Raw genomic sequence first — 144,179 nt, forward strand, 5'->3', positions numbered from 1 at the left:
GCATGGAAGGTGCACCTGTCAAGAAGTTTGTCTCCTGGGTGTCCCTTCCCTGAAGTATGGAGTCTCCTGCCTTCCAGCATCCCCTCCCTGCAGGAAATACCAGATACAAAGAAAGGAGTTCATCACAGGCCCTTACACTATTCATTATTACCTTGGTGAAACCATTCAGAATATATGAATAAAGCCTTGTAAATTATGAGGAATCCTGAAAAGTGAGAAGGAACATTTGGAAGGCATCCTGCCTTTCCAAGGGAAACCTGGGATGCTGAGAGTTTCAGCCATGGTGTAAGAAGAAGGAATGAGATTAGAACCTGCTCCCCTTTCACTGGGAATTGCTCACAGGATTACAGGTTCTGGCAGCAAGTTGGCTAAAGAATGGTCTGTAATGCTGCTGGTGGATTTTGGGGTACAAATGCTTCTTCATCACAACCTGGACCTGGCTCATGAACAAACTGCATCTTCGAACAACTTTGCTACAGCACCAAGAGTTCTTTTACAGCTGTGAACAGCAGTCTGAACAGCCCCAGCAGAGCTGCAAAGCCCCTCTGTCCTTCCCCAGTCACTCTTGTATCACTTTCCTGCTGAAATTGGGCTTTGTGTGCACACTGCCCAGGTTGGCTTCCCTCTGCTCATGGCAGGAAATGGATACTTCAAACAATCTGCATTAGTTTCACAAAGGAGTTTTGGAAACTTCTGTTCTCCCTTAGTGATTTTGTTTCACCATAATAGCTTATTTCAAACTCATTTTTGTAATAACTGAGTTTCTCACTGCTTTTAATGAAACCATTGAGAAATAGAATATATGGAAACAATTAAAATGTATCAGGACTAGTAAGTATTGGGATAAAAAATGTGAAGGGGTGACAGGTATTCTTTATGAAAAGGTTCTCTAAGTTCAGTGTCTTAGACATGAAAGAAAGAGCCTTGTATCCAGTCTCCCCTCCACCTTCGGTCACTGCAAATCCTCCCCTCTGTCACAGTCTGCAGGCACTAATGTGCCTGTGGTACTCCCCTTCCCACAGAAAGCCACAGCAATCTGTCCCCAGGAAATCAGGCTGGAGCAGTGGCTGAACAAGAAAGTAATATGCCAAAAAGTATGTCTCTGTTGAGCAGCAGTAACTCGGGTCTTTTCTGAGAAGGCACAGTTGGTGCTGCAGTAATTCGGAGCAATCCCTCTTCTGCATTTGACATGGGAGAAGCTCCTCAGGCAACCACCAGAAATAACACTTGCCTAACAGTAGTTATTAGGTAGTTGACATTTTTCCATTTATATTTTTGCTTTTAAATGAAGTCTGATTTATTGAAGGATTTGGTGTTTGGAGCTTTGTAAAACATTTTTGTTTAAGATACAATTAACATTTTCAATTACTTTTTTTTTTTTTTTTTTTTTTAAAGTCTGTTTCTGGGCTCATGGATGTAGAGATCAGGACATAAAAGCCTTGATAAAAATACTTATAGAATTGGACTGAAATACTTCTTTCCTAGTGTTGTAATGAAAAGAGCAAAATTCATCTCTTCTAACCAAGTGATGTTGGAGGTTGTAAGGTACCAGATTCTACACAAAGAAAAAGCTCTTTCTAAATTGCTAATTATCTAAAGTTGGGGAGGGAGGGGAAGGGAAGGCAAGTTTGTCAGGAATGCAGGGACTTCCCAGATCTATTAGACATACCAAAGTGCAGGCCTGTGGATCCCACTTCTCTGTTTTATGTCCTAATTTCTCTTCCCTGTGTTACTGCAAAAGCAGAGAACAAGCCCTGAGTAGAGAACAGAAAATCAGCTCTTGACACGGCTAATTATTCTGGGTCTCACTGTGTTTGGCTTTTACTGCAGAAGCAGAGCTTTTCATGTGCAAGGGTTTTTCAAAGGTTAAAGGTGCAAATAGGTAGAATGTCTTCCTCAGTCTGCCTGCAGACTTTGAACTACACCTAACAAGAACACCCAGGCAACATTCCTGTAGATACAGGAGGGCTGGAGATGCAGGGAGGGTGAAAATTACTTTGGTGACTTATCTGGGAAACTGGAGTTAAGAGACAGTGTTACAAATTTTTTTTTCTCTGTAATATGGGATGTGCTGGGAAGTGTTTTCAAAAATTAATAGAAACCCTATTTAAAAAACACAGTCAGTTGGGTTGATGCAGTGTTTATTCAGATGCTGAACAGCATACCTTTCCTTCCCCTCATCACCCAGGAGGGAGAGAGCTTCATTCAGTACATTGCCTCTGAAACCACAATTCTCATTCTTTATCCACAGAGCAGTTTAGGTGACTCCTTTTGGTTTTGATGGGACCTTGGTATCTAAATAAATCATGGTCCAGAGCCTCCTTAGTCACCTCGTCTGTGAGAAAGGACTTTATTGTCATCTTAAGACAGAGAATATTAAGGGAGTAGTTTCACACTGGCAAATATTTCACTTTTTGAGGTAAATACTGATTTACAGTAGTGCCCCCTCTCCCTTCTCATACTTGCCCTATGCCACTGTGAATCCATCCCTTCACCTGCTGGTGCAATGCTTGCTTCTCTCAGGGAGGGAGTGGAAGCCCAGCCTAGGCTCACAGGCAGACAGAAGCGGTGGTTTGGTTTTTGCCAAGTTATTTTAAGCTGGGTGAGTTCCTTCACCACAGTCTCAGAGCAGCCACACCTCCGTTTGTGCTGACAGAGCTGAGGGAATGGTGTGTGGTGGATTTGCCACCAGGAATTTGTCATGTGAGCCTGTGCCAGGAGGGAAGGGACTGCCAACACAGAACAGCACCTGCCATAAAGAGGCATCCGTGAGGAGCCTTCACATGAACAGAGACTAGACCCATACAGAACACAACAAAAATGTACCAACAAAGGGACATACTGCCAATGAACAGTTTAAACCTTTTTTTTTGGTATCTTTTTCTCTCTTTTTTTTTTTTCTTTTTTTTTTTTTTTTTTTTTTTTTTTTTTTTTTAAACTAATGCACAGAAAGGGCAAAAAAAGTGGAACCTCACTGTACTGTCAGGTGGAGAAATGAGGAACTCTCATTGAGATGCTCCTTGTCTCTCCAGTCCCTTGGGAATGGCTGGTGTTTTCCAGGAGAATAAGAAACTTGTTGTGAAAGGAGGAGGACTCAGGAGGGTGGCAGTAGCTGTGCGCTGCTGCAATTCTGCTCTCCTGAAGAGCTTATTGCCTGCTTTATTTTTGCACCCCTTTCTGGCATTACAAAAGTGTGTTACAAATTTTACAGAGGAAGGGGAGAAAGGAAAAAAAGGGGAAGGGCCCAGGTATGCTGGCCTAGGACTCTGCAGTTCTGTTTGTCCTTGCATACTCTTCCAGCTCTGATTTCCTGTCCATGGCGAGCTGCAGTTCCTGCTTGATGATTTCAATCTGCTTCTCCAGTTCTGTCAGCTCTTGCAGCACTGAGGTCCTTGCAGTGTTGAGGGACTCTGCTTTGCCGTTGGTGGCTAGGGAAGGAGGAGTCTCTCTCCTCCCCTGTGGCAGGGGGATGTCCTGGTGCTGATGGACTGTCACCTCATTTTGCCCCTCATCGGCGCAGATGTATTTTTTTCGGTGGCAGTTGCCCAGGTTAGCTGTGTTCCACACTGCATGCTGGCTGTTTCCCACGTGGGCCCTGAACAGAGAGAGAAGAGTAAATACCACATCAGAGCCCACTCTTGTGTGTGTGGAAACCTCCCCTGTGAGCTATCCTGCTGGAAAAATATAAGGCTGCTGTTACATATTACATAGAAATATTATTCCTTTATCCCTGGAATTATGTTTTCTTGCAAAGCACAGATCATGAATGTAAATTACCAAATTTTTGTGATTTAACCATAGCAGAGGCTAGAACAGAACCCTGAATGTCATCTTCCCCAAAACCTTTTTTTCTTTTAGGTATGATATTACTCAGCTACAGCTCAGCAAAAATCCAAGTCTTTCAAAGCCTTCTGAAAGATTTCGTGGTTGCAATGTGCAAGTTTACTACAACATTAGTCCTTTGTGTGTTACTACTCTGTCTTGGCTTGAGCATTTGCTCTCACAGGGAAGGGAAGAGACTATCTAGAGGTGGCGTGGAGAGGTGAATGGGGAAGTTTTGTCCTTCAATCTTGAAGTCTTGTTGGGGAGCTGCCTGTGCTTTGGGGGATGGATACCAATGACGTGTATCTGAACCTTGAAGGTTCATTTCTGAGCTTTCTCACACACCACAGAGACTTTGGGGCTGTTGTGCTGGGGCACAAATTACTGTCTGGGAACTTTGCTCTTTTTTTTTTATTTTTTTATTTTTTTTTTTTCCTTTCCCTGCAGAAATATTTCTGTAATATTTTGATTCCAGAGAACATTTTCCTTTTCTTTGGGGGACTTCCCTGTGCTGGACTCCCAGATAAGGCCAATTCCCAGGGCTCCTTCCCAAACTGAGGAGTAGCCCACGGCCTCTGCTCTTCAGCTGGAACAGAAGGAAGCACAGAGCTTGCTGTTGTGGGAGTGGAGCTTCTCTTTGCTGCCTGCTTTCCCTTTGGGGCAGGTTGGTGTGTGCTCATTAGATAAAGGGAGGTTTAAACTCTGAAGGAGTGGTGTTTCAAAGTGCTCCCTCCTCGAGCTCCTCTGTGGGTATCCTTGGAACAAAGGCCTCTTGGTGTGAGCTGCCAGTGGACAGGTGAAGGAAGGAGGTTGATATTTCAGGGTTGTGACTGCTGAAAGCAATTGGCTTCAGGGGGGGATACTTTTCTCACGTGCCTGCACTAAAGGAACTTGGAAAGTGGACATTTTGTTCAAGGAGGTGCTGATCAGGGGTGTTCTCCAAGAGATGTGATGAAAGGGAGGAAGGAGAGGATGTTTCAGGCAGAAGGGCATTATGTTTATCTTTGATAAGATGAAAGAATGAACAGATGTGATCAACTGCAGGTGTTTTTAGACACTTGTGTGTATAAAGGCAGCTTAGGAATTCAGAGAAGTTGACTTGTTTGTATTTGCTGCCTTTAACAGAGGAGTATCAAAGAAACACATTGACATCTGTAGGTTTCAGTCAGGCCGAACATCCAGTGACATTCTGGAAGACTTTCTGTTCTATACTGTGTCTGAGCTTCTCTGTAGAAAAGCAGTGTTGCTGTCTGTGTCCTTACAAAGTGCAACAGTAGGGATGAGTTGCTGAGAATGTGCACAGTTCCATGCAATCCCTTGTGTTTCTGGAAGCTGTACATCCCATTTTCTCCTCTGCAGAGCACACAGGCTATGAAAACAAGGCAAGGTTGTTGTCTCCATTTTTTCTCCAACAAGACACAGTGTTTTCTGAAAGGACTGCATTTGCCTCTCCTCAGCTTTCTTCTTTCTCATTTGATAAAAGAAGAGAGCTGAAGGAGTTTCAGGCATGTGAGTGCCTGACCTCTCCCTCTAAAGGCTCAGCCTCCTGGAGCCCTGGTTACCTGTTCTGCTTTAGCATGGCAGTCATTCTTTCCCTAAACACATGGGCAGTGGGCTTCAACTGCAAAGCCTGTCTTTGAAATGGGAATTGTTTTTTTTAATTAGCTGTATGCAAAATCATGAAAGACCAAGATTTCTAGATTTAATACTAGGAAAAATAATTAACTTCTGCCTCCCTCATTTGTCACTTTTATCTTGTTTCCTTTTTTTTTTTTTTAAATTCTATTACCTTTAGGGTGTATTAGATCCATAACTACATATCCAGACATAAGGTATTTAATTTCAAAGTAATTTTTATAATTTGTGTTTTAAGGCATGGAGAATTTCCTACCTCTTTTCTACTCGTTTTTTCTTAGGCTGATGTTTTTCTTCAATAAATGAACTGTTCAGAGCACGATGTAATCTCTAGAGGGAAAATAGGAATATAAATTAGCAAAAGCAAGATTAAAAATGGCTCCACAAATAGGCAAACAATTTGGGTTTTGTCTGATGGACTTGAGCATAAATTATTTTGCACATTGAAGGATACAAGCAATTGTCTGTGCTTTGTCGTTACAACAGATTTATTTTCCCGTATTTTCCCAAAGAAGGACAAGCTGAAAGGCTGATTAATTGTTTGGGAACAATCCAGGCTGTTAAATTAGTTTTAAAAGGTTTCTTCCAATGCGCTGCTGAAGTTCTTCCCTTTTGTGTCTTTTGCTGTAAAGAAAGTTCTTACTTTAGAGCAAACACCCAGAGCAATTCTGTCCCATTAGTTTCTCTAGAACAACAAGGGAGGTTACCCAGCATTTCCTGCATGCCTCAGAGGTTTGGGAACCTGTAACAGTGAGATAAAATGTTCTGGTTTGTCAGTTCAGGATAACAACACTGTTGCTGCTGTCATCCAAAAGAGCTGAGCTGTGAGGTTACAAGTGCAAATGGAGCTTTGCAGCTGAGTATTTAAATTATTTCCTCTGTGCTTCCCATTCCATCCTTAGGTCAGCCTCTTCAAGCTCCAGATGCTGCTGTCATGTTTCAAATGCCAGCTGTCAGTGCTCTTACAACATTTTATACCTTGTTCTTGCCCAGGCTTTCTTAGTCAGCCACACAACTTTCACAGGGTCCCTTCAGTACACATACCTGACTGGTATGGAGCCAGTACTTCATCCTGGATTTCTTCTTGATCCGTGGCAGGACCAGTCTGTACACGATGTGTTCCCCCATGGTGGTGAGAATGGACAAACCAAACCCAACGCACAACATCACGAAGAGCCCTGAGAAATGTTTTATCCCCATCTGCAGTGTCTGTGAGTAAAATCAAAAGGGAAGCTTAATGCAGGAGGCTGTTAGTGTGCTGAAGCAGATGTTTTATTTTCTCGTGTGGAAATGTGGTCTGACTGAATGCACAGTGGTGAAATAATGCAGAACAGTCTGGATATAGTTCACAGCAAAGCCTGTGTGAGTGTTCAGTCAGAGCAAAGGATCTGTCATGGGGAAAGAATCAGCCAAACACCAGAGAATTTGGTGCCATTTCCCTAATGAGGTGGAGTGTTAAACATGTACAAGAATCTGGTGTTTGCAGTGTCTTTGCATTTGTAAAAGCAAGTACTGCTTGGCAGAATGTAGTCAATGAACTGTAAAGCAAGTCCTTCATCAGCAGGGAGCTAATTTTCATATTTTCAGGGAATTGATCATTAACTTTTCCTTTTTGTACTTTACCCTTGATGGAGGGTCATAGAGAAAATGTGAAATAAGTAGCACAAACATGGCAGTCCTCCACTCCCTACATAACAGGACTGCTCGTTAGGTTGTAAATTGTGTTTGTTAAGAACTCTGACTGCAACTATGGAAAACAGGAACACTTACCCCTTTTTCTGCCAACCCACCCTTTTCACATAGAGTAGAAAGCCTTTAATTATTTTGTTTTATTGGCATTAATCATGTTTGAACACCACAGATACCTGCACTGCAATGTGTGGGTGAGGTATGCATGTAGTACCTTTATTCTCAGGTCTCCATAACTAAGTTTATCAATAGCTAAAATCCCTCACAAAGAACTAATGCCCACAGATTATTATGGAAATATTTCCAGGAATACAAAATCCAATTGTGTCTTTCCACTGAACAATGTTTTGCCCTGGGCAAATATATTAAAAAGAAAAAAAAAAAAAAAAAGAAAAAAAAAAAAGGAGCAGAGTTTCGGAAGGGGTGTGTGTCACCTGTGATGCTGTTACCCTTGACCTGTTGTGTTCCTTGTGTTCATTTGCTCCATGGGTGGGGGTGGGGATGGTGCTTTATTATGACTATTTCTATAAGCTGGAAAAAGAATTAGTCAAAAGATAAATCACAGAATATTTGTCAAGTCTTGTTCTAAGGTCATATTAAGCCACAGAGTTGGTAAATGATGAGTCTGATGAAGCTGAGGGCTTGGAAGTCCTGCTATGTACTTTTGTGGGGTGACTGTGAGCTGTATTTCTCCTGGTTTGCATATTTGATTTCTGGTTTGCATACTTGATTTCTGTTCTTTAGAACACAATGGTATGAGATAGCATATCACAGGTTTTTTACAAGAAGACAGCTTCAGCAATATAGCAGAGTGAGAACTTTTCCATGCTGGCACTGGCAATGAACTCTTGTTTTGGGTATACTCTGCCAAAATCAACCTCCTTGTCCCAAAGCACACTGAGCAGAACTTTTGGGGTGAGAATTTTTGTACCAGTGAATAAACACTTCAAGGGTGTTGAAGGGTATAATGGAGGTATAAAAGCAATTTCTAAAGAAAACTTACTGCAGCATGGAAAGCATAAAAAAACCAGCAAAATGGCTCTGAGGTAGAAGTGTGTCAGAGTTTTGGCACAAGAGTTCTTTTGAAATAGAGACTTCATAAGTTCAACCTCAAGGCAAAACTTTCGTCTTCACATCACAATTTCTTACTGACAAGAATAATAGCTGGTGTCCCATAGTTTGTCCTTCCAGTTAGGGGCACAGGAGGGTGACACAAAGTTTACAGGTGGTAATGCTTTACCCTGCTCAAGCACCAGGGTGTTTGACTGTGTGACCTGTTCCTTTTAACTAGCAATGAAGCCCAACTTTCAGCCCAGGCAGAATAAAATCATAATGAGTTCCCATGTCTTTAACTCAGAGGTCACAGAGCTAAGACCTCAGTATGGCCCATCTTTGAATTTGGAACTTCTGTAAGTATCTGTAAGAAGCAGAAACCCCAATATCCCAAATAGTTGAACATGGTTAAAGTTGCATTTGCCAGTTCTCCAGGAAGCTCTAATGCAAATCACTCCCTTCCCAGAAAGGGTGCTCAAAGACAAATATGCAACAACTTACTTAGAGATACAAAGCTAACAGTAAACATAAGAACAAACAGAACAATGATTAAAAGGGAATGTGTTTTCTCAGTCATCTGATGAATACACTTATCTACATCCAGCTGTTGGAGTAACAGCCTGTTGGAGGTTCTTGCCATGAGACCTAGGTTTAATGTAATACCATAAAACTCTAGCAGTTCTAAACAAAAATAAAAAGCCCTGTTGCAGTGGGGGTTCTTGAATGCTGGGATGCTGGAAAAATGGATCTGATAGGGGTGGACAGGGGAGTGGCTTCACCTGCAAATGCAGGAGGCAGTAACCCAGAAGAGACCATGGGAGGTGATGTGTCAATGGGGTTATTCCATAGCAGGTCGTGTTTCTGGTTCTTGTTCTCAGTTGGTTCAGGCCTGCTCACATACAAGGGCATGTTCCTAGTCTGTGTTTGTGATTGGACTTTTGCCCTCAGATACCCTTGTATATTAATATGATTGCACACCTCTGGGACTCTGGACAATGACTCTCATTCATGTGGTTTCTACATTTGCTATTTTATCCATTAAAAGTTCTTTATCATTCAGGCAGCTCCATCATTCCTGTCCCTCTATTTTTGTCACAGACCTCCCGGGCTGGACCTCCCTGGTGGCCATAGGATGTCTCCTCCAGCCTGGGGTCAGAGTCTGATGCCACTCCAGCACTGCTGCAGAGAGCACACTTGGCCAGCTCCTTACATGAAAAATAACTCCCTCATCTTCAGCAAAGCCTCTCTGATTTATGCTGATGAGGGTCTGGCTCTCTGTCCTGTCAGCTCTGCAGAATTGTTTTCTACCTTCCCTGGAAGCAGGTGAAAGAAATTCCAGCGCTGTCATCCCGGATGAGTTTTTCACCTGTAATGGATGGCTTTTGAAATTGCCCCAAACAAGACATATTTTCATAGGAAAGGAAGTGCCAAAACAAAGCATCAATAATATTTCATCTAGCAATAAAGAAGGTGATACATCGGAAGAGCTGGCTGATAAAAGCTGCACAGTAGAAGGAAATTTTTGAGACTAAATCAAGGGGGAAAAAAATGTAGAGGAGAAATAATTAACACAGTGTGGAGCGTATGGAATGATTATGCATAGCAGTATCAGCACATTCAGAAACCATTGTAAAATGTCTGTCAGCTGTCCATAATTACTTCAGAGACACACATATTAAATGGTAAAGGAAACTATCTAATAGAGGCACCTCTCATTTTCATTGCTTCATTCTGATTAGAGAAGCAAGCCCTAGTACTTATTTTATTGCTCCTTTATGTATTTTTAGGTACATACATAGAATATATGTGGAAAGAGCAAAAAAATCTGGTTTACCTGCATCACTGCCTTCCTCTCTGCTCAAGGGGTAGGGGCCAGGGGACTGGGTGTGTGGGTTGGGAGTGTGCTTGCTGGCAACAGAAAACAAACTGATGGATTTCTCTACTGCGATATCTTATTTTCATTTCCATTTTTTTTTTTTTAAGGAATAAAAGCTTATCATTCAGTGTATTCTGTATTAAGCCAGGATAAAAACACAGTATTGGTCCCAGTTTGTAATCATAAATCCAGTAGGTAGCTCCCTGTATTTCAGGAGAATGAACTCAGTTATGTCTATGTAATAGTTCTAGAGCAATAAGCAATGTAGTCAATCCTGTGATAATTGCTGCTAATGCACAACAGTTCCAACAGCCTCCAAGTTGTTTCTCACTGGCAAATTGGCATTTTTTGGATTCCAGTAAATTCAAGAGAAGGCGTTAATATATATCCTTGGAGTGACTTTTCCAATTTATCAACCCATAATATGCAGTTACTATCCAGATACTTCCTGTTGTTTCCACTGTAGTTATATGCCTTTTTTCATTATTATTTTATTTTATCCCTGAATAGAAGCAAAAGGATGCAGAGAAGACAGTCTGACATTTGTGTTCATTTTGGAGAAGGGAGCAGAGACAAAAACAGCACTTAGTGATTTCAGCATTTGTTTTCATGGGGAGAGCTCCTGTTTTACACCCTACTACAGGAGACTGTAAGTGCTTCACTCTCCCTGGCTGCACTGACTAAGTCAAATACTCCTGTGATCAAACTTTGACTAATTAGAAGCTTGTAAAGATTCTTGTGGCTAATCTGCAGATTGGCAGCACAGCACAGATATTGGTGCTACACACTGCTGAACCCAAATACTAAATATGGGTATCATGAGTGTGTTAACTATAATAATAAGCTGTATTTTCTTGATTGCATTTTCCCTGTAAGGATTTTAAAAAGTTTTGCTGATGTTCAAAAGTTAAGTTTTGCAGCACCTGTGCTGAGAAGTAATTATCAGGGATAAATGGATATGAAGGGCAGAATTCTAAACTCATTTACACATCTCAGTAGGCTTGCAAAATCCTACTGAAGCTGATGCTTTGATTTAGTCAGCTAAGTGGTATTAAAATGTGTCCCCCTTTCTATATTGTAGCATTTCTTGTAGCTGCAGAGAGACTTATTTTTACACTTGATTTTCATTCTTATGGCTTTCTGTGCTCTCAAAGAAGTGGCATTATTTTTATTATTAAAAATAATATATTTTTAATCTCTTTAGGGGGACTATACTTAGCAAAGACTGGTGACCACGGCTTTAGGGTTTCACGTGACAAATTTCAAGATTCTGTAAATATTGTCTTGCATTGGCAAGACAAATTCCTTTCCCTGCTTGTTGTGAGGACTTTTGCACAGAGATGGAAAACCACTGTTTTGTAATAAATGTTTTATTTTCTACTCATCAATTTTGCAGTTAGTGCCTCTTCAGACAGTCACCTTTTTCTTTTGTTTGTTTTCAGTTTCGATGGATGAATCTAAATCTTTTACTCATTTGCAGGAGACATCTTCTCCTGACTCTGTTGACAGAGCCAATATTCATTCACTCCTTTCTGCAGGACTGTTGTGCAAAGTATTTTTTTTCTTTTTTCTACAGTACAAGTCCAGAACTCACTGTCTCTTTCCACACTGAGATGACCCCTTTTCAATTCAACATCTGTCACTTTGTGAGACCCTTTTTGGTGACATTCCCAGTTCCTCCTGTGGGCATGGGCTACCTCTCCTCCCCAGCCAGCATATGTGCAGACTGAGAAAATTGTCTTGGCATAGCAGAACCTTTTTTCCCTGTTCTTTGTGTTTGTTTTTCACACTCTGGCAACAAGGTGCTGTGAAAGGTGACTGATGGGCAGCTGCTATTTATGAGCACATGGCAGTTTGTTTCCTTTTTGGAAGTGTCTGCATGGCCTCCCCTTGACACCTGCAGTGCACCAGGGACAAACATAAACCAGAGCTTCAAGGATGGAACAGTCACCGTTGAGTTGTCAGGTGATGGGTGTAACAAAAAAGGAAATTATTGGTTGACCTTTAAGGGCACTAGGAAAAAGAGTAGAAAGACACAATTTTCTGGATGACAGCTGGGTGAAATCATGGCAAGATGAACAAGGCATTATTGTGCCTCTTGAGTGATGTTTAGACCAAAGATGATCAACTCAGACAAAAAGACAGAGTGAGTTTGAGCAAGTTACTTCAGAGACTTGAGAGAAAAGCCATGCATGGACCCGACCACTGATGGGAGATGAAAAGAGGATTAGTCACCATCCCTGAAGGGATTTAAAAGAGCTACAGATGAGGCACTTAGAGACACAGTTTAGTGGTGGACTTGGCAGTGCTGTGTTAATGGTTGGATTCATTGATTGTAGAGGTCTTTGCCAGCATAAATTATTCCGTAATTCTAAATTGAAGGGATTTTTTTTTTTCTGTGTGGCTGGTCTGGATCAGAAGGAATGCTATGATCAAGGACCAGTCCCCAAGGACTGTTAGCATGGACCTGTCCCTCAGGCACTGGGAGTAGGTTCATGGTTCTGTGCCTTCCCCAGCATCACCACTGTGGAAAGTAGTGGGACTGCAGTGACAGGGTCAGTTTGGGCTGCCAGGATCTGTGTGCTTTCATATACTGCCATTTTAAATGTCAGGTTAGCTATCATTTGTGTGAAACATCAGCAAGTTCTTGATATTAATAGCTGGGATAATGGCATGTGGCAATATATCATTTTATATTCCATATGTTGATTGTTATGTGACTGAACTGCCAGCCAACGTGGAAAATCAGTCTAAGTTCTAGAGCTCCACCTGTCCTGTGACCATTGTGAATATAAAGGGGAGAAATACAAACCTATCAGGTGAAATAGAAGATACAATTTCAATAGCAACATTTAAAAAAAAAATGCTAAAAAGCTATGAAAGAATACACTCAATTAGCTTCTCTCAAAGCATGGACCAGGAAGGGCTCTTCTCTTTTGTGCTATCTTGATAAACCCAGCCCTGGTCGTCAAAGCCTGGCCTGAGCAGCCAAACCCACTGACTGCAGACATTTTGCCTTTCAGGGATACCCCTGCCTGCTGCCCTTCTGTCTGAGTTCCAGAGCTGCTTTGTTACCAGCAGCAGAAAATGGCAAAGCTTTTGTTCCAAAAAATCACAGAATCATAGACTGGTTTGAGTTGCAAGGGATTTTTCAAGGCCACCTGGTCCAACTGCCCCACAATGAACAGGACATACTCAATTAGAACAGCTTGCTCAGAGCCTTGGATGCTTCCAGGGATGATTGAACACTTTCAGGGATGGGGCATCCACCACCCCTCTGGGAAACATCTGCCAGTGATTTTACACTCTCTTTGTAAAAACCTTCTCCCTGCAGTCTCGTCTGAGTTTGGGTGGAACTAGTGGGATGGAACAGCAAGTCCCAAGAGCCTGGTTCCTTCATCAATGAGAGTTAACAGAGGGGTAGAGGAAGGGCTGAGTGTACTGTATGCAAAATAAAAACAAATTACATTGATTATGTCCAGATATGATGTGCAAATATAACTCTGTCAACCCCTCATCCCTCCTGCACCATGTTTGATCCTAAGTAGGGAACACAGCAATTTTGCCACAAAGGCATTCCTTTGAAACTAGAATATGACAATTTTAAACCAAGAGTACTCAAGTAATACTGCTAGATACTAGCTCTCACCAAGAACAGCTACTGCCACCCACAATTACCTGCAGTGGAGAGGGTAAAGTGCAATTCACTGCAGTGTTCTTCCCAAGCCTGAGTTAGTTACAACCCCTATAAATGATCCAGTGGGTGATGGCCAGGGTAAGATGCTTTGGGCAAGTGACTTTGCTGGAGAGGTTAAAAAAAACCCAGCAGAGTCAAGCACTTCTGACTTCTGCACCTTCAGAAAAGAAACCATCTTTATTGGTTTCACAGCTTGAAGAGTCACTGCAAACCTTCCAGCCCCAAGCTGAATCATTTCTTCCAGGACAGCTTTGTTTTGAAGTGCAATTTAAAATGAGCAAAGTGCTCATCCACTACCAGAAAGAAATGGGAAGAGCTAGCAGTGAGTTCTGCCACAGGAAACATTATTTCCCAGTGTGAGATCAGTAAAAAATCGTGAGTGAGAAGATGGATCTCAAAAGAAATGTGCAGAAAAATTAACTTCAGTGGGCAGGAGTGGCAGGTGGATAAGAATCAGGTAAAGAGGTAGTGACAAAAATGGGTGATGGATATCCCACCAATTTAAAGGTTATACTGATCAGTATTTCACCTACATATATTCCCATTTTGAGGTCATTACTTTTGGTCAACAAGTGCAGCATGTCACAGACCAAATTTATCAAAAAGACATAGAAGAATACAAAGCCTTACTCTTGCTGTCAAAAGGCAATTGTTGGGTTTCACTTTAGTATATAATCCATTGTGAATAACTAGCCACTAAGAAGCTGAGACTTTTTCCAAAAATGAATCATCTGCTTCTGTGTTGAACATTGTCCACACTTCAGTGAATCTGTAGAATACTACTGTGACTGAGTGCAGGGAGTTAAGTTACAGAGATTTCTGGGCTGTACAGTAGTAAAGGATACAAACCAACATAAAAGTAAGTCCAAGACTAATTTCCCTGTTTCTTGCTGTAACAGTGGAGAACTTGTGCTTTGGAGAGTGTTTGCTGTTTGGCTGTTAAGTTTATTAAATTTCTTCCAACTAAGAAATCACATGTTCTAAAATCTGCAAGTTCTTGGCCGAAAGAAACGGATGAAGAAGAGGGGATGCATGTGGTAGATGCATTCTTCAGGAAAATGAAGATCTGGACTTATAGAGCTTACCCCACAAATGGCACAGACTTTCAAGTGGTGTTCTGCTTCTGCTCACTTTCTGATGGCATAAGGACCTTTGAGTGACATTTTAGATTCACAGAATCCCAGAACAGTGTGGTTTTGAACAGACCTTATAGACCATCTAATTTCAACCCTCTGCCATGGGCAGGGATGCCAACCACTGGACCAGGTTCCACCAGGCCCTTCAATTCAGACACCTGAACCAACTTGTTGGACTTTAGTTTCTGAACAAAAAAACTCAGTTGTGCATGTTGAATTAGTGCAACTGAAGATGGAATAAGGATTATGGTCAGACAACCAGCCTGGGAGCAGCTACACATGCTCTTCTTTCTGGACTTCACATGGAGGTTATACTCAAAAGACTTAATTACATTAAAGCACAACATGTCCTCCAGCTGTGACTCCGTGCTTAAGCCCTCCCTTAAAATCCTGTGGTCAAAACTTATTCAATAGTAAAAAAAAAAATAAAACAATAAATTCCATGGGACTATTCACAGGGCAAAATCTGAATTTTCTTTTTGAACTGGAGCAGATGTTTTCCCCACCTCCTCTCCCTTTGTTAGTAGGCCTTGAGGAATCTTGTGTGGATCATACATCTCTATTGGTAACATTTTGAGCAAGGACTCCCATATATGTACATCTATGTACAATTTTTATAGGTAGGTATTACTCAGGTTTTAGTACTTTACTCCTGCAGCCCAGTGGATCGTCTCATGCCCCTCCCAGGGGATCTAAGCACCTCATTCTACTGACCTAAAGAAGCAACCATATGTTCTGGGAGAAAACCAGTACTAATCAAAATGGTACTTTTAACTGGAATTTATTCTATGACTAAGGATAGAGAGCATACAGCCCCAGATGAATGCTGTGGGATAAGACATGATCAGAGGAAGCTCCTTTTGTCTAAACCCTAGGGAATTATTAGGAAGGTAAGTTTTCTCTGCTGTAAGAGTTTTGAGTTTTAAGCAACACTGAGGTAATTTATACCATTACCACCTTGTAATTTTCCCAAGATTTAATTCAAGACTTGTTAAAATGTAGACTAACAAGAAGTCATTGAAGGAAGTGCTATTTTAAAAAGAAAATTCCCTTTTTAGATTATAATACAATCTTCAGATCAGCTAAATCAGAAAGAGCAGTGAATACACACTTCTGTTTAAGTTTGCTTTCTTGTGTTGAATTAATCACTTAAAAAAAAGAAAGAAAAAATGAGTAAGTTGGATAAAAATAAATTGAATTTTCTTCTATGAATGCCTGATGTTAAAATATAATTTATTTTCTATTGACACAATCGTAATGAAAAAGTAAAAAATGTAGTAAGACATGCAGAAATACCCCAACAAATTATGTATTAAAAATGCCGAATAAAGATTTGCTTTGTCATATCTCTAAAAAATGCTAACTTTCTAGTGATTTAGTTAGCAGCCAGAGGTTTGCAGGTAACCACTGAAAAGTGGGAGTCAGAGCCCAGGAAACTGAGCTTCTCTTTGCTAGGAGAATGCTCCCACTTCCTCGGGGAACACCTTGTGTGTGTTTGGCATTTGGCAGAACACTCTGAGAAGGAGACAGCAGAGTTCCAACTGTTTTGTTCTCATGAGAATACATAACCTAATCCTCCTGGAAGACCTTGAGCTAAAAGAGTATGCTATTAAGCTTCAGACATTGCTGGTGCTTTTTATTTCTCAATATTTTATGTTATTTTTTCACTTGACAGTCTGGAAAACTTGAGGAAAAACTGCTATTGTGGTAAGAGTAATCTTTTTCTCATAAATAATGTTCTACCTCTTCAGCTGCCATATGCTGGTGAAACTCCTCTGATTTGGTACTTGGATATACATCCATGAAGATTTACTTCCATTTCCCACAGATCTACGTGGAAGTAAGACCTGTTCCCCCTCTCTTCATGGTGTGGTATCTTAGCAGACCATTTCTAGTCTGAAATCCTATCTTTGGTACAGGTAGCTGCCACCCAAGTTGGGAAGTGGTCAGGGTGCATTAAAAATTTGGGATGTCCTAAGCTCCTCCTCTCTCTGTGGATGGTGATATACACACAGTTGAGTGGAATCACACAGGTTTGCTGTGCACTGTGCCACATCAGGATTTTTACTGCCCTTTTCACGCCCTGCTTGTCTCCAGAGGAGTGCCTCACTGAGCAGGACAGTCCCACTGACATTCTCCTCCTGCTCTGATCTGACTGCTGCCTGGGTCAGCAGCCCTTGCCTTCAAAGCCTCCTCCTTCTCTTCAGCTGCCACCCATCCCTGCCATGTGGGCATGTCATTAGGAAGGAGGGGGAATAATTGCCAGCTTGCACAAAGCCTCACTGTCGTGACCCCAGCTCACTGCTTACCTCCGTGACGGCGAAGCTGCGTTTCCCACAGGGAACAACCTTGTACCACTTGTCGTGCAGAACGTCCATGAAGCCATGGGATTTGTACTGGCTGATAAGGTCAGAGATGTTTGAAGTGAGCGGAGAGTTGGGGGGAAGACCAATGCCATACCCTAGAAGGGAGAACAGTACAATCATCTCTCTCTTTCCTGTTTGGTTTTAGCTGATGTATGTTCATTTCAGCATGGAAGAGCAAGCTGGCACTCTGTTTCAGCCAGCCAGCTCAAACCTGGCTTACTGTGGTCTTAGAATGCTAAGGCAAGACCTTTTCTTGGTGCGAAAAAAGGTCCCCCAATATAAACAGAATAAGAAAACTCAAAATTATTATGGCCACACAAGAAATACGTAAAACAAGAGGTTCAGAAATTTAAAATTGAGACAATGGATATTTTCTCTAAAAACAGAGACTTTTTTATGCCCTTGCCATGGATTCTTTCAGCAATGCAAAAGGTCCTCAATGTCACACAAACCATTCTGTGATCTCCTTGCATTGTTAGAGCAGTGGATGTGACTGTGGTGTCAGATGTGACATTTTTTTCCTACGCATTTTCTGATGAGCTGTATGCATGTAAATATAGACAGGAGCAATCTTCATTGTTATCACAGCAATTTAAAGCCCAGGGGCTATGCTTTCAGTTCATGTACTTCTGCTCTGGCACTGACAGGGACTTTCAGATACTAATAAATGCAGTTTTTAGCCACTGTGCTGTCTTTCACCATGTTAAAGTGCTGGTAAAGGGCTTAGTGTAAGTGAAAATGAATTCAGTAACTCTGAATGTGATATTTCTATTTGCAGAATCTGGGGTTTGACTTTAGAAATTCTAAACAAATACACTTGATCCCTCAAAGATATGCATTGCATGCCAGTTGCATGCCAGTTGCCTGCAGAGATTAATTTCTAGTCCACTGTGGATTTTTGTTTTTCAGTTCAGAATTCAGAATTTCAGACTCTCTCCTTAAAAACCCCACAACAATACAGGAAGAAAGAGAAAAACCCTCACAAATAGACAGGTGCTGAATTTGCCAGGACAATGGCTCACTTTTGACGAGTGATGAGGTGATAATTGTTCTACAATGCAATAGTCTTCCTTGCTGCTGAGATTTTTACATTGTGCCTGTAATTCCACCTGAATAAATTTGCTCACATCGAAGGATTTGTTTCAGAGTTGGCACAGCAAGGACTCATAAGTATCATATTTTCAGCATACTTTTTTTGTAACTGGGTGATACGAATTCAAGTCATCCAAAATCATATAGTTCAGGGCCTATTTGTTTGTTTCTTTTTCTATATTGAAATCTAATCTACTTGAATTGAAGTTGTGGAAGCTTCTGGTTTTATATCATCAGAGCTGACTTTCCTGAAAGGGATTTATCAGGTTTCTGAAGGAGGTTGTTTTACTGTGTGATGGGAGCAGCTGGAATGATTGCCCTTGTAGGGGAGGAAAGTGAAAGCACTAGTCCTTTCCACTGGCCATCTATCACAAAAGTGGTTTCTAAAGTGTGTTGCCCATGTGCTCATCCATGCTGGAAGGAGCTTCACACCAGCCCTGCTTCCAGGCTGCCTTCTGAGCTATCCTTGCTAAATTCTTGAGGCTGCATGAGGCCAAGTGCCAGGGCAGGCTTCTTTCTCAATTAACTACAGATTCAGTGGGAATCTTGAGCTGACATTCAAAATGGGAACAGTATTTGCTTCACATGAGAGTGAAACTGCAGAACCCCATTTTGAACACATTCAAACTGGGTTTTGAACACATGTCAACATAGCAAGCTAGCAGAAGAGAAGCCTCATTTCAGGGGCCTCTTTATTTCATGGTGAGCAGGGAAATGCCTCCTACTTGTCTGGAGACACAGTGTCTGAGCACTTGGAATAATTTCTATGTAGAGCATGGCAACAGGTCATAGAATCACAGCATCATTTGGGTTGGAAGGGACATTAAAGATCATTTTGTTCCAGTGCCTGCCAGGGGGGATCTTCCACTAGACCAAGTTGCTCAAAGCTCCACCAAACCTGGCCTTGAAACAGGTGGGAAAGTGATACGAGTCTCAAAATAACCACAAGAATATGCTGGAGCTTTTGTTCTGCTCAATCACTGAGGATTTTTTCATAATCCCCAAGGGGTCCTCAGTTTCACCTCTCTATTTTCACTAAGAATACCACAGCACAACAAAGCAAATTCAGCACATGAGGAACAGAGCAGTGTGTTATGACACTGGTTATTACCTTCAATGGCAAATGGTTTTCCCACAGTTAGGAGCTTGCAGTCGGCATCTATGGACACTTCATAATCTAAGAGTGCTTTATCCATGATGAAGGCATCAAGTTTCTCTGGATCATGCCTGTATTCAACATCAAAGTCAGAAACACAATCACTTCACAGTCTAAATGACACTGAGTATTTGCCTATGCCATTTTCTGGAAGACTGCTGTATGAAAATAGGGACCAGGGACTGCTATTTGCATATCTGTACTTAAAATGAAACTGATTTCTATTTTGAAGGAAGGAACTGCGCATGAAATGCAAACTTTGTGTATTAAAAGCCTTCAATGTGTTTAGGACTTATTTTGTTCCCACAAAATACTGTTGTTCTGAAAGACAAAAATCACTACAAAATGATTCTACTACTTTGATTCAATTGAAAGTGAGCACAAGGCTTCGACAGAGAAGATCAAAACTTGCTAAAATACTGTTGCTGTCTTGGTTTCTTTATGATGTTAAACTTGGGGGATATTACAGCAAAAACACAGAGGGGTAAGTTATTCAAAGGTATTTTTCCTTTCTCCTTGAATACAAGGTAAATTATTTCCTTCACCCTATTTATATTTTCATTGTGCTGTCTTCATGAACACAATGAATGAATTTTACTAAAATGAAAATTTCTGAACAGCATGTTTGGATAAAATAATGATACAAAAGAACAGCTGCAGTGCCTGGTACTCATCTGACCCCAGGATTGCACCTTCCCCTTAAAAGTCTGGGTGTTCTCTTGATGTGGTTACTTCCTTGATTTCAATCCATTGACTCCAGTTTGACCCAAAGAACTGCCATGTGTCTTAATTATCAACAGGATAGGTCTGAGGAGAAATATATAAACAGGAAACAACAGGAAAAAGCTCCTGGAGAAAAGTTCTCAGGCCATCTGCCTGGCAACTTCTAAGACAAAATGAATGACTGATTTCAAGCTTACTACTACCTCCCCTGTTTCCTGGAAGAGTTGTGTGACCCCCAGATGTCTCTGAGACACACCATGATTCCCCAAAGCAACAAGACTTTTATTACTTTTTCCCAGTCTAGTGCTTCCTTTATTCATTTTAATGATAAATTAAGGTTCCTCTCTAAGAACCTCCTTTCCTCCCATCACAATGAGGAACCTCACTGGCAGCTTTTGCTTGGATTGGATGTTTTTTTCTGAATGTTTCTCACTGCCTGACGGAGGGCTCCAACCAGGTGGGCATTCCCACCTGGCCTAAATGCGTTTTAATCCATTGAACTCCTGTGTTTTGTGGGACCCTCAGCACTGGGAAGGAGAGGATCAATGGGACATGGCATCCTTGGAGTGGTTATATTTTCTACTACACCATCATCACCACCACCCCCCTCTCTCTCGCATTTACTGTCAGATAAAACCCACACTACCGACTTTGGCCTCGCTTTCACCTCAATCCGGGCATCTCTCTGAACACTTTTAATGACCAGGCCGTGGCAGCTGGCCAGGCAGGCAGGTGTGGTGCAGCATGCAGGGGCTCACTTCAGGTGGGCCACGCCGTCGGTGGTGGCGGGGACGTTGTAGCGCCGCATGTACTCGTGCATCTCGGGGAAGCTCTGCCTCACGTAATCCTCCGCGCTGCTCTCCCGCACCGTGCCGAACCGGAACCCCTGCGACGGGTGGTGGAGCTGCCGGGCACAGCAGAGGATTAGCAGACACATCTGCCTCCCATCCCACCCCGTGTGTGCCTGCAGAAATCTCTGGTGTTCCTGGACTTGCCTCTCCGCGCGCTTTCCTGCAGGCAGATTCCCACCCCACAGCAAGAGCTGGGAAGACTCACCAAAGGGTGGCTAAAGATCCTGTCTGTGTACTCTCAGGGTTTTCTTCAAATGTTGGAAACAATTCCCATTAAACACCCAAATGTAGGTGTTTATTGGGGTTATTTGTCTCTAGAGCAGACAATGTTTCAGGAACTGTAATGAGAAGCCTCTGGGCTGGTGACAATCCACTCTAGATACACAGCAAAGATTTGTTGTGGCAGAATGTTTTACTTTGTCCTCAGGGATGAAATTTAGCCTTCTGCAGAAAGGTAGCACTCCCAGTTCATTTCTACAAGTCTAGATACCATATCACAGTCTTCACAGCCATTCCTCACAGACACACTGAGGACTGAAAGGTCACCAAAAAGTCTCCCCTGGCTGTGAGATGGAGGGAGAATTCCCCTCCGCATGGCTTAGGCTGCAATCATGGATATACACACACAGTCCTTTTGCAGCTCTGTGCCCTGCCCTTCTCTGAACTGACTCCACAGTCTGCAGCCCCAAGGAGCCCAGTTCAGGTTTCACAGACCCCTCTTTCTGAAGTTTCTGTTCGCCTTTGGAGCATTCTGCGGCTCTGGGAAAAGTCTCAAGCTGCCATGGAGAAGTCAGCCAGCACCTTCCACTATGCCAAGCACTTCCTTGAGCTGGCCAAGTGCTGCCAAGCCACACTAATTAAAAAGCCTTCAGCAACCCACCAGCCTCTAACAGGCCAAGCTTTCAGAGCACAGGAAGCCAAGCAGAGCTACGGCTGAAGCAGTCATGCTGTATTTGCTTCCCACGAAGCTCATGGACATCACAACTTGCAAAGATTGTCTCACCACAGCCACGCTCTCCTTGGCAAAGACCAAGTAAAAAAACATTCCACCAGTCCATCTGGCCTCTGCATTATCATCTAAGCAGAACAGAGTGCAGGGAAGCACAAAGCCACAAAAACACCTTTCCCAGTCTTCTCTTCAAAAAAGAGCGTTTATATTTTTTTAAGAATGGCAGAGGTAAGATGTAAATTCACTGTCACCCAGTTTAGTCTGAAAAGGAACAGAAAAAGGTTTTTTGGATGATGTTTCTGATGTCACAGAAACGATAAACATTCTGAATTTCTGGTAATTTTTACCTGAAATTGTAACTGAAAGTAGGCAAGTGGTTATCACCTTGTGGTCTGCTGATGTAGTCCAAGTCTGTGAGTATGGATGAAGTCCTGGCATTTTTTTATTTTTTTTTGCATTCTGGTGTAGATGGCTGCGGCACAAGCAATGCAGGGTGTGCCTCCATCTGGAGCTGGCCATAGTGCTGTGCCAGAAGGACTGTGGGCACAGAGGGAAATGTTCTTGCCTGAGAGCGTGGGAGCAGCATTCAAGTGCCAGAAGACATAAATAACAGGAGTTGGGCTGTGACAATACATCATGGAGACTTCCAGCACAATGCTGCCAGGCCCAGTCTTGAGACACTGAAGATGACCTGCTAAAGAAGGTCAGTGAGGTTCATGTACTTGCTGTCCCAAGATCATCACCACAGTCAGGACTATTTTTTAGGGTTTATTTCTTGGCAGTTTCAGGGAAGATACTGAAAACCCCATTAAGACCCAACACTGAATCCCACTGGCAGCTTCCAAGTCAACTTAGGTGTTTCTTGTGAGGTTTGTGGCCCGCCTAGTGATGCCAACTGCAGTGCAGCATCTGATCTGCAAATGAAGTCTGACTTCACTGGAAAGCATCTCTCACTCAGACTGTCACCAATGTCTGCATTTGGCTAAACTTTTAAGCCTGGATGAGAAAGGCTGGTACAGTAAACTGCACCTCTGTGCAATTTTCTATCCTAAATCCTTTACTGAGGCCTGGCCACGCTTTGTTTTGTGTTGGGCACGCTGCCAAATTTCACCCCAAATGATGACATCACCAGAATGTTTATTAGATCAGAAGTCCATCTGGCCTAATATCTTGTATCTAGCAACATGATATGCCTGGTGGCAATTCTTGGGAAGTCTGTATAAGGGAGTTGTTCAGCCATCCCTTGTGCTCTACCTGCTTCGGGTAATCTCTGCTTTTTCTTTAGCATCATTATGTGTCTGCAACTTTGTATTTAATCAATTCCTTTTACAGAACATAAATGTTAAGAGTTATTGTAACTCTCTTGGTCTTTCAAGGACTTCTGTTTTCTTCCTAGTGCTGTTTACCCAAAGGAGGAAGAAGCTTACTTGCAGCTCTGTGGATTGACAATCCACAATGCAGCCAAAAGCAGTTCACTGATGATTTGCTAAGAGTGCTAAGGGTTAGTTGCTTCAACAGAAGATAAAACTTTCAGGATGGAAACAAGACTCACTACTTGGAAGATTACGTGACAAGATGGAAACCACAAGTATCTGTGCCCTGACAGGATAGGTAAACGCCATAGTCTTGCTCTGAATCTTGCCTTATTAACTGTCTCTTTTTTCTAATCTTTTCTGTTCCTCATTCTCTCTTTCTTTTGTGTTTCTTATGTTTTGAAAGTGCTGTATTGAAAGAGTCTTTCTGTTTTCTATAACCAGTAATGGAATGTTAATGCCTAGGGCTTCAGAGAAATCATAAAGACTGAAAAAACAGCATTTGAAGAATCAAAAATGGATTCTATGTGTTTATTTTTTTTAAACTCGTAATTCAGGGGAGGCAGTTACTTACTTTTATACCAGTAATTGCAAATATAAAGACCAGCTTAATGGAAGACATAGCTGTTGAAATTAGAGTAATTTCTACTATGTGGATTCTCTGCTTCTGTGTATATACTGTTCCTTTATTCAACAGTGTCAGAGGTGAATAACCATCACAAAGCAGGTAAAGGGCAATGGAAATGTTTACACTTTTTGTATCCACAATACCCGAAGGTTTGCTGGTCACTCAAGTATGATTAAGATAAATTGAATAAATAATAAAATAAAATAAATTAATTCAATAGCTGCAGATCCATCTCCAGAAATGAGTTTTCTTAGCACTTGGCTTAATGGAGATACAAAGTCCCTTCAAAATCAGACATCTATAGCTGTAAGAAATGGAAAGAACAAGGTTTGTTCAGACCTGGAGGGAGGCTCTGAAGTAACAGTGAAGTGGGGTTTATGGATTCTCTGTCCCAAGAAAATCATCACCTCAATTGTCCTGGCTTGACAACTCATTGAACAAGATGTGAAGATTGTCATGGGTACAAATATTGCAAAAATAGCAGTATGTCAAATAAAGATATTTAAATTTCTTTAACTATCAGGTCATTGAATCACAGAATCCTTTAGTTTTAAAAGATCCTAAAGATCAGGCCCCAACCAGTAACCCAACACTGCCAAGCCATAAATCACTAAAATATGTCCCCAAGAGTCACATCTAAAGGTCTTTTAAACCTCTCTAGGGATTGTGACTTCATCACTTCCCTGCACAGCCTGCTCTAATGCTTGACAACCCTTAGGGTGAAGAAATTTTCCCTGAACTCCCATTACTGTTTATCAAGCAACAAGCCCTTGGAGTGTTATCTAGCAAAGCCACCACAGCCAACTGCAGTTACTGTGAGCTTGAGCAGGGAAACACCAACAGCCTGGGCAGTCCAACAGCAAGTCCAAATTGAGCAGCTATGCTAAAAGCATTTAATTGCTAATATATTTTAATATTTCATTTGTTAAAAGCTAAAAGGGGTTAAAAACTCGTTTAGTGCTGGTGGTTAGTGGCTCTCCTAAGAAGGGTGACAGCTCCAGCAGCCAGCAGTGTCATTTTTGCATCTCAAATACTGGAGATCATGGGTTTTGTACAGTGACCTGAGTTTTGTACCTGAAGCAATGGTGTATACCATGAGGGGCCACTCCTTAGGTGCACCCTGAAGTTTGAGAACCAGTTTCACACCATGAGGACACCATTGCACATGAAGTTGTGATGATGCACATGGTGATATCCCCTTTGGACCTGGTTTAGTGTTTGGGGCAGACTCAAGAGATGAGTGGGATATGGAGCCAGAGGGGTCTGAGCACCTGTCTTGAGCATTGGTGCTTGGATTTCACAGGTTCAGGGCTGTGGAATGCCAAGACCAGAGGATCTTGCTGCACAGGACGGGGATGGAAGGCTCAGGAGAATGTCCCATCTTCTGTGAAGGCAGCAATCTTTGGAGGAAGGACTAGAACATGCTGCTGGGAAGTAGGGGATGAAGGTGCAAGAAAAAGGCCAAAGAGTTGTGATTTCTGGAATTGGTGTCCCTGTGAACATTGCTGTCCCTGAGACCTCTCAAGGACAATATCCACCATGGGACAAATGGATTGTGCCCAGCATTTCCAAGAATCAGTCTCACTGTCAAGGAAAATGCACCATGGGTAAGGAATCAAATAAGAGGCAATGTTTTCTTATACTGTGTGAGAAAACAAAGGGAAATGTGGATGCTGCCAAGCACTGAGAAGGTGAAATGGCTGTTGGGGCACTTGAACCCTGAGACAGGGAGGCCATGCAGTGTTCAAGAAAACATATGAGCTTCACAGTACATCCAACTTCTCTGACAGTGCCAGGACAAGCTTTGGGACTTCTCAGAGTCTTCTGTGCCTTGCACAACATGGTGCTCTCAGACAAATGATGTTTGTGCTTCCTGCTGCTGAAAGCAAACACTGCAGCTACCAGCTAGCTCCCTCTGCTTGGCCCCTTACTTCCAGATCTCCTTGGTTTCTGTCTGCTGTTGTAAAAACATCTGCTGAGTGGGAAGTGGAGAACTTGTTTTGTTTGGGAAGATGTTGAGATGAACTGGGCATCTGCATACATCTATGGCTTGGGCTGCCAATTATGCATGAAAATACCAATGTGATAAACACCAATATGATGAAACCACAGCAGCAGAAACAGGAAAACACAATCCTGAATGACAGGGGTTTTGCATAACTTGGCACATTCCATTTTATGTAATGCCATTGCACTCAGTGCTGTCAGCTGGGGAGAACACCTAGATGCCAACTTGAAAGGAAACAGGCTCAGAAATCTCCAGTGCTGGTTGGGATTTAAAACTGAAAATGCAGCAGTTAACTTTGGCACATTCGAGGCTGTGGGACTGTGGGGTTTTGAGGTCTTTCTAGAAGGTTCTGGCTTTTGTATGAATCTTCAGTGCTGCAAAGCCAAATGATTTGCCTCAAGGACTTTCCTCCCCTGGATGCCCTGGCTTAGTTTAATATAATTTTGAGGTTTGCATCCCATTCAGCTGCCATTTATTTTTGCAGTAAGAACCCCAGGTACAGAAAAATTACGGTCCCAGGTCCACAAAAGTAGGCAATACAATATTGCTTTCTGATCCCATGGAGTTTGAGCTTGCTAGGACCTGTGAGGAGAGAAGAAACATCTAAACAGAGCAGCTACTGGGAAAGGAAATGATGGCTATTTTCTACAAGCAGTGATGTAACTGAAATCTGGGAAATGCCTTCCCAGCACTGATTGATTGATTGATTGATTGATTGATTGACTGATTGATGGGGTGCAGCAGCTGTCTCACTGAGTCTGGTTCAGAACCATTCTGTGAGATGGGAATGGAGGAAAAATGCTTTGGAAACTCCATTTCTAATCATGATCTCAACTCACGAGAAGATTAATCATTTATTTTTTTGGCCTCTTCAGTGCCCAAATTCAACTCCATGAGCTTTTTTTTTTTTTTTTTTTTGAGGGAAATAAGAAAAAAGGCAACCCAATGTGTAGCTGAGAGCAGTGCCAGTGACCATCATTTTAGTGAAAGAGCTAACATGGACTTAGCTTTTACCACCACCTACAAAGGTGCTTTTTAATTTAAATAGGGTATAGAAAGGAGAAACATGGCTGAAAACACTTTCCTAATTTTCCAACAACTTCTGAGGAAAAACTATGGTGCAAAAGGCTTTAGTAGCTCACTTCCACAACAGTGCTGGTTACCTGGTGTAACACCAAGTGCAGCGTTAAATGGGCACCCTGTGCATCAGCAGAATTGCCAGTCTGATCTCTGCCAGACAACTGCAGCAGAATCTTGAAAATCTGCTCAGCTGCAGTTGCTAATCACTAGAGAAGGGTAGCATTAGGTGAAGAACTGATGTGGTTTTAGAAAGTGGATGTTTCACAATGACACTTTTGTCCCTCACATATAAAGCAATAGTATTTTACTTTGCCTTATGTAACTCACACATTTAGGTGGTTTCCCAGCCACCATTAGCTTTCCCATAGCCCACTGAGAAAATATAAGCAACTGGAAGTGCCAAGCAAAGTTTCAGGGGAAAATTAACAAAACAAATGAAATAATAGTAATTAAAAAAAAAATTCCAGCCACAAACCATATAAAACTCTTCATGGGCTTTCCCTTCTTATCTGCAGGAGTTTTTGAAAACTAACTAGTGTAACTAACTAGTGAATATTTATGGGGTGCAGAGGGAGATGAAAGAAAATTATTCACAGCGAAGCACATGAATTTCAGATTTCAGCAGATGAAAATTCACAGCTCAACTTCTGGAAGTGGAGGTTTTGATCAGGAACTGTCCTACATGTTCAGGCTTCGGAAGCCGAGATGTTCCCAGGGCCTCCAGGAGAGGGTGTTTGCAGAATGCGTTTGAATCAATCTGTTGTGAAAAGTGTCGGCGGAGCCGATTCTTTCCTTGCTAGGATAATGACAGATTTCCTGACAATTCTGTCACTTTGAACCCGGTTCAGAGAGGTCATCAGTTGGCATAAAGTCTGACAGCTGAACTGAAGTTAATGAGCAGCTTCAATCTCGACACAAGTGCACAGTGCACTGCTGACAGTTTATTCTCTGCACTGCAACAAGGGAATAAGTGAAAGGAAACTGTGACCCAGGTCTCTGCTCAGAAATATGAACCTTTGTGTTCATGGACGCTGTGTGAGTGCTGATAATTAAATGTAAGACCTGCTCTGCTCCTCTGTGTGTTGGAAAAGCTGTTCAGCTCAGGGATGAGACTGGGGACTCAGCTCTGTTAATTTCTGATGGCTGCCCTGATGATTCAGGTACTGGGCAGTGCAAAAACCTCTCTAAGAAGAGCACTCTGGAGAATATGAATTTGCAGGTGTGTTTGTCCCTGTTTCTTAATAGTATTCTAAGACTTTTCTGGACAGAGGGATCTTGGAGCTGTGATTTACTCTGAGAGAGGTAGAAAGTGTAAAATATTGTAAGAAAAATGGGCAGACTGAGGAAAAAGAAGGGATGTAATTCCCAAAAGGCAGTAGATCACTGCTTCCAACTCCACTTCAGCAGCACAAAGCAGCCGTAAAGATGTTCCAGATGGAGTCACTTCATCCAGCATGTTCTTCTGCTTGCTCCCTGTAAAACATGGCTAATGCACTGTCAGGCAGGTGAAATCCTTTTCAAATTACAAGCAAGCAGAGGAGAGCTGTGTGGCTGAGAACATGTTCAAGCTACCAATGAGATACCAAAGAAGATTTATGGTTAGAGAATTCCTCTTGTCCTTCCATCCTTCAGTTTCTGGATGAAAAGCTATCCCAGGTTTCTGCAAGCATCTCAGGGCTGAAGGAGAAAACCCAATGTGGCAGCAACTTGAAGTGTAGGTAGTTTATCATCTTCAAAACCATCATCTTTAAAATCCTTTTTCTTACAAATTTCTTCTGCTCCAGCTGTTGCAGTTGAGGGTCAGTCCTCCTACCCCCTGGCCATATGGTCACTGTCCCCTAGGTGCCAGCACTGAAAACAGTCCTCTGCCTAAACCTGTAAGGCAGGAACAGTGCTCTGTGCTTTCCAGGAAAGGAACAATGGGTTTGTGTTGTAAAGGAATCATGAGTTACCAGGATGAAGAGGTTTCCAATTGTAGGTGGTGGAACTGTCTACCTGCGCAGTCCTCATTTCTTCAATTTGCTACTCACTTTGGGCTCAAGAGCTTCAAATGATGGTAAATCAGAGGGAGTCCTCTGTTACTGACAGATCCAGAAAGGGATTTTTTCCTTCCTGGAACCAGTGAGGACTGTGTTAAGAATGAAGTGTAAATATAAATTACAACCATATTTGGAGATACCCTGGCCTCTTGCACAGTGACATCCAGACATTAATACTTGATTTTGCCTCATGTTCAGTCAAAACTTAATGCACTCAGTGGAAACCACTATTTCTTCCAGAGGATTTGGACCCTTGACATCCCTGAAATCCAGTGGATCAGTGCAGGATTTCTGGCTCCAGGAAAGTGAACCAGACTAGCACTGTGAGCTCTGTAGATCACAACAGCTGTGACTTTTGTGAAGAATGACAAACATCCTCTGTGCTGCTAGGTCAGCTACACAATGACCTTCTACCTGTCAGGTGGTAGGATCAGCTTATGCACCTTCACTGTTCTCTGCTACTTTTTGCCAATTACTTCAGTGACTTCGTGTAATTCTCCAGGTGCATTATTTTTTCAAGGGTCTGAGCCCCACCTATGATGCAGTTGCTATTTCTGGTGATGGTCTCACTTTCCTTTTTTCAAAATATGTTACGACATTTAGGTATTTAGGTAGTTAGCTTGAGAGTAAGAAACTGACACCCACATAGATAAGAAAATGCTAAAACACATTAATTCCTTCTAAATCCTGCTTGAAGATCGGCCTGCATCACACAGAATGAAGTCAGCAGGACTTCCTCTCCTCCACACCTACCCCTGAATTCTTTGGATCTAACAATGAGGGGAGGTGAAGGGCAGCCAGGGCAGTTGGGGACAGTGTGAGGCAATGTGTGTAGATGAAGACCTCAGAAGCAGTAAGGGTTGGTATGCAAAGATAACAAAGAGATAATTGTTGGCAGGAAGGCATAAAAAGCATGTTTCATTGGGAAAGGAAACTTGATTTGCAGAACACTGCAGTGCATTTTCTGATAAAAGGGTATCAAAACAATGCAGATCTGAGCTGGACAGATTCTGAGCCTCCAAAGCTGTAACTTTAACAAGAAATCCTTAAAGAGGTGATGGAGAAGCTAAACAAGTCAAGTGTTCACCAGCATAAATTGCATGGGGAAGCTAAAGAAGTCAGGATTTCACCTCCATAAATTGTAGGTGCCTTTCATTCCTGTACGAGGCAGCTCTGCAATTCTTTATTCTGGCTAGAGCTTGCTACTCAATTTTGTGTTTGTCTGAGAGCTTTTCACTCTACTCTCTGTGACACTGAAAGTCCTTTTGAGTTTAAATCCTTCACTGACTTATTAAAACCCAGAAAATACACCATGTATTAATTAGCAGGCTGTGATGCTGTGAATCATGACATTCCTTTGCCCAGTAACTCCCTTCACAGAAACACACGCTCTGTAGTTTCTTCTTTTAATTTGCAAAAAGAACCCTGTGCTCCTGCACAAATACTAAACCCCATGGCAGCAGCAAGATTTCTTTGAATTCCACTGAGTTTGTAACTGTGAAAATTGGGGTGGACAGGGGAGTGGCTTCACCTGAAGGTGCAGGAGCTTTAGCCTAAGGCCATGGAAGGTAACGTGTCAATGGGGTTATTCCACAATATTCCATAATAAGTCATGTTTCTGGTTCTTGTTCTCAGTTGGTTCAGGCCTGCTCACATACAAGGGCATGTTCCTAGTCTGTGCTTGTGGTTGGACCTTTGCCCTCAGACACCCCTGTATATTGTTATGCTTGCCACACCCCTGGGTCTTTGGAGGTTGCCCTTGTACCATGCAGTTTCTATGTTTGTTATTTTTACATTAAAAGTTCTTTGTTTCTTGGCAACTCCATCGTTTCCCTCTCCCTATATTACACCACAGATTCCCCAGCTGGCCCAGTCCTCTTATAGCTGCCCACAGCAGCCATATATAACTTGACTTTTTGCTATACAATTTAATGCATATTTAAATAAATGCTATTTCATTATCTATTTAACACATAGCAGTTCAAGTGGTGCCCATTATAATGATTCATCTCAGGCTGCTGCAATGAAAGACCACAGCAGTAATTTCCATTAGTGTAATTCCTATAAAAATTCCTTTTTCAGGAAGAAAATTTACCAATAAACATACAACAGTTACGGCCTCACTCTAAAAATTGCTGAACTTGGCGGAAAATATCATTAAAAAGATATTTGAATAATGCCTTTAATGATGAAAAAGACCTACAGAGTGGCTTGACCTTTCTTCTGTATTTGGTGCTGCTAAAGCTCATCAGCAGTTACTTGCCAGTTGTATCTCTGGACAGTTTCAATACAAGTAACATAAAGTATTCAACTAATATAATAAGGGCCATAAGGCCTCTAAATTAACTGAGATGCTCATAAATCAGAAATGAGCACTTGCACCCTCATGTTTTATATATCTAGATATAAGTATCTGGGTTGTTGTACATACTGAATTCCTGATTAACAAAACCCCAGAAATACCGTGCCTGGATCACTCAAAGTGCTTAGCTTTGTGGAAAACAGATGGGCATCTCCTAAGAGAGAGTCTTCAGGCACTGAGCTAGGAGAAGCTCAGGGATTTCAGATTTCTGGGGACTAATCCAAAGGCACACCAAGGCTGTTTAAAGGGCTTGCTGCGTGGAACTTGTCAGAGTGACTGTAGGTGTCTGCAGTGCATTCCTTGGGAAACTTTCTTTGGAGGGGAGGGGGAATTTTGAAAACACCACCATTCATGATAGAGAGAAGAGGAAGTTCCAGGGAATTGTTTAGGTGATCTTGTCCTGAAGCCAGTGCCTTAACAAGTGCCTACCTGTACAAACTATGACTGTAAAGGTATAGTAGACTGTGTAAATAATATCTTTTATCTTCATTGCAGGCATGTAAAGCTGGGAGAGACAATGCAATGAAATTGCTGGTGATGGGACCCAGAGGAGTAGCCCTTTTTTTGTTAAATGAAGCTAAATAGCTTCAACATTTTACGTCAAAATACAGCACTTGTCACTGCCAAGGGGTGTTTTTAAAGGTAAAGTGATGCAGAGAAATAAAAGCATAACCAGAGTAAATGAACAGGCATGGCCACTCAAGTGTGTACTAGAGATGGGAAAGAAAGGCTGACAGCTGTCACAAAAGTCATGATGTGTGGATAGCATCCAAAAAGCTCATTAAGTTGTGGAAATAAAAACAGTTTTTGCAGAAAAGAAGGCCAGGTGCTGGACCATCTTATGCAAAATCTGCCCAGCTCCTCTCCTGCTGATGCTGTTTGCTTCCATCTTGGCATGTTTGAAATATTTCTTCTGCCCTATGGGCTACCAGAACCCTTTTGCCTCAAATAAGCTGAACTATCCAACATACTCAGGACTTCATGGTGTGTCTCCAATATGAATTCTTGCATGAAAAACCCAGAAGCCAAGTCCCTGCTTCAGGTCCCCTCTGCCACTGAAAAAACTCCACTCTCTGGGGAGATCCTGCAGAATCACTGCCATGAGTTGTTTTGCAGAGTACAATGTTTTCTTCCTAGGACTTATGTGTGGCTGTACCAAAGAGTGAATTATATACAGCTGAGCAGCCTGGTGGAGGGTATCGCTGCCCACGGCAGCTGGGTGGCGTCTGAGGTCGCTTCCAGCCCAAACCATTCTGTGCTCTGTGATCAGACCATCCCTAAGGCAGGCTCCTGGTCTGCATGCCTGCAGGAGGAATACCCGAACCCTGGAAAGAACTCAACTCTGGCTGAGTACCTGGGCTGCCAGGCACTCTGACAAAGAATAACGTTGTAATATTTTTTGCAACCTAAGAGGAGGCATTAGAAGGAAAAGTGAAATGAGCCTCTGTGATTCAGATGAGAGAAGGGATAAAACTAGTAATAATATGAACACAACGTTTTTCCACAATCTCTCTGTTTGCAGACAAGCTTTTAAACTTCTTTGGTATATACTGTAGAGAGCTTCTTAAGAGGGATTCAGGACATGGATGCACGTTCCATCTGAGGAGCCAGCACATTCATCCTGTAGCTATCCCCCCATCCTCAAACAGGAGGCTCAACATCTTCCACTGGCTACAAAAACTGTTTTTGCCAGTTTCCACTGGCAAGAGATGATGTCTAAAACCTGTACAGTTTGAGAATCAGGGGAGAAGGAAACAGTGGCCCAGAACTGCCAATTTTGTTAGAAGAATTAGATTTTAAGGTGGCAGGACATTGCTTCAAGAACAACCTATTGGCTCCTGTTGTACCTCGTAGGGAAGTGGGCAGCCAGCTTTGATGGACATTGCAGGAGTGTGGCTTCAGTAACCTGCCCTGAGTAAGATTTTCTTATACAGAAAATACATGGCATGTTCCCCAGATTCAAGACACATTCCAGTAAATTAATTCTCCTTCTCCTCACTGCCTTCCTTCTGCTCTGGTTCCTGTCTCGCTGGCTGCTCCTCCTTTCAGCAGCTTGATGATATTTCTGTATTCTCTTCTATATCATTAGTGCATTTAAAGGTCCAACTGAGATAGCTCTAATTCTGTCCTTCCTGACTGTTCACAACCTCAGATGGGATTTGCCATTTATGGCTGACAGCCTGAAGAAATTACATTTCTTACATCACCTCGAGAAGGCTGCTCCTCTATTTTGGGCTTTGTTTTTTAAATAAATTTCAAAAGCACAGTACAAAGGGCACATACATACTGAAAGCAGCAGAAACATGTTTAGAAGTGTATTTAAATTTAAAAAAGGTATTTCTCCCTCCTGATGCTTTCTTTTTGAAGTGAGTTTCCACCACTAAAAAAGAAACATATCTGGGAAGAAAAACCTAAGCACAAAAATTTTTAGCCACATAAAAAATACTTTAAGCAACTAACTAAAATGTGGTGCCTGTAACTGTGTGACTGTTGTGACCCAAACATTTCCTAAACCTAGGCTTTATCTCTTAGAGAGAGCTCTGAATAGCCACAGCTCAGGCTCTGTGTGAGCAAAGATTAAACCAGTGCATATTCTATTACTTTACTATTTTATTTTAATTTTTCTATTACTTTACTATTTTACTTTTCTATTACTTTCTATTACTTTTTTCTATTATTTTCTATTATTCTTACTCTTTCAGACTAAGCCTTTGGAGCCAAATGCATGAACGACATGCACAAAACTATTCTGCAGCTCATGTAATGGCAGGCAATCTTCTTCTTTCCTAAAATCTGCATTGTCTTATTCCCACAATGGGAACTGGTCACTACTCAGAGGCTTAGATTTATTCCATAAAGCAGGGAAGTGTTTTTGTAGGAAAGGCTAGCAATCCCACTGATGTAATGGAATCACTGAGGTTACTAGCCAGGAGTCATCAGTGTTTCTGTTCTGGACCAAGATCTGTGTCTGCAGCACCTGACATGCTTCTATGTTTTGCACTAAGCTTCAACAGCACAGCTTTAGAGCTCCTTGGACCTGCAGAAATTTCCCAATACCTGTTTTGAAAACTCTGCATGTGGTCACAATAATAATACTGAAAAATAGGATGTAATCTCATGCTATTTGATTTGATGGATGAGGAGATGCCCATGCAAAGAGTAGAGGACTAATCTCATTTTCAAACCAACATTGTGGCTTCACACAACACTGCAACAGAGATATCTCTGGAACAGGGGAAATTCAGCTTCTTCAGAATGCTTTGAAGAAATCACATATAATGGACTTTTGTGACCTATATAGATGGAGATATTAATGTAATATTTATGATATTTTTTGCTGGGAGGGGAATGGCAGATTATTAGAAACAATCTGCTTTAAGCCATAGATCAATTTTAGACCACCCTGGGTCAGTCACAAAGCTGTTGTTCTTTGCTTGTAACATTTTCGGTAGAAACCGTGTAGTTAACATTGCAAGGAGTGAGTCAGGCACTGCACTCACCAAGTCAAAACTGTCTGGTCATTAGCCTGACTGCAAGGTTCCACTAATGCAACAGATGGAGCCTGGCACTTGCTGTCTGAGGGACATATGTACCCTTTATTCACAAAGTTTACAAAAGCAAGATGTATGCCCTGCTCAAGTGTTATTAAAGTTACTTTTTTACAGCGGCACAATAATCTATCAGTTCCATCCCTTGAGACAAACACGTGGTGGATGGTTTCTGTGCCACTTAGGTCACAAAACTGTGGGTAATACAATCAGACCTTCATTGCAGAAAGTGCCACATGAGGAAGGGAAATCTGTGTCCCCTGGAGCGACTGCTGGGTGCAGGGGATGCTCTGGTGACACCTGCAGTCATCTATTCTCTCTACAAGCCATTCTGCCCCTTGCTTTCCTGGTCACTGCTTAGTGGCAAACAGATTAAGCACAGTCTTATATTCCAACTGAGGGCCCCTTAGGAAGGGGGAGAGAGCAGGTGGAGGGAGCTCTGGGAAGTCCAAGATCTTTGCAGATGGGTTGTCTACAATTGTTCATTTCCTCCCATGATGGCTCCTCAGCAGAAACAACACTGAAAATCAAATGCCTGGCTACTTGTAAAGTGAATTCCACTGTTTTGAAGCATAAGGCAGGGTTTTTCAAAATATTTCAGTTCTGCTATACTTCATTTAGCATTCATGGGGAATTTTGCCAGCAATGCCTTTGCCAGGAGCATTATGACCAGTGAAATACTTGAAAAATCCTACCTAGAAAGGATCAATGTTTTTGTCTTGTTCTGTGCAGTTGTTTTGTTTGAGTAGATCTCAGGATGACCTGAATCATCCACCTGATTTAAACAACTCCCATCAAAGGGAACTTAGAACTGAACTCAAACCCTTAATCTGCATGTAGAACCCACTACTCTCTGCAGTGGCAAAACCAGAATACTTCAACTTTCTCCTCACCTTCAATGGGTGTTTAAAGGTCCTATCTCACTGAATTTTCCTCCTGAAATGCCACCAGGTTGTAAGTAATTGCAACCACTGTTTTCCACAAAGATCACTCTCCGATTTTCTTAGAAACCATAAATTATGCAGCAGCAAATTTTGAGTGGAGAGAAGAAAAGGTTGAGTTTGCAACAACAGATATGCTTTACCTTTGGGTCATGTATTCCAGAGAGTTCTTCATAGATCTTCTCTCCCACCATGACAGCAGCAAGGTTGGCTGTGTACGTTGACAGACAAAACAAGCAGAAAATAGCCCAGAGATTCATTAAAAACCTTCCAGTCCAGCACTTTGGGGGTTTGATGGCAGCTGTTCTTCCAAACAGGATTGAATAGCAGACATTCAGGGCAGAGGAGAAGGAGAAGACTTTGTTCCTGTTCCTCCCCTTAGGGGTCATTCCAAAGGGACTTTTCCACTCATACAAGGTGAGGAATATAGCTGTGATGTGAAGAGCAACAAATATCCCCAGCCACATTGTCCAGTGAAGTGGCCACATAAAGGCTCCAATAGGAGCTGCAGTGTCTTTGGTCCTCACCAGGATCCCCAAGCTGGTTGAAAAGAAAGGGCTGGTGAAATCAATCACTTGGCTTCGGGCAGTGTTGATGCTGAATGATGTCACAGCCATGTGAGCTGTACCAGCAAGCAGGTCTCCCACCAGCCCAGTCCAGTGGCCATTCTTCCAGGCACCGTATTTTCCATCCCCAACAATGTACAAGTCAAAATCAAAATTCATGTCTTCAGCCAGCTTCTCCAGCAGGTCAATGCAGTAGCCATAGCAGCACTTCTTCAGCTCAATGGGAACGGTGTCATTGCTCCCTTGGAGGGTTTCAAAGAGGTTGTCCAGCACACCTGAGTCATTGGTCAGTGGGTCCAGGCACAGCTGCCCTGCTGGGCAAAGCCCTTCATCATCTACATCCCTTGTGAAGACAAAGGGATGCTCAATCAGAGTCACCACCCTCAGGTGCAGCCGGGTGGGCTGTTGCAAGTGACTTTTGTGCCTCTGTGCCTGTTCTGGCCATATCCCATAGTCCATGATGATCTTCCCTTCTTGCCAGCTCCCCAGGCGTGTCCACATCGGGTTCCCAACAGGGTCATGCTGCAGATTCCAGATGAAGAAGTTATTTTCTGAGCTGACAATAGATGAGCCCTTCACCTTAATGTGGCCACTGAGACCATCAAAAGTTGTGTTGGCTAAAAACCTGTTGGAGGGAGAAAGCAGGGTAATCAGAAGCAGACAGCTGAACCATCAATTGATGTTGAGAAGAGTAGATGGGGATGTTGTTGAACACCTGGACCATTAATAGCACACAGATTCTATGGCACAATGAACTAGCCACGTAATTTATGACTAAATTTTATGGGGATGCTCCCCATCCTATCTAATGCAAATCAAAACTCCTCGGGAAAGATGTATTTTTTTGCTTACTAGAAAAAGTGTGTACAAGAGCAGTAATTTTTTCATGTTACCTTTGCCTCACAAACTGATGAAACACAGGTTAGTTCTAAGCTGAACCCACCAGATCTGCTGTCACTTTCCTAGATAAAAATATATATGAAAATGGAAGAGTGGAAATTATATATGAAATGTCCTTCCAAGAAAAATGCAATAATCTCAGTAAGATCTAGCTTACATAAGAGGGGCTACTGAAGTGCTGTCAACAGCTTTCAAGCACTCTCAAGAAAACCAATCTGGATTCAAAAATGCAAATTTGGCATTGGTAATTCACTGTTAGACACTTCAGAATAAAGTAAGGGAAGAAAGTGAAAGATGGTTACTCTAGGACAGTCAGTTTTAATTCCTACAAAAATAAACACCCGAAAAAGCATTTTTTGTTTTTAAATGTGCAAAAGTAATGTTCTTAAAAGTGCACTGCTGCCATTGAAGCAGATCTCATGAAGTGTGCCAGTTTTGCACTGCACATTTTGCATTGAGAATTCTGGGCTTTTACTATTCCAGATACTGACAATAAAGTTGTGTATTTCCTTTGTATTGGAAGGCAGTGTTTGTTAGCAGTTGTCCTCCCTGCCTGTTGAATTCAGCTTCTGGCAAGCCATCATCAAAGACACTAAGAACAACACAGATAAAGGAGCTGAGAACCCAGCAGGAATTAAATGTTTGAAGCAGAAAATGCTTTTCAGTGTGAGCACTATGACCAGCTGAACTGCACGCTGCTTTACAGCGAAGCTGCTATGCATTTGGCAGAGCTGCACAGGCCTTACAAAAGTGGTTCCATTAAAACAACTGAGTTAAATTGCTGCTAATACGCTGCAAAGGCAAGTCATGTGCATTTTTTTTCAGTAAGAGGCATTCAGAAGACAGACTACTCAGCTGTCGTAGCAGAATATAGCACTTCACATTAGTCCTGACAATTGGACGAAAGTAAGTGTTGGAAGAAGTAAAAAGGCTGTCATTCCAGCCTCAATAAGGAAGACATAAACTTTTCAGTAGAGTTAACTGTTTATCAATAGTTACAGAGGATAAAAAATAACCTCAAATTGATTTGAGAAGGATAAATCAATTGCAAGTGTGTGCACATGCATGCTTCTGTCTGGTCTCTACACTTTGTTTTGATGACTTTTGATGATTTTTGATGGGGTTTCAGCTGTTAAAGCTGCACTGTTTAAGTCTCAAGGTCATATCAATTTTAGCTCTTTGCAAAGGTAAATTTATGAAAGTAAATGCTTTAGTTTTGTGGTTGCCTTCTCTAAGGCAGCTTCATTTATCTTTCTCAGCCTCTTTTGAGTAGGTTGAGTTTGGAGAAAGACGACACAGCAAAACTCTCAGAAGCATATGATGTGTACATGTGTTAGCCTGGGTCTGGAAATCACACCTGAAAAGGCAGACAGGTGTTTATAAATATAAAAATATATAAACTATAAATGCAGTTTTCATTTTTAAAATCCTTTATCATTTAGTTCAGTGCTAAAGGACACCATAGCATCTGCCACTGTTTACCCACTCATCCCTCCTAATCCGTACTTCCTATCTGATGGTGTAACTTCCCTGTTTGTGTATGTAAACACTATCAAGACAAAGTTTATGGGAACAGGCAATCTTTAGCACTAAAGGAAGGTTTATGTGCCCATAAACTGGTTTGGGTTTTATCTCTCTCTTACTTTTATCTCCCTCAGTCTCTGTAAAAAACTGTGCAACTTCTTTACGAGCCTTGCTGGGCATACAGGCTGTGACAGCATCAGTGAAACCATTCCAAGTGTGTAGATGGGCCTGCATGAAAATTTCTTTTAGGAGTTTTTCACAAAAGACTGTTAGCTGCTCACAAAAATGACAAAAAAATGGAGGGAGACAAGCCCTCAAGTAGAATAAGCTTGCATAGCTTCCATGAATTTGGCCCCATGTTGCTAATACAGCAGGACCTGGGCATGAGAATGCTGCAAAGCAGGTGCTTTGGGAGGAACTGGAGCTATGGAATAATGCATTACATTCATGTTCTGAAGGTAGAATTAATGCATTGTGTTCCTTGACGTGCACAGTACAAGTAAGCACACCCAGGAGGGCAGAACGAGCCCTCTGTACCTGTCCTGCTGTTATAAATAATGTGATGGTTGGATCTCGCAACTAAGAGATTAATATCATGTGTATATTAGGGGAAGTTTTATTGATATACTAGTCATGTGTTTGGGATTTGTTGTTTAGATGTCCTCTGTTCTCCCCATCGTCCCCTTCCCCCAGGTGGTTGCCAGGGGACAGCCTTGGTAGTCGGGACATGCAGAGGGAGGGCATGTACCTGTGCCCCTTGCATGGGATATCTGGGAGGAGGGAAGGCTTGTTACTCTCACCAACACCCAGTGGGCTGCCCTTGTTTTGTTATTCAGTCCTTTTGCTATATTTTATTACAGATTTTAATAAACCCTTAAAATTTTTAAAAATAAGCATTGTTTCTCACACTTGTGGTTTTGTTAGGAGCAAGTATCTGACAGAGATTTAGCAGCATTTAAAAGTACAACTTCACCACCTCATCAAGTTAGTGGCTTACCTTTGCAGCTGATTTGCATGTTCTCTATTTTTTTGTAGTGACAGAACATGAATCAAAATAAATTATGGGAACCAGGCTGGAGAAGCATTTTAACAACACTTTGTTTTATACGCAGGCAGTTGTGGCTGCTGAGCATTTGCATGCAGTGTGAGCAGCACCAGTAAAACTCATGCCAGAGACTCCAAGTGAAAACTCCTTTACTCAATAACTTTAGGAAACAGATAAGAGGCTCTGACTACACTTCTTAAGCTAGAAATCTCCAGTGTGAATCTTTGGGAATTACAAGTGCTGGGTACTGCACAGACATGCTGGCAGTATCTGAGCAGCATTGTTTCAGAAGGGCTACTGACAGATCTGTATGGAAAGACAGCCTACACAAATTTCAGAAGGTGAAGGGCCAGATCCTCAGGTCAGACAGCTGAATGAATTTTCTTGATTCTCTGTCAATATATGGGAGCTGAGGTTCACACTGACAGTCTGTGATAACCGCATTAAGGCTTTACCAGAAACACTTCAGTTTGAACAATGAGTCCAAAGTGTGTCATTTGCTCATTTCAGCTTTGTTTCTCATATGCTTTGTTACAAGAACTGCTCCTTAGATCTTTAGCAATAGTATCACTCCCCAGTAGCAGTATCTTTGTAGTATATCTAAGAATGACTTAATGAAATTGTTTTCTCTCAAGCTTGATGATTGGGTCATTCCACCTCTCTTTTTGGAAAGCTTACTGGAGGCAAGAACTAGAATTGGCAGGGAAAAAGAGAAGGCTCAGGGGAGAACTTTTAGTAGCCTTTCAGTACCTAAAGGGATTCTAACAGAGCTGGAGAGACTCCTTTGTGATAGGACAAGAGGGAACGGCTTCAAACTGCCCCAGAGGGCAGGGTCAGATGGGATACTGGGAATAAGTTCTTCCCCATGAGGGAGGTGAGGCCCTGGCACAGGCTGCCCAATTGCCTCAAAGTGTTCAAGACCAGGTTGGACAGGGCTAGGAGCAACCTGGGATAGTGGAAGGTATCCCTGCCCATAGGAGGAGGTGGAATGATGTGATGTGTAAGGTCCCTACCATCCCAAACCATTCTGTGATTTTATGGATCTACGAAATAGCAGGCTGATGAAATTACCCAAGAAGCTGAGTTAAAGCTGTAAGAACTAATTGAAACTGTAAGACAGGATGAGGCTTTGAAATTTTAATGCCTTGTTCCATCAACAAGGATGCTCCCGTGAGCAGGCAAGAATAGATGAGGGAATCAATCTCATTTTAAGAGGAATGATGGACAGTGACTTACAACAGTAAAATCTTCAGGGGCTTGTACATCCATATCCATAGCCACACAGATACAAGCATGCTTTGCCATGCACTAGCTCATTATTCTGCTCCTGGGTGCAGTTAAAAGTCTGCACAGCCAAGGTATGAGGTCTCCAGCTGTGCCAGAGAGTGGGGCTGCTGTTCATCCACCCTTTGCAGAGAGGGGAGGTGGAGGTCTGTGCACTGCTTCTTCTCCAGCATCCTCTTCTCCATCCCCTTCTCCATGCCCTTCTCCATGCCCTCCCAGGGCAGTCCCAAGGCTTCACACCAAGACAGATGGGCTCATTCAGACAGAAAAATGCACTCATTAGTAAACAAGCAGTTAAGCACCAGCCAAAACTTTCATCTTTGGAGGCTAAAAAAGCCTGAAAGCCCTGGTGAGATGGGCCAGTTTAGTCACAGTGAAGCCACTCATTAGATGTCACACCTGAGAAATTAATGGCACCCCTCAGTTAATAGTTGTGCTGTTGATGCAAATACATCAGCTCTGGCTGTCAGGCACCTGTCTCGCTCATGCACTGCAAAAACAGCTGCACTGATTTAGGAAAAGGGTTTCTCTAACCTGTTATTTTCCCTATAAAAGGGTTCACAAACAAATGTATAGAGAAAGAAAAAAATAAGGCTAAGCACACAATCCTTTCTTTAACTTCCACAATACCTTTACCAATGTGAAGGGAAAAGAAATTTCACAGATGTGAAATTGCATATTGTCTCCCAAAATATAACAAAAGCTAATGGTTTTCTGTAGAGAGCAACGATGATGAATTATTTTTCATTACTACATTTAAGTGTTTTACTTTTATTTTCCTTTTCCTTTATGCCTTCTTCAAACCTCAAAAAGCCTATTCATAAAACTACTGCCCTCTTGTTACCACAAGAAGCCTCCTGCTGACTTTTACTTTTCAGTTATCATCTAGGTAAAAATATCCAGAATACTGAGGCAAAATAAACATCACAAGTCCCTGGGATATTGCAATTCGATCCAGTGTTTACTTCCCAAGCCCTGTTTCACTCGTTGGAAACAGAGAGATTTGACTCCAAGTGGATGAGTGGATTACAGAAATGTTGGGATCTCAAATGGTTGTGTCTTGAGCAGTGCTGTTAATACATTTTTGCAGACATATCCAAGAAAATGTTATGTTTTTTAAAAAAAAAGTTAAACACAAAAAGCCTGAGAACTTTCATCCTAACTCCATCCAACAAAATCTTTAAGTTGAAAACCAGATGTAACGGGGGGAAAACATGCAACAGTTGCTGGATGTGGATTAAATGATGAATTCACGTAATTAGCCAAGACATTTTTGCTTGGTTTCAAAAAGAACCATGCAAGTTTTCCACTCATATGTTAAAAACTGTAATATTTCTAGACAGGAAGACCCAAGTAGTTTTGGGAATAACTTCTATACAGTGACATGCAGCAGAGACAGCACTTTGTACTTTTGAGTGCTCTCACCAGAATAACCCTCTGAGGAGAGGAAGGTGCACCTTTTTCCTCTCTTTTCCATGGAAGCATACTACCAAGGGTTACTACACATCTTTGTATTTTCTGAGGGCTTAGACAGTGCAAATATTCTTTGTTTTATACGCTCAAAATCTCAGAGAATTTGACAGTAGCCCACCTAACATGAATAAATATAAATACAAGTTTGAGAGCACAGTCTGGAACCTAGCCTATGTTTACTATGTGATCTCTACTTCCGTGGAACAGTGTCTTCTTCTACCAGAATCTCGAAATTGTGGCTTCCCTCCCACTGTGGCAAAGTTAAAATTTCATTATCTGCCCAGAAGTAAAGAAGCAGGAGGAAACACTGGAATAAATGTGTTTGTGAGGGAGGGTTAGCAGCATGATAGCTAACCCACAGAGAATGGTGGGAGGGAGAAGAAAATTATTTTTCTTGCAATACAGCAAATATTACCTTAGGGGAGGGAAAAAAAAAAGGAAAACTTACTTTGACAAATACTGGCCTGATGTGATATTCCTTTCATCCGTGTCCATGCAGTTCATTGTACTTGGAATGAGAGCCAGTTCAGGCTGGATCATGGTGGCTGCTGCCACAGCCCTGGCTACCAGCTCCATGGCATCCTGCACGTAATGCTCGAAGACTGACTGCGTTGTCTTGCCGTGAGCGATCAGACCGAGGGGCAAACCTTCTGTCCTCAGCTCTTCCACGTTCTGTGAATCCCCAATAATCCAGTGCAGCTCTGGAGGCATCACACCAAACTGCGTGGTTATCTCAAAAATCCTCCTTGTTTTCTCCATGTCACACCCAAACATCACCATGGTCGACGTCGTGTCTTTGATGCTCTCCAGGTAAAACTGCAAATAGTTCAGAAGGTCACTGGTTGAAGTGAGGTTTGCTGTAATGTTTATAATGGACCCCAGGTGGAACTTGGAGCTCTGTTGTGTGAGGAAGAGAAAATCTGTGATGTTCCACTCCTCCTGGCACAGCATCAGGCTGTAATTGTACCAGTTGTTCATCGCGAGGATTGAGAAAGTGACATCAGCATCAGAACTCAGTGAGTTTTCTAAACTCATCTGCAGGTGAAGGGGGTTCTGTGGTTAAAAAAATTAAAGACAATGATCAGAAATATACTGGACACAAGCTAATGACTCTGATTAATTTTTAAACACTCCTTTAGTTGAAAATAACCACCTGCCAATCAATAGAACTGTGTGAGCAACAGGAAAATTTATACCCACCCAGTTTAAATGGACTGTGATTCATGGGCTTCCTCTGCTAGCTTGACTCAAATGCAGCAGTCATTAATGAGCCTGTTTCTGAGAATGTTTTTTCTTTTTACACATTTGTCCTTTTGGATTTCAAAGCATTCTCAAGCAAAGATTTCCCTGCACCCCTAACAGGGATATGAGAAGGTATTTCCTTACTGCTCAAGTTCAGCCAGACCCAGTTACAAATTGATGCTGAAAAGTTCATTGATAAACAAAAAATAAAAAAAAATGAAGACAACTCCTCAGTTCTTTCTTTTAAGCCTTTTTTTTTTTTTTTTTTTTTTTTTTTTTTGTTTGTGTGTGTGTGTGGTTGGGGGATCTTTCACAGGCATATGAGTAATCTAATAAAATGGATCACGGACTACCATCAAGGCACATCATGTACTGCCAATGAAGCAGGACAAGTTACTGAATGCACAAGAGGCTAAGATACGTAGACTGTGATTTCTGAGCTGGAAAACATTTGATAAATAAGCATTCCATACTCATTTTTTCCATGTCATTGATGCTATTACAGAACTTAACTCGTTATGTTTCCCAGCACCACTGCCCTTGGCTTTATCTTTTCCAGAAAAGGATGGAGGATTTGAGGCAAACTCCTCCATTATCTTAAGGTGAGTAGTTATTATTTGATCATTTTTTTACCTTAGCTTTTTACCTCTCCTTTCCCTGGTCTTAAAAGAAATTTTTATTTACAGTTTTATTAAGACAGGAAAGAAGTTAAAGAATCCAAGCAATTTCTGGCTTTTGCTATGAAATAGTTCTCTGCCCTAAAAAAGGTTCCACCAGGCTTTCAGCCAGCATATTATATATTACTCCAACTTTTGCTTTTAGTTGAGAACTTCCCTGTAGCTTTCCTAAGAAATTGTATCACTTGACTCTGGCATTTGATTCCAGCCATGAGACTGTCCAAAAAATGTCATGCCTGTTCCAGTGCATCTTTTGGTCTGTGAGATTTGTTGTTACTTTATGTCAACATTTGTCTGTATTCATGTCCACTCAAATTGTATATTACCCTACACAAGTACCTGGATATTATCTTTTTATCCATTATGTTGTTAAACACTTCAGGTCTATTCATCCTTCTCTTATATCCTCATTAATTAATGTGCATCATGTGAGGGACCAAACCTTTTCAAAGTCATTTAAAAATGTCATTTTGGTTTTAAAAGTACTTCACTGATAATAACAGAGTCAAGTTTGTATGGGTCTTAGAAATGTCATTCTGAATTCAGAATAATACAATGATGAGTCAATTTACTCATTGTTTTACTAAATAAAACCCTGGGCTCTCCAACACAGATGTAAGGGGTGAAATTACAAAAAAAAAAAAAAAAACCTAAACAAACCCTGAAGAGCTATGTATCAATTATAAGCAGTAAGCCCTCATTGTGTTAATTTGCAGTTGTAAGAACTCATCATCTGTTTTCCAGATAGTTTAAATTCAGAGCTTGATAAAAAGAATGCTGTAATTGAAGATGTTCTCAGTTCTTTTTGTTATCTCTTGAGTTTGGTACCTGTGGCCCCTTTTTTTTTTTTTTTTTTTTTAACCAAGACACAAGAACAAGCTAATTAAACGGATCACTGTCCACAATCGATGCACATCATGTAAAGCCAGCAAGACACAAGAGGGATGACTCTTTGATAAAGGACAAGTCACTCAGTGCACAAGGAGCTAGCTTGTGCAGTATTTCTGAGTTCTGAGATGGAAAACATTACCTGCTAATTAAAACACATGATTAGTTCAGGAGGGAAATAAACACTGTGCATAGTGGGTTTGGCAAGTTGGTTTGAATAAACCAGTCCCTGCAAAATGAATCACAACAAACTTTTTTCCCAAGGTTATGAGAAAATCAGGTAAATTAACTGCAATTCATCTCTCACTGCAAAGAGATGGGAGTAGAAAGGATTTGCCTTTGTCCAAGATTAAGGAGAAGTGCAAACAGTTTTTACACAATGACCTATCTTCCATCAGCAAAACCCTGCAAGCTTTAGTTAAGTCGAGTGAGAAGAAAGGAGTTTTTCAGTATACACAGAACATACTCTGTGCACATAAAAAGGACTGCACACAACCTGAACATACCTTCAGCATTTCAGAGGGGCAACATCCCAAGCACAGTACAGTGGCCATTATGGGATAGGCTCAGGGATCAACTACAGAAATCTACTGGATGCAGAAAAACAAACAGAGAGTGACAAATGTTTGCACCAACAGCTGCATCCATATGGCAGCACCAAGCAGCCCAGGAAACAATACACAAACTGGAGCTTTTGTAAAGCTAACCCCGTCCTGGGTCTAGTTTTGACACCTGACAATAAACTCTCTCATACCTTGCACTAGCTGTTAGGGCCCCAGCACATTTGGGAGTATGAGTATCCATAAATATCCCGGAATGCATAAAATTGTGTGAGCACTGGCTCTCCACCTCACCCAGCAGGTTTAGCTCTTTGAAGATCTCCACGTCCTCATGTCAAACCCAGTGCAAATGTGCAGTTTCACAAACGCAAGATTACTTCTGTTCCTCTACAGAACCCTTCTTCCTCTATTAGGACACTCTGAACTGATGAATATCCACACCTGAGGATTACTGGGCATTAACCTGGGCTCCCCAAGCACACATAGTTCAGAGAAGATGAAACTCTGCCTCAGGGACAGAAAAATGGAAGGAATTTTACTCAGCAATGCAGGTGAAGGCAGTTTCCACCTGACTGGGAGTTCCCAGGTGCAGGGCTGGGCTCTCCTACAGAACCACACCATAGGGTTAGTCCTCAGGAGCCCCAGCACTGTGATCCCTGTCCTATGTTCAGCACACCTGGATGTGTCAGTGTGGTCCAACAGCCTATTCCCATGCTGAGACACTCCTCCCTGAACAGAAATATTCTTTAGGATAACCTGGCTTGGACTGAACCTGAAGTGCTCCTCAGAGTGAGACCATCTGTGCCTCAGCCATCACCTTCAGGAGCCCACAGACACACTGACACAAGCACTTACCATCACTGTGATTTATTAGCTGCTAAATTCCTGCTAAGGGGCTTGAAAGATAAACATTCAGCCCTGAAAAAAGCAGCAGAGTTTTCTCTGTCAGGAGTACTGCAAACCTGTTTTCAGAATTCTTCTGCTACAGCAGCATACATAAAGTTTAGTCACCAGGCATTACTTCTGCTTAGGTTTCAGCTGATTGTCTCTGAAAACCATGAGAACATCTCTGTAGGTGTTGGGGAGGAAGAGTAATCAGTGTTTCCTTTGTACTGGGACTGAGGAAGGGGAATGCTTCTTTGGAGATGTTTGGATTGAATGTCTTCCTAACCATATTTTGAAAGGTTTATTTGCCATTTGTGTGTAGGTTGCAGTAGAAGAAGAATACAGAGAAGCCACATTTCAGTAGAGAGCCTTAGATATTACAGTGTTCTTAATGCTTTTACATATTTTTTGTTGATTTGTCTCTCTTTAAACTCAACAATTACTGCTTTTTAATGAAGAACTACAAATTATTTTTTAAATCATTCAGCAGTAATTGCTGAGTCAGTGTAATTTCATAATGAGGGCTTCTGACAACTGAAATGATAGATGTGTACAACTTTGCAGTAATCATGGAATGAGATTTCATCTGTGTCTTGAACTCTGCTGCACCCTTATTAAAGTTCTCAGGCAAACTCCTTCTTTGCCTCCTTTGAAATTAGTTGAGATTGGCTATTTCAGTTAAAGTGACAATTAAATCTCACATGGAAATTCAGTTTAAATGCCTTTTGACTTTAAGCTGCCATTGAAGATTGGTGATCTGGGCCAGTTTATCTTCCAACTACACAAACAGACAATTAAACCTTATTTGAATAATGCTAATGGTTATCTATTTTTAGTAATGTGTTTACATAGTGCTACTAGCAGAAACGTCTTCTTTGTCCACGAGTGTTTAATTTTTTATTGAACGCCAGTTGCTCCTGTTTTATAAACCACCTGACTTCACTGTTTACTCGGTGAAGAACAGGCCTTGAATCCTTAATTTCTAACTAATTGCCTTTGGATCAGATGCTGACAGTCTTTCCACTGACTTTCAGCGGGCTCTGGACCAAGCCATTCATGGAATATTAAGCTTTACATGGCCTGATTTGTCTCTTCTCCTGCTCATCAGCAGAGACTGTAACTACTGATTTGCTTTTTGTATCCCAACCAGAGGGGTTTTTACAGGCTTTTCCCATTGCCTGAGACACCTGAGAGAGCAGGTTCATTTAACAGCTGAAACACAGTTTGCATTTCATTAATGCAGCCTTTTCCAGGTCTCCATTCCATCACTCTGCAGACCCATCCTTGTAAATCTTGGGAGCACAAGCGCCTGGAGCTGGGCTGACTTGCACCCTGAGGGATCTGGTCATTTATTTCTTCAACCGAATTTATAATGCTAATTAGGCATAGTCACGGTGACATTTTATTTGACATTATAATAGCTTCATTAGCAGAGTTAAAAGCGCAGATTTTGAACATTGTTTTGCTAACTGTGTAAAAGTAAACAACACACAGAAAATATTATTCCCCTCTGACTCTTGGGGGCAAAGGCAATGCTTACATATATATATATATATATATATATATATATAAGTATATACATTTTTGAGAAGAAGCATAAAAGAGGAAACAGGCTATGTAATTACATCAGAGAAAGTTCCAGTGAAGGGAAAAAACCCTCCTGGCTTGCAGTGTCACTGTGGGGACTCACAGCTCTACAGAGCTCAACAGCAGCTCTGAGCCAGCTGATGCCACCTTTTCAAAAACTGGGAGGAGTTTTTTTCCGTGGTTGAAATTAGAAAATTTAGGCCTAAAGCCCAGTTCCTTAAAATCAATGGACACTTCCTAATTTCATGCTATGAGAAAAGGTGCTACAGAATGCAATTTTATTATTTTTTTAACGCATGCTGCCTCTGCTGAAATGGCAATACTTCAAGGAGGAGCTTGTGCTGGCAGCTGACAGACTGTGGGAGCTGGAGCTGACAGACTGCCCCCCCTTTCTGACTGCCCCCTCTGCACCACATCCCAGTCCCTGCCCAGCCCAGGCTGCTCCAGGGTGGAGGTGTGCTCCAGCTGCAGCAAAAAATCTGCTCTGCCCTCAGCACTTTGCTGCTTCTGCTGTGCAGACTTCTGGTTCTCTGGGGAAGAAAATACCAGACCAGCTTTGGACCAAAACCCAGTAAGATGATGCAAAAATTATTTTTGTCCTTGACTTGTCTGTCTCCTTATGCACCTTTGTTTAACCAAGACTGTAATTTCAAATTGGGTTGGTCCCCACATTAAAGACTATTTTTTTGCAGAGGGTTTAAAAGCTCAGAAAGAAAAGCTTTCCTGGACTAGCCAGAGCTATCCTGATTCCTGCAGCAAAAGAAGCCTGGCATCCATCCAGGCAATACTTACATGCAAAACCTAAAAATGCAGACTGTTGATTTTAAAAATCACTATACCACAGGAGTTAGCTTAATTTAAATCTTGACTTAGTTTGTCTTGAAAATTATTTCTTTTATTAGACCAGACAGACATGACTTGAGGTTGCTTTCTCTAATGCTACACAAAAATACTCCAGACTAATCTGAATATGTACAGCTCTCTACAAGGTCAGAGGCAATATAAAACATGAACTTTCAGCTGCTCTTGGAATGTAGGATCCATTATTTATCTGAATAGACACTTATAAATTATCCTAAATAATATTACTTCAAAAATTTCAAGGTGTTCTTTGCTCCAGCCAGGAGAAAAAAAAAATAAAAATCCAACATTCAAAGTTCGATAAAGAACATTTCACACAAGAGAGATAACAATTCTCCCTTCCCTAAAGTGTGCCTTTATACTTCAAAAAAGGGCACACCATTAGGTCACTTGTGCTGATAGACCAGGAGGAGCTGTGCTAATTCTCCATGACATTTCTTTAAAATGGCAGAAAAATTTGGGTGGGAGGAAGTGGTGGCCGAGTCCATGTCTGTGCCACTCACTCACAGGTGCCACAGGATTGCCATCAGTGTCCAAAAAGCCCTTGCAAACATTTGAGGAAAAGCTGCCAGGAGCTGCTGTGTGTGGAGGTCAGAATGGACAACGGAAGTGGGCGAGGACTTGCCAGAAGAAGCTGCCCCACTACAAATTTGCCCACACCTGTAAAGAATACAAAAGACAGTTGCTGTTCCACTAAGAACATCTTTTGGAGTTTCTCTGATTGCCACTATGGGCCTGGATAGCTGGAAAATGGTGTTTAGGAGAATCTGATCAGCATTCTAGTGGATCAAAGGCCTTCAGCAGACTGTCTAGGTGCGTTTGAGGGCTTTTCTGTGCTTTGCACATCCTGCCTGTCAGTCCAAAGGGATGTCAGAAGTTCTGAAGTAGGCACTCTTGAGTTTTTCCCATGTGTTATTTAGCAATGTACAGGGGAGGTGCTTTCATTCCCCAGTTTTTGGTTCAAGCAAACTCTTGACACCAGCAGAGCCAAAACAGCAGCAGCACACTGAAGCAGATGCAGTAAGCACACCGGGCTTGCTGAAATTCGTCTCCTTGCTTCTCACATTGGAAGAAAGGAAGAGGAACACTGTTGTTGTAAAGAAATTTTGTTAACACACCACTGTTGCTGGTTTAACTTGAAGAAAACTATTCAAGTAGATACAAGGGCACTCTTTGTGTCTATGTGTGTGTGTGTGTGTGTGTGTCTGCTAATGGAAGAACCCTCATCAGCCTTTTAGAGTGATTATCAACAACCCCAGATCAAAGATATGGGTGTGACCAGACTGCAGGAATAAAATGTGAGGTGGATTATCAAGAAATAAAGAGTTTGAAGGCTGATAAAAAAAAAAAACAAAAACCAAAGACACACCAAACAGAGTTATATTGAAGATCCCCAGAAGTGGCATCACAAGGTAACAGCAATAAACAACCCTGCCAGCACCAGAACAGCTCCAGGAGGTGCCAGGACTAAAATTCACCACCCACCAGTGGTCAGCTACTGGTCACTAGGAGATTATAACCTTGAGAGCTGAATAAAACAGGATTTACACAGAACAAAGGGCAACTACCCAGTGAGTAAAACCTACCACATACCAAAAACGTGGACCTAAGGTACAACTGCAAACAAATGAGAAATGGGCAAGTAAATACAGCAGGCATGCAGGCAGCATTAATGAATATATAGAAGAGACTGAAAGTGGGAATAGCTCCAAAAATCAACATAATGCTCCTGCCTTGAGAAACCCTTGAACACAGATTACTTGCTAGTCATAACACTTAGCCACAAAAAACATACATGTGCTCTGTTTCTCGAAGGATCTGGGAACCCAGAGGATGACCCCAGAGATACAGTGACTCTGACTACAACATTTTGAACCGTGTTGTTACCGAGAATGAGCTTTGGCACTTGTATAATTCCCCTGCATCACTGGGACCAATATCACTTAGCTAACAATGAATTCCTGGCTTTGCACATAGAAAGGGTTTCTAAAGCTCACATTAGCAGAGTGCAATGTTTGCTCCAATGCCTTGCTCCTGAGGACCACTGCTAACACAGCGCAAGAGCTGACAGGAAATTTGGCAACCAGGGCTGTAATTATGGTGCACATTCCCAAGCATTGCTCCTTGGCATGTCACCCCTGCCAGGCTGCTCAGCATGAAAGGCTCTTGAAACAGCACTCCCATCTTTGCCCTGTTTCAGCAGCTTCCACCTTTCCATCAGCAAGATATGCTGCAGCATATAGCTGGAAAATGCTGCTTTTTCAGAGGCATGACAGGCTGTGAGTACTCTTTCTGTATGACTTAACTTTTTTGGCACAAGCAAAACAGTGACTGAACAAGAAGAAATTAATTCTGGAAGGAAATGTAGAATAAAAGGAAAGAGGGTATGGAGAAGACTGATTCATGCTGTGTTGGTAAAAAGAGTCTGGTCACATTTACAAAAGCAGCTATTGCCCTTTCTGAGATGTACCTGGTGAATGCACGCAGCATTTAATCTAATTAGATTATATTCACCATTAACACCTGCAGCAAGGAATAAAATCTGATGGAGCACCCTTTTCACTCACCAGTGCAATTACAGCACGGCTTGAAAGTGTTTTCAACCCTTCCAGAGCATTCCCCATACCCTCACGGCAGCTGTGTCCCTGAGAAGTTTCCCTCCTCTTCTCTACAGTTTCCTTCTTCTTCTGCCTGTTGAAGAAATACCCATGCAGTGATCCACGGGGCACCCCTGAAATGATAGCTGCACATGGCAATATACAGCAGGGGAAATGAATGCTGACCCAGGTCCCATTCCTCAGAAAGCCAGCACCAGCTCATCACTGCATCCTCTTCTGCTGGGCCTTGCTCCAGGCGTGTTTCACAGGATTAATTTTAGCTACAAGGGCATTTTGTTCTATATTGATTTTTTTGTATGAAAGAAAGCTGAGAATTAAGCTTGCAAAGCCTGATCTCTTAACTCTATTAAATGAGGCCAGGGTAGATTAAGTTAGTAGTTCATCTTTCTGAGGCTAGGCATTAAAAACATGGCTCTAAGGTGAATTCTTGGGTGTACGTGGCTTGGCTTAAAACCAGGATCAGAATTTAAACAGCTCCATTTGAGGTTTCTTATTTAATACACCAAGGATTTAATTAGAAAGAGGGGAAATTAGAAAAAAAGAGTTAAAATTGGCTCTCAAGGCATGGGATGAGCAGGGGAAAAAAGATCAAACATCTCTTTTAAAAACAAATACAGTCTGCATGTGATGGGATGCAGGCAGCTGACAAAGGGGACAAAGGAATGTGCTGTCCTGAGTGGAGTTGAAATGCCTCCTGCTGCTCACCTGTAGCCCACAGTGCTGGCCAGGGACAGAGGGTCTCATCCTGCATGGGCATCCTCAGCTTGCTGGGTACCTTTCACTAATCAGGCAGTGATGCTCCCTTCCTCAGCAGGGGAAAACCCAAATAAACTGGAAGCTGTGATGTTTTTAAGGTCCTCAGCTGCAAACCTACTACCTTTCAACACAAGACAGGAATCTGAACTTTTGAAAATGCACCAAAGCCAAGTGGCTTTTACCCACTGCAGATGCTTTAACCACTGCTCCCTACTTCTAATTCCCAATACTGACTTAAAACGTTGTCATTAACAAACAAACAAAAACCTGGGAGACAAGCCACTGTGTAGAAGTTTCGTGGCCATGTTTTGAAATTGCTTTTTCTGAGCATGTAAACCACAAAATCAGGCACGATCCTGTAATCTGGAGGCGCCCACCCCCCGCCCCCAAAGGCAGAAGCATTTGAGTTTCCAATAAAGTGTTATAGCAACGACCCACAAAAGTGTGTGACTGCACTGAGCCTGTTACCAGGCACACAGGAGAGGAGGAGGAGAGAGAAGAGGAGGAAGAGGAGGAGAAGGAGGAGGAGGAGGAGGAGGAAGGGATCTCAGCTGGCTGTTGAATACAGAAGCTGAGCAATCCAGTTTGAGATTCCTGCCTCATCTCAGTGAGCAAACCCCACTGTAAAATGGGGATAACCCTCTCCACAGTGCCTCAGGGGGACACAGGCCTCTCACCCACCGTAAGGCTTACAGCAAGATAAAATACTTCACTGCCTTTTACACAGGCATGGATCAGAGGGAAAAAGGTTTTTAAAAGAGGGATTAAGTAATCCATCAAGCCTTTGCCAGAAGCAGAATCTAAGGCCCAAATCTCAACTTCTTTGCTGTGCTAGACACAACTGCCTCAATACATAAAAACTATGGGAAGTGACAGCCATTTGTTTTATGTGTTGCTAAATAATTTGCACCATTACATTGCTCTGGTACACTGGTGTGTCCTTCCAAAATCTCACTGAAAATCCCCTCATCAGGACCCCATGTCTACAGGAATTTTGGTACTGTGATTTCCTCATTAGTTTCAAGGGGATAAGCAAGTTACTAAAGGCCCACTGTATTCCAAAAGAGTCCTGGATACAGCCAATGAAAAAGGCCTTGCTGTAGTAGGCACCTCAGAGGGCAGAAAGTGGTTTACAGCCAGTATCATGGGAAAGTTTGGGAGAATGTGTCAAAAATCATCACCCTGTCTGACTTTTGGGTTTATAATGTGCAAGATCATCAAGTGAGCATTTACAGCTCCTACTTGTGACTCAGTCTTCTGGGCTCATCTAAATGCCTGACAGAAAATACACAACACCTTCACCTCCCTACTACACACAAATACTTGCACAACTACTGCTACCAGTTTGGTTTAACTCTGCACCTATCGTAGTCACTTGGACCAAGAATGAAGTGATCGCACAAAATGTGTAAGTCACAATGAAATATGAATCATACATATTAATCCCTCCTTTGAATCATGTTTAGATTCATTGGAGCAGTGGTAACTGAGGCTTTAAGGAATGTGTCCATGCATAAATAACTCAGCATACTGCTCTTACCCAGCAGGACCTTTCATGGTAGGGACGTTCAATACACTCGTAGGGAAAAAAAGATAGTCAGAAGGAGGTGGACAAATTATTGAGACATAATTAAATACCAATTTAACTTCTTGGTAAACAAAGTTCTTCATCCTACCAATTTATGTAAAAACTTAGGTTTACTGACACCTTACATTGCTTGAGGGGAAAGTGAAAAAAACTGTTGTGGCAGGTTAACAGGATTTGGCCTTCTTTATGAGAAAATAATGAAAGTAACAGCAACAATTTAATATCCTGGATGTTAATGGTGGGAAGAATGCTTTGCAGTATGGAAATGATGAAAAAGGCCTAGTTTTGATACTGGTTATATCTCCTCTTTTGCAATTCCTTTAAATTTCTACTGCTTCCATATCTTCCTATTATGAAATAATATCTTATAATCTCTCTTAAAATTAATATACCACCTCCTTAGAATTATGTAGGGCTTGGAAAATGCTGTGACAGCTGAAAAGCCACTACACTCATTGCAGAGCACCAATTACACAAGCACATTGGGTGTTCGGTTAATTTATTAAAAGCTTTAGCATCTCCTTGGGCTGCACATTTCTGCGAATCAAAAGGCTCCCAAACATTCTGAACCAAATGAATCAACAAACTTTTATCTGTGCTTGAGCTCCCTACATACAAGAACTTTTTTCCTTGTGGCTCAGCTCTCCCTGCCCTGATCCATGGGACGATGCCTACAGCTGCCACGTTCTCTACAGGTCAGTTTTTTGACCCTGAAAACAGCTAATGAGCTGTTCCAGCTGACAAAGAGGCTCTCATCTGTCAGAAATGAACTCTAAGAGTGTTTTAATGCACTTGGGCAGCCAGTGGTTGGGTCTCTGGGTCCTCCAGGTGCGGCTGGGGCAAACAGCATCTTCATTTGTGTCACTGAGAATCTGAGAGAATCAGATGTGTTAATGCACCTGCCTTTGTAGCCTGCCCTCCTCTGCACTTAAAAACTTGTGAGTTAACTTGCAAGTGACTTAGGAACTCTAAAACCACAGCAGTTCTCAGTCATCTCAAATCCCTCTTAAACAGCTCCTCAGTCGTAAGAGCCAGCATCCCTCTGACAGCTTCACCAGATCGGTGTTACCAAGACTAATTAACACAGTCAAGTCTAACACCACCGGTTCTACTGGCTAGAAGAAATAATGACATTCATGAATTTAGCAAATGAGACAGAAGTTATGAATTTAATGATCTGGAAGCCAGTCTTGAGTTATGCAAAACACACTGAGTTAGGTATTCACAAAATTGCTCCAGCGTAATTGTCGGCACGTGGATTGTTTGCAAACAGCTTGCACAAACTACTTAGTATTAATCATTTGTTCCGTGACATAGTTAGTCATGCACTATTTCTGCTCCTTGAGTGGGTGACTGTATCCTCCTGGAGGAGAGGGTAAGAACCAGAGAAAAAGAGGCGCGCCTGGGAGTTAAACACGGATAAGCGCCTTCGACAAAACACGGGAGCGTCATGTCTCACTAATCTCTGCAAGATGTTTGTGTCTCTCCATCCCCATGCAAATAATCCACGATGACTCTGCAGAGTCTGGTGAACCAAAGCCTGGGGACGAGGAATTCACGTCGACTATTTCTGGCGCCGTGATTCTTTTTAACGCTCCGAACAAGGGGGAGTGTTGCAGGGGAGTATCCAATTCCCCCAGACAACCTGAGAGGAAGAGATGACAGATCACCACTCCTAAGAGTTTGGCAAGAGCATGCAAACTGCTGTCTCTCTCTCTGCAGGAAACAGTACTGCTTCAGGGAGAGAGAACTTCCAGCTAAAGCAGTCAAAAAAAGAAAGTATATTCCCTGAAGACACAGGAATATTGGGATTTTATTTCTTTCCACATTTCAGTTACAATTGTTTACATGATCTTAGCACTTGAGTACAAGTCTTGGTCAGTCTAAGATACAGAATTTTAAAATGCTTTGGGCTGGAAAAGGACCTTACCCCACTGCCAAGGGCAGGGACACTTCCCACTAGACCAGCTTGTTACAAGTCCCATCTAGCCTGTCCTTGAACACTTCCAGGGATGGGAAATGCATTACAGTTATTGCAGCAATGTGCAGAATTATAGTTCCACACTTTAGACCTGGGACCTAAAGAAGGTGAAAAACTATAAGCTGAATTGAATTTTGTTACAATAAAGAAGTGCTCTGTGAGGTACCAGGCAAACTGGAGGGAAACAGTCAGCCAGCAGTGAGAATAAAAGCAACAAAGGGAGACTCAGAGAAACCAGGATCTTCTGTTAAAGGATGCCCCAACACCACACCACATTTTTAGTGGCAGCCACATCATTGTCACATTGGGCAGTCATTGTTTACAGATAGGCAACACATCATGGGTAAGTCTGACATCCTGTGGCAACTTTTAATCTTCTGGAGGAGACTTCTGACAAACCACAGAAATATATCTGGACCTCTTCATGCCTGGACCAGCAGCTATTCCAGTACTCAGCCCAGTGTATTTTCCTGTGGTTTTAACTGAATTGGGCTAACTTTCCCATTTGAGTCTCCTGTTCAGTGGTCAGACTGCAGACTCATTTCTCCTGCTCTTACTGACAATAATAAGCCATTTTGCTGCTTATTATTCTCCAGTAAAATTGTAATGATTTTGTATGACTCTCGGAAGACATGCATTTGCTCTCATAGTGCTGGCGTAATATAGATCCACAAAAAGATGAATTGCCTGAATTATTCTCGATCATAGTTAGTGAATTGCTTTCTATAGGTTTTTAGGCAAAGTGGGAACTCTGGTGAAAATACATAAAATTCAGGTAAAATTAAAGGTTAGAGTTGACAGAAGTCTGAAGTTTGCGTATGAATACACTTTTAGTATCATAGCAACAAACCACAGATCCTATTGGATTAGTTCCTCATTCAAAGCAAGCAAAACAATACCACACTTAAATGAAGCCTGAATATATATATATATATATATTTTTTTTTTTTTAATGATGTCAATTGCATCAGAAACAGCATGCAGGCACTCATATGACTAAAAAGATTCGCTTCATCTGTTCTTGTTCTCCTCAACAGGAACATTCACCCATTTTCATGAACATTTCAGTAATCAAATTACACAAATGCTCACAGAAAATGCACAGCAAAACCAAACACTTGGAGTATTTACAAGTTCCAGATTCCATGTATATCTCCAATTCCTGTGTTTATTGGATTGGGAAAAATAAGAAATCATGGGCTTAGTTAAAACAACCAAAACTGTATCTTAAACTGTCCTTATTCAAAGCCAGTGAAGTAAAAGGAAATACTCCTATAGATGTTTTGGAAGGCTCTGGGATGCTGCCATTCCTTTGCTCTGGCTTGTTCCAAAAATTTCAGGTGGTTTTCAGGCAGAGAAAAAAAAATCTGTGATTATCAGATGTATTATTCACTGTGAATTTTCATTTTCCTTTTCAAGTACAGTTCTGGAGAGGAATACAAGGGCAGTATGAGCTGGTCAACAAGCTCCCATTCCCTGTCAAACAGAGCATCTTTCTTCTGCTAATCATGTGGCACTGCTGCATCCCACCACAGGTCTAAATTTACCACTTATAAACCTGTAAGGGTTGTGAACACCTCAGGAGGACATCGTGGCACAGCTCACTTCCACAAAACTGCATGTTACATATTTATATGCACTGTCAAAATGGTGGGAAGAAACTGTGTTTCACTGGAATCCAGCAGGCTGAGCTATTTATAAATAAGTGCCTTATTTTTGGTGCTCTTCAGTGCAGATGAACAGGGAGTGATGAGCAATTTGTGTTGCTGAGCATTTGTATCACAATAGAGCCTTGCAGTCTTTTTCTGCAGTTTAGACTCTGTAAGTTCAGGATCTATAGTATCCTACAGTGGAAGACAGGACCTCAGAACAAAGACCAGTGGGCAAGATAAAGAAAGGGTGAAATGAGCATGCCACACTGAAAATGGAAAAGTAGATAGATAACAGAGCATCTGAAAAAATATTTGAGCATTCCTGGCAATTCTGGACATCAATAGCCAAAGCAGACCCACCACCCCTCTCTGTCTCTAAAAACAAACTCTCAGTGTGAAGGAATCCTTTCCCGAGAGTATTCCACACTAAGGGATTTTCAATTTAGACAAGGGAAGAAAACATTAAACAAAATATGCCTTAATTGTACATGAAATAAAAGTCATTAAAAGGATGACATGCTCTGAAGAAATCTTAGGGGTATAACTGAAGTGAAAAAGGAGGTTTTAATTAACAAGCTTGTAAGCACCCTGTACTACGTAAATAATTCATGTATATAAAAAGATGATCATAAGGATGAGTGAATAATCATCGTTTTGGCTTCCATGTGTTGACTGCTGATGCAAGATTCCTAATCAGATGCCACAGGAGTATTGTTAACCATACCAGCCTACCCAGGATATTTCTATACTGATACATTGTGACAGGAACTTTATTACAGAGGTGATCAATAGGTGTTTTTTAATCTCCTCATTATCTCTGAAGAAGAAACACTGATGCCATGTTTTGCCATTTCCCTGGTCATGAGCTCTGCAGCAGACACTTTCAAAGACCACAGAATGACCTTGAGGACCATTCCATTCCAGCCCTCTGCCATGGGCAGGGACACCTTCCACCAGAGCAGGCTGCTCAGAGCTCCATCTGACCTGCCCTTCAACACTTCCAAGGACAGAAGACGGGACATCTGAAATTTTCATGCCTTGATGCTCAAACAAAAAGTACCAGTGCTTTCTGCTGTAACTATTTACCTGTGTTTGTCTGTCAGTGGGTGTCTATTTGTTACCTTGGGGCTCTGTAGTTTATCACCTATCAGCCACAAAATTTAAGCAGAGGAAACCCAGACACATAAACCCTTCATCCTATTGCCCTTCCAAGGTAGGGGTAAAATCAGCTCTATGGTATAAGCACACTAAATCGATGTCAATCACAGCTAAAACACTTTCAGTACACTGTCAAAGGAGGACAGCTCCAAGTAGAGGTCACATCTGTTTTTCCCACTTTTGATACTTACATTGAGTACAGAAAATTCTTAAAAACAACTGCTGTCTTACAGATAGCAGATACATGTGAGTGAGCCTTACACACTCAGAAAATGATAAATAATTATACTTTCACCTAAAATAGCGCTGGAAAATTATCAAACTGTGAACTCAACGATACCGACTTTTCATCTGATTTGCGAAATAAAAAGATCTTTTAAATCCAGTTTGACTGAGTATGCTATTAAAATTAGTGTAATGCAACTGCTTTATCAGTAGCATCAATGAGAGAAGCTGGTGCATAATTCAGCTGCTCTTTCTGGTTGTTATTTGCTGTGTCTAATAGCTCTTTCTCTGCAACAAATGCAAAGCTTCATTTTAAAAATCTCAGTTGATGCTTGAAGATCTGTCTTGTCTTTTAATTCTATCTCAAGTTAGAAAGTCTTGTAAAATGTCATATGAACAGCATGGGCAATCATTTTCTTCACAGTCTTAAAGAAGCTGGAAGTGGGATAGCATGCCTTCAGGGAAATACTAAGAGTTTGAAATACGCCTGTGCAGTACATTCATAGATTTTTATAATCCACTTCAAATATTTTCCATATTGTAAAACAGCCTTTGGAAACTATCATCATGGATAAAAGCGGGTGAAGAAAGAGAAATAAAAATACTGTAGAAAGAAGAGGAAAAAATGGTGGCTGCTTCTTCTGAGCTCCCCAACATTTGATTTTTCCTGTTTAATAATAAGAATCAAATTATCGCAGTAATTTCCCCTGTAATTTACTGTGGTTTCAGTATCAGCTGAGGGTACACCTGTGCCTACCTCCACTCCTCCACCTCCCACTCCACCCATCTGCAGCCTGCAGCCACCCAGGCTGAAACATTTCAGATTTTAAAACTCAATTATCCAGCACTAAAACAGCACACCAGACCTTTCCAAATTGCTGCCAACTGGAAACCTTCCCATCAGCTTCTGAGGCCTCTCCCAGCTCACCATTCCTGCAGCAGGGAGCATCCCAGAGGTTCAGCATCATCTCCCCACTCACTGAGAAGGCACCCAGAGCTCACAGAGGCACAGGGGTGGCACCTGCACTCTGCTTGTGCCAACAGGGTATTCCTGTGCTGCAGGGATGCAGGATGCTCATCAGTGGCTGCACGGACCCACACTGCAGGGAAATGACACACAGAGCTCAGTCTGACAGGTGAACACTAAGCTTGAACAAAGGGATGCTCTGGAACTCTGCAGGCAAATCCAAGTCTCAAGGCCAACTGCACACAAACTTCTAGTTGCAATGCCCCACAGGGGCAACATGTAATGTAAGCATGGCTGTGGTATGCCTGCCTCAGTTCTTCATGGAACTGTCCAGAATTACCAAGAGCAACGTTATCAGCTTGCTGTGACAGCTGCAAAGCACTGTGAACTTCTGAGTCACGCTGATGAGGAGCCCCTTGAACGAGCAGCTTTGCTCAAGTGTGACTCCCTTAATAAATGAATCATCTATCAGTGCTGCCTACTCAAGCTTAAATCGTTCTCCCAGTTCTCCTGCTACTTCCACCATCTGCACATCCTTTCCCTGTGGTGGTGAGAACCAGTTTGGCTGACTGACAGGATTTTGGGGGAAATGTGGAGTCTTTCAGGGCCAGACCAGAAGTAAAGAACAGTCACCAATGTCCAAAGTTCCAATCCTAAAGTTCCTGTGCCTGAACTTGCTCCCATTTGTTATGAATCCCTTCTGGGTACCTGCTGGTATGATGCTGCATGCATCCCAGTCACCTGGTGCTCTGAAGTACTAACCAGAAGATGTGTGACCCTGGGTCCCAAAGCATCGTGAGGGACCCTGACCATAATTCTCAGCATGAAGTTCAAAAAGAGCCTTCCATCAATCACACCCAGCCCCATCAAGGCCTCACACCCTTTGCAAGACATCCCTCTGGCAACAGCAATAAACCATTATCTGTCTTTGACATAATCCCCATTCCCATCACTGTTGCCTAGATGCTGGATTAATCAGTTTCCTGAGAAGTCTGCAGGGAAGACAATGCATTTTGGGCGGGCAAAATGCTTTTTTGGGCAAGCATTACTCATTGGAAGTAATTATTCTTAGATAGGATCAAGACAGCCCTGTGAATTCAGCCCTGATTTGAGCAAGCCATTCTTCTCTGTGCTTGGTGATCCCAGGTCCAGTGCTTTTTCCTTACAAAATTCAGTTCCCTTGTTTTATGCTGCTAGACCACAAAAAGTAAAGACATAGGGAAAGGCACCTCTTCTTTCTCTTCTCAATCCAGCTTATTTTCTCCTTCTCTCCCCCTGCGTCACTGACATGTGATGTTTCCAGTTTTCTTGCTTCCTTTTCTTGTTTTCTTCCTCCTCTTTTCTCTGGATGCTTTCAGCTCTTCTGAGCAAACTCTGCAATGCACAGCTGTTTGTATTGCAGTGAGATCTGATGCACTCTCTCATTCCATCAAATTGAGAAGACAACCCTTCCACTCTTTAAAAGCCCCTTCAGTAAGACCTACAGAAACATGGTTTTATAGTCTTGAGTCTTTGCTGGAAGGCAAATTCACGTTTCTGAAACAAACTGCTTTTTCCAGTTTTCTGCTGTTTACAATAAATACATAAACTCTAGCCATGTTATGCCTAGCTTTCTTTAGCATTTAAAAATAAATTGGAAATTCAGAGAGGGAAATAATAGAATATGATATAAATATTTTATTTGAGGGCTTAAAACTGTAAATTGATCCAGCAACCTAACGTCCTAACACTACGTGTTTTCAATATTTCATGGGTTTAAATAGTAAACAATTTATTAAATATACCCTAAATGAGAACTTTTAAAAGCAGTATTTGAATTTCATCATAAAAAATAAATTGAGTAACACATTACATGATCCTTTGTTGATTTCTAGTTTCTGTAGCTCTCTTCCACTGGTTTTCATGGACAAATTATTGGGGGAAATGATACTGAATACTCCAACTTACTTTTCTTTGTTAACAATCTGTTCAGTACAGAAACTTATGTACTCATATAGAATCTGACAACAGGTTGTCTTCAAATTTGTCTATTCTAGGCAAAATTATAATTTTTACTTAGTGGATTAAGCCAAGTATTCTCTGATGTTTCTTCTGATCATGCCTGTCGCTCAGCAAAGTAATAATCAATGATCCAACGCTGTCATATTTTAATCACTTATCACTGACAGGAGTTTGTGCATTGCATTATGAAAGACCTAGCAGCGAGGAAGACATTGTTTGTGAACACCCAGAATAGAACAAAGGAGACAAACCCAAGATAAACATCAGTATAGTACTGAATCTGATGTTAATTCAGGTTTTCTGCATCAAAGAATCAGCATGAGATGAGGAATGAGGAAAACCTTGTTACTGGCCAGCTCTGAATGAGTGCTATTCCAGCAGACTTCTGGCTCTTTCTGTCTCCTTCTGTCTCCAAGGGACTTTAAAATTAAAGGAACAGAGGAGAAAACTAAAAACAATATCACCACTTTCTTGCATTTGGAAAAGAGATTTTCTGCAGCTGTGGGTAACTGGATCTTCCTTAAACTCTCTAACTCAAATAAAGAGACTAATTTGGGTTTTTCTCCCAACTTCTTTGTTCCAAGCAAAGATTTTTGATAGAGGAAATATCACCAATGTCTCTGGGTGAAAGAGAAGCAACTGGGCATTTGTTTGTACATCCTCTCAATTTCTGTCCTTGATTCCTCTCAAGGTCCCTGTCATAAACCCTCCTGAAATACTCAAAAGAGAAGTGCCCCACACTATTTATTCAGTGTGAAGTGAGGAGGGCTGCTGGCCACAGGTAAAGATTGAACACATATTCCTCATCTACACAGAAACTACTACAAGCTTCCAATATCTGGACTAATCCTGATTAGCAATGACAGTTTGAATGACCAGAGCCTGCAGCCAAATGTGTGTGTGGCATTCTCTTCGTGGAAAATTGAATTATTAAAACTTTCCCCGAGCCAATCTAAACCACTTTTCTTTTTTTTTCCCACAAAACTCACTTTTCATGAAATTCTGGCTCCAAGGAGGAAAGAAAAAAGTGTCTCTGGGCATTTAATTGGCAGAAGCTTTCCCACATCTCCATCCCTTTGCTGTAATTTTCTTCCTGCCTTCACTGGTACAATGCATAGTCTGTGTCTTGCAGGTCAGTGTAACTTCTGAGGACTCTGTATTCACAGTGGCATTTCTGTCTAGTTCCAAAAAGACCTATAATTCTTTATTCAGGGTCATCTGATATATATAATATCCATAAATTAGGAAGCTATTAAAAAAAACCAACTTAATTCCTTTAAAAACAAATGAAAATATTAAATGTTTATAGGCAGTTTCTTTTTACAGCATCTCTTCTGAGGCTGAGCTTGCTTTTCACTGAAAAATTCAGTTTAACCTGGAAGCTCTGATTTGGTTTATTTATTCTTTTGACCCCTTCTGAAGTCACAGCAGAAATCAGTAGAACTGCAGTTTCAGTTCCTCAAGAAACCAGGTAAAGCACAGACTGGCAGGGACTGATGATTTGTAATTACTTTATTCTGTTTAGTTGCTCTGAGAAGATTCCTTTTCATGTTAACGGGCATCACAGGTCCCAATTTATCTGAAACCCACTAAAAATACTCCTTTAAATTCAGAGAACAGTGCTGCAAACATGACCTCCCCTGTGTTTCTGATACTATCAGCAACAAAATGGATATTATGGGCTATTCTTCCCAGACTCTCAGCTCTAAGCTGTACTACTAGAAGCAATATCACTGTATTTACATATGGTTCATGTTCCCTGGATCTTCTCCCTGTTCCATCCATGGGAAAATTATTAATGATGTTGGCAATCTTGGAATCAAAAAATTAAGTGCTTCTCTTGATACAAACATACATAAGATGACAAGTCCTGCCTCAGTGGCATCAGTGCTTGTGAGCTGCTGTCTCCAAAATAATGAGCTGTCAAAGCTTCACAGAAATTTGCATTTGTGTTAGTAGTGAAGAAATCCAGTGGGCTTTTCTCCTTGCTGAATGACAGTGTTAAATTGTTACTCTTGCTTACTGAGCATGAAAATTTACTGAAATGACAATAAAATGGGAAAAGTAAACAGCATTTTTTCAAGTCACAACAGCACTTGGACTCACTGTTAGTGTACATTAACAATTAAATCACAGATATGAAATTAAAAAAGTGTGTCACACTTTACTCTGTGTAGCTTCCCTTGAAACCAACACACTCCTGAACCTTCAGAATAAGTTGCTGTGTAGGACCACACCTTGTGATGGCTGTTGTCTTGTGATTGTTCATGCCAAAAGACTGTTTGCTTTCTCTCTCTCTTTTTTTTTTTTTTTTTTTTTTTTTTTTTTTTTTTAGCTTCAGGATAGTAGAAGTTAATGAGAAATTGATTTTTAAATATGCTTGAACAAACACAAAACTTTTGAAAACACAGTCTGGGTATCTTACATGACTGTAGCTGCCCGTCTGTGATGCTGTGGATTTCCTCTCATGTTATCATCAAATACCACAGAGACAAAAGGCAGTATTATTGAGACGTATTTTAGTTCTGTTTCTTTACCTTCCCTTTCATTGTAAGCACTGCCTTTTGCTATATTAGATAAGATTTGCTCCAAGACCAATGTTTTCCAATTACAGTGAACATTTGCCTGTTATAAATTTCTTCATGAAGTAATGACATTAACACTCAGCAGCAGTACAAGACAGTGCATTCTGTTCTGCTGGAGTGTGGAAAAATGAGACTTAACTAGACATTACTACCTTAGAACCACCCTAATAAAATATTTGAAAGCCAAGAAGAAGCAATATGAGACAGCATCTAGTGAATACTGGGTTTGGTATGTTTGCCATGGTCTTCACATGGACACAGTGCAAAATGCTCTCTGGGGCAAACAAGTTTTGGGTCTGCTTCTGTCCCTGTGTGGGAGAAGATACCTGCAGGCACTCCAAGGGCATGCTGCAGTGGTTTTGTGGGAGGGAAGATGCTCAGTAGATGATCCAAGCATCAGTAGGAGGGGTGAACCCAGGGGTGCCAATTGAGAAGCAGGGTTAGAAATCAGTCTTCTCTTCTCTGGAAATCTGCATGCTGGATCTATCAGCAAAATCTGCCTTGTCTACAGTGATGCCATTTACAACTGCCTCCTCTAAGATGGCCAGTCAGTAGAAGAAGCCAGTCTGCAGCTCCAGGTCTACAGAGACAGGAAAGTGACAGGTCTGTGGTGAGTTCATTTCTTGTCAGTGCTGGTCTTGTGTGAGCAACACAAAATACCTGCCAGCAACAGAGAATGCTGAGAATAACAGCTCCAGGAACTCCTGGCTCCAATGTGCTCTTGGAAATCCTGTAACTCCAGGAAGTGTGCAAGGCAAGGCTGCTGTAGCACTGCCTCCAGCATTAGCCTTAGAATGGTATGTAATAAGTGAAATGATGAAAAAAAACAGTGTTCAGAAAGATGTCAGCCCCTCCAAGACAACTTTGAGAGACTAACACATTTGTATTACCAGCTGGCCTTTGAGTAAGACTGAGTTGTTTTTTTAAATCCACAAATTCTGGAAAAGTAATTTTTTTAGCTCATCCCCAGGGAAAAACGGAGTCTGTTCAGAACAGGTGCAGTGCCAGGCATTTGTTTCACTGTCACTGAAGACAATGCCAGTTAAAGTGTACTTAAGAACAAAGTCCTAATTCGAACAGACTGATCCATTGGGCTCCCCACTTAAGAAAAATTTGAAAGTTAAGCAGGAGCTTTGAAGTCAGTGGAAGCAGCAATGAAATCTAAGCCTGTGCTGCATGTGCATGCACATCTTGTGAACTCAGGCAGCTTTGGGTGAACTTAGACCCTTCTCTGAGATGGAAGATAAAATAATGCTAGCAGCCAGAGCGAATCCTGTGCTCAGGATTTGGCCCCCAGGGAGCTTTGGCTGTTGACTCCAGCACCACTGTGACTGCAGCTGCAAGGCTGGTAGATGTAACAGCAAACCTGGATGCTACTGGCACCAACAACACCAGAATTCAGCAGCACTAATTCCCCTGGGTTTTTGCTTAAATCTAGGGAGACCTGAGTTATGTAGGTTTTGCTCTGCCAGAGAGGCCTGGCTGAGTTAAAGGGGCTACAAAAGAGCTGGAGAGGGGATTTTGACAAGAACATCCTCCTGTCACTAGGAGGAGGGGCAGCAGCTTCAAAGTATCACAGGGCAGGGTTGGGTGGGATATTGGGAAGAAATTCTTGACTTTGAGGGTGATGAAGCCCTTGCACAGGTTCCCTATGGCTGCCCTGCTCTGGAGGTGCTCAAGGCTATACTGGATGAGGCTTGGAGCAATCTGGTCTGGTGGAAGCTGTCCCTGCCCGTGGCAGGGGGTGGAATGAAATCTTTTAGGTCCCTTCTGACTCAAACCATTCTGTGATTCAGACCAGGATACAGCAGTCACACCTTCAGTTACAGACTAGGAGCTACCTAACACAGATTTTTTCTACCTTTTCTGTCACAATTCAAACACAGAAAAACTGGAAAAATCCCCAAACCTACAGAAATGTGTTCCGGGCTGTGGTTTGTATTTGATTTTCCAAAACAAATTCACAACAAATTCAATCATTTTTTTTTCTGATTACATTTTGTGACCAAAGTTGAGCTACCTCTTCTTATACAACACAGCTATTTATCCCATACTTAAGAGGTAGCTTGTACCATTTTACTTATGACTTCCCTCGCCCAGGCTTTACAGAGTAGAGCATTTTCTTCCAACTCTTTGACCTGAAGATGACTCCTGGCATGAAACACACAGGTGCAAAATACTGTACCTATCACCTTTCTCCAGAGTGTGTAACACTACGTTTGCCATCTTTGTATAAAAGAAAGTTTAACTCCTGATGCTACTAGTGCCTAAGACTTAAATCAAACACGAAAGAATTCAGTTTCTGCTATTTTAGCTACTCAAAGAAACAGGATGGGCTGCAGTTCCCACTACTTTAGTTAGGCAACTCGTATCAGCAAAAATCTGATCTTGTACCAGTGTATTAACTATAGGTGAAACTGAACTACAGAAAATCCGGGCGCTTTTGCTTAGCTCGATGCAAAGTCAAGTTACACTGAACAACTTCCCTGAGAAGTGTCACCTGGTGAAGAAACTGCAGTGCTCACACATACAGACCACAGCATTACGAACAATAACAAACACTCTGAAAGCTGTTCGGGTTTTTTTTCGGTTTGCCTTTTTCTCCCTCCCCACTTAACAACCTTCTCTTGATATGCAAAGTCGGTCCTGGACCCTTCTGCTCTCGGCTCTACAACTTAGCGCAGTGCGTGACTTCGGGCTAACAACTTCGCTTGTGCCACCGCGCTCCTGTCTGCCTTTCCAGAGAGAGGACGCTTATTCCCGGCCACTCCAGGGCTGGAGCGGAACGGGGTGCCAAAGAAGGGCGGGACCGAAGAGCGGTGCCGGCGGCCCGGGGTCCGAGCGCCTCTCCCTCGGCCGGAGTCCTCCCGCCGCGACCCCTGCCCGGCTCGGCCGCCCGTCCCCCGACCCTCCCCCGACCCTTCCCGCAGCGCTTTCGCCGTGCCCGCCGCGCCTTACCGGGCTCCGCCGAGGGAACTCGCCCAGCACGATGCTGACCACCGGGATGCGCAGCGCCGCCGAGATGAAGTCCAGCTCCAGCATCTCCCCACGGCTCTGCGGGAAGGCGAGGATGGCGGAGACCCCCTGCACCACCACGGTGTGGCAGAGACTCTGCAGGAAGGAGACGGGGTCGTTGCTCCAGGAGGCGCTGGCCGAAGAGAAGGGGAAGAGGGGCAGGTCGCCCAGCCCCGCCTCGATCGCCATCACCACCTCCAGGGACAGGTTGTAGGGCAGCAGCCCGGGCACGCCGTTCAGGTTGGCCACGGCCAGCAGCAGCGCGTCCCGCGGCGAGGGGGGCGGCCGCGCCCGCGTCCCCCCGCCGCCCCCCGCCCGCCGGCCCCGCGGCCCCTCGGGGCGCCCGCCCGACGCCTCCCCGGGCCAGCCGGCGGCGGCGGGGCCGGCCCGGGGCTGCAGGTGGGTGGCCCCCACTCGCACCGTGTGCCCGATGCGCCGCAGGATCTGGCAGGGCTGCGGGTGGGACGCGGAGCCGGGCACCGCCGCCAGCACCAGGGCGCAGGGCGGCAGCAGCAGCAGGCACGCCCGGCCCAGGACCCCGCGCACCCCCGGCCGACGCATGGCCGGGAGCCCCCCGCCGCCGCCTCCCCCGGCCCCGCCACCCGCATCAAGCGCCCCGCGGGCGGGCGACAGCGGCATCAGCCGCGGCGGGCGAGCCCCGCGCAGAGCCGCCCCCGCCGCCGCCCATGGGGCCGCCGCCGCCGCCTCGCCCCCGCCCCGGGGCTGCGGGGAGGCTCAGCCCCCGGACCGCCCCCCTCGGCTCCGCGGGGCCGGGGCGGCTCCCGCCCCTGCGATCCCCGCCGCTCGCTCCGCCCGGCTACCCCCGCCGGGGGCGGGATGCTGCCCTGCCCGGCTCCCCCCGCCGGGGGCGGGATGCTGCCCTGCCCGGCTCCCCCTGCCCGGGCTCCGGCGGGGCTCTACACGGCTCCGCTCCCCGCTCCCAGCCCGCCGGGCTCGCCCCTGCCCGGCTCCCCGCCGCCGCTCCGCGCTCCCGGCTGCGCTCCCCGCCTCGCAGCGTCCCCGCCCCGTAATCCCGGCCCGGCTCCCTGCGCCAGCCCCCTGCCCTTGTGCCCCGCCGCCCTCCGAGCGCTCCCCGCCGGCTCCGGAGCCGGGCAAAGTTGCCGGTGAGGCTGCGGGCGGTCGCTGGGCTGCGCTGCGCTCCCGCCGGGAGGGACGGCGAGCGCCGGTCCCGCTCGGCTCCTCCCCGGGCTCCGGGACTCGCCCCCGCGGGCCGCCCAGGGGAGGAAGAGACCGTCCCTTTGCACGCCCGCGGGAGCGTCCCGGGACAGCCCCGACGGAGCCCTGTGTCCGGGCACCCCCCGCACCGCGCCCGAGCAGCGGAACAGTGTTCCGCGTCCCGAGGGCTGCGAACCGAAGGTGGGGCTTCGGTCCCCCCTCGGACGTCGGGGCAGCCGCGTCTACCGCTGCCGCTTGTTGAGGAAGAGAGCGCCGGCAGTGCCCGGTGCCTCCCCATGCGCTGCTGCTTCAAACGGAATCATTTTCTGACATGCGGGACCCGTGATCCTGATTCCGCAAACCTGGAGCACTGCCTAACATGGCTTTTATGATAGAACACCCTTGTCCTAGGGGAAAACAGGGCAGATCTGAGATGGGCGTTTGTGTGCGTGTCTGAAAGGATCAGGGGAAAGCCCCGTCCTTGTCCTGGTAGCTGCGTTTGGTCCTGGGCTGTCGGAGCCCTGCTGACCCCAGGTCTGAGACCCCAACGCTGTGAGTGGCCACTGACACGCTCCTCGGGCTGTGGGGTATCGCCGGGATCTCAGAGCAATCCCTCTCTGCAGCCACTCTCGCGGGAATCCCAGGCTGCGAGGCGAGGCTGCCTGCTTGAGCACACCTTGAATGTTGCTTTCTACCTGCGGGACTCCGGTCATGTTTCCCCGTTTGACTGAGTCCTGAGTAGGGTGCACCGTCCTGCTGGCCAGCAAGGAAGGATAGTTGGAGACATTAACTCCTGCAGTGTTTAGAAGTCTTTTGGCAATTCCTCCAGCAGTTTACTCCGACCTAGTGCTTTAACTTCGGCTCATTTCTGAATGTTAACCTTCTTTCTCTTTTCTTTGAGGTTTAGCTTCAGAGAAGTTTATGAAGGAAAAGAAAATCATAGAATCACGGAGTGGTTGAGGTTGTAAAGTGTCTTTACAGGCTATCTGCTCCAACCCTCCTGGCATAAGGGGAACACCTTCAAGATCAGGTAGCTCAAAGCCCCACTCAGCCTTACCTTTACTGTTCCCAGGGTGAGGCAGTCACCACATCTCTGGATGACCCCTGACAATGTTTTACCATTCTTGCTGAAAGAACTTAGTTTTCCTCCCTTGGTTTTTCTTCCATTGGTATGCACAAAATCTGCATAGAAATAAACACTTCCCATCAAGCTGCATAAAAGAGGAGGTACTGCCTGTCAATAGGTCTGACCTGTGTGTTTCCTGATTTAAATTCAACTTTCTTGAGTGGGGGTCACCAGAGGTGTACAAAGCCTTCAAAGGAAGGTCTTAGCCAGGTCTTGGGCAGAGGTGCTGCTGATTCTCTGTCTCGTATATCCTTTCCCCCACCATGTCCTTATCCCCAGCACCTGCCTGCTGTTACCTCCCCAGCGTCCTGTAATGCTAGTGCTTCTCTCACAGTGCTCTCTCTAAATCGGTTGCAAAATTGGTTCCCAACATGGAAAACTACGGATGGTGGAGTGGTGGTCTGTCGGCCAAGACTGCTCCATGTTCTGCCTGTAGAGCTGAGCTGATAGTGTGTCTAAGAGTTAGCAACAATTCCCTATTTCCCGTTTTCTTCTTCGTTTTTTCTTCTAGTCTTGTAATCACATTTTTATTTCTTGTCTGATCAGCCCAGCTTCTTCCTGTCACTTTTCCTCATTTTCTTTGAAGAAATGGATTGTGTTAACCCAGGTGTTCCAAGCCTCCTCTGTTAGCAATAAGGAATTATTGGCTGGGAGAATTGGCTTTGGATATAGTAAATCTCACACAGTGCAGAGAAAACTTTTCTTTTTCCCTGAACCACAGGAGTTACCTTTCAGGCAGTGAGAAAGAGATAATTTGAGATTTGTATGGTTCCAGAAGTGTTGTCTTTGTTTGCATTCTGTTTGTCAGATTTGAAAAAAAACAAAACTGGTAAGCACATAAACTTTCTGCTCTGTAGTTAGATATTTACTAGTGTTCATGTGAGAACTATTTTCATAAGAAATAGTGACTCTTGTGTGTGTGTTAACAGACAGCCCTAAATTGTCTTTCATTTAAAGCTTTATTACAGAAGCAAATCTTTCTGTGGCTTTTGGGCACAGGTGACACTAATTTTAAAAAGCAAGTGCTTCAGGAAAGGTAATCAACCTTATTATTGAAAGAGCTCTGAAAATTACACTAGAAATCAATTAATAAAGTGAAATCACTCAATATCTACGTTTTTCCTGGATTGCTTGTGATTTTTCTGGTGAATTTTTAGTTTATTTGGGTTTGGTTTTGCTTTATTGGGTTGTTTTTGTGCTTGTTTGTTTTTGATTTGTGGATCATTTATGATCAGATTGCCGTATTTTTTTTGTTTGTTTGTTTGTTTATTTTTTGTTGTCTGGGCAACTCTGGGGATTATGGCTGTAAAGAATTCTTGCTCTGGACTCAGTTTTGAGCAAGTGATAGCAAGTGGTCACTGTTAGAAACCTGAACTGTACAGAGTGGTCAAACTTTTGTTTGTCATACTTTTTACTCAAATGGCTCTACATCTTGAAATTATCTTTTCAGCTTGATTATTAATAGCAATAAATAAATAACAAATTTGTCTTCTCTGACGTTTGTGTTTATTTTTATTCTTTGCTCAAATATTTCTGTTAATAAAATTCTCTGCAATGCCCCTGATATAAGAAAGTGCTTGAGCACAGGCTTTGTTTTTAAGACATTAAGTACTCCTTAAGTACTGCTCTGTGAGAGGCTGGAATATTTCCAGAAAGTGCCTTGAGAAAGCATATAAATGTCACCGAAGTTTATATGTTTGGAAAGTTGGATCATTAATTTTTCTGCTTTTTTTTTTTTATAAATATTCATGTGCAAAAGAGCACAATTGTTTTAGTCCAATAAAGTACTTGGAGACAGCTGTCAGTTGCACCCTGCTTTTTAGAAGTACTGGAGTCCCTCTTACAGGTCTGAATAAAATACAGAATATAATTTTTGACAGAGTTTTTTACTTTTTTCCACTTCATGTCAAGGACTGGCTGCCTTCAACACTCCTCCCTCCTTTTCCCTTTTGCCACTGTAGGAATGTCCACTCTGCTCTTTTTTTGTGTTAGTTATTCAACTGAAACAAGACCAGGCAGACCCAGGCAAGTGGATGCACCTCCTCTGAGCTTGTTGTCACCCCGTGTAACCACGAGCAGAGCAGAGCTGGTGTCACTGATTGCTGGAGAACTGTGGCCACAGAATTTATCCATCCTTGATCTGTGTCTGGGCATTGCAGTTAGAGCTGGTGAAAGCCTTTCAGCAGTGATGAATGCAGCAGGGAAATGTGATTAAAATCACCAGCTGTGTTTCTCCGGCTGCTCTTTCCGCTTGCTTGGCTCACTGTCATTTCTTTAGAGTAGGGTTGGTTTGTTTGCTTTCTGGTCTGCAGAACGTTTGTCCTGTGTGTATCACAGTGACCTATAAAGCTTGTTTCCTCCTAGTCACTGGGCTTGTTTGGAAATAGGATATCACAGTCCTCCTGTCCAGATGTGTGTGGTTCTGCTCCCATTGCTGAAAAAAAAACCCCAAGGCCTTGCAGAGCATAGTATTACTTAAATTCATGTTAATCTGCCACTTTTTTAGCTGCTCACATCTTCTAAAAGGCCCAAGTCATGAGACGAGATGCAGGACACCTCACACTGTCTCTTTAGCCTTGGAGTGGGTCAGCCTGGGATGGTTCCTGCCCCTCTTCATTTCATAACCGTAGTTAGAAAATGAGAGTTAGGGAAAAATAAACTTTCAGATTAAGTTAATCCTTTCATTTACTAGGAATGGACTATTTTGTTTTTATTTAGATGCTCCAATTTATCTAAATACAGTTTCCAATGCTATGATTTTCATTTGAACTGAGGACTTGAAGGGAAAATAAATTAGTCATCTGGATGTTCCTTACTTTCTGTCCTCCACACTCTCTTACCAGCCAGAAAAAAAAAAAAAAAAAAAAAAAAAAAAAAAAAAAAAAAAAAAAAAAAATTCAAATACTTTCAGATACCAAAACTGCGTTAAGGATGTTGAGTGTTACGTTTGAAAATCTTCGTGTTGCTGTGGTGGATCATCAGTGCACTGGTGTTCCAGATTTACTGTGGGGTGGATGGTGATCATGAAGGAGTCAGGGAAGGGCCAAGGCTTGCTGTGTGCAGCACATGCTGTGCTCGTTCTGTGTTGTCTTTGCAGATGGAGATCTGCAGGGCTGACATCAGGAAAAGCTGAGCTGGCTCTGGGGGGAGGTCCCATGAAGATAAGAAGTGAAGAATGGAACAAGGTTGTGTGTCTGAAAATTCGAAGGACAGCACAGCCAAAAAGTGAGTTTTGCCTCACTTTTTTAAAGTTCACACCCCTGCACATGCTAATAAGCTTAATGAGGTATGTGCTAGCACATATATGACTATATGACTCAACTGTCCACTTTGATCCTGCTGTTTGTTAGGGGGAGGAAAAGGTTAAGTTTGGGCTGGATATAAGAAGGGTAGAAATTTCACCTAGCTAGGAGGAGGTGAAATGGAGACAGATGGAGACAGATGACTGGTTGCTCGGTTCTCCCTTTTCTCTGGGGAGGTCACCTTCTTGGTAACATGTGTAGGATTACTGTTACCCAGGTTAACACAATATTATGGTTTTTATTAGAGTCCTCTCACAGGTGGTGTGCTTGTCCATGGCAATTCTGAATGTCTTATTTCTGTTTTTTCAATAAACTGTACTATTTGTGAATCTGTGATCATGACTGCTCTTACTGAATATGACCAGGCTAATGGTGCCAAATTTCTTCTAACCAGAACTGAGGCCCCGCCACATCCAGCCCCTCTGATCTGCAGGAAGGTTTATTTTCTGCCAAAATTCATACACTTAATGCCTGCAGGGCAGGCATCTGTGGGCAGGCCTAGTGTCAAATCCAAACAACTGCTTTGAAGTCAAATGGAGTTTCACCAGTAGGGGCTGTGTGCTACTTTACTGTCTCACAAGAGAGGCTGAGACAGCTCTTGCTACCTGAACAAAACTTCCACTTCATTTCTTTTGGCAGTGTAAATCCAAACAGACTGATCCTGTCAGAGGATGCTCAAGGAGGGAATGAGGAAAACAGGCTGTCAACCACTTTGTCTCTGTGGTCCCTTTGGGACAGAAGAGCAGCAGGGGACCTTGTAACATTGATAGGAAATGGCACAGAGTCTACCACCCACTCTGGCTTTGACAGTCTCCTCTCTGAAACCAATGATGCCACGGGAAGGCCTCAAGACATTCCAAGAACCTTTAAATTAAAAAAAAAACAACAAAAAGAGTGTCGCTAGTACTCAGTCACAGCTTCTTTCTACCACTGGGACTGACTAAAGGTGCCCAAAGGAGGCACAAATAATCTCTGTGAGCCCCGTTTCCCCTGCCAGGATGAGGGAGGAAATGTTCAGCATCATTCCCTCTGTCAGTGTGAGTGATCCAGTCGAATGTTTTTATTGCTCCCTGTCTGAGGAGGCACTGTATATTTTTCTAAACAAGCAGCTGTAAAACCCTCCTGAGATCCCCACTTGCTGCATATTTTGTTCATGCCGTGTGTTTTGCGTTTGACACTCAGTCATGTTTCCCTCTTTGCCAGTAGTTTTTAATACTCCCTGTTGCTCTCATCTTGGAGATACATTAGTGCTGGGCAGAGGGACAACTGGAGGAGAAGCCACTGTTGTGACTTGGTTGATTAGTAAGCATCTGGCCTAGTACCTTCATCCTTTATATGAAGTTTCTGTCAGTGCATTTAGTTATTTTTACTTTCAAATCTATTCCATTTTGCCATGTCTTCTGTCTTGTTTATTCATGTGACAGTGATGTAAACAGCTCCAGTAGACAGGATTGGTCACAGCACTGTTCACAGCATCGTGATGGGTGGCACAGAGAGCCTTCGGAAGGTCCTGGTCTTAGGCAGGTGGTGATATGAGACTCCAGGAGCAGCTTGGATATAAGGGCTTTCTCTTGGGTCTTGAGCTCTTGTGAAACCAATTGTGCAGGAAAGAGCTGTCTGGATATTCCAGAAGGCACAGCAAAGATCAGGCCAGAGCCCTGCCAAAAAAGAACCAGCTTTATGCCAGAAAGATGCTGTCCCAATATCCAGCAAGTTGCTGAAGAAGTCATCCCCACTGCTCATTCCCTGAGCTGGCACACCCTCACCCAGAGAACTGGTTCCTGGAATGGTGAGCTCATGTGTTTGTGTGGTTTTGCTGTGACTACACTGATTTTTAACCTGAATTTTTTTTTATTTTTTCAGCAGGCAGGCTCACAAAAAAAGATTGCTTCCCCAAATTTTGTTCCACTGGGAGATCCCCTATCATGGCCCTGCTCAGGACATCCTTCATGAAACACAATACCATTCCGTGAGATCAGACTGGATTTAGTGCAACTTTCCCTGTATATTTTTGCTTCTTTATTCCAAGATGACAGTTTTACTGCTTGAGAAAATTCAGGGAGGTGGGAAGAGAAAAAAAAAAATCTGTTTGAAGTCAGTGTCAAAATTTTACCAGCATCAATGTAATTTGAGTAGTGAGGTCAGACAAACACCTCACAGAACAAACACAGAGTTTTGAAAAAAAAAAATATCAATACTGCTTTGCTGGCATCGTGGTGCCTCTGCCCCCCACCCTCCCCCCCCCTCAAATTCTGTGGCAAATATAAAATTATTACAGGCTGTGTGCAACCCTTACCCTACTTTGGTTGGCTTCAAAAGGCCACTTGGTATAAACACTCAATAAAGATGAATAAAGACTGTTTAACTTTCAGGGAAAGGCTTCAATTTTCACAAGGTTAGGAGGGCACCCACTGCTGCATCACTCTGGCAGGATCCCAAGCTTTTTCCTGTTTGTTCCCTCCTGCTCCCTCTGGCTAAGAGGTGGGGGTAAAGGAGGGGGGGAGGCGGGGAGAGTAAGAAATCACAGGGGCTTATCAAAGTTGAATTATAAGAATTGTGAAAAAAGCAAGCTAAGGGAAAGGCCACGGCAGCATGTATTTAAGAAATAATTCACCCAATTTGTCCAGCTAAACAATTCTGTCAAGTTTACTGAGGGCTGCAAAATTGCCTCATCTCCTCGGAGAAGGATAGAGGCAATGTAGGCTTAACCCTCCTGTTTGCTGCTTTAGAAACTGATTTTGTAAACCCTTCCTCAAATCAGCTGGGGTGACCTTACCCAAATTGCTGGCTTTAATGAGGATTTCTGGTACAAGCAAAATGGATTTGGGCAGGAGTCAGCTGCATTCTTGAAAGTCTGTGGGCTTGCTTGTGCCTCCGGGCACTGTCTGGAACTGCAGAGCAGAAAATGCAGCTTGCCAGGGGTGCCACCCTGTGAGTCCCTGTGAGGATCCAAGCCTCGTGCAGACTCCCTCCTAGCCTCTCAACAGCAGGAAATACCTCCTTGAATCCAGTGTGTCCTTTCTAGCCTCCAGCCAAGTGTGGCACCCACAACTGTCGAGTGACTCCTGTATGGTTGTGATATTGAGGAGCAGGCTGCTGGTCTCTCCAATAACTTGCTTTGTCTGCTGTGGTCTGGATTACAACTAAATCCCCTTCAAAGTGGTGTCAGAAAAACATACAGGACAAAGAAAATGTCTCAGAAGGGCAAATAATTCTTAAATTTGGCAGGATTAGGCTCACATAGGAGATTACGCTGGCAGAAGGAAAGTGTCTGTAAAATGCTGACACATGAGATTAAGTACAAGTGAGAATGGCACTGACCCAAGGTTGTGGTTTTAGAAGGAAATAAATGAACTGTATATGTGGCTTTTGTTCCAGGGAGCCTTTAAATAATGTGATGCTGGATGCTCTCCTGGTAAGGTGGTGGAGGAGAAGCAATAGTCCAACCAGACATGTACATATGATAAATGGTTTTTGTCATACTCCAGAAGCAGCCTAAGAACTGAAGAATTCAAAACAATCTGCCCAAAGAAAATAGAGCCTGATCTTTATAAAGTCTGTTTTGGAAAACACAAGACTCCTTAAATAGCACATTCACAGAATTCCCAAGCAGAAGTGCTGGTGTCAAATTGCTTTGAACAGGAATAAACTCATGTACTTTTAACATGGTGCTGGCTAGCAGAGAATAGGTGTATGATGTGGAAAGAAAGGATAGAGATAGCTCAGGTGATGAAATCCTGTGCTATGAAACTGTGATGGCTCTTTCCACTCTGTTACACGCTCCATGAGCCCTTTCTGGGTTTCCACTTCTTGCTGTCAAACACAGAGCCCAGCACTCCTCTGTCCCATCACAGGGGGGCACATGGGTGTCACTGGGAATTGAACACCCCTGAGAAAACAGAGCACCACTTTTGCAGCACCAGAGAATCTTGAAGCCAACATCCTCTTGGCAAGTTGCCTTAAGCACCTGAGAGCTCTTTGATCAAGAGGAAGGAAGTCAAGGCTTTTCTCTCTTGTTTGCAAACCTGGAGAAAAGCTAAATGTCAGCTGTAACTCTTATAGATGGAGATGCTAATGTTTGAATCTCCGGAGATAACCCCAAAGCATCAGAAATGAAGACATAATCATAACATATTGACCTTAACGTTTTTGTGTGTGTTTGTCAGAAGCTTTGGGTGTTCCTATCCCTTGACAAAGATATATGGAAGAAAACTGCATTTTTGCTTTTCATTAGAGGTACTGAATAGGAAGACAAAGCAGTCCCGGCTCACTGCAGGGAGGTTGAACCATGTGACATTTAGAGGTCCTTTCCAACCCACACTAATCTGTGACTCCATAATTATTAAATAAAGCTCTTTGGCCAGCTCACCTTTTTGTCTTCTGTATTTTAAAAGGATTCTATGTGAGAATTTGGTAGGGTTTATAAGACCATGGACAGTTTAGAAGCCAGGCCTCCAGAAGAAAGCAGTTTTCCTTGTAATTTGCACAGCAGAGCAGCTTCTGTAACTGAGCTGAGAGTGAGAGTGGAAATCTGCTACATGCCTCTAGGAAAAAAGAAATTACAGAGTACTGGTACCCTGAGCTTGGCTGCTTCTCTCACTTCTAGAGAAGCAAAATTGTGGTCTGTCCTTGCTGTGTTTTAACTCCAGCTGGCAGCTGAGTGCCACTCAGCTCCTTGCTCACTGCCTGCCCTGAAGGATGGGAAGGAGAGTCAGGGGAGGGAAAAACCCCCAACACCTCATGGACAGAGATGAGAACTATTCAATAATTGAAACCAGGACAGTGTCCACCCCTTAATCACCCTTTAAGTCACACCAGGTCTCACAATTCCCAATGCACCATTAACTTTCTGATCTTTTGATAGATTTTCAAACAACTATCTTTCCCTTACTTTATGGACCATTCCTATAAAAGCCTACTGAATTTATTTTTTAAATGGCCAGAATATTTTATTCCTACTCAAGTCTATTTCATCTACTGTTATTAAAATGTTGCTTCTCTGGCTTGGAAATCTAAGAGTAAGGTGCAGAGTTTGTATAGTAAAGGGGTAATCAAGGGCTTATTTTTCCTCTTAGTGGCACCAGTTTGGTGTTATTCCTGTGTAAACTTGTGTTTGTAGTACACTTCATGCTATTTTACACAAAGCAAAATTCACACTTAACTCACGTATTTCAGATTAGGGGAAGTCTAGCTATGGCAGACTGAACGCAACAACTTGTAATTTTCAGACTGAAAGCCAGTCCAAACCACAGTAAATCACTGAAAAAGTGACAAACATCTGCAGTATGAAGCTTGGATGAAACTTTTAGCTTTTCAGGCTAAGGCAACCCTTTCACAAATCTTATCAGTCACAGCAATGAACTTACATAGCTTTCCAATTTTTTTTTTTTAATCCTTGTTTATACCCAGAGCAGTGTGCAGTTTTGGCATGACAATGGCACAGGCACAATTAATAAAGCCCTGTAAAATCAATCAATCAATCAATCAATCAATCAAACAAGCAAACAAAAACAACACGGTATTTTATTACTTAATTTGGTGTAATTTTAAATCCTTTTCATCTCCAACAACCCCCAAATCTACCAGTGTCTGTTTCTGGGATATTCCCCAAAGGTTATGAGTGCATTGGTTATTTTTGTTTTAAAATTTAAAAAACCAGGATTTTTGCTGCTGTACAATGCCAAGACAAAATTACAGGAGGCTTGGCTCCATGTTTTCCAATTTAAGTTGTGCCATAGTTGGCATTTAATTTAATTTAAAATCAATTTTAAAACGTGTGTACCTGCAGAGAGACTCAAAAAACACATTCAAAACCTCACACCTGGGGTTCTCTTGGCCAGGTTGTGAGCCAACAGGTCCCACCAGCGTGTGGGAAAAGGCTGATTTTGGGGGTCACAGGAAGAGTGGAGCATGGAAATGCAACCAGGATTCACAGTGGGGAAGGTAAATGCAAACATCCCATTAATGTAGATCTTAGTCACCTCCATCTCCACAAATACAAAAAAACAAAGGACAGGAATTTCAAAATATGCCTGCAAATGGCATTTTAAAACTGCCAGTAGGTCTCAATGTAACCAGCATTTCATTTCAGAGATGGAAACATTTCACAGTCAACCCTCCACCATGAACTTTTCAGGCAGTTGCTACTGGCTGAGGCTCCTGTTACAGTGAGAAATAAAAATTATTTTACTCTTTATTTTTTTTGCTCTTGGGAAGGTCCAGCAGTCTTTCAGGGCAGGACAGATGGTGTGTGCTGGTGTGTTGTCACGTGCTGAAGTCAGCCCCAGCTCCATTATTGCAGCCCTTGTCCCATTTGGCCACAGCCCATTCCTCCTCAGTGTGGCTGGGCTCAGATGTGGAGTGGCAGAGATGTGCCAGGTCTGGTGATGGATGTGTAGCTGGTGTAGAAGCCAATGCTCACCCAGAATCATCCCCACTGAGGCAGACTCCAGAACTCCCCATCCTCTCCAATTTCCCCTCCAAGTGCAGCCAGGGCCTTGAGCAAAATCAATCCCACAGATGGGTTTGTCTTTGCCTGAGGCAGAAATAGCCCAGGCTGCTTTCCCCAGCATATTTTTAATGTGTGCTGCAGGAACTTTATCCCTTTCTACATTACACAGAAGTTTTGACTGGGCAGGAAACCAGAAGAGTCCTTTATTCAGTTTTCATAAAGAGATTCAGACTCCCACCAAAGGCCAAATCCTGCTGAATTTGTGCACTGCTTGCTCCTGGCAAATTGACCTCGGTGGGAGCAGGGGTGGAGTGAGGCACCACTTAACAGGACAAACAGTCTGTCAGTGACATTAACAGCTGGCCACCTGGGCATTGGCTCCTAAATTAATGGCAGAAGCACTTTTATAGCTGACAGAGGCTGAAGAGAAAGAAAAATTTTGGAGTCTGTTCAGAATGCAGATCAGATTTAAGTGCTCAGGGTCTCCTACCTCAGACTTCTTCTGCAGGCAGCAGGAAACTCCTAGGGAACATCACTTGGGAAGATACTATTTTAGCTGCTGAATTTCAATATGAATGGAAAAAGATGTTCTAGATTCTCAGAGGCATTTTTGCCGTGGAGGAGGCATCTTTAATTGCAAGCTGAATTGTTTCCCACACGCACACAAGTTGTTCATGATCTAAACCTGAACAATACGTAAGGATGACAGCAGAGCTAGAATATAGCCACATACATTACTTAAATGTCCCAAAGTCCCCAGCCATTGGGGATATCTTTTATGGATCTCTAAGCTGGGAGTGCATAGCTACTTGTTTGGCTAGGGGTCGAAGTAAGGGAGAAGACAAATGCAGGAATTTACCCACTGAATAAGTAGTTAAAAAAGACTAGAATATCTAATGTGACTTAGATAAAATCTCTGTCTAATAAGGAATCATAATTTTATTTTAGGGTGGAGAAAAGTGATCATAGGAAATCCAATATTCAACAACCTCATGACAAATTGATATGATGTGAGTCTACTGAAAATAGCAGGTGGTTTCTGCAGCTAGCATTTTGGGAAAACGGTTTTGTTTTTTTTTTATTGGACTAAGCTACTGGTTTGTTTACAAGAGTGGATTCAGTTGTGTGTAACAGAGTTCTTGTAGTCAAACTAAGTGAATTACATGTATTTTTCCCATTGAAATTACTTACACAGGTAAGTTTATTTATCTTGGGTTTGCTTTGTTCTGCTGATGTACTACCAAACTAAGAAGAGAAAATTCCATAAGGACACTGGACTTCTCTGAATGAATTTTTAAAAAGTAAGTTATTTCATCAGTTCAGATGTGATCAGAGTCCCAGATGATATTGATTAGTTGGAAACTGCATAATTGTGTCCTGTGTTCTTAGAGTGGGAAGAAGAAGCTAACATTCCCTTAGTCTCCCTAATAAATCCCCACCTGGTTAATTAAATGAATGAGTTCCAACTCAAATCCATGCCTTCCAGTCATAGTTTTACAATTAATAGAACAAGAAAGTTGTCCTGAGCCCTGTGTGCCTGATGAAACCTACCACGAATTTGAATTCTGTCCAGCAGCTACTTACAAAAAGCTGCTTTTGATTGATCCTCAAGCTGAGACTGCACCTGACAAATCTTTTGGGGGAACAACAAATATTCCAGAAATAATCTGTTCTGATTGCAGTGCAGAAAAGAAACAAGATTGACTAAGGCTGCCATGAGTTATTCACTGTTGACTAATAATAATAATAATTAAAAACCCTCAGAATTATTTGTCTGGATGTGCTGTCCCTGCCTTGCTAACAACCCACAGCTGATGAGGAGCACTGCAAGTTTGTCAAGAAGCTAAACCTGTCTGCAGGAGGAAGCTGAATCTCTTTAGCCTCATATAGGAAATGTTAGTTGGCTACAGTGGTGCCAAACACCCACAGAAACAACCACAATCCAAAATAAGCACTATTCAGAATAAAATATGAACTCTTTTATGCAGTGCTCCAGGCTGGTTTAAATAAGTCCTGTAGGGGGGAAAAAACCCCAACACATTTTTGCTTAAAATGGTGCTCTTTGTTATTGCATTGGGTTGCAGTTTTTGGAGACAGGCACAACACTGAACACACTGAGATCATGGAGCAACAGCCAATGCCTATTGATGGACACCCCCTTTTAGAGGGGGTTCAACATTCCTGTGCTTGAACACCTGATGGTCCAGGTCTCAGCACTGCCCAGCTCACTGACCCACGAGATGTTTGCATTCAGGATTGAATGGGGTTGGCTGGGGTCCCCTGTTTGAGCTTGAATCTAACCTACTATTGCCTCATCCAGGGATTCATTTACTTCTACTCTTTAATGAACTAGGCTAGTCGAGTTTGGGGGTTTGTTATGGCTAATTATATCTGTAACCAGACCAGCTGTAGCTGTCATTGTTCCTTGTTCAAGATTTATATTCTTCTGTGAGCTTATCCACAGAACTTGAGGTTGTGTTGACAATGGTCACATTGACTGCATTTTAAACAAAAATAGAACTATGTTTTTAGAACAAGCTGCATATTGCATTTTCTGTGTGGAAAAAGGTAATATTCTAGGTCATGAGCCAGAGATTGCTGTCCATGGTGTCACTTGAAGGAAACCAAGAGGAGAGCGTGACCATTGTGCCTTTGTGACCTGCAAACTGAAGACTCTGAAGGAAAGCAAAGCATGTAATTGAGCTTATTCTGTGTGTTTAAAGTTAGCTTGGATATAGATGAATCATATGTTAATGGAATACTAGACCTAAATGAGTTTATGAATATAAAGCCAATAGGCATTCAGTAGAAACCAGGTTCCCTTTGACTATTCCAGCGAGAAGTCATCAGTCGTGGGAGGAATAAGCATATGAGTGTAGTAATGCTTTAATCACACTGAACACATTAAATTATCTCAGCTGAAGGCCTTTTTACCAAATCACATAACTTATAATAGCAGCAGGGTCCTGGCAGAATTAGGCAAAGTGGGGAGAGTCCATGAGGGTTTATTTGCTGTTCCTCTCCTGTGGTCCATGTGGTTTTACAGATTCATGGCATCTGCTGGGGACTGGGTACTTTTAAATATTAGAACCCTCCAAATGGCATTAATACACTGAATTAAGAAGGAAGAGCAAACATTGAGTTCTGCTGGTACCATTCCAGAGAAGCATATCCTGTAGCATATTTTGTGCAGAGGACTGCCACAAAATCAGGGAGCATTTGCAGTTAAAAAGTTGTTAAAATTCTCTTGTAAAAGTAGACTTACTGTGAATAATGAAAAATACAGGTGAAAAGTACGTTCAGCTAATGAATTAACTGAAAGCCAAATGAATTAGAAGTGCTTTAAATGGCATTTTCCTTTCTGTTAGATAAAGAGCAACTTTCTAATTCAATCTGCAGTTATAAATAAAGTGGAGATTTATTTTTACGTCCACATGAGGATCAGGAGTTTAGAAAAGATAATAATCATTTGTGAAGGATTCAGAAGATTCTCAAAAGCTTTAGAAGCAACCTGCTTCCAAAAGACTGCAGGATTTCCTGCAGCAGACATTACTGTTGTGGAAAGCAGATGGCATTTTGTGGGGAGGTTCTTTGGCTGTGCTGAGGATTGCCATTGCATTTGAAAACTCACAGCAATGGGAATGAAGATTTTAAAGGGAGAGCGTTTGTGAATGGCACAAACCATGATGAACAAAACCTATGAGGGCAAATTAAAGGAAAATTTGCTCTTGGTCAGCCCTTTTCTGATTGGAATGGCTTCCTTGATGAAGGGCCACGGAGTACCTCGCAAAAGCACAGCTGATTGTATCAGCCTTATGCCCTGATATGAGCTCATGTGGCTCAAAGAAAAGTCATGTGAAAAATCCCAGAGATCTGAAAGAGTAAAAAAACTTACTCATCCCTGAATCTGTGCATTTTCCTTCACACAGAAATATAATAGATGGTTTTACTCTCTGCTGGTGGTTGTGCCATTGTCTCCTGATCCTAAGTCCTCCTGGGGAAGAGAAAGCTCCAGAGAGGCTTTATTGAGGCCATTTAATACTTTAAGGGGACCTACAAGAAAGGAGGGGGTTGACTTAATAGTAAGGCCAGTAGTGATAGGATTAGGGTTATGTTTTTGGTCTAAGACAGGCTAGAATGTTCATAAAGAGAACAGTCCAACACTGGCACAAGTTGCCCAGAGAGCTGATTCCATGCCTGGAAACCCAGGTCAGGCTTCTAGATAGGGGTCTAAGCAACCTAGTCTGCTTGTAAATGTGCTTACCCATGGCAGAGGGCTTGGACTAGATGACCATTAAAGATCCCTTCTAGCCCAAACCCTTCTGTAATTCTTCTGTGTTCACAGTTTTTTGCATCTGGATGTCTGAATGTGACATCAGTGGTGGAAATAAGGTCATTGATATAACCCAAGTGAGTGATTAAGTCAATCAATCAATCAATCAATCAATCAATCACTGGTTTCACAGGTGTTTCAGAATATTGCTTATAAAATATTATTTCTACCCCGACTCTGATGAACTCAGTAACTCCCTGGTGGTGGGTAATTTTTTTCTCACTTAAAAAAAGGATGTCAAACCACAGTAGAGGGCTGGCTGCAGCTGAGCTTGTCAGACAGGTGTGTCTTTTCATTGTTTCTTTCTCTTTCTTGCCTTGTTCTGTCACTGTCTACATCTCCACAGCCTGAGATCTTTCAGTACTTTGCCTTGAAAATTTCTGCCACCTCCAAGCACCATCAGTAGTCACCCCTCAGACAGTAATGTTTCTTTTTCTGTCCTGTCTGTAATTCACACATCCATTTTCTGCCACTCTGCAAACCTTGAGCGAGCGAGTAATTCTACTCAAAGTGACATGAGAGTGAAGTTGCACAGATGAGCATGTGCACAGTGGGTTTTTGCAGCTCTGTGAGGTACACCTGAAAAGTCCTGGAGTATTTCTGTGTCTGAAATATGCTATAAAAATGATATTTGCAGTCTACTAACACATTGTGTTAGCCATAAAAATATATGAGCAAAATCAATCCCAAGCCTATTGACTTATGAAATGGCAAAAGATTGGATTCCTAATGTAAATATTATTTATTTCTAGCCTATTCTGGGACCTGGTTAGGCTTATCTAAGCAATTTTCCTTATGCTGGTTCAGAGTCTTCTTTAAAACTCGATACTTTTCCTTTGCCTCACTGCTTCTCTTTTTATTTAAAGATTTTCACAACATGGAAACCAAAGGGAAAATTGTATGTTTTCAATGTCCCACTCCTTTTTATTTTCAAGTAGAAATTGCTTGAGAGAGTATTCTTTGTGCTGGGTCCTTCAAGGGACTGAGGATCAAATTCCCAAAGGTGCCTTGTGCAGCTCTTATATCCCAGGAAGTTGTCACCTATGCATGACCACTAGGACTGAAATGAGATTCTGAAAAACAGTTTTCTAGTGTCCCCAGAAGACATTTTTTCTCTTCATTTTCATGACAACTACCACTGACAGGCTTGTGTTAGTATTGGGGTGACAAAGACATTTTCCTTCATTATAGAGAGGCAACAGTAGATATTGGGTTATTTAACAGGAGCAGGCCTATTAAATAGGCAAATTAATTAGAGGAATGATGACTCCAGGTGTATGATTTACAAGGTTTGTGCTTTAGTAGTAACAAAAGAGCTGCAAATGCTAACATTACACATTGCACTTACTTTATGAGTTTAGGGTTTGTCATAAGAACAGAAAACAGAGATTAGAACAGAGATTAGAATCAGAATTTACACACCTGGGAGTGTGAGAAGGCAGCACTTTGAATTTACTGTTAAGTATATAGACACTGAAAGACCTTCACATATTTTCACAGCAGCTTCTGAAATGGATAGAACCTCCTCTAACTGTTAAAAGATTTTTACTTAAAAGTCAGCTTTCAGACACCCAGATAAAAAATGTCAATATTAATATCTGGAATTTCATAACAGAGAAAGTCTTTAAAACAACAGAGCTTCTAGAATTTAGTACAAAGAAGAGTTAAGATTTTAGTTTGAGTGTTTGGGTTTTGTTTGGTTTTTTTTTTTTTCTTTTTTCTTTTTTCCTAAAATGTTTCCTATTTATTTTATGGCACTTTGTGGAAGGATTTCCCAACTATGGAAAGTTTGCAGTGGATTTGTATTATAATATTTTTTCTACCTTTTTGTATTCCAGACCTGATAATTTCACTTTCCTCTCTATAAGGTAGTGTCAATGTAGCTAAGGGACAGCATTCAGCATCTAGTCTTAAAAGAGATCAAGAATCAAGGTGAAATACTGAGAAAACAGAGACTTGTAATCAAAAAGGAAATGAAATACTAAAAAAATGGAAAAAATATGAGAATATTACCAGTTAAGAAAGCTGCAATACTGATATTTTTTTATCCCAAGCTTGAGGACAGCAAATACTTGTGGGCAACAGAAATGCAAAGCAATTTTATTTAGACCACCTTGTTTGCCTTCTTTCAGTTGAGGTGTTTGGTTCTAGTGATAAGGAAAGAACAGCAGATGCTGCATTCCTGTTTTTAGGAAGGAAACAAGTACTGGTGAAGGTCATGTGAAGACCAGGAGTTTTATCTCTGGAGCTAGAGGAGTGAAAGGAAGGAAAAAAACATTCCACCTCTGAGAAAAAAGCTTGCAAGACATGTTTTGGGTTTTTTGTTTTTAGATTTGTCTTATGTCCTACTCCTATCCAGCCTTTATGCTTTAGTCCTTCTCTAATCACCAGCACAGGCACTGCTGGCAGATTTAAAGTTCAATGGGTAGATTAGATTTGCTCACTACTAGAACCATAATGCCTAAATATACACCTTCTGTAAGTTTTTTTTTTTTTGAGAGTTAGGTTCACTGTTGTTATTTGAGCCAGTTTAACTCTTACAGGGCCTGGATTTTGTCTATTTGATAGGCAAGAAATACCATCAAAGCTGATTTCATCATGGCTAGGGCGTTAAGCCTCAGCTCACTAAGGTGATTGTCCTTGTCATAAGTTGGGAAATGAATAGTCCTGTGATCCTCAATCACCCTCTTATCCCACCCCATGGGAGGAGGTGTTCAGAGGAAGGGTTTTCAAAACCTTGAGTTTTGAACCATGGCCTGCTCCTCTATACAGGGCATAGGGTTTTATCACCTTGTAAAATTGTTTCAGCTATTTTAATGCATGATAATGCATTATGAAGTGGGATTTCTTTTCCCAGTCTGAGGTGAACTTTTAGAGACACAAACGTAATTTGTGTTGATTTTTATTTCTCCTTTTTTTTTCTTTTTTAAATAATATATGAGGATTCCTGAACTATTCTCTTCTAAACAACAAAACAAGGAAGTTTGTATATTTATTATGTTGTAATTTGCATACATGTTGAACTAACTGCTTGGCCTTTATCTGAACTCAGTTCTCTTGGGAAATGTTAGTGAACAGGATATGGATCCCTCTTTCCTTTTGTCAACAGAGATAACAAAAAGTAGTAATTTCTTCCATCTGTAGGTGTGGAAATCATCATAATGCTCTGGCTTCTGCTAGTTCAATACTATAAACCATCAGGTGATGGAACTAATAAACTAGTTTTATTTATCTGTAGCAGAGACAAGAGATTCTGAACAGAACTTCCTTCTGAATATAACTTTCTGAATAAGAGAAGCTGGTTTATGCTTCTTTGCATGGAGTTCTTTTAATGTGCTGACAGAAACACTTTAGAGAGAAGAACTGAACTAGTTTTAAGGGTGAGGTTTGCTGCTTAGGATGTTCATAGTGAGGAAAGGTACTTAGCATGGTCTGTGGTAATTACCCAAAGATCTAATTTTATTTGGGCCTTCTGATACTAACTTCTTGTGGTGTTGCATCCACATAAATTATTGTAGATTGCTTTCATTCCAGTTTTTTTTTTTTGTGTGTGTGCTCCATATGTAGTAAGTAACAGAGTGAACCTTGCCAGAGTGAATCAAAGTTTGTGGTGCTTTTGCAAATTATATTAAACCTACTGCTACTGATTCCTTGCTTGTCCTGCTCTAAGTCACCTGAACCACTCCCTTGCAACAGATGCAAACAAAATTTGGGGATCATTTAACTGGGCTTTGCTGGATTTCATAATCATGAAACTCTTTCAGAACAGTTATTGTTGGCATTAACTTTTTTAAAAAAAGATGATAATGATGGTGTCTGAGAGAGACTAGGGTCTTCAAAGAGAATCAGAAAGTGTTTTGAGAATATAATATTCACCCTAGGTTTTGGTCCATAAGCTATTATAGTACTTTCAGAGCTAATCTTTATAATTTTCTTTCTTCTTGAGGATTTTGAAGAAAGTTCATTCCTTCCTTGTTCTTGTAACAACTCCAGCTTGCAGGACAAATCCCAAATCTCTTTAACTTTTCTGTATTTTCCATTTCCTCTGTACCCTGCCCTGTTTTAGAAAGTCTCATCTGAGATTCTTCTTCCCACCCTTCTTTTCTCCTTGTTGGGTCTGGATTTGGCACTGAAGGAGGAGTCTGCCTATTAATACTCAGATCAGCAGCTTCAAACACTCTCTCTACTACTTCCTCTGGGGATGATCTGCCAGGCAGTGATTTCCCAGGTCTGTTTTGGGGAGGAAATCCTAATGGCTGCTGCACAGAATTCCTCTAATATCCATGTGTCTCATGTAATTTGCTCTTCTCTCTGATACTTTGCCTCCTGGAATGTTGGCAAATGGAGAAAAAGGATGCTGATCTCTGAGCATCAACTCTTCCCTGAAGGCTGGACTCAGGCAGAACTTTTGCTTTTCATGATGGATCATATTCCAGGCTCTCCATTATGCAGAGCCAGACATAAAATAGGCTCTGAAAGGTTTTTGTTTTTATTTTTTTTTTTCTTTAATAGTTCATGTTAGTTTAATTTGTCTAAATAATGCAAAGCAGATGGTAATTTGTAAAGATCTTGGGTGAAAAAGGTGACAACATCCTGACAAGCTGTTGTCAAGGGCAGCTCAGTTCCTTTCATTAATCCACAGCAAGAGAAAGTAGAATCATCCTGCAAATACACAGCCAAAGTTGATGCATTACAACCTTATGACTCACCAACTTCCTTCTCCTTCTCAAAACTGAATTTTGGATTGAAATCCTTTTAGAAAAATTCCTGTAGGCAATAAATGAGGGTGTTCTTCATCAATCTGTGATGGGTTGGATTTAGTAGAGACCTAACTCCAGACAGTCATTCCTTGCAGATTCAAGTCTGACTCATGGTTCATTACTGCTTCTTGATTTTTTTTCTTGTATCTTGTTTCACCACTTTTTTCCTTTGATGGGTAAATGAATATGTCATTGAAGAAACAAATCCAGTTTCTCTCTTTCATTGAAAAAGAGATTTGTGGCTGAGGGGCTAGGGAGTAAAATAAGAACTAAGGATTAGTGACTGGTTATCCTGAAGGTCCAATTTTCTGAGTCTGAATACTGAGCTATTTCAGAAAATGAAGTAGTATTGATGTATCTGGTGTGGGATGCACTAAAATGGAGAGTCCAAAATTACTAATTGATTTTGAAGAATTGCGTTTTGCTGAAAAGGCCAGCATCTTAGGGGAGGAAAAAAAAAAAAACCAAACAAGCAACAAACAAACAAACAAACAAACAAACAAACAAACAAACAAACCTACCAATAAAACCAAACCAAACCAAACAAACCCAAGACCAAAAAACCAAACTAAACATGAAATGAAAAACCCCACACCCCAAAAAAACCCTAAAACAACACAACCAAGCAAAAAAACCACCACCACAAACCCAAACAAACAAAACCAAAACCAAACAAAACCCCACAAAACCAAAAGTAAAGCAAAAGAAAAGAAAATAAAGAAAAAAAAAGAAAAAATAAAACTAAATTAAGACTTTCCCATTATATAGGACACTGGCAAATCTAGATTTTTTTTTTTTTTTTTTTCTTTTGCAAACAGACAAGCACCAAAATGGCTGCAAGTGAAAATTCATTGGAGTTTTTGTAGCCAGAGATGGGGTTGATTTATTGCCTGTGCTAGCAGTGTGAAAGGGATGGACACAGGGGAATGGCATGCTCTGCAGCTGGAGAGGCAGGGAGGGCACTCATGCTTTTTTATTAAAAGCCTGTGCACTGAGAATTGCTCTGTATGCTGTGATTAACTGAGCAAAATAAGTGTTTCTGTTGCAAAGGGGAAGCCCTCTGGGCAGTGCTGAGGTTTGCCCTGTGCCATAGGTGATCTTGGGTGTGAGACAGCAGGTGAAAAACATCTCTCAGATAATTTAGAGGAGGGTGACCTGTTGCATTCACCATGCCAAAAACTTGTGTAAATCAAATTGTCCCCACAGTGGATTTAATGGTATGGCATCCTTGTCTTAATTCTCAGTGTTTTGTCCTTTGCAGTGCTGCCATAATTCAAGGAATTACAGGAGAAAGACATTACAGGCATCAGTGTTACCCAAACTAGTGCTTCTTCCACAAGAGGCATGTTGCCTTGCCTGCTAAAGCCTCCAGAAGTGGTGCAGCCTGAGCACAAGCCTGGTGGCAAAATGATGGAAAAGCACCACAATTCTGTAATTTTCCATCATGAATTATTCATGGGTGTTACTCAAGTCACTAATAGGAAACTTATGTAAAAAGTCAGCTCAACACAGGTGTTTATTTATGAAGAGAACTCAGTCATGTGAAGGTTTGCCATATGGTCCCCACCAGAAGGGGGAGAGATCCAAAGCCATATTTTCTCCTGGTGTACACAGGGCTGGATGCACTGACTTTAATGAAGCTGCAGTTTACACGAGCTCAAGGTTTGCCCTCTTTCCTTGGAGAGGTTTTGTTGTTGTTTCTCTTCTGACCCATTTATTCTTCCTTGAGTTGGTTAGAATGTGGTTATAAACACACTCTCATAATCTCTCCCCTACAATTCTTTTGGGTGTTTTTGTCTCTTCTAACCCATTACATGGATATTTCATGGAGGATGCTGGATATTTTGTGCTTCACTTGATATTCAAGAGGATTCAGAGCTTAAACTTGATATTCAGAGGATTCAATAAGAAAAGGGGCTTGAAAGTATTATTAATATGGTAGTAAATGGCTACTATAACGTGTTCAGATTAGGATTTGCACTGACTTATGTGATGATGCACTACAATTATTCCTGAGCTGCTAGTTGGACAAGACAGCCAATGGCCAGCCAAATGTATTTTAAACTGTATCAGGTACTCCAGGCTCAGCAACATTCCTGTTGAATATTCCCACCCTTGTCTAGGCAGAATTGGCTAGGATGCTAATTTGCAAAGCAGCCAAAACTACCACACATAAGAGATATCTATGCTGTCTTTGAGTGCAACTTTTTAATGTCAAACATTTGTGTCTGTTCAGCTCTTAGCAAGGGTTGCTAACAAGTTTTAAGAGTACATAGAAAGATTCTCTCTCATAAGATGCTTTCTCTGAAGCACACCAAGGAAGGATTTTTGAGATGAGAGGCAGAACCACATACAAACACGAGTTCTTGTTAGTGCTGCACCCTTGTGCTCTGCCAAGTATAGGAAGAGGCTGCAAGTGAGAAGAAAGAAGAGCTGAACTGCATAAACCTCATCTCTGATTATGGCACTTGGAGAAGGTGACACCAAAATGAGTGGAGTCCTGGGGAGGGCTTTAAATACCCTGGAGGGATTTAAAAGACAGGTGGATGTGGCCCTTGGGGACATGGTTTAGTGGTGGGCTTGGGGTTGCTGTGTTCACAGGTGACTCAGTGATCCTGAAAGGTCTTTTCCAACCTCAGTGACTCCAGGATTCTCAGAGACTCAGCAGTACTCTGAGTCTGTGGTCCAAATTGTGTGGTGCAGCACAGAAGAGCAGGAAGGGCTGCATGCTGGAAGCTCTCACAGCTGGTAGAGCTTCCTCAGGTCCTGGGTCATCAGTGGATCTGGGTGGGCCAAGTGAAGGAAACAAAACTGGGATTAGTGAGGAGCTGTCTGAGACTATTCCTAGCAGCTCCATGCGGATCCCTGAATGGGAAAGCAAGGAGATATTTTGGGTCTTGTAACCCTGTCAACACCAGCAGCAGGTTAAAGAAAACATGGAATAACAGAGCTATAGGTAACTGCCACACTGCTGTGGTTTAACTGGTGCCTACACCATCCATGCTAGGAAAACCTGACTTATCTTGTTAATGACACTCTGCAGTACTAAAACAACAGTAGTATTGAAAATCTGCCTATACTTCCAGTTTTACTTTTCCTGTTTCTTTTTCATTCTTGAATAATGAAGCTAACCTAATAATTCAGTTTTCTTTCCCAGCAAAACTGTATATTTGGATGTGCAGTAATTTGATATTGTTTTTGCATCTTGCAGAGATCCAGGGACATATTAAAGTAAAAAGGTGCATTTCTTTTCCTCCTTTCTTGAAAATCAGTATACCATTATCCTGATCAGTTTTAGTAAAATCTAAATATGTGGGGCAAGAAATAACCAGTTACATATTTGTTCCTGATGTCTGAAGTAGCTGACAACATCATGGTTAGAAAATAAGTGAATTGATGGATCTGTCTTTTCTTCTTTGACTACAGAAAAGACTGGCACAGTGCTGAGATCTCATTACTTCCTTTAGGTTTTTGACTGTGGCTTGGGCAGCTGTAAGAGTTTGGAAATGAGAACTGTGTACTTCTGTGGTGTGAACCTCTTTTGTTTCTGCATCTTCCCTGTCATGCTCCACCACCTGATCCAGGCTGGTGGGAAAGGGAGCTCTGCCACTCTGAGTACCACTGCTAATCAAACATCTCCACTTGCAGGGGTAGGCAAATCCAGGATTTTCTTGGAAAATACATTTTAATTCAAAACAAATACAACTTGTTTGAAGTTCCATGGCAGCCTCTAAACTGGTGGAAAAGTCGCACATCATGCCTGTGTGGGTTATTCTGGGTCCAGCTTGGTATGAGCAATTGGAAGCATATGGTGACAGCATTTGTGTCAGTTTTACTTAGAAATCAGAAATCATAGCAAAAGTTAACGAGGAACCTCAATTCACATCCAGATTTGGACTTAAATTTTGTGTCTGCTGTTTCCCTGCCCTATTTTCTTTATGGTGAACCCAGTAAAATGAAACTAAATAATAAATCCTCATTCTCTGGTCATCTATTAATAGAATCAAATGCATTTCTTGCACTTCAAAATGTTTTCCTATACCTAATATATCAAATGTACTTGGACTGAAGAAAACTCTTCTGTGTTCATAACAAATCAAATGGGAAAACAGCAAGTCAGTATATACTCAGTCTTGATCTTGGTGAAAAAGGGTGTGATGGCAATACATGAAAGAATAAAACAGGAGACTTTAAATTCCGACATTCAGAGAGAAAACAGTGGAAGTTATTTGTCATCTTTTCCATGTTGTGAAAGGTCAAATGCCAGACTGGGCACAAGGCAGAGACAGGTGTTATTTGAAGGAAAGCAAGAGGAGAGAGTGACCATCGTGTCTTTACAACCTGCAAATTCAGAAGAACCAAGAAAAACAAAGATTGTGATTGAGCTGATCTGGTGAAGCTAACTAAGGCCATGGTGGTTCAGGAAGTTTTCTGACAGTATTTACTAGAAACTTTTCATGGCAGATGCTTTGGTTGAGTTCACCACCTTCTGACCACTGATGTGCCACTTTATTCAGATTTCATGCTGAGGCAAGGACACAATAGAAGCATCTCATTTTTTAGAGTCTATATGAATAAACACCCTTCACATGCCTGACTTAAGTGGAAAAGCTGTACTATGAATTTACAACATACTTTTGCATGCAAGTTAGAACTTCCTGTATTCTTTGAACCTGATTCTTAAAACAGGATTTTCAGGCAAAATGAAAAGCCAAAAATATGGTGCAGCTTGTTTCCCTAGTGTCAGGGCCCCCAGTCTCTTCAATGAAATTATAAGTAAATACACAGATTTATTGCCTTTATTTTCTTACCCTTTAGGCTATAGACACAAAAAGTCATACTGTTCATTTCAGATATGGTTTTTGTAGATCTTGGCTACATTTGTCTTTCTTCAGGCTTTTTTCTGGACTAAAGTAGGAGGGTTGAAATATATCTTCCACATGACAAACTTTTCTTCTGCAATTCCCATGATTTTCACAAAGCTCCTGAATGAGATGTGGGATTGTTAACCACAAGAGTCAGGCAAAGATGTGTTTCTAGAAATGCACTAGGAATGGGAACATATATTTTCATGTGGCTAATATGTCAGTAGCTGAGACAGCCAGAGGCCACTGGCCTGAGCAAATGAGCAGTGACTCACGGATGTTCACTGACATTTGTCATAATGTGAGCAGACTCCTTAGGAATCCTTATGGTAAAAAATCATCCAGTTTAAGGAAAATGAAGATGAAACTAACACCTGCTATAACCCATGCCATTGGCTAAATGCAGTGCCATAAAGAAATGCTGCAGTGCTTCGACAGGAATTAAAAAAAAAAAATACACTCCCACGACATACAGAATATGTCTCTTTGTCTTACTGCTCATGCCAACCCAGGAATCAGAGATAACTTCTGAAATCATAGCAGAAAAGGAATTTCTCATCACTTCAGCTTCACTTGTAATGTTTCAGGGTCTCAGAATATTTCCCTGTCATGGTAATGGGATGTTGTAATGATTGACCAGTTAAGGCTGATACATACCCAGACCTCAGAACAAAAAGCACCCATAATCTTGAAACCAAATAAACTCCCCACCATGGTCCAGTTCTGCTTTTCTGTTTCTCTGGTCCCTATCAGGATTTTGGCTCATAAATATAATTTTGATAACATAGGGTGTCCTGCTTTTGTTGCTGCTGCCAGGTTGTTAAAGCCACATCTTTTGGCTCTGCAAACAGCCAAAGCTTTGCTAGAAAGCAATTCTGAGGAGCTCTTCTCTCAAAACAGACACATTGGCTGGCCTTGTAATTGCTTTGAAGAAAAGCTGCAGGAGTTACCTACTCTCTAAGAATTTCTTTGGTATTGGGGTCCCTTCCTTTGGGGCAGGAGATTGAGGGCTCTGGAAACCAAGATTTTTCTGAAGCTAACTTACTTTTTTTGTTGAAATGAAAAGGATATGAAAACTGGCCTGATTTGGAAACTCTCTTGTGTTGGCTTTTTTCATTTTTTTCCTCCCCAGTTTCTGAAGCATGAAAATTCAGAAGCACAGCATGAAAGATTCTCTCTCTTTCTCTTACGTTTCGCCAGCCTTTCTGTACTTTCTGTGTGCTTTGAACTTCAAATATGGCTACCATGAAAAATGTGTTCCTCTTGTTCCTATCTTTCAGAAATAACTCTGTCTTGAACTGGCAGGCCCAGAAACCCACAGAAAACTTGAAGTGGCAGAAGTGAAGTCAGCATGGAGCCATGATCCTTTCTTCTTTAATTTTCATCCGTTCATCCTGCACCCGAGGATGTCACCTCCATGTGTTCTGCATGGTGACAGACAGATTAAAACAGGAGTGAAGCCTTGCTCTTTGCAAAGGTAAAAATTTATAGGACTGAAGATGGATGGCAGGAGACAAGGCATTTTTCTACTCACCTTGCACTCCTGTCCCATGGTTTTTGTGGGTGCAGCTTTAAAGAACTGAAGAGCTCACAGAGGGGCAGGCAGCTGGGAGGCTGAGATGTGCTAAGCACCCTGTGTGTAGCCACTCCTGACCTGCTGCAGCTGCCCCTCTGTTGCTTTCCCTGTGTTTTGGCTCTGTGAGCAGTTTTGAAGGCTCTGCTTTGCTGTTCTCCTGTGAAATGCCCTGAAATGTGGAATTGCTGTCCCATTCCCCAGGTCCTTGGGAAGGAATGCTGGTACTTCCTCTCATCACACTGAACAGATAACTAGGAGCAATAAAAGCAAGAGGGGACAATGGCCATGTTCACTTCAGGCAGGTTTTGGTCTGAATATCATCAATTAAAGGCTGACTTATCCAGTGACAGCTTGTGCAGGCTCCAGCTGCTCTAAAGGCCTCTGACACCATTTGTAAATTTCTGGAGCCTGAAAACATCCCATCATAACATGTCTCTTCCTCTCTGTTTTAGGATTTGACCTTTTGGCTTGGCGTGGTCTCTGACAGCATCATCTATCCTGCCACCTTCAAAACACCTGTTTTGACAAGCATAAATAAAAGCTGGTCTCTTAGAATTCTTTATTTTGTCTGTGTGCATGTTTTGTGAGGAGGAGAAAAAAATAAATAGAAAAATCTGAGCATATAATATCTCACAGTCTTGTACAGTGATTACATGATTAAAATTCTCTCAGAATATCTGCCTGCATTTCTGACTTGCACAATGCAGCCTTAATGGCTTGTAAGTGCTGAATTTTGTCACAGATGAAACGAACACAAGAAGTGCAAAGCTTGTTAACATGAGCCAAGCCTGCCATTTATCTGATATTTTCAGCACACTGAATGTGAATGACAGTTTTGCTGCCATTATGGGACTTATTTTAGACATATCAAGTGCCAATTTTCTTTCAGATCATGAAGAAAGGCCACAGAACAGGAATTTAGTTGTTCTGTTGATAAAGCTTGTCCTAGATCACCATAAAAAGGAGCTACAACAAAGCAAGGCTGCTTGCTGCACACAAGTCAGTAAATAGCAGTTCTGTCACAAGTGGCAGAATTAGAAACCAATTCCTGCTGATGCTTCTTATCTATGCACCAAAGTATAATTGGATCAGAGTGATGGGGGCCACAAGGAAGCACAGATACACAATTTTGTGACAGTCTGCTGAGTCTGGGGTCTGTGTTAGAGGGACTGGGAATGAGTAAGACCATGAGAAGAGAGGGATGAACAGAGAATTTTCAGGCATGTGTGGGATAGAGACCAAATTTCTTTCTGTTTCTATAGCACAGGAGCACTCACTGTGTAAAAGATCACTGATTCCTGCTTGGTTTTGGATTGGACACTTATTTATTTTGTCCTGCACTTTGTGCAATGTAGAGAGGCTGCAGGATGAGTGAGTGGCTACCTGTCTCTGAAAGTGACAAATCAACCCACACAATGCACTCCAGACACTTCTCCTGCTGATTTTGGTGGTGGAATATCAGGATGTCATTACTCAGGTGCTGTGGGTTTTTAAATCCAGGTCCTAGGAGAATTGCTGGGAGAATTTAGAAGCCTGAGAGTGTTTCAGATGCAGTGGCTGTGAGGCAATTTTCACTCTCAGAGGTACAGCTCAGGAAGCTGGGCTGGTTAAAGACATCTTTGATCATTTCCCCCCCTCTCCAATTTGTCTTCAGCCTCTGGATCTGCTGTGTGTACTCACATACATGTGGCTGAGGTTCACATTATCATCCAGTGGGAAGGATGCTGTGAACAGAAGGTAAAAAACTGGTGCTGGACTCAACATAGCAACAGCATGAACCACAGGTTGGTATTGCTGTAAGATTTTGAAGAGTGAGGAGGAAGAGAGATGCCCCATAAGGACTGAAATTCCTGCCCCTGGGGAACCTGCCTGAAGTTTCATCTTGAACTTTCCTTTTGGGTCTCAGGTGTGAAGTGTGTTTCAGTTTTACAAATTCAAAAAAATTGGAGTTGAGCATACAGGAGCTACAAAGAGCCAAATAAACCAAAACCACTCCAGAGACCAAACCTGGTAGTTTGATCATTCCAAAACTCTCTGCAGCCTTCCATGGGCTGTGGCTGCAGCCCTAAAATTGCCCCATAAATGACAACATCAAGTCTAATCTAAGGTTTTTTCTTGGCAGGGTACACAGTTTTTTGGGCACAAGAGAAGCAGAAAATGTGATTGATTCCTGACACAGTGCTGTGGGGATTGTGGAGCATGATGCAAAATTAGGGCCTGTGAACCTATTTGCTGTCTTATTCTGAAAAGATGTTGCAAGTAGTGTCATGAGGGTCAATTGTAGCAGGGAGATAATGTCTTGTTTAATGACTTACATGATAAAATGGAAATGTTGTGCCTATCCAGATGGTGTGGGGCTGGGAAGGGCTGCGAGCATGATGGGTAATGGGTTTAAAATTAAATTTGATTTTGATAAATTGCAGAAAGTGCATGGTATCAGCAAGATGAAATCCAGTAAGAGCAAATGCAATGCACTATTTTAAGTTTAAAAAGTGAACAAAGAAAAGTTGGGTGGCAGAGAAGCAGAGATCACAGACTGAGTCTGCATCAGCTGTGCTCTTGTGGAGGATGGAGGAGGGGAAGGCACTTTTAATTAAAATATCCCCTCAAAGGGAAGTTGAATGTAGAAGGAAATAATGCCTGGGCACCACTGAGGCCAGGGCCAGGCTCTGTGTCCCAGTGTAGACAGAGGATGCAGGGATGTTTTTGCAAACTGGAGGAGGGAACAGGAGTGAGGACAGATTTATGGAACAGGGCTGTGAGGGAAGGTTGAATGAATTAGCTGTGCTCACCTTAGCAATATAAGGCTGAAGGGAGATGAAGAGTAGCTGTTTTTTAGAACTAAAATACTCACATAAGGGACAGCAATAAACCATTCTGCATGACCTCTGCTTGGGGAAAGTTAAAAGAAACTTACAGCTTAAAAGACAAAAAAAGATCAGGTGAGAAACTGAGTGAAACTTTTTACACTAAGGATGGGTGATCAATAAAAGGATCTGCCTAGGGAAGTTAAGAAATATATTTTTCTGGATGCTTTAAGGAGAAATAAGAGTAATATTTTGTAGATACTTATTCAGGGTCTAAAATTACCAAATTACACCTCAGGAGACAGGTAGATGGGACTACCTGGAAATACTAATTCTCTCCTGCAGGGATCAGGAAAGTAGAAGCTGAGTGTACAGATCCATAGCCTCTGTCCCTCTGAAAGGACATTTGCATTTCAAGAAATCTTCTGCTTTTCTGGAGATAGAGTATCCAGAGTATCAGATACATGTTAAGGAATATTTTCTTGTATTAAGTGGGTATTCAGGTAGCCAGAAACACATAGTAGAAGTGTTCAGAAGAAGCAATAATGTAATGAAAATATAGTCAGATAAACATGATAGATATAGCTTTAAAAGTCAATTATTTTCTTTTTCATTAGGAAATTGCTGATATTTACAATGAGGGTAGTAGGCAAGGCAGCCTGTAAACAGCAGTTTATATCCATCACATTTTTTATAATCTTGCATTTCTTCACCAAAGACCTGTCAAAATAAAATGTATTGAACCCTTTGGCATCTGTGCTCTTCCCTACTCTGCATTATCTGCAATAATTTCCTGCAGAAATAGCTTTACTTTTTCCTTTTGGTAGTTTGCAAGTCTGATTTAATAGATCACAATTAATATATGGATTTTAAAATCCTGAAAGATGTTCTTGGCTTGGGGCAAAGGGTTGCAATTGGATGACATCTCTGAAATCCCTTCCAGCCTTACTTTTTCACTGATTCTATGTTTATCTTTTCATGACTCAAACATAAGAAATTCGGAGAATATTCCTGAGCATGGAGTTTACAGTAGAGATGTATTGGTATTTTCATATTGTATTGATGTATTGGTATTTTCATGAAGCCTAATAGAGAAAAACACAGGGGAAACATGGTTTTTCTTCTGTTTGCAACCCCTTGACAAATAAAAATTAGAAAAAAAAAAAAAAAGTGTGACAGGAGAGAATACAGGAATTCTAATAAGGTTTACACTATAGGGGAGAGGAAAATTACTTCTACAATACTTCAGGACTCCTAGGGGGCAGAAGAGGCACCTGTTTTCACTGAATTTTTTTTTCTTTTTTTTTTTAACCTTTTTTTTTTTTTTTTTTTTTTTTTGTTATTTACTTAATCAGAACTGTAAGCCTCCTCTTCTCCTCTTTCAGCAGAAGAGAGCATTGGTTCTTTTTAAATGTACAGTTGTTCCATTTTCTTATTTAACTCAGTAGTGACAGCGAAGAGACAAAGTGTCAGAAATGGTTTCTGCTGAATTTCCTCTGTGAGCTTTCCAGGCAAAAGCTCAAATTTCAGAAGATCTCCAGATGTGTACCAGGCTGGCAGAGGAAACATTTGATCCTCTATTAGTTAAATCAGAACTTTTCTGCTTTCATCTTCTTCTAAAGGAGGATTTAAAAGATCTTTATTCTATTTTGTTAAATAGAGAGGAGTGTGTGAAAAGATGAATTTTATCTCTTGGCAACCTTCTCAAAAACAATGACCATTTTTGTTCCTTTCAAGGAATTAAGTAGCTTTTCCTACCCTTTCAGGCAGGGAGGAGCTCATGGATCTTTACACCCTTCTATACAACAAGAAATGAGCATTGTGGTGGCAAATGTGCACCTTTTTCTAACCAGAGATCTTCTGCAGACTCAGAGAATTGTATAAGTCATCATGGAATGTTTTGGGAGGACATTTTTATATGGATGGACCCCTTAGCATAGAGACCCATATGGAAGAAAGAGAATTCAATTTATTTACTACTAATAATGCTAATCCTCTTATTTTATTTTAGCAGACAAGTTTTTTTTTTTTTTATCTTTTGAAATCCTAGGATCATCATGTTTTCATTTAAGGACAAAAGGAGCAATTATGGTGCTGCAAAGATGTTTCTCCTTTCTGAGCAAAGTGGAGCTAAAATTCTTAAAATTGTTTCCCAGTAGTCCGCCTGCTCGCTTATGTTGGCAGGAATATATGGATTTGTTATTTTATGGTAATTTTGAGGATCACTCCTTGATGCTTTCCTCCACACTGTGTGTCTTACAGGTTGTCATGAGTGGAGAAGCTCTGCCTGTGGCACAGCCTGGCTGCAGGAAGGGTTCAGGTCCACCAAGCAGCTCAGAACAGAATTGTCTGTGTGGATAATAAGAGGTTTTCACCCTTGTCTAAGGGTGTATGTGCCCAGCAGTCTCTCCTGCAGCCCATAACCCTGAGCTGGCACCTTCCAGCTGGCACAGCCATGGTTTCCACAAGAGAAGAATTTGGTTTTTGTGTTCTCTGCTGTATGAGGTGCAAAGACCCAGAGCGCCTCCTTATCTTCCTGAGTTACTATCCTCAATCCCAGTGAGGCTAAAGCAAATCTAATTGCATAATTAAAAGTACCAAACCTCTCTGTTCACAACAAATTCAGACATAACTGTGTCTACACGGCAGGCAAAATAGAACTCAGGGTGAGGATTTACTAATTCCAATCTTTGCTGTTAGGACTCAGACTGAGGAAGTGGGTTGCTGAGTAGCTGTGCAGCAGAGAAACACATTTCCATGAATTATTCTATTTGCAAGGTCGTGCAGATACATTCATTAATACAGCAAAGGACGTTGTGGAAGAAGTGCAGGGATTTTAAAAGTTGTGTTTGAGAAGGAAGGGAGAGACAAAAATGAAACTAACTCATTCTTTTCTGTAGCTCACCTACAGATGGTCTGTAGTAGCATTTTTTTCTCTTTGATAGCTTTTTAGCTATTTTCCTCTGGTTTTGTTGGTTTTGTTTGGTTTTTTTGTTTGAGCATTGTTTTTCATACTCCAAAGCCATTAGCTTTAGTCAAAACTGTGGTTTGTCTGGTTCATTGTTGAACAAAGCAAAAAAAAAAAGTTTTCCCTGTCTCATCAATCTCTTCGTGTTTTTAAGAAAAGCAAGCACTTTTCTTGACAGTTGTAATGAAAGGTAACTGTTTTTTCAGTAATTTAAATAGTGGGTATGTGGGAGGGGTTTGAGTTAGTTAAGTGTGACAGGAAAAAAGAAGCATCAGCTAGAAATTCAGCAGTTGGACCTTCATCTGCCCCAAATATGCTTTGAATGAAGAGAGGGACAGTGTTCAGCTGATACACTCTACCTGAAACCTAAAATAAAAAGTGAAAACGTAAATCCAAATAAGTAACTGCAAGAAAATTAGATAAAATTATTTCTGATTGTGACACTGAAAGAACTATAACAGAAAATTCAATTCAAAATGGTCTTTTAATAAAGTGAAATACTTTGCTTCTTTTGGTCTGATTACTGATTTTTCTCCCAGCTGAACTTGACTACAGCAGGACCTGGATATGCATTAATAAAATGCTTGATAATGATCAGGAAAGCAAAGCAGTGTTCACACACTGACACTGCAGCTAATATTGGATAAGAGGGTTAAATCAACAAAATTTGAAAGGGGCATTTAAAAATGAAAATCCTTTTTAGGGCTGTTGCTATGAAGGCATCATATGAGGTGGTGTCATGGTTTAAGGTGGGTTTGGTTTTTGGCTGGGGAGGGATTCTGCTCCCTGCAGAAGTGTCTCCCTGTGGGGACTGAGCAGAGCCAGTCAGCTGCCTGGCATGGAAGAATAAAACCTGGTTAAACCACCCCAAAAAGCTCATTATTCCCCTGTGGAAAAGCACAATTATAGACAAGCAAAGCCTGGGAAAGGCTTGGCTTCTGGCCTTTATGCTGTCTGTGGGAAAGAAAGGAGGGTTGGAGGAGGAGAAGAGGTGTTCTGAAGGTTTATTCTAATTTTCTTATAATTTTTCTTTAGGTTTTTGTTAATAAAATTTTTTTCTTTGTACCCTTTAAAGTTCTGAGCCACTTTTGTCCTCTTCCTCTCAGTCCATATCCCACAGCAGGAAATGAGAAAATAATTTCTAGTGGGTGCACTGGCATTTGGCCAGCACTAAACCCCTTACAGGTGGAAAGCCATAAGAGATAAAAAAAAAAAAAAAAAGACCTCAGGCTTTCCCAAAAGATATCCTGGAAGGAGCACAAAGGGTCTGCTGACAATATTAGCACAAGGATGCTAAAGAATTCCTGCAATTAATGGTGTTTCTTCTGCTGTCTTGGAGTGCAAGCAGCAGCTGTGGCTGTGCTCACAGTAATTCTGAGCACTGCAGCAGCGAATCCCAGGGCACTGCTGCCAGCCCAGTGTTTAACCCCAAAGGCAGCACAAACACAGAGTTATCCCAGCATGGATCTGTCCTTTCACATCCAAGAGCCACCAGCTCCCAAAGTAGCTGTGTCAGTGACACCATCAGGTACAGCTGGAGGAGCTTCAGCCCTGGCAGTGACCTTCAGAAAAAATAAATGTCTCTCAGGAGCCCAGACACCCCTGCCCTGGCATCCAAACCTCTGCCAGGATCCAGCAGCAGCTGACCTAATTAGAGGACTAAAATCTTGCCCTTTTGTTGGAAAGAACTTTTAAATTTTTTTAAAATTTACTTTCTCCAGTCAGGCTCAGTTTGCTTTTGCCTTGGGGCAATTTTAAAGGTTTTTTTTTTTAGGGACATTGCACCACTCAATGAGCTTAACAGTGATGAGCTTAACATCTCAACAGACTGGGAATAGTCCAAATGATACTGGAAAAGGTAATGGCCAACAAGAAAATACCAGCAACCATCAGAAAACATCAACAAACATATACCCCTGGCATAGCTGGAGACACCTGGTCTGGAAAAGGCTGATTAGAAATCAAGGACTGTGGGCCTAATTAATATCAGAGGCAAAGAAATCCAGGTCCAATAGGAAACCAAATACTAAGAAATACTCAGCTTGGGTCAAATGCACATTAAATCAATGGATTTCTATGGGTTTTGGACTGTACAAAGTTTGGGAAAATCTAGTGAAACTTATGTGTGTATAGAATGTTTTCCATGGCACATCCTGGCGAGGATAAAGTAATGCCTGATTCTTTATCACTTCAAATATAGTATTAGAGGGTTTTTGTTTTTTTTTCCTGAGTTTTGATGACACTTTGAGATACCAGATTTGGTAGTGGCTTATGGTTTAATTCTAATTTTATTTCTTCTGTAAGAGCAAAGCACCCATGTGAAAGCAAGAAGATATGGAGCACACCTGAAAGATGTAGTAACTGATATTTCCCAAATTTAGGACTGAAGTACAGCTGCCCTGAAATCAGTAGGCTATTGAATGCTGCACTTAATTGAGGGAAAATAAGGAAACTTGCCTGGGGCCTGATTTTTCAACAATAGCCACTAGTCTGAGATGTTATAGGGACAAATTAGGAGGCTAATCACAGTCTTTCTGTGACACCTTGAATTTACACATTTAAATCAATGGGTATTGAGATTCATGATGGACAAGGTATCTGCCTTCCTATTCCTATCTGTCTGTTCTTTTCTTCCCAGCTGCTGTTTTTTGAAAAAAAACAAAACAAAAACCCTCTGATTTTCTCAGTTTCAAAAGCTACAATCCTATATCTTGTAAGATTAGTACTCCCAGTCCATACGGAGAGGAGTGTCATCACATGTGAAAGCCAGCAGGCCCACCAGCCATGAAGGGGACAGATTTAAAATATTTATTTCCTTCTGTGTGGGAAGCACAAAAAACTTAAAGAACAATCTGTAGTAATCATAAATGAGCCTTCCCCAGGGCCCTAATGAGTAGAAACTGCTCTTTGTTTTATGCAGATGTCAAAAGAGCTAATATAGCAAATCACTAGAATGGGCATGTATAATAGAATTTTCATAGCCTGTTTACCTGTCTAATTGAATAAATTGATAAATTCAGACTGAAGACTTTGTGACCTGCATTTGCCAGAACTGCTGCTGGGAATAATCATCCCCACTTTATGTGTGCTATGTGATTTAGCCTCTTAAAATCTGGTAAAAGTGTTGAGGTCAGGGGCTGAAAATAAATATAACCTTTGCTATTTGAAAGTTATGAGAAAAAACAACTGAAAAAAAAAAAAAAAAGGAATTAGCATTAATAGTTTGGACCTTCTAGCTAGATGGAGTTATTAATTCTGATATTGCAATTGGTGCACTGTTTATAGAGGTTTCTTTGTTTATGTTCTTATGGGCTATATTTATATAAGAGCCATCATCCAAAATAATTTTCTCTTTGTTTTTCTTTTTGCTGTAGTTGTTTTGTTGTCAGAGGCAGATATTTGAGACTCTTTGTGCTTAATTTGTGTAAGCTGCATACTGTACTTGGAAGACATAGCAAAATTGTGTGATAATTCAAAATTATCTGCTTTTAAGGTAGCAGCTCATTTTTCTGACCCCTGTACCATGTTTAGACAAGAACAAAGAACAAAGTATTCTGTGAAAACACAAGGTATGAATGCCATATGTGTTTCTACAGCATGGTGATTGAAGTAACAATTATGGGTCCATGTCTTAACAATAATATAAGCTGGAGTGTCCTATGGGGCCATGGGTGAGGAGGAGGAAGGATCAGACCTCCTGATCATTTCCTCTTGGAGAGATCTTCTGAATAATTCCACAAAGCAGCGCTTGAAAACTGGGTTAAAATTCAGTCTGACTGGGTACCAAAGTGCTCTGACTGTCCTGAATCTTACTGACCTGTGTGTGCAGGATGAAGACATGCAGCTGGTTTGCATGCTGGACCACACCTGGATCTCCAGCCAGGTGGGACCTGGTCAGAGCTGAAGATGAAACCTTTCTCCAGCCCGCTCCTTCTCTCACCAAAGGGTTTACAGCTCCATACTCCAGCACTTTAGGGAGGCACCTGGTCCTCACCTACTGGTCTCCAGCTAGTACCCGCTTCTCAGCTGAAATCTGGGGATGGATGGGCCCCCAAGGACACTATAACTTAATCCTGGCTCTGTTCAACCTTTGCATTCAGTACAAAATCCAGCCATGTGTGGATGTAGGGAAGATAGTGAACCCTCCAGAATTCCTTACTTTGACTTGCACTCTAGGCTATTATCACAGCCATTAATCTCATAGCATCAAAAGTGTGAGATAACAAATGAGCTGGATTTTGTCTAATCTGCCTTCAAAGTAATGAAGAATAATGATAAGGAAATTCTGCAGAGAATCTGCAGAGCAGCCCCGGCTTGGAATTGCTGGTGAAACTCATGACCCAAAGCCTAACTGGCTACAAGGATTTCCATATCAAGCAGCCCCACTCTGCTGCAGGTAATCACTAAATTACTTTTGGTCCAGTCGTTAAAATCAGTGACCATTTTCCTGGTGAAAACAGGAGAGGATTAAGATATCATAAGGTATCTTATCTGCTGAGATATCTTCCTGTATCAGGGGGCAACAGGTCAGCTGAATGTGTGTGTGCGACAGGGCATCCTCAGGAGCCCATGTGGCATCCAGCATCACTGGGACCTGCAGCATCCTCTGCCAGCAGGTGCCACAGCTCTCAAGTCTGCCTCTGCTGTGCTGGAACCTGCAGCAGGATCACTGGGATTCAGGAAAGTGAGGCTCCAATGTGTCATTTCTGCTGCACTGCTGAGATGGTGACAAATGTGTTTTACAGAACCAAGCAGGAGACTGAAGATTGTTTGAAAGTTGTGAACAGAAGAACATAATGCTGACTAAATGATTAAGTTGCTCACATACCTATACTAAGCTGCAATCATTTCAAGGTACACAGAATGACTTTTAACACTCATTTTTCTGGAGTTATAGTTTCCAGATGCTGAGAATTGAGACACAAACCATTTGTGATTTGCTTTTGACCTTTCTAAAGTCTTATTAGACATCTGGTGTGCTCTGCCTATCAAGTTTAGAAGTCCAGCTTATACAATTGCAAAATGCAATAACGGTTGAAATTTTTATTTTATTTTTCAGAGAATTGCTTGCAGCATCATCATGTTTCTGTTGCTTTGAAGCAAAAAGTTACCCAGCATTCACCCACAGACTTCACAAGATGAAGATTCTTTCATGTTGCTTATTCTCACAGGCCACATCTGTTTTCACTTGTACAGCTTTAGCTCACAGAATTCATTGTTATGTCTTTTTATTCTTTTCAAGGGCATTTTTAGATAGTCTTTTGTCCTCTTTTCCTCTTTTAAGGTTTGAAGATGTCAATTTTCTCTCTGTACAGACCAAAGAGGAGATCTCTCATGAAAACTCTCCTCTTTTCACAGAGGGAGAGGAGCAGAGGATTTGTCTGAAGAGACTAGATTTGCAGGATATCATTCAGTATCTGCAAGGCACTAGTCACCTCAGATGTAGATGTAAGAACACACAAAATATTTTTATAAGTAATTAAGTAAATTAAAGATGTAATAAAATAAAAGTTTAAGCTATGACTTTATCGTGGGAACTTAACCCACAGCATATCAAACTCCTTTGTTACCAACAGCCTGCTTGTTTTTCCTGTAAGTGCATCTTATCTAAGTCCTTGGGACAATCAAGTCCTTATTGCTATTCCTTTATACTCCCCTGCCACCCAAACTGATTCCTTTTGCTGCTGTTGTGGTGCATTTTTAAAATACTCCTTGCTCTGACAGGGTGAAGCAGTTGCTGGCTGCAATCTGCGAGGGAGAGGGTTCTGTGGTGCTGTTGATGTTTTTGCAACACCAGCAGATGGAAAGGAAGCTGCATTCACGGAACACTCCAAGCTGCATGATGGCTCTTGAAAGCCAAAGGAGGGTGAGGAAGGGAGTGCACTCTGGAAGGGTACAGGATGTCTCTGCCAAATGTCACGCTGCAGAGAGGTGCCAGCTGAGCAGGGGTCTGAGCAGTCGGTGCCCGCGGGACCCTCGCTGCCCGTGCTGGTGCTCTCCTCCTCACCCCACTATGCTCCAGCTGTGGGACCGAGCCCATTGCACTGCTCACTGTGCCTGTCAGCCCCAGCTAATCCTCCTCCTTGTGCTGATGGTGGTGCTGGAAAAAGGTCTGTGCCTTTTTCTCCCCGTGCTAGGGCAGAAATGGATAGAAGAGATGAGCTGCTGTTTTTCCTTCTATATACAGGCAGTGAAATTGCTCTATACACTCTGTAGAAGAGAGCTATGACTCATTTCAAATCACAGTCCTTGAAGCAGAAGAAACAGAGTTTTCCCATAATGGATTCTTTGTCTTCATTCTTTCCTTTTTACTTGAAGAGTCTGAACAATGTGTGGACAGTCAGATGTTTCACCATCTGCATAATGAGAGGAGGGGTGAAAGGTACAGGGCTTTTTTACCTGTGGGGTTATTTCTCTGGTTTTGGTGCAGAAGCAGAGCTCTACTTAAGATTCTGTGCTTGTACAAGGTTTCCTCCCCACTGGAGGAAACTGGATTCAGAGTGGTACCCTTAGTGAGTCAGACTTTCCCATACTATGTATAGATGGGTAAGCTCTCCCTCTTTTAGAGTTTTCTGAAATAACAGCTTTTCCTGCTTTCCTGATCCAGACCCACCAAACTTGCAGGTCATGAAAGTAAAACCGTGAGAAAATGTGTGATATCTTTGAGCAGGGGGAGTTCTCAACCTCCACAAACAACTTTAGTTTTGCACATGTTAAAGTCAAGCTTTCCTTGTGTAAATACTCTGGTCTGGTTTGAGAAATGTTTTTGTTGCGAAGTCCTTTTGAATTCCAAAGGCCCTCATCCCTTTACCTTTGTGCTGGCTCTTTATTCCTTCCTTGCTTTTTTCCTATGTCCTTCTCCTCTTCCTCTCTGTCTCCCTCCTTGCCTCCTTTGCTACTTGTTCCCACTTCCTTTTTATTCTTGCATTGTCAGACGTTTCAATAATCAATAGATCAAATTCAGGGCTTTTTTTTGTAAGCACTGTGTTAGGTTTTCTCTTAGGGAAACTAGTGCCTCTTTCAAAAGCTGGAATTGCACTTTCTCCATTTTGTATTTTGGGAACAGTGGAAACATTGCTGGTGTAACGGGTGTTTAATTTTTAAATTTTTTTAATTTAACCCCACTTTTCTATTTTTTTCATTAAAATTTGTTTCTCAAGTGAATTTTGAATATCCCTTCCTGAATAAAGCTTTTCTTGCGTTTGTTCTTCTAATTCAATCCACCATCAATGAATACTAGATTAATCATACTGAAATCAACAGTGCCATGATGATTTGGAATAGGTGGTGTCATGGCTCTGTCTGGCCAAAAAATTCTCCACCATAAACAGCTCTGGCCACTACCCAGCAGGGATCATATGGCCCTCTGCAGACCTTGGGCCAGATATTAACCCTTTCACTGCAGAGGTGAGACTTGCAGACCTTCAGTTCTCTCTGGAGTAGGAGGAAAAGACAGAGTGAAGACACATGAAAACACCAAGGTCAAATAAAAATAAGTCAAGTCCCACATGGGAGGAGAAATGAGGCAATGCCTTAAGCTGAAATTCTCTTGTAAGCCATGGTGACAGACTATGATATGTTGAATATCCCTACAAGTCATAGAAGAAACATGGGGGGGGGGGGTGTGAAGCATTCACATTGTAGATATAAGCAAAAGCATTCTTGCCAAACAAGCAGATGTTGAAGTAGCTGTGATCCCAGAAGAAGTTTGAACAGAGAGAGAGAAGAGTGATGAAGACCCTTTGCCCCCAGGGAAACAGAAGACCTGTGTTCCCAGAGATGAAGATGAACTCAGAGACAGACTGAAGAGAACCTTTGCTTCTGAACTGCCCATCCTTAAAAGTGTACTGGCCATTGGCCAAAGAGTGAGGCCTCCAAAACAGTTGTGGGAAAAGCTGTAAGTTGAGGGGAGAGACTTTTACACTGTGATCAGATTTCCATTCTCCTGGGTGGCGCATTAACTGTGACATAAATGCCACAAAAGAAATCCATTTTCTGTGGAGAAGTCTCCAAAGCATGTCAAGAGATATTCCTCTCCCTAAGTAAACTAGAGAAAGACTATTTTAGAGATAGCAAACTAATTTGTTTCTATACATTGTCAGTAAGGAAATAAAAGGCATAGAGGGGACGAGAAGTATTCTGAAGATTTTATTCTAATTCTTAGTATTCTTTCAATCCTATTAATAAAGTTCTTCTTTATACCCTTTAAAGTTTGAGCCTGCTTTGCCTTCCCCCTAAATCTATCTCACAGCAAGAAATAAGTAAATAATTCTAGTAGGTGCACTAGATAGTAGCCAATACTAAATCCACAGCAATCTGGTACAGTGCTAGTGTTGGATTTCATATGAGAATAATGTTGAAAACACATTGATGTTTTGGTTTTTGCTAAGTAGTGCTCACATTAAGTCACAATCTTTTCAGTTTCTCAGCCCTGCTAGTGAAGAAGTGCACAAAAATCTGGGAGGGAACGGGGCCAGGAGAGCTGAACTGGGCACAGGGATATTGCACACCACAGAATGTCATGTTCAGGGTACAAAGTGGAGGGCGTTGACCAGGAGCTGATCACTGCTTGAAGTTATTCTGGGCATTGGTTAGTGGGTGGTGAGCAATTGTATAGTGTATCACTTTTCTTCTCTTGGGTTTTATTTGTCTTACCCTCTCTTTCCCTCTCTCCCCACCTTTTATTTGTTAATTTATTTATTTATTTAGTTGAATTGTCTTTTATTGTTATTATTTTTGTGGTTTTTGTTACACCATTCTTATTCTTATTCTTTCTTATTCTTATTCTTATTCTTATTCTTATTCTTATTCTTATTCTTATTCTTATTCTTATTCTTATTCTTATTCTTATTCTTATTCTTATTCTTATTCATTTACCACCACAACAAGGTGTTGTTACCTCAATCCACTGTTTGTGGAGATTAATTTCTTCTGTGGTTTTCCTGCAAGGTAATACATGTAATGTACTTCTGGAGAGTCTTTTCTACTTTCTGCTCTTCATGTTCTAATCTTGCTGTGCTCATGTATTTCTCACCTATGGGTCTTCTGTACAAAACATCATCATAACATGTGGTGCAGGGACCATATTTTGCACCTTTGGCTTGGAGAAAGAGTACATGATTGTAACTGTTGTCTTGCATTCATTCTTTAAATTTCATTTGGTTTTAACCTTTCAAATTCAGAGACACTGGACTCCATTTTGCTCATGAGTGACAGATTGGGTCCAGAATATAAGAGGACTGTAGACCACCTAAATATTTGGTGAAGAGAGGTCTCCTTCCTTTTAATTAGTGCCCACCATAGTGGTAATCCCTGCTGATGTGTTGGTCTCTGCACTGATGCACCCTCTACGTCCTCCAGGGCAGTGGGGAGTTTCTCCCTGGCTCTTTTTATTCTCTGCCTCACCCAAGTGCAGGTTCTCACTGGTTTGGCAGTGGGTCTTTCTCCAGTGACCTGGGAAGAGAACAGCTGTGTGCACAGCATGTCACTCCTGGTGCCAGCTGTATTGCCTTCTGGCCAGAGAGAGACTGGAAAAACGCCAAGCAATTTTAACTTTTAATAAGACAAACCTGTGGCCCGTGTGTTCAATACAGGGCTCAGAGCTGGTGAGTTTTTTGCCCTCAGGGCTCTGTTGCACTTGCTCAAAGACACATTTTTGATTTCTTACTTACCAGCTGTTTGTACTTAACAAAGCCGATGTTGCAGATGATATCCTGAAATGGCTACTGAATTGCAGTAAATGACAGTAAATGTACCTGTTCAGAAAATTTGTACATAGCCAAATCTTCACTGACAGAAATGAACACATGTGTCTAGGAAAAGACAACCAAAATCTTATTTTAAGGCTGAAGAAAGTCACGTTTTGTCTATATTAATGATATACACGTATTGATATGTTGTCTATTTGCTTCTTGCTTTTTGTTTTAATGTTTAGCCAAGAAAATTTATTTGTCCCAAATATTTTATTAAGAGTGTGACTCCAATACTCTGCTGTGGCTCTGAGATTTACAAATACTGCAGAACTCCAGCTGGGTACCTCAGGCTGATCTTGTACTTCCCATTCACTTATTTGACTTAACATCAATATCAGATAGCATTAGGATCTGAACACTAAGAAATAGTCATCCCAGTAAACGTCTTGATTCTTAATTTTGTTGAAACTAAGACAGGGGAAATATTCTGGTGAATGGTTTATACAGGATTTGGGCAAGCAGTCATCTCTACAGTTATGAGCAGTAACTGCATCTCTGATCTGAATGACAGTGGGCTGCTTAAGTGACCTCCTTTAAAGCAGAGGCAGAAGTGTCAAAGCAGAAGAGGTACAAACTCCCCTGGGACATGGGAGCCTTGGTAGAAATTCTCTTTTTCCTGACCCAGCAGGATTAGCTCTAAAGTCTCACACATCATTAGTGATGATGTGCCTTAAGTAGTACATGAAGAACTCCGGAGCAAAACTTTCCAAATATCTCAGGACAAGGCTGTTCCACAAGGAGAGGTCAAACAGACATCAGAAGTGTAATTTCAATTCTCATGGAAGAATCTTACTGGCCATTGAGTTATTTTTCCTGTCTCAGGTCTAGCAGGTATGTAACACTTCAGCAGGAGAAACTGAAATTAGTTATTTGCAGAGCACTGTAAATTAGATTTATAACCTTACTCTTCTAGGACGCTGGAGAAATAATGCAAGGAAAGTTCTTTGCTTTTGTAGCAACCTGAAGGGCTTGGCTTCTTTATTTCCCATATTAGTCCTAAAGCTCAGTGTTGTAGGGTTACTCCATCCTTCTCTGATTTTATAAATCTGGCCTTTTACTTCAATTAAAAATATTCCAAAACTAAAATATCTTTCTATTAAAGTAAAGATTTTTTTTTTTAAGTAAAAGATTAAAGTAATCTTAAATAAAGATTTTCTTATTTCTGAAAAAAAAAAATCATGCCATTTTGAATTAAAAATATTTAGGTTGCTTAAGACAATTAATGCCTTCACACAATTACTTGAAGGCATGCACATTGGTGTGCATTGGTGCATGATTTTCACCATGTTTTTCTTGTACAAGTGCAATAGATTTTCCATTGTGTAGCTCCAAAAATTTTGTTTGCATTTGCTAAGTGTTTGGCCTGTCAGCAACATATGTGTTGTCATAAATAGAACAATGTTAATGACTTAGAAATAAAGAATGTAATTGCTGCTGTACATCCATGAGAAAGAGGAGAGACTCAGACAAAAGATAAAAATGTAACTTCTCAGCATTTTTGCTGTATGGCTGTCAGTTGAAGAATTTTAAACCTTGTTGCTAGACAGAGAGAAGAGTGAAATCTTTTCAATTTTGTTGCCTTTGCTGTATCTCTTTTTCTGCCTGCAGATACCTGGGTGACAAGAATCTTCTCTGTCCCAACGCCTTAAGGTAGCTCTAAATTCGATAAAAATTCAAGGAGAACATAAATGCTTTAATCTTACATGTGGTATCTCTTCACAGAAGCGAGAAAAAGCAAATTAACCAGCAAATCATTGCAGATTTCTATGAGAAGAAGGCATGTGAGGCAGATATTTTCTAAAGACTTCTGTGAAAACTGTGTCTTGTAGGAAATACCTCTAATGAGCTAGGAAATGGAAAGAGACATGGCATAAGAATAATAAGAAATTCCGGTGGATTTATTTGCTGCTACTTCATGCAACCCTTTTCCCCAGTTTAAACTTGGTCACTGCTTTGCTTTTGGAAGTATTGTGCTACATTATAACCTATAAATTGGCATATGCACTGTGTCTTCACTTCAAAATATTGGGATCATTGTTTGCCAGAGAAAACATTCCTTTATAGTGTGCTGAATTAGCCTAGTGACTTCTGAGTATCCCTTCCTTTTTTCCTCTTTCTTGCCTTTTTCCTTTCTTTGCCATGAGCCAAGTCCATCTCTGATGTCACAAGGTTTGGTCAATGAAGTTATTTAGCATGCTGTGCTGAATTAGTCCCTGATAAGCTTAGATCCTGCTGATATCCAGCTCTTCACTGGTTTCCTGTGCTGTCCTTGTTAAGGTAATTGCCAGGCTTGACCACGTGTGAAAAGGATGACTTGCTCTCACAGATATGCCAGAAGGGCAGTGCAGCCCTGATTGAGCTTGTCATGGTCTGGTGTTTGGTGTACTCCTGGCTGCTCTCCTCAGAACTGAAAAGTAAAAATATTTGTTGAGAATAAGAGTTGAAGCTGACTGAAATTGAACATCAGGTCAGGACAGGGCTGCCTGCTGTGAGGGGACCAAGGCCAGGTTACTGTACATAGATTGCTGCTGGGGTGGACTTGAAATAAGACATTTCTGAATGAATTTCACCATGAAGGGAAACCCCTGGGGAGAAGGAGCAGTCCTTTCTTTCAGGTTATGTTGATCCACCAGGTCAGTTCTCATCACAATACTGAAGCCTCAAAGGACTCGAAGAGAAGATTTCTCACAGATTTGCAGAAACAAATTAAGAGGTTTCTTCCTTCTGCTCTCTCTTCTCCCTCTTCCAGAGACCATCCCTTATCTCTCACCCTGACTATGTGGCCTTTGTGGGAGCAGTTTCAGGAGGAAAGGTTGAGCCTGGGTGCGAAGGGAGTTTCAGGTGCAAAGATTAAGGTCTCTCCTGTCACAGGGGAAAGGTCAGGATAGTTTCTTGTTGTACAGTTTTCCTCCACTAATTCCCTTGAAAACTGTGCTTGCAGACCTGACTTTGTGCTTAACCAATGCCAGAGTGATGGATGTTCTACAGCAGGGTCAGCTGAAGTGAGGGAGTGGTGCCTTCCTGCACACCAACATCTCTTCTACAGTGTAGCTCTTTGATATTTACTTCTCCTTTTTTTCTTACAGCTAGTAATTTTAGGCTGAATGGTGAGTATTTTAAACCCTTTTAATGCAAAGAAATTAACTGCCAATCACATAAGAAAGTAATGCATCAAAGGAATAAAATAATCTTAACCTAATCAATGTCCTAGTGATGTAGAGATTATTCCTGGGGTGATTACTTTATTGGTGAAAGGTATTTGTACAGAACAGGACTCACTAAGAGGAATTCAAAAGTCCCTGAACCACTTTTTGTATTACTTCTAGGGACTATTATCCTGATCCAGCATCTTGAGAGTGTTTTTATTAGAGGCCTTGTGGAGTTCAAGCATCAGGTGTACTTATAACAAGAAGGATATGCAGAGGGTATATAATGATATACAGACTTCTCTGTGCCCCATTCACCATTAACACATGGCCAGTGGAGCTGATCAAAATTACACTTGCTGCAAAACACAGCTTCATTCTTCAGCTTTTTTATAATTTTTAATTTTAATATTTTAATATTTTAATTTTATTTTAAAATTTAATTTAATTTTTTAATAGAATTTTTAAATTTAATTTTAATTACTTATAAAAAGAGGAGCCATTAGAATTTAAGGTCTGGTAATAAGTAGTACTTAGAGAATAAAAAAACCTATTTCCTAGGCTGATAAGAAATGCAGCAGATGAAACTATACTTAGCTCTAATCCTGCTGTTTGCTTCCTTAAAAATCCAGTGAGGGCAGTGGATAGTAAGAGCCCCAGAGTGGGACCAGTCCCTGAGAGTTCTGGAAGCCTCAGCAGGGCTGTCAGAAATCCCCAGCACCCATCCACACACTCTCTGAGTCCACACCTCACTGTTACACAGGCTGCATCACGTATGAGCTGCTGCTTCCTTTCAGAATTTTTCCCAATCTTTCCAAATTCTCTCTACACTTATTCCATAAACCTGAATTCATGACGTTTTCATTTATTTCAAGACTGCCCAAGTAAGGGAATATCCCTATGCAGAATATGGATATGCTGAACTGAAGCCATTAGCTCTTGATCTGAGGGCAGGAATTTTTATATTTGCAGGTATATGCTTGATTGAGAAATGCAGGTATGAGTCATTCAGAACATGTCACTTGTAATAAGGAAAATATGGAAAATGGATGTGTTGCATATTTTTAAAACTCAGTGAAGGGTTAATTTTGATGGAACTTGTTACATTTGGTGGGTTATACTTTTTTTTTTTTTTTTTTCCCATTTAATCTGCTGCCTCAAAAAAAAAAAAAAAAAACCAAAAAAAAAAAACCTTATTTTCCACCACAAGTCTTGATTTCTCCAGGAGTGTATTTGGGTGCTCCATGAACTGCGGTGTTTGCTGTACACCGATTGTTTTTCCTAATGTTCCAAAAACATTCTGAATTTGAGCACAGCTGTTGCAAACTGCAGCTATTTAAAGATTAGGTGTTTTCAGAAAATAATTCGGTATTTGTTGGAGACTACGTGCTTTTGAAGGTCTTTCTCTTCTCTTTCCCACCCCATTGTTTTGTGCAATTCTGCTCTCTTCTTACATGCAGCATGAATTCTGGATTTTAACTATGCTTGGGATAAAATTTTAACTTTATGAATATTATGTATATGATGTGATGGCTTCAAGATGCTGCTATAACAACCAAAATCTACTGTGTGTGGCACTGTTTAGACATGGGGAAGCAGATCTAAACAAAGAGCACATGAGGGATTTTTGATGTTAAGTATTAGAATTAACACAGCATGTGCCAGACAATGTGAACATCATTAAGCAGGTTCCTTTCTTTAGTAAAGACTGAAAATTGTAAGTTTCCAGAAGCAGTCAGTATTTTGCTGAATTCTAGCAGGTATCTAAATTTCTGTGGCATTGAATGGCTTCTGAGGATATGATGGCCCAATTGAAAGAATCAGAATGTGTAATTCTGCAATGTTGCTGTGAACTTCAAATCAGAGTATTCATGGACATAAAGAAGAATGGAGATGCCCACAAATATAATGATAAACCTTACTTATGGATTTCAGCAGTAAAAATATTGGATATTTTTTTTAATTTGGAAAAAAACAACGTATCTGTCCATTTCTGACTTTGGTCTTTCATTCCTTTTAGATCCAGACAACCCATACTCCATAGGGAGACAACCCATACTACAAATCCCCATTCAGAAATCAGGGAGAGGTGTCTGAAGGAAGCTCACTCTCCAGGTCCTGTATATTGATAGACACTGATAATTGATTTTCAGCAGCTGGTTTTACTGAGGCATGCTGCTCCTTTCCACTGCTTTACAGAACATAAGAGGAGCAGACTGAGCCTGCTGTGGAACGGGTTGGAGTGGAGTTATCCCCAGCATTTGCACCCTTTCAGCTGCTCCCTGCTCCTTGAATCCATGCTGTCACAGATGCAGGTTCTCTGCCCTGGTTTTATCTGGAATCACATTCGTTTTCTTCCCAGGGTTTGGTGTGGGCTGTGTTTTGGGTTAGTGCTGAACACCACGTTGAAAACAGAGGATGTTTTTGTTATTGCTGAGCAGTGTTTGCACACTGCCAGGGCCTTTCTGCTCCTCTCAGCCAGGAGCTGGGAAGCACAGCTGGGACAGCTGATCCCAGCTGAATAAAGAGATATTCCAGAATAATATCCGTGCTCACCATGGGGAGCTGTGGGAGGAGAAGGAAGGGGTTTACTTTCAGAGAGGCAGCGTTTGTCCCACCAAGTCCCTGTTTTCCTGGTGATGATAGAGCATCTGCCTGTCCATACAAAGTGTTGGATGAATCCCTTGCCTTGCCTTGCTTGTGCACACAGGTTTTGCTGCACTTATTTAACTGTTTTTATCTCAGCCCATGATTTTTCTCACTTTCACCCTTCTAGTTCTATCCCCCACACCCACCACTGGCATGGGGGCAGTGACTGGGTTGGGGCTGAGATGTCATGTGGGGTGAAAGTCAGAACACCTCTGAACTTACCCCACAGGCAATGCAAAGCTTCATAAATCTCTTCTGGGTGTCCCTCAGTACCTAAACAGATGCTCTGAAAGGCTCTAGGCCACAGTGGAAAAGACTTTCCTCAGGCATTCAAAAGGAATTGTAGAATTGCTTGAGGGAATGGTGAGCACAAAGCTGCATCTGGAGGTCTCTTCACAGGAGGCCATGGACTAGGATGAGGAGCTTGAGGACCTGGAACTTATGGAAAACACTTCATTTCATTTTGCATTTTTTATAACCTCTTTCTGAAAATAGTCTTGATTCCCTCAGACTGCTTTGTGATGCTGTGTCACAGTAGTCTGGGTATCATGAAATACTAAAATGTTTAGCTTCCAGGATGTTCAACACATTCAAATTTTATTATCTTCATTTTAGAGATGAGGCATAACAGGATCAAAACTGGACAGTATTAAAATAGATTCTTGGTCAATCCAGGCTAGGAGTCAAAATGTGAAGCAATATCCATCAGTTCACAAAACAAACAAATAAACCCACAAAAACAAAGAAACAAACAAAAACAGAGAAAATCCAATATAAATTTAGCAGTTCTTTCCCATTGGATCCATTTGTCCCACAATTTGGTGACAACCTATAGTGCTGACCTCTGCAGCACTATACATTTATCTCTACATTTATCTTTATATAACACTACTACTATTCCTAATTTCGGAAAGCCAGTTAGTGATTGCACAGGAGCTGACAGGGAAGAGTTTACACAAAAATGATGGTCTTCTGATTAGAACCAGAATAACTTCCAAACATGGAGATGGAATAAACTAATATTCTGACACTTCATAGCCTATATCTGACAATTCAAGCTGCACTGTTAAAGAATGTGTGTTCCCCCTCAGCTGTTACTATATAATGATTCAAATCTGGGTAAAACACTAGATAGCAATACTGGAGTAAAGTTGTGTAGAAAAATGAACAAATAAGCCCCCCAAACCCAAAAAAACCCCAACGACAAACAATCACACAACCAACAACAACATCAGCAAACCAAATCCAACCTTCAAGAAGAATCCCTAGCACACAAATTTCTGATGTTTTTTTACAGGACTGGATGCTTCCATGCAGTTATCAGTAGATAAGAACATTTTCAAGGATACACCTCACTGCATTTAAAGGAATCAGAAAAGGATGAATGCTATCATTTCCAAGATATAATTTCAGTTAAAAAAAAGAGCATTTTTTGTGCAGCTTTCACAACAGTAATGTGTTTGTTTTTTCAGTGTTCTTTAGACATGCTCCAGCTATGAGCATTGCCAGAAAGACAGAGGTTGCAAAAGAGAAAGAGCCAAACTTGGGGAAGGTTTTTTTGTGTTCAGTCTTTGGATCTGTCATAGCAAACACATATTGGAGACAGGCATACAGGAGGGTATCACTGCTCTTTGTCCCACAACTTCTTTTACTTTAGTAGTACAATTTAGTCTTGGGGATATTTGATGTGCAAATGCAGATAGGAACAATATAGGGCAAGCACAACTGACCCTTTTTGACAGCCAGTGATGGCACAGATGACTGAGAGGAGTTTCTGTTTAAGCAGTCAGCAGCCTCTTAAAACAGCAAAGTTAACATTTCTGTGCTCTGCTAGGATGGCTCCTGTTAGGAGCTGAAAGTGGAACATAACATAATCCATTATGGATGGATGTTTGAGAAAAGAGTTGTTCTCAGCACAGATATAGTTTGTACCAAGCAATCTTGGGAGGCTCCTATATCCAGAGGGATGACTGACTCTGCAGAAGACAGGCACTGAGCCTGTGGTACCATAACAGAAGTATTAACTGAAAGGCATCACATTAACCTTGTTTTTTTGAAGGGCATAAAAGATAAGGTCAAACTGAAAAAAAAAAGAAAAAAGAAGAAAAAAAAGACAAGGGAGGAGAAATCAGAAATGAGCAAAGGTTCAAACAATGGAATGAAAGGCAACTTCAGCTTACAGTGAAATAATCTTTTTCAAAGAAAACCAAAATGAAACAGTAGTCAGACCTGCCAGTCTTTCAACTCAGAACTTTGTTCCTGGAAAGACATATTCCTTATGGAGGGGAGATGCAGACCTTCTCCCACAGTGGGTTATAGGACTCCAAGTGTGCACTCTTCCTGCTGGAGCAGCACCTGAGATGGTTATATTCTCTCTCTCAAGCCCTTAATACACTGTAGCATACGAAGAGATTACAGATTGCTCTGAGGAAAACAAATGAGAAGCAGAGGGAATTTTGTCAAACTTTTCCATACACATATTGGCAAGACAGCTGCAATTGCAAGCAGGAGAGAAAGCAGAGGTAGAAATATCATTCTCTTTCTTGCCACAAGTTTTACTTTTCATCTCCCCAGTCCTTATCCTGGTGTTAGATAAGGGGCAGAGGAGGAAGTTGCTGTTCTTAGCAGTGGATGTTTTTGATCCCAAACAGAGAAGGTAACAGAAACAGCCTGAAGCTGGTAGTTTATTCAACGATGGGCTGAGACAATGAGATACGTTAGGGGTTGTCTAGAGATGTCATCTCGTTAATATGGCAGCCTACAGAGGCTTGGATGCTTTTTTTGAGATCTACAGCCTTTCCTCAAGAAGAAAGTTCAAAATTAGCATGTTTTCAGGCAAGTTATGGGATCTCTTCCAAAAGATCAATAAATAATTTGAAATAGAAGGGTTAGACTAATCTCATTTGGGGTGCTTAGTGTTGTGCTGACTGAGAGCACAGATTTAGCCTGTTTATCTAGGCAGGATAGAAATAGGTGCTAGATCACATACACTAAACATTTTATAAAGAAAAAGTTCTAGTACAGAGGAAGAAAATCCAAAAATACTGCATATGTGATCTTCCTCAAATTGCAGGAATTTATGCATTCTATGCTGAAGCAGGGAAGTCAAACTGTTCCCTCTTACCTTTTTGTCTCTGTATCAATCTTGTCACAAAGTTATCTGCAGCTTAATGAGTGTCTGTCTAGCAGGGTACTTACAAAGTTAAGGCTGCAGGCAAGGAAAACAAGCCTTGCATAAAAAAATTGGTTTATCTCCTAGATAATTTCTAGGTGTACTAAACTAGTCATGAGCCAGTCACTTCTATATAAGCTAAGAGAAGAATTTATATTTGGCTCTTCTGACTGCTCCTGATGCCCTACAGAGAAGGAACATCATTAACATTTTGTATTATTGAGTCCAAATGCTGTTAGTTGATGGTATCTGGCTGCCTTCTTCTTCCTCCTCCTCCAAAGGTGTCAAGGGCATGGTAATCAGTTTACTGCTGACAAATATCTTTAATTGATCCAACTAGACCTTAGTGGTGGGGAATGGAGGTGGTGGGACAGAATTTATTTCTTATGCCAAATTTGGAAAACCTTCCATTAACAAGCAAAGAGTGTCAGCCACTCAAGTATGCAAGTACAATCCATATGCAGACAGATCTAGAAACTCCTGAAATTATTATCTGTTCTAGTTAAGCTGGAACCATGAAGCTTGAACTTCGAGAGAGTTTGAAAATCTTTCATGGTTTCCTGCTTGGGAAATTGGTGAAGCTGGGAGAAGGTTTCTCTTATGCTGTTCCAAACTTGTTTAATATTCACCAAGGAAATCTGGTGGACTCCTGTGGAGAAATACTCAAAGAAGCAGCTCAGCCAGGAGATGTGTCCATGTGAGCAAGTGTTCACCAGCAGCAAACTGGAGGGACAGAACAGCAGAGGCACTGAGGGAGCTTGGGGTGCTGCCCTGAGAGGGGCAGGAATCAAAGGATGGGGCAGCACCCAGGTGTTGTGGCCATGCCCTGTTAAATACAGTGGGAACTAAGCCAAAGGAAGAGCCCAGCTGGTGCCTGAAACCTGAACTTTGCATTATTAACACAAAAATACACATTGTTTTTTCAACCCAGCATTTGCCACCCTGTCATATGTTAATGGAGGAAAACCTCCACATGCTTCACAGATGTGACTAAAGTCACTCAGACTCCATCTGATAATGGAATGGCACTAGCTGGAATTTTATCTTTCATTACTTTTTGCTGTGATTTGTGCCTCTGACAGCATCAGAGCACACCCAGGTGAAACTGAGCTAAATATAGGGTGAAGCTGAGCTTAGTGAAGAGTGTTTAGCTAGTCATTGGCCTCAGTATATTTAGTACTAACAGAACTAAGTGCATTTAATAGCAGCAATTCTCAACCTGCATAATCTGTTGCTTCGGTAAACCACACTAGTCATGAATCAGCAACTGTGCAAGTCCTTACTGAAATCAGACTTACAGTGCCAAATTGATCATAATCAGAAATGAAGCCCAGCAGCACCCAGCCACTCTGATCTCTGAGTACCAGCTGGGATGCAATTTGGTTTATTTTCTGCCAAATTTCATCCTCTAATGCAACACAAAAAAAAAAAAAAAAGCATAGTCAGCAGGATTGCCATGGATGAACTGCTGCAAAAATATAACAGTGCATGATTCTGAGAGGGAATAGAATGGGCCCAAAAATTTTGGGAAAACGAGCATAAAGTGGTATAGTAGTTATGAAACTATAGAAGTGTGTAAAATGTTAAAAAAAATATAATGACAAAGTAATTATTTTCACAGTATTAGGGTCTAACGTATTTTGTGCGTGAAAGAAAATCAAAGCGTACTGTCTCCCCACAAAATTCCAGATTTAGAATATACTGCTTTGAAATCCAAAAACAAAGTTTTGAAAACAATATTGACTTTTGAAAGAGAGTACTAAGAAAAGTTCTGTATATGAGTGGGTCTCCTCATGACTGAAACCCAAAACCTAAAAACAGGAATAAGGAACTTGAAAAGGTACTGTCTGCAGCTGAAAACTAAGAAAAACAGCTGCAGGAAATATCAGGCCTCTTACAGAACCTGTTTAAATTCTTGGTTTAACTAAAGAAAGCAAAAAAGTGGAAAACTGTGCAGACCCCAAAATATGGCATGGAGACATGTGGCATGGTGATGATAGCAATGAGATGGAGGAAGGTTCTGATTGTCCCAGTACAAATAAATTCCTTATATCCTTATGGGGCTGAAGCAAGCTTTTGTAAACTCCCTTGTTGACACAAGGGAACAGATGCTGTAATTGCTATAAAGCAGCAGGCAACCTAAATACAAAGGCTGGTCACCAAAAAAGTGAAAACTGCAGGAATTGATAGAATTTTAAATAATGCCTCACTGCAAACATGTCCTAATGGCTCCCTGATGATAAGAAGTTAACCAGTACTGAAATATTGGTTGGTGCCACTAAAACCTGTATTTTAGGGTATGATTTGTTGTATGACAAAACATTGACATTCCTGAATGGTCAGTCTGGAGTTTTGCTGGACAAGGTGGAGGAGAAGAATCATCTTTCTATCTGGAACAACTGAGGTAAGATACTGGATCTTAATTAATGATTCCACAAAATTTAATCAAACACAAATCACATTCTAACTTGAATATTTATTATACCAGTTTATTGTCAAGAACATATGCTTAGCAGAAGCACTTTCAATACATTTGCAGAACACTCCTTAACTTTGACAACCTTCTTACCATTCCCCGGGTATTTGCTTGCAGAGTCAATTATTTGACCAAGAAAGAAGTAGAATTTTAGTTTTGCTTTATTCCAGTGAAGAGTTTCAGTATCACTTACACAGTGATGAGGAAGAAGGATATTGGTGTTTTGAAGATTTTGCATAATCCAATACCAAATGACTCACAGATCCAATTAGCACCAAACTGATTTATTCCAGGCACTCGTTCATGTTTCCAGAAGAGTTAACACAAAGTACTCAAACCCCCTTTCAGTTCTTGGTGTTCCTCTGATGTTACTAGCAGGGTATTGAAGCTGACAACAACTTTCTGGCCCATGTTTGCCTCTGGATCTGCATCCATGCATGCAGTGGCAACTGATGTGGTGGTCTTTGCTTGTTCTCACCACCCTCTCTAGAACCTTACATCACTTCAGTTTCAGAAACATCTGCTTCCATGGGTGGCAGAAGCTGTGATCTTCTCTGCATTAAAGAGAGTAAGGAAATAAAAAGTACTACTATATGTAATTGGTCAGAATGACTCACAGCTCCACACAGTTTCTAGGTCCATGACATCTTGTTCTTGGGATAATATTTCAGAAGTGCATACTTCTACCCATCAGCTTTCTGTCAGTGCCTGGTGTGAAATGAATGTGATCTATCGCATCAGTTTTCCATTAAAATGCACTACAAGAAATCAATTCATGGAGTACCAATATTTGCCCAAGATAGTACATTTGGGCATGGAAAGGTACCCAAACTCAGGGGAAGAACAGAAGCTGAAATCACACAGATAAATTTTAAATATTTGTGCATCCTTCTATGTTACTTGGTGCTTATTAGTGCAGGCCGTTCATCACAGGGATTATTTACTGAAATTTGAATTTCACTGAAGTGCAGTTCCAGGTGGGATGCTTCCATCAACCCAACATTCAGTGTCTCAACAGGATTCTTGGGAGTATTTGATGAAAAGTCTATGCAGTAAGAGTCACCCCTACCTTTTCTGACAAATATACCTCTTTGTTCTCATTCTGGTTGTCTGATGTGTGTCTCAATCTTCTGACTAAAGTTAGAGAGTGGCCTAATGGAAGCAATAACTTTCTAGGAGAGACAGAAAATTTGTTTTCCTTTTGATACCCCTGATGCTTATTGGCAGCATTGCAGAGTAAAAAGGGGATTTTGTACCCTGATTTCTGCTCTTCTCTACTCAGAAGTGAATTAATCTTGAGACTACTCTCTCTGTTGTAAGAAGTTTGAGACAAATTAAATCAGGCCTTATGAATGATTGATTCAGGCAAGCTTAACAGCATTGATATTGCCCAGTAGAGATAGATATCGATTGCTGCATCTTTCTCCAGAAACTTATGGATAACAAGGAGAGGAGTGAAAGTCTGTCTCCCATGATATTGTTCAAAGACACATGGCACTTCAAAAAATTTTGTTGAAAGATAAAACTGATGCAGCAAATCACTGATATATTTTTTAATCAGGAATGTCCACTTTAAAAAAATTTTCCTCTTCCTCAGAAAAGAACAAGGTGAAGTCAGGGAAAGGGTAACCAGAGAAATGTTTCTAAACTCGTTGCCATTGGAAGTTCACTTTATAAGCTGCTTGTGTATCTTCAAAGTCACTGAAGGAGAGTGAAGTGAACCAGTAAAGGCTCTCTCTGTGTTCTCACATGGCCCTCAGCAAAGGAGCACTCCCTGCAAAATCTGCGACAGGACACTTTAAAATGGATCTACAGCTCGTGTTCTTTCCAGAAGGAATTTGTCTCTTGCAGCTGGTAGGAAGAAATTAGTGTAAAACAAAGCAAAGACATGATGGGACCATGCTATGTAAGAATTCAGGAAAAAGAGACCCACTTGCTTTCCAGATTATCCACAGATTACTGGGCCCAGGGCTGACTAGACCTTGCTCTTAGTCAGAATGTTATCTGTCTTCCAAGGAAGGACCTTTGTGATGCAGAGTCACAGATAATCTTTTAGAGCAACCAGTTTGACACAATAAACCTGCTAATTTTCAAGATGAACTTTCACAACCACAGGCTCACTGTGTGGTTTAGACTAAGTCTGGGAACACTGATGACCACAGACTCACAGATAGTGGAGTTTAGTGATTGCTGTGACAGAACAGATTCATAAATTACTATTCATGAGCACACTGGTTACCATGGAGCAAGGTTTACCTGATAGTCATCCTCATGGGGAGATATGGGTACAGCCTGTCAGCTCTCCCAGGACAGAAGGGTGACACACCTCCTCTCTGAAATTACACTTAGATTATTTCCTTTGAGGATGAGGGAAAAGTAAAGCCAGTGTAATTGCACAATCAGGGTTTGAGTGACTTCAGTCATATGTGTAAAGCATTTACAGGTTTTACTTCATTAGATTAGGCAGAGCATGAAAAGCAGTATGTATTTATGAGTTAATGCAGCCGAGTTCAGCTTTTGCTCATGGTTGAACCCTTCCTTGGCTTAGCTCCCATTGGCTGCATTGTTTTAAGCAGAGCATGACCAGAACCCCTTTGTGCCACTCCATCCTTCATTTCCTGCCCCTCCCAGGGCAGCACACCAAGCTCCCTCAGTGTCCCTGCTCCTGGGGCTGCTGACTTCTTGCTTCTGGTGAATTATTGCCCACACAGACACTTCTCCTTGCAGTGCTTTGTCTTTCAGTGTTTCTCCACACACTGAAGTGGCACATACACTTTTTCTGCCCCAAATTGCAGCACTTAACAACAGCTACCCTTGAGATGGAGGATTTGACAGACCTGATTAGAGGCATCCTTCTGCCAGCTGAAGATCACAGCTTCTTTACTGTATGTAGGGCACAATTGTGTTGGTCAAAATGGGATTTTTATTCTTGACATATTCCAAAAAGTGAAAGGCTGAAGAAGAAGAAGAAAGTGACAAGAACAATTGCCACTTCTATCTGTCCCAGTTATGCTGAAATACTGCACTTATGGCTGTTACCGAGTACGTCTCTTGCTATCTTAACTTTTACTGTTATTTACTGACTCTGGTGCACTCACTATCTTCTAGTCATTCCTGAGATTAATTCCTCTAAGACATTCTTATCCTGAAACAAAAAGTTACAGTTTTAACTATAGTATTTTGTAGCTGCTTTCTCATACTTGGACCCCTGTGTTTTATTTTCCCAACCAGATCAGTTAAGAACTAAGAGGTGCTAAAATCTTCAGTTTGCACACACAAATGTCTTTATGGCTCAGATATTACAGGTAATGATGGGTCTTATATATCTTTACGACATAGCAGTCATAAAACTAAAAGTCATCACAGTATTTGAGATGAGCTTTTAATTGTGCTCATAACTCACTGAAAATTCCTCACTAGCTAGCCAGCATGTTGTTCAGGTCAAACATAACATTTGTGTTTGCTAGCTGGAAGAACAGGGATAGCTTAGGACTAATGTTGTTGTGTTTTATTTTGTTTCTCCTAGCTAGATTTAAAATATAAGAAAATGGAAAGGTTTTAATTACAGGTTTATGTACTTTTCTGTACAGCTAAGATCCCAGTGGATAATGCTGAAGTCCTATCTCATATCTCTGTAATCTCTTTGCCTCTCTGTTATTGCTAAGTAACCCTTATCATATTTTCTCTAGAGCACAGTAGGGAGACCACACCATATTCTTGGCAGGTCAGGACAAACTTATGCCTTCAACCTGAGACTATTGCTTTTCAAAATCTTTTGTTTGTTTGTTTGTTTATTTTACTTTGTTTTGTTGTGATTTTTTTTTTTTTTTTTTTTTTTTTTTTTTTAACTCTAGCACTTAACAACCCTCACTGTGTTGCCCATCCTGGTTTAAATAGTCTCCTTAAAAGATAAATAATTTTTAAGCAGACTTCAGCTCCTACACCTCCCTAGAATCCCTAGGTATTCATAAAAATGTACACAAATCTATCCTTAACATAGCCAGGAGAGTTTCTAATTAACTTTTTCTCCCTTTTCACTCATTTATCTTAATGGCTTCTTAAAGAATGGTTTTCTGAATAGTGAGAGAACTTAGTCTTTCTGAGGGGCCATTAAAGACAAACTTCAGAAAAAGACAGATGTTTGCTAAGCCTAAACATTTCTTCTGCTGTACTGCAGAGGTCCCACATTGTTTTGCCTTTTAAACTTTCCAGTACTATGGTTTAGTTTTTACAGCTCCTCATTTAGTGTGAAACTGAAGGACATTTCCAGGGTAACCGAGTCTAACATTATGAATCTCCCAGAGGCACTGGTGTGGATACCATTAACAGATGGTGATTCGAGATTGAAGCACTTGAGTCACCCAGCTGATCCTGGGAAAGTAAGAGGAGGAGGGAGGATGGAGTGGTTTCTGGCCATCCTCATCCCAGAGGTCCTCCTGTCACCTGCATCAGCTGTACTTCTGGCTTTGGATAATAGGAGTCACCTTGTGTTTAGTCTCTAAGTGTCTTTATCATGAGAAGATCCATTTGTCAGAAAGATGGCTTTTGGAAGTGGTCCCTGTGACATGGGATGTCAGTTTAGAAGGTGCCACTTCCTCAAAAGCACACAAAAACTACAGGGAACACTCAGTAACCAAGAAGGCAAGAGCTTTGCTTCCAGAAAGTTATTGCATTAAAATTTTTGCCAGCTCAGACTGAACATTTTTTGTTAACGTAAAAGATTTTTTTTTTTCTTGTAGCTATTACTTAAAATCTTGTTGTATACAGGGCTATCTGAAAACCAACAAACAAAAAGATTATTGTGTTAGGGTGCACAAACAGACCTAAAACAGCTCAGTGGGAGAGATCTTTGATCCTTTGACCACAATTATGTACATTTACCACCAGGAAAACTTAGTGTTTTTACAAACACTTTATTTCCTTCTTCTATCCTTTTAGTCTTTTCCTGTACCCTTATTGGACTTATTTTTCCTTCACATAACCTAGCCTGTGTAAAGTAGATCTGCTCATCTCATACATCAGACTATTGGACTCTTCACAGGGAATTACAATCAAGACAGGCAGCACACACAAAAACCTCAGAGAGCACCAGATGGCTTGCAAAAATTCACTGTATTTTACCACGGTTCTTCATTCCCTCTGAAACAAGGGGATTTGTTTGTGAGCAGCTGCACCTATTTCAGAAGCTCCTTCCCTTTCTGGTACATTCTTTCCTTTTCCTGTGTCATAGAGCAATGAGGTGGGAAGGCAGCTCTGCAGATCATCTGCTCAACCCCACAAACCAGACAGAGGAGGAGCAGATTTCTCAGAGTTGTGTCTGGCTGGGTTTTGAATACCTCCAAGGATGGAAACTCTACAAATCCTTTTCCAGTGTTTGTTCACACTCTCTGTAATAAAAGTGTAGTTTTCTTTTTTCCCCCTTAAAATTTAAAAATGGAATTTTCTGTATTTCAGTTAGAATCTATGACAGAATAACATTAATGAAAGCAGAAATGGGTATATTCTAAGTGCAAGAATTAGAATACTTTGTTAAATTAATAAAAAGAAAGCCACAAAACCTTTCTTCACCTAAGTTTGGTTGGCTTGCAGTTACTTATGCATAATGCTAGCTATGAGACAGGCATTCCTCACTTACCAGATAGAAGCATCTGGCTGAAAAAGCAAATAGTTAGATGGACTCTCAGGAATTTGAATTAAAACTGTGGCTTATTCAGGGGGTAAGCACAAGCTTTCAGATAGGAAAATATTTCTCTTGTCAATTCTTAATTTTTTATATTGAACTTCTGGGATTCCCATGCTTTTTGATTGTCCTGCTTTTCTCCAGCATAAGGAGAGGTCTTTTAAAATTATTTTTAAATCTCATTTCATTGTCATGGCTTTATTTCCTTTTTCATTTTCCTTCTTTTCTTCTCGTGTATGATTCTCTGCTGAAGTTTGAACAGAATATATTTGAAAGGTAGCTTTCATCAGGTAACAAAATTCAAGGGTTTGAGCTGTTTCAAGGGAAAAATACGTTTTGTTTTTCCTTCTCCACAGGATTAGGGAAGGACTACCATGCTACTCTCCTTTGTCTAGATAATGCACGGGCCCAAGTTCTGCAGTATCTTCATGGGGAGCTGAAAACAGGATTGGGGATTGTTTTCTGCAGCTGGTGTGCCTGCAGATAATCAGTCCTTGACTTCCTCAGTCTTCCCTGTTTATAGGAGAAAAAAAAAAAAAAAAAAAAAAAAAAAGAGCAAATAGTGATATTTGCAAGGCCACAGGTGAGCAGCCTCTGTGAGGGTTCTGTAGTGTCCCACGAGGGCTGTCTCCTGTGGCCACCCCTGCTCCTCCATCAGAGGAGTCAGGCAGGTTCTCACTGCTCAGTGCCCCTTGTACACACTTCCAAATTGCAGCATTTTTGAGACCTCTGTCTTTCTTTTTGGGTGGGTTACAAAAGAGGCTGCAGAAAGTCAGCTTCATTTTCACAGCAGAATTTTTCCTAGGACTAGGAACTACATTTGCATGCAGTGCATCTGCTTGAAAAAGGATGTAGGTCCTTGTTGTCATAACTATATTTCTGTGTTGCCACAAGTCTTTTCTGCAAAAGTATCTTTCTTTTCTCTTTTCTTTTCTCTCTTCTCTTCTCTTCTCTTCTCTTCTCTTCTCTTCTCTTCTCTTCTCTTCTCTTCTCTTCTCTTCTCTTCTCTTCTCTTCTCTTCTCTTCTCTTCTCTTCTCTTCTCTTCTCTTCTCTTCTCTTCTCTTCTCTTCTCTTCTCTTCTCTTCTCTTCTCTTCTCTTCTCTTCTTTCTCTTCTCTTCTCTTCTCTTCTCTTCTCTTCTCTTCTCTTCTCTTCTCTTCTCTTCTCTTCTCTTCTCTTCTCTTCTCTTCTCTTCTCTTCTCTTCTCTTCTCTTCTCTTCTCTTCTCTTCTCTTCTCTTCTCTTCTCTTCTCTTCTCTTCTCTTCTCTTCTCTTCTCTTCTCTTCTCTTCTCTTCTCTTCTCTTCTCTTCTCTTCTCTTCTCTTCTCTTCTCTTCTCTTCTCCTCACACAGGCACTGGGTGAGGTGCCAATCTCCTCACAGGGGTCTGCAGAATGTCAAATGAACAGGTTTTCCTGACACCACCAATGTACCATTTTTGTTCTTAAGATCTCTTTTTGTGCCCTTTTCATCCAAAAGCACCTCTGTTTTCTTCTAACTGGGTATTTTTTCCTTACATGAATTTAATGATGAGACTTGTATAAAAGGTGCTTTCCTTCTTAAATTTCAGTAGGGAATACTTTACACCTCCTTTACTCCATGTCCTGCATATTTCTAATCAAAGTCACATGTTTGAAAACTCTTTTAAAAAGAAAATTGGAAATGTGGCTGTATTTCCAGTTTGAGTATTTGGATGTCTTGTGTTTTGGCAATCTACCAAGACACTATAAGTTCCATAGCTAGAATGATGATAATCCTGTTTTTTGTTGAATCCTTGAAAACAGTGACTGCTACCTATCAACACATCATCTCACATTGATCTAAGCTGTCTGCCTTTTCTGAGGCATGAACAAAAATAACTGTGCTTTAAAATCTGTTAGTTTGACATGTTCCTAAATTATTTTAGTAATACAGGTTTGGTAACTTTCCTGTAGAACTCTTAATTATTATTGCATTTTGAAATGACTGGTTTCTTTTAACATTAAGAGCCTCTTTTGATATCTTTAGCCTAAAAACTGAAAACTGTTATATACTGTGAAAATTGTCCTTCCTTGGGGGTAAATGTTGTGTAAGTTTAATCCTACTATGATAAAGACTTATTTTAAAGGTAAATATCTTCAAGTAAGCTTGAATATGACCAAGTGATTAAGTATTTAAATAATTTTGAATGTCTGTGCTACATAATAGCTGGCAGATTGTGGTTCATTTTTGGATTTGCCTCAGAGTTGCCTTAAGTTGGTGAGAAACTGATGAATAACAACATGAGCTGGGCCCTGTGCTTATCTTGCACCTGGCTCAGGCAAGGCCTGAAGACTGAAATGTATCTGGAGTCAAGTGAATCCTCTCAGCTGATGTTGTTTCAGTGAGGTGCAGGACAAACATCTGCATCTCTGCACCAGCCACTGGCCTCACTCCCCCTTCACTGTGAGAACCCAGCCTTGTTATAAATCTAAAGGAGATAACAAAAAAACCCTCTGTTGAAGGTCAGAGAGCCTCTACTGCTGCCTCAGAGGGTGGAGGAGGACCCAAGTGTTTTTTCTGCCTTTTGTATCAACTATAAATTCTGATCAAAACCAACCGAGGCTCTCATTTGCATATTAGAAAAAAAAAGAAAACGCGCCTTACACGTATGGCCACGGTCACCAACATGCCACCCTATAGCAGGCAGCTGTCCACCCCTTTGTGAAGGGCAAAAATCAGAGTATAAAAGAAGGGGGGTGTTGGTGGCAAACGGGGGAGACGGGCAACATCTCTGCTCTCTTTGGATCACTCCACGAGTCCTGTCTCTTCTCGTCTCTTCTCTTCTCCTGAAGGGCAACCTTTGGGTAAGTTCTGCACTTCCAGCTGCATTGGAGCAGAGAGGGAATGTTTATATAACTGTGTCTATAGATAGATTATATATATATGTATATATCTGTATCTATAGATAGATTATAAATATATTTATATATGTGTTCATAGATAGATTATAAATATATATATCTGCAAGTATAAAATATGATGTATATATTGTATTATCTATATGCCTCTAAAGGATCTCCCTTACTGCACCCACCACTGTAGCTATTGCACCTCTCATTGGTAGCTCTGAATCTGCCCTCTGTTGTTTCAGTGAACTGATCCATGACTCTTTTTGTGAAATTTGGGTGAATTAATATAAAAGTTCATGATTCTGTGTTGTGTGGGTTCTTCATGAACTGAGCCATGGCACCAGAAGCTGGTAAAGTGCATTGTTTGTGATTCCAGGATCACAAAAGCTCCTACTGAAGGTGATCAGCCTGATAGTGCCAAATTGGTTAAAAGAGAAATTAAACCCTGCTGCTCCCAGCCCCTCTGATCTCTGAGGACCAGCTGGAACGGAGGGTTGTTGGTTTTTTTCCCTGCCAGAGTTCTATACCCGTATCACAACACTAGTTTCAAAAAATACAAGAGAAGGAAACATACCTTTTGAGTGATGCAGAGCATGGAATAGACCATTTGTCCGTATCTTTTAGGCTCTGCTTAAATTTAGTTTGAAGCTATGCAAGCCTGAACTGCTTTGCATCATTTGAGCTTTACCGGTACCATGAAGTGTGTCTGTGCACAGCCAGGAATTCTGTCTCTTGAAAGCTCTGTGACAGAATTCCACATCCATTTTGATGTGAAGTTTTCATTTTCCTTAAGTTGCATATAGTAATGAATTTTCAAGGGAGTAGAATACACAGCCCACGCTAAAATTTTATTTGCCTCTGCTTACAGGCAAAATCCCTTTAATAAATAGTTGCCTAATATGTAACATTTTTGTCTGGTGACAACTAAGTTGTGGTTTCCTTAAAGAAACTGATTAAGGTCCCACACACATAAAAAATTGAGAAACTACTGGAAAGAACTTTGCCCAGACATTTGGAGGAAAGTGAACAAAAATGGGAGAAAAAGACTCAAAAATCTTCTTTCCTGTAAGAGGGAAGAGGTAATACTTTTATTCCATGTTTGTGAGCTGCAAAATATTAACAGGGGGATTAAAGTGTTTGCTGCTGGGAGGGCTCACAGACAAGAAACATTGTTCAAAATTTATGTGGAAGATTGGTAGTGAGGTGCATGAAATCCTTCCCTGACCCCTAAATATGTGGTGGATATGTCTGAAGTGAACAGCTATTATTTATAGAAACCCTTGAAAAGTGAGGGTGTCAGTTAAAAAACAACTTTGAGGGATTTTTATGATAGTGGGAAGATGGTTACCCTTTGCCTAATTATGTACAATTTTGTGATGCTACTCTGTAAATTTCAGATGAGGGAATACCTACAATATCCAAAAATTGCAAATACCCACATGTTATTAAAGAGAGTACTTTTGCATTCTGAGTACTCCTCTTGCCTATTATAGAAGGATAAAATGATGCTGATTAGAGGAATCTGATTTCCATTAAGCTATTTCCTTCTATAGTGTGAGCTGGCACCATGACATGAGACAAAATGCCAGTTTTTACTGCAATGCTGTTCATAGTTTAATTATGTTCTAATAAATAGCATAGCTAACAGTCACCCTCAGAAGGTCATTTTACCTATAAGAGAGCTTATTCTGATTGAAGAAAATAGTAATATTAATTTATATTTTTATACAAGACTGTAGACCCTGCATGCTACACAGGGCTGAGTTTACTTACTGAAGAGGGGGAAGAAAGAAGTGCAAATCACAATAAATCACATTGCACTACAAAACTGTCAAAGTTTTCTGTTCTGTCTGGTTCAGATGAGAGTATCAGCTTCCAGTCACAGGTGTCAAACCAGCAAGGGATCCTTACTGGAGCATGCAAGTTAAAATGATAAGGGGGCAGCAGTTCCCTTGTTCTCCTGGGACTAGCAGGGGCTTTAAGATCTCAGCAGCACAAGAGGGCATGAGGAAGGATATCTCCCCAGGCACTAGCACAGGCACCCTTAGATGTCACTGTGCTGAGAGAACAGGCAGTGATGCCTAATGCAGGAATTTTCTGAGCACCTGTCTGCTCTAAAGGAAAATGTCCTTTGCTTCCCACACTGATCTGCCTATGCCCTTCTCTCTTGATTACTTCAGGTATCAGGTGTGTGGCTTCTCTTCCTTGGGTTTAATCCCTAGGTTCTGCATGATGCTATAGACATGAACTGGTTTTGCTTTGCACTTTCTTTTTATTGCAAACAGGTGCTGTTCCTAAACTCCAGGCATGCAGCTTCTTAAACTTCTGTCATGCCCATTCAACCTAGCATTTTTTTCCCCCTTCTAGAATTTCCAAGAAAACAGGAGTGTCCCAAATGATCTTTGAGGTGCTTTTGACTGGCTGAACAAGAAGGGAAAAGTGTGTGCGTGTGGAGCTGGTAGCACTCAACTGACCACCTGTGAAAAAGCAGGACAGGGCTGTTTCAGTTCCATGGATGTGCTTGCAACACATCTGTGTTTAAAAAAAAACAAACAAACAACAAACCCAATAAATAACAAAAAAAAACCCCAAAACACCCTCCCCCCAAAAAAACCCCAAAACCAAACCAAACCAAACCACTACAAAAAAAAGCTGGAAAATGGGGTAGGGAGAATCTGTGTTTATGAATCTTCTTTTCCTTCCCACAGCATTTAGTTCAGAGGTTAGGGTGCCCAGCTGTAACTCAAGAGACACAGAACTGAAGTAACTGTTAATTTCTCCCTCTTGTGGTTAGTTTCCCCATATAATTGCTTGTTGCTTGATTTAATGTAAACAAGTTTCTTACCTTATGAAGGATTCCCAATCTTTTTATGCTTCTAGAATATAAGTATACAGCTGCAGAAATGGAACTGTTTTGTGCTGATATTTCCATCAAAAATTATCTGTGGAATTTTCAGGTCACTGGAAATTAAAAAAAAAATAATCATTTCAAACAGGAACCAAGTTGTATCCAGAAGAAAGAAAGTTCCTGTAGAAGGGCATTTCTGAGACTAAGGAGTCCTCTCTCTTACAGAATTCAGGTGAGACAAAAGGTAAAATGAAAATAAGTTCAATGATGATAAATTAAATCCTACTTTGTTTTAATGTTTTTTATATTTGCAGAATGTTAAAAAACAGGTTGGTATATTCAGCAGATGCATTGCTGTAAGTATGTCACAGGGCAGATAAGAAGAAGATGATGTAATGGTAACTTTCACAAGTGATATTATAATTTGAATAATAATGAGAACTCTGTGCCCTTTTCACTCCAGATCATTTTGTGCAGTACCTTTAAGATCTCCTGATGAACTTTTTACCTGCTCTGAATACCTCAGGAAATTTGGCATTCTGAATTGTCAAAACTTATGGAAAATATGTGTGAAAAACAAAACAAACAAACAAATCAAAACAATAAAACACCTTAAAAAAAGAAGCCCCAACAACCAAAAAACAAATGAACAAAAATCCCCCAAGCCCCCCCCAAAAAACTCCAAACCATCCCCCTCCCCAAAAAAAAAAAAAAAACCAAACCAACAGGGGAAAAAAAAAAATCCAACCGAAAACCAGAAGAAACAATGAGAAGAATCCATGACATTAAATATATAAAGTTCAGCTACAGTTTTGATGATTGTGAAGTTCTAATATTATGGTGTCCCGAGTCACCAAATCCATTAACTTAATCCTTTTCCCTGGGATTGCAATGGAGAGTTGCTCCAGAGAGAGCAAAGTAATCCATAACTAATGTTTTCCTTCTGTTTTCCTCCCCCATGGCATTCTGTAGGACAAGGTCTAAGCAGAAGAAGAATCAAATTACATCAGGTATGTGCAAATAATTTCCCTGTGTGGTGCATTGCTGACAGGCTGTGCTTTCAGCTTTCAAAGTTTCTTCAGAAAAACATTGTATGTTTAGATGGAAAGTGATATATGTAGAATTTGGGTTGAGCTGTTGTGTTCTCACCCCCTTATTTTCACTTCTGCTAGGTATATCTTCTTCTGTAAGACAACTTGAAAAGTATAATTTATTTAATCATTTGTTGCTTGGATACTGCTAGTCTTCTTTGACCTAGAGCTGCACTCCTAAATCAAGCTTACACAAGTTGAATGAAACCCTAAAGTAGCTTTAGATTAAAAACAACCATAGCATTGCAAAAGTATATTATTTTTTTCCAAGAATGACATAAATCTGCCTTTGTGATGGAATTTTCTTCTGTATTCTTCCTGTGGTACAGTTAACAGTCCTAGCAGCTAGAATACAATACAGATTATTTTTGTCAGAAATAGTTTTCACTTTCTTTATAAATAATCATTCTAATGACTATTTATTTTCTTCTGTGCTCTTGGCGAACTCCACAGAGACATAGTCCCTCAGGAATACTGTACACACTTATCCAAGATTAAAATTTGGGTACCAAAGAAAACCTTCTATTTCATAACCAGGTAATCTGGAAATATTTAAGAATCAATTCTGCTAGAAATAATACTTAGCAGTTAAACTACATTTTGTTATACAAGACAGATTTTGACAGAAAAATAGTAAATGTTGGGAAGGCTTTCACATAGAAGCTTAATATATGTTTGTCTATATCAAAACATTTTTAGGTATTTTTAACATTGAGTATTAGATTTGCCTAATAGCAGGTTGGAGTTTGATGGCACCAATGCTTCACATTCACCACTAATTGTGTCCTGTTGGACAGCTAGAAAATGAGAAGAAAATGAAAAATCTAGAAATTAAAGAACAGGGACTACACATGCATCATCTAACTAAACAACCTCATTGTTTCCTGGGTTACTTCTTCAGTTCAGGGTTAAAACCTCAAACACTTACCAGCTGATTGATGATCTATCCTTAAAAATGGAAGGGGCTCCTTTAGGGAAAGGAATAGAAAAAGGGTTTTCAGAAAAACTCTCAGAATTTTTCATGTCTTTCTTCCACCTTTTCCCCATTCAACAAGACTTTGAAATACAACAGGAGGGGAAAAAGGGAAATTTTTGCTTGGAAAACTGGGAGCTTGACTAATATAGAATGCATGAATGAACATGATAAAGTTACTACAGCACAGTTATAATATGTGACACATAAAGGATGTGTTTTACAGAGGACAGTGTCTGTAGGCTGGGGAAAGTGTATGAAACAAATCATAAACTGTGATACAGGGTAGGTTTGCTGAAAATTACTCATGGACTTTCAGTGCCAAGGAATTTGGTGAGCTGGGGTTTTGCCAAATTCCTCAGGTCGTTGTGTGGCCAGGTCACCTCTCCCCAATATCTGGGATAACCCTCCCACCATCCCGGCCTCAGCAAGGTCTGGATTTAGGGAATTCCTTGAAGGGGACCTGTGCCAGTCCACTGAAAAATTGCTGGGTAAATGAGGATGAAATCTGGGTTCCCTGAAGCATTAGCAGCAAGCTACAATCAGGACAACACACCTGCCAGAAATGCCACCTAAGCAACTGTAAAATAATTGCACAAAGACTGAATTTGAAGCCCAGGTATTAATTCCTTCCTTTCAGGGACCATTGCTGACTGGCATGCCATCAATACATTTGTTGTAAGCAGTTTTAACACTTTTCAGCTGTCCTTGTCATGTCAAAAGCCTCTGTCTGCAATCCTTCGTGGCATGAACTGGAAGAAAAGCCTTTTTTTTTAGGTTCTTCCCTGGATCACTGAATTAGCCATGTAGCTCTAGTTAAAACCTAAGTCTGGCTTTGGTAAGTGACTCCAATCATCACATTGAAGCGACACGTGAGTGGTGAATTGAGATCACAGGAGATCTGTGGAGAGGGAGATGAAGTAAATCCCTGCAGTCAATCACAGCAGGGCTTTTTACCCCACCTCTCTCACTTTTTTTTTTTTTTTTTTTTTTTTTTTTTTGTACCTACCTGTGTGCCTTCTCCCTTGAGAACCCATGGCAAGTACTTAGGGACTCAAATTTAGTCCTTTCATCTCTACTATGCAAAATGATAATGATGAAAAGGGTATTACTTTCATCCCTCAAAAAATCTGACTACAGGAAGCATGCAGATCATCTTAACTTCATATTTTAGACATGTTCTTTCCAGTTTCACAAGCAGTGAAAGTTTTCTTAAGTAAAATGCTGGCAGAATAATTTTGAGTTTTTCAGTAATGGTAACTATAAATCTTTTTTCCTCTCATTCAAATCTATAATTTTTGTTCTGGAGAGTCCTTATGCTGTCTTCTCTTTTAAAGACTTAGAGAAAAGCTGTCATGCCTTTGGCAGACTATCATTCATGAGATCAGTATTAATCCAGTTTTTAATAGAGCAATTGGAAGGTCAAATATCAGAGATGGTGTAGTTTCTATTAGGTTGAACTGAGCTGAATATAGAAGCCATGAAAATGAGGATCCTTTTATTTTCAAATATATTAGAATGATATTCCTGAACAAATTCCTCCATTTGTGGCTCTCTGCATAAAGCATGCTCATAAATGACATGTTAACTCAAAAAATGAGATAGTTTATCGAAGAGAAAGCAAATCTCTCTTGTTTGAGTCTCTCATTGTGTCCCAATAAATTCAGACTAACTAATTTGCATTGAAAGCAAGTTAAAGCAAATGAATAACATGGTATTTCTCACCTTTAGGGCATATTCTAAGGGAAGTTTTTAATTTCTCTGTCTGTTTTTTCCTGGCTATTTACAACTTCTTTGGAGAAAATATGGTAGCTTTTATCATATCAGTGATAACAGGGACTTCTTGAAGGTGTAATTGCTCTTGTTTGTCCTCATCAGGAGTTGTTTCCCAGAGTAAGGGAGGTACTAGAGTTTTATGTGCCTCCTGCCATGCAGGAATTGCTTTATTAATGGGCTTAAGCCAGCTTTACTTAGAGAGACTGACATCTGGGATGCTTCTTCCTACCCAGTTCACCAGCAGGAGCCTCTGCTTCAGTGATGGTTTCTGAACAGGCTTGAAAAAAGGAGCCTTTACATGCAAGAGCCTGTAAAGTCCTCCCAAGACTACACCAGGCTGCAGAAAGTTTGATCAATTGTGATCACGTGGCATGAAAGTTTTACAGATCTCTGATTAATGTTTTTACTGTGCTTTATTCAAAGCATTGAATCACTGCTGCCCACGCCTGGGAATACACATTATTGGTGTTTCAGGTCCCTGACTGACTATACATGCACCACTGAAATATTGCTGCAGTTTTACTGAATAAAGCTGAAAGGAACTGTTTGCTTAGAAATAGCACTGTGGTAGGATTTAGCTAAGGTATGATTTTGGTTTTTTAAGCTCTACAAATTAATTTGGATTAGGAGAAATTGAGACAGCCTTAAAAATTTACATTTGATGCCACAACTACTTAGGTAACTTTTATCCATCGGGACAAAAGGCATCTTTTTATACTGTTCTTTAACAATAAACAGTTCTGACATAGCCATTTGTTAAATATATGTACAGCTTCCACAGAATAAAGTCTGATAGGCTTGAAACAAAACAGGCAATGAAAATTGGTACCCACTATTTAAAATACATTTTCTTTCCTTGTCCCCTGTTTTCTTGGATGAGTGTTTGAAATTACAGGATCTGTATTTCTGGTGCTGAACACAAGCACAAGATGAAGATCAGGCTGCCCAAGCAGCTGTGAGTTTCACCAGGGGATTCCCCACTTTGCATTCCCAGAATGGGAAGGGTCAGCAACTCGGCAGCAGTTAAATTAAATAATTTATTTTTACTGTTAAAATAAATAGTCACCACTTCCACAAGGGGCTGCAAAACTGCACACAAAATGCCTGGGAATAATTATGACACACTGACAGCAATTGCCACCTTCCTGCACCTTTGTTTACCTTAGAGTTGCCTCAAGGTGAAAGTAGCAGGTCCTTGGGTGAAAAGCTGATAATTCGGGTGTTGGAGGGGCTTTTTGTTTCATTTTGGTTTTCTTTGTTTGTTGTTGGTTTTTTTTTTTGGTTTTTTTTTTTTTTGGTTTTTTTTTTTTTTTTGGTTTTTGTTTGTTTGTTTGTTTGTTTGTTTGTGGGTTTTTTGTTTTCTTTTTTTTACTGACCATAGTGCTTGAAGGAAGAGCAGAGTACATTTTTGTTATTCCATTTCCCAGAGTTCAGTAATTTCCTGAGACTGCTTTGATGCTCAGTGTCCAAGTGGGAAGGGGAAAGCTCCAGGCCTGGGAGTTCCTTTCATCAGGAGAGAGGAGCCGTGTTTTCCATCCTGCTGGAGTTAATGATTTAGTTACCCACTTATCTGACTTCCTGATTCTGGTGCCTAAAGGCAGATTGTGTGGAGCCACTTTCTGCACCAGTGTTTTGCTCTGTTCTGACAAATTAGCGATTAGAGTTTCCCTGTGTACTGTTAAATGAGCTGCAGAGTGTGCAGCAGCTGAGCTTGACTTTTGGGTATAACTTTATGACAGCACTTATGGAAACAGCATTTGTGGAAATCAGCTCTTAGAGACTACAGTCCAGAAGGATCTTTATCACTATCATTTGCTATGAAAGATGTCCACATTTTGCTTTCTAAGTGAATTAGTTGGCTGAGAATGTCTTTTGCCATTCAGTTTTCCTCATAACTTTTATCATGCTCTGGACATACATTATGATATTATTAGAATGTCTTGTCACCAGCAGCTTATTTGGTTAGTATTTTAAAATACAGGAAGACAAAAGAGGTCAGGAAGGAGAGTAAGAGCAAGAAAATGAAAATAGATTAAACAGGTAAAGGTTGAGAATTGGTTTTAATAGGAATACTGACAAAAGCCTTGATAGAAGACATTTTTCTGGAAAAAGCAGTATGGTCAATAGTGTAAAAAAAATTATATATTTTATATTAGATATTTATGGCTTTAAGACAGCTTTTCAGAGCATGCATCCAAACAGAGATGTGAGTCTGCACAGATGCTGGGAGCAGCAATGAGAGTTCACTCTGCACTGAGATAAGCTCAGCTTTGAGTTTTAGTAACAAGCTTATGAAATAGAGCTCGATGACAGCAGGAGGAGTAAAGTAGCTGTTGTTTTGCAAAGTGTAATTGTTCATCTTCATTGCTGCTGGAGCACTGCATCAAGGGGGTGATTTACAGGCTATGACCAGCCTGGGCTTATTTTCTGAGTCTTGCAGATGACTTCTGTGTCAATTGGTCTCTGAGTACATTGTCAGCTTCTACTTTCCCAACTTCTAATTAGCTAAAGATCATTAACAAGGAGGGCAAGACCATGAGACAAGATGCCTCTCATGCTCCAGGATAAAAGCTAATTATCTGATTTAAAGAGAAAAAAAAATCAACATCATGATGCAGTTTTAGATGATTGCTCACTCTATACAACTCTGGAGCAAATTTTCCATTATTTAAGGATGTTATTCTGTTACCTAGTCTAAGTGACCCTGATTTTTTCAATTTTTATGGGCTTTGGTTTTTTTTCTGAACTTCTTGGCTTCTGAGTTTCAAGTTATAGTTTTCTTTGCTTTACTGTGGCAAGTTTGGTTTGTGTCATCCACTGTTTTGCTTCATTGCTTTGAAGCAGCAGAGCTTTGCTGATACATTCTCAGACAAATTAAATCCCATTTTATAGAGCTATTGACTGACCAATAATTCCTTAAATTAATTTATGCAGCTGATTCTCTCTACTCAGGCAAAGAGGTTAATTGTAATCATGTAAGTGATTTACTTGCCCTTCCTTTCTGCTGCCCATTTATTATTGTCTCTATGGAAAAGCTTGTGGATGTGTGGGCTTGCAAAGTGTGTGCACACTTCTGGAGAGAAGTCACAGCAAGGGTTCTGTCTAAGGGTAAGGAAATAAAGTAATGAGAAATATTTTGGAACAACTCACCATTATGTGAGGTCTCCTTATTAACTCTTTGTAAAAATAGCTTCCTAAACCTGCCAGAATGGAGGGGAATTTGCATGTGTCCCACAGCTAAATAATTTAAAGTGAGGCTTAACTGACCTGTGTCTTAAACTACACCTGTAAAGAGCAAAAACACAAACCAGATTTTTCAAGAGGCCAAATTCCTTAAAGGACACGTGGAGATGAGACCAAGTCCAAGGATGGGGCTGTGGAATATCCCTCACTGGGGATATCCCTGAACCATCAGGACACAATCCTGTGCCCTGGGGTGGCCCTGCTGGGGCAGGGAGGTGGGACCAGCTCACCCACTGTGGTCCTTCCAGCCTCGCCCACCCTGTGGGTCTGTGATCCCTGATGCTGACAAAATCTGATCTGGCTTGGTTTGTGGCAACCAGCAATGGTTATAATCTGGAAAGGGGAAGATTCTGATTCGGAAAAAGAGAAAAGCAAGTGCAGTGTAGTGAGTCTGGCAGGGGAGCAGGGACCCAAGGCAGCTATCTCAGGAGGTTTTCAAGACATGTCTGGATGTTGTGTGATGCTGAGCTGTCACTCTGAATTTATTTACCTGTGTAAAATGTGGATGAATTCAGTCAGCTGGTGTTTTTTTAAGACACCATGACTGGCAAATTGCAAAAATGATCTAAAAAAATATTTTGGTGTATTGCTTTTGCCCCCAGTGATACAATTCCATTTAAAATTTTCCAGCCATGGTGTCTTAATTGTTGCCTGAACCAAGTGTATGCACACCATGTCACACCAAAAGCAAATGATGAAGGAAGAAAACAGAGGCAAACATTTAATCTGGAAAATGCTTTCCAGACTTTTCAAATACCAAACACTTCACACAGGGGAGGAATGGACAAGTTTCCAAACTATTTGCTAAACAAAGCAGAGGCTAAATTCTTTATGAATAGGATTAATAATTAAATAGTTGGTCAGCTTTAGCTCTAATTTTCTTTCCCTCTGCTGCATTCTTGTGCTTACTAAATCATTTCAGAACACAAGTTCCCAGGTGACCAACTTTTCTAACCCCTGGCAAATCTCTAAAAGTCAGAGAGGGGACAGGCACATCTTTTTGGAGGTCAGGCTCATGATTTAGCTTATAAACAAAATTCCCTACTTTGCTCCTGGAGAGGAGAGAGTAAGATGGAGTGTAGAATAGTTGAACAGGGAAAGAGGGAAAAACAAGAGAAGGATAATTTAAAATGAAGTGGTGTTTGCTAAAATACTTCCTCTGTTTTCAGAATTAATTCAAACACAGGAACAACCAAAGTTTTTTGATGGGAAAATAGGATGTGAAGAGAACACAAAAATATGCAGGAACTAAGAGAAAAGAGATGGTCACCATGTGTTAAAATAAAAATAAAAATGTAAAATAAACGTAATAAATGTAAAAATAAAACAAAAAAAAAAAAAAAAACAAAAAGCAAAAAACCAAAAAAAACAAAAAAAAAAGAGAAAAAATCTTTCTTTTTGACAAACAAAAAGGAACTGGGAAGCTCTCCATTTCAAAATACAAATTTACATTGAGGCAGTTAGAATAAATCAGTAGTTAAGTAAAATTAATGTGCATCTCGGCGTGAATTTTCAGGGGTTCTTTACACTCATAGGAGACTGCAAAAGAAAACATCCCAACTGCTGCACACAATACAAATCAGTATATGCCAGCAACTGGGAATTGGAGGATCTGGGGGAGGAGGGGAGTGTTGCCACTGCTGCCCATGTAATTAGTGACAGAGGCATTTTTCTTGGACATTACTCTAGGAATAGGCTGAAAGGAGCTGGAAGTATTTAAATAACAGAGAAATGTGCCAGTTATTTCCCATTTTGTATATTCTTTCGTGTCCCTTCTAAAACCAGAAATTTTTCGGCTTATTAATCTGTCTGAATTCCTGAATGCCACCCCAGCCATTCTGATTTGGCTATCTAAGCCAGCCAAGTTATTCCTTTGTCTGAACTCCTCAGTCATCCCCCCTTTTTTTTTCTTCCCTCCTTGCACTAAGGTATAAAAAACTTTTACCTGATGTATTGTCCTTGATTCCAGGATTTCTGGATATTCCCATTACACATCTTTGTTCTTCTATCCTGTTCCTCTCCAAACAGCCAGTAGCTGCAGGAACACTCAGTGTGCTGAAATGGCAAAATATTTCCAGCTACAAACTTTATTGGTCTGTTCTGGACTTGCAAGCTGAATTTAAATTAGTGAATGGCCTTCAGTGCAACAAAATATTGAGTCAAGGGGTCAAGGGGAAAGTGTGATCTTTAGCTGGGCCTTGTTTCTCCTACTTCCTGCAAGCCTTTGCTCCTTAGCAAGTGAGATAAATTTAACATTTGCATGCTTTTGGTACTATGTAATTGTTTTGCAGTTTGTCAGTAACTTTTACAAACTGCACGATGTGACTGTGCAGACTTTCAGCCAGCTAGAAACAACCTTTTACTGCTCTGACTCTTTCCATTCCATCAGCTCTGTAAAAAACAAACAAACAAACAAACAAACAAAGTCCTACAGAGTTCTTACATCTGTTTCTTCATCATCTTTTTTTTCCCCGCAATGACAGAAGAATTTTGAGGATGTAGGCCTAATTTTTCAGATAGAGCCTAAATTATAGCCTGGATTCATTTCCTAGGAGGGGAGTTCCTGATGAGAGCAGGTAGGAAGCAGCAGGAACACCCCAAGCCTCCTTTGCTCCTTTCACAAACCATGATCATATCACATGAGTCACCAAGCCTCACTGGAGAAGTTCTCAGAAGACAACTGGGCAACTCTCTGGGCTGGTAATGAAAAGTAAGTGGTGATCTATTCCAAAATGCCACACTTTTGGTGTCAGCAGGGGTTGCCATGGTCCACAGCACTGATTTTCCTGCTTACAGTGGTGACTGGGCTCTGCTGTGCCCCAGGAGCTGGATCCAGACTTGCTGGGGTGGATGAGGAAGCCCTGCCCAAGTCACCTGCAGGGCTCCAACCATGTAAGGTGTCTCCTCAAGGCAGGGAAGGACAATCAGTCCCCACAATGAGGAGGAACTGAGCAGAGAGGCTGCTGGCTGCTCAGCAGGGCCACAAAAGAGAGGATGTGGCTGCAGCCCAAGCACCTGTAGGAGTCCAGCAAAGGGTGAGTGTCCACTTACACGTGGCTACTTCTGAAATCATCCCAACACAACTATCCAGGGCTGAGTTATTATGCCTTGGTATATTATACAGAGAAGGAGGTAAGAG

The 144,179-nt window shown here is 41.3% G+C and overlaps 1 protein-coding gene across 1 annotated transcript; it reads right to left on the bottom strand.

Moving 5' to 3' along the window:
* Window positions 1-1,511: 1,511 nt before the first annotated feature.
* On the bottom strand, window positions 1,512-68,578 carry GRIN3A (glutamate ionotropic receptor NMDA type subunit 3A). The gene is made up of 9 exons (XM_056514509.1): window positions 67,946-68,578; window positions 43,205-43,809; window positions 36,108-37,155; window positions 21,004-21,149; window positions 19,478-19,593; window positions 17,218-17,369; window positions 6,502-6,666; window positions 5,714-5,787; window positions 1,512-3,595 (listed from the first exon to the last, which is right to left on the bottom strand). The coding sequence occupies exons 1-9, from the start codon at window positions 68,561-68,563 to the stop codon at window positions 3,259-3,261; spliced, it is 3,261 nt and encodes a 1,086-aa protein (XP_056370484.1). The 5' UTR covers window positions 68,564-68,578; the 3' UTR covers window positions 1,512-3,258.
* Window positions 68,579-144,179: the final 75,601 nt, after the last annotated feature.

This window comes from Oenanthe melanoleuca, chromosome Z (genome assembly GCF_029582105.1).
Source record: "Oenanthe melanoleuca isolate GR-GAL-2019-014 chromosome Z, OMel1.0, whole genome shotgun sequence".
Lineage (NCBI taxonomy): Eukaryota > Metazoa > Chordata > Aves > Passeriformes > Muscicapidae > Oenanthe > Oenanthe melanoleuca.

Excerpts from the sequence above, each read along its gene's own strand:
- GRIN3A (XM_056514509.1), bottom strand. The coding sequence starts at position 68,563 with ATGCGTCGGCCGGGGGTGCGCGGGGTCCTGGGCCGGGCGTGCCTGCTG. Across the intron at positions 19,594-21,003 it reads GACGGCGTGGCCCACCTGAA|GCATGATCCAGAGAAACTTG; the intron begins GTGAGCCCCTGC and ends TGTTGAATACAG. Across the intron at positions 6,667-17,217 it reads GCAGCTTCGCCGTCACGGAG|ACACTGCAGATGGGGATAAA; the intron begins GTAAGCAGTGAG and ends TTTTACTCACAG.